General features: G+C 38.5%; 4 protein-coding genes across 16 annotated transcripts; 2 read left to right on the top strand and 2 right to left on the bottom strand.

Annotated features, from left to right (window-relative positions):
- Nucleotides 1–1,431: 1,431 nt before the first annotated feature.
- On the bottom strand, nt 1,432–2,825 carry LOC148970421 (uncharacterized). The gene has a single exon (XM_089125187.1). The coding sequence runs from the start codon at nt 2,724–2,726 to the stop codon at nt 1,761–1,763; it is 966 nt and encodes a 321-aa protein (XP_088981313.1). The 5' UTR covers nt 2,727–2,825; the 3' UTR covers nt 1,432–1,760.
- Nucleotides 2,826–7,106: 4,281 nt separating this feature from the next.
- On the bottom strand, nt 7,107–57,399 carry mast3b (microtubule associated serine/threonine kinase 3b). Of its 10 annotated transcripts, none has more exons than XM_039655557.2 (28): nt 57,096–57,399; nt 51,208–51,294; nt 45,131–45,213; nt 41,245–41,320; nt 41,059–41,079; nt 39,584–39,662; nt 39,149–39,306; nt 35,988–36,063; nt 35,693–35,902; nt 24,053–24,154; nt 23,824–23,956; nt 23,655–23,725; nt 23,474–23,562; nt 22,604–22,812; nt 20,472–20,610; nt 20,261–20,393; nt 20,014–20,179; nt 19,803–19,904; nt 17,458–17,580; nt 17,168–17,280; nt 16,277–16,437; nt 14,363–14,484; nt 13,815–14,015; nt 13,423–13,649; nt 13,012–13,134; nt 11,966–12,102; nt 11,464–11,645; nt 7,107–10,074 (listed from the first exon to the last, which is right to left on the bottom strand). In XM_039655557.2, the coding sequence occupies exons 1-28, from the start codon at nt 57,137–57,139 to the stop codon at nt 9,083–9,085; spliced, it is 4,359 nt and encodes a 1,452-aa protein (XP_039511491.2). In that variant the 5' UTR covers nt 57,140–57,399; the 3' UTR covers nt 7,107–9,082. The 10 variants fall into 10 exon arrangements, with proteins under 10 accessions (XP_039511491.2, XP_039511490.2, XP_039511489.2 ...); XM_039655556.2 differs by having other exon boundaries at nt 7,107–10,077; nt 23,474–23,559; XM_039655555.2 differs by having other exon boundaries at nt 7,107–10,077; nt 57,096–57,398.
- Nucleotides 57,400–65,469: 8,070 nt separating this feature from the next.
- Nucleotides 65,470–85,398, top strand: il12rb1 (interleukin 12 receptor subunit beta 1). Of its 3 annotated transcripts, none has more exons than XM_039655706.2 (16): nt 65,470–65,726; nt 66,868–66,991; nt 67,543–67,718; nt 67,995–68,131; nt 68,213–68,246; nt 71,380–71,487; nt 75,178–75,318; nt 75,418–75,494; nt 75,594–75,816; nt 76,040–76,171; nt 76,270–76,368; nt 81,355–81,498; nt 81,652–81,801; nt 81,937–82,021; nt 84,555–84,630; nt 85,021–85,398. In XM_039655706.2, the coding sequence occupies exons 1-16, from the start codon at nt 65,672–65,674 to the stop codon at nt 85,354–85,356; spliced, it is 2,097 nt and encodes a 698-aa protein (XP_039511640.2). In that variant the 5' UTR covers nt 65,470–65,671; the 3' UTR covers nt 85,357–85,398. The 3 variants fall into 3 exon arrangements, with proteins under 3 accessions (XP_039511640.2, XP_039511639.2, XP_039511641.2); XM_039655705.2 differs by having other exon boundaries at nt 66,865–66,991; XM_039655707.2 differs by lacking the exon at nt 71,380–71,487 and having other exon boundaries at nt 65,471–65,726; nt 66,865–66,991.
- An 8,341-nt stretch (nt 85,399–93,739) lies between these two features.
- Nucleotides 93,740–130,999, top strand: homer3b (homer scaffold protein 3b). Of its 2 annotated transcripts, XM_039655708.2 has the most exons (10): nt 93,740–94,160; nt 104,227–104,383; nt 104,493–104,624; nt 106,320–106,427; nt 109,463–109,471; nt 115,573–115,709; nt 116,338–116,494; nt 119,529–119,639; nt 129,671–129,751; nt 129,886–130,999. In XM_039655708.2, exons 1-10 carry the CDS (start codon nt 94,156–94,158, stop codon nt 130,069–130,071), a joined length of 1,083 nt encoding a protein of 360 aa, XP_039511642.2. In that variant the 5' UTR covers nt 93,740–94,155; the 3' UTR covers nt 130,072–130,999. The 2 variants fall into 2 exon arrangements, with proteins under 2 accessions (XP_039511642.2, XP_039511643.2); XM_039655709.2 differs by lacking the exon at nt 109,463–109,471 and having other exon boundaries at nt 93,741–94,160.
- Nucleotides 131,000–132,233: the final 1,234 nt, after the last annotated feature.

The following is a 132,233-nucleotide window of genomic DNA, read 5'->3' as shown; positions in this document are numbered from 1 at the left end:
GAGATGTTCAACGTCACTTTCATCTTCATCAAACCCTTCTGTCACAAGTCTTGCTGTGTGTGTTGGTGCATGATCATGCGGTTTGAGCATCAGGTGCTCATGATCCTCCAGAAGGGTTTGGTAGTCCTCGGCAGTGTCGTGTCCATCAAATACAATCAGGATTGTCATGATATTGGAGCTCAAACCATCACTGATCCACCCGTGCTTCACTCTGAAGATTGTCCGCCAGGCATATAGATGTGAAACCTCCAACATTGGCCAGTGTTTCAGTTGAGGTGATACCTAATATGTACATTTTAGGTGCTAATATGTACCACTAAGGCAGCCTTTCTCAAAGTGGGTGCCGCGGCACACTGGGGTGCCCCCTAGCTGTGTCAGGGGTGCCGCCAAAAAATTACGTAGGCTAAAAAAAATGTGAAAACCCCCCCCCCAGAAAAAAAACAGCTGACATTTCATATATAAATATATTTGAATTTACATTCTTCTTTTTAAACATATGAACATATTAATAAAATTGTAAATTCATTTTAGATAAATATATAAAATTAATCATAAAAAAATCCGTCTCACAAGACCGAAGCAAGACACACACAACTTGACGCAAGTGACGCAAGCAACACCTCAGACTGACAGAAAAGTAAAAATAAACGTGAATTTAAGCCACTTTAGTTACAGCATTATGGATCGTTTTTTGAAAAGAAAATCCCCACAAGAGCCGGGGATTTTTATTTTATTTTATCTGCATCCTGCACTTCATTTGAGTTCTCCTGTTCTGGATTTGTTATTGGGTTCTTGTATTGGGCGGTCCACCTCTTACGGTTTTATGGCATTTGTGTCTCTGATTAATTATTTTGTGAATTACTTTCCAAACCTGTGTTTTTAAAGGTGCTATAAAGTTTTTATTATTATTGTTATTTACAGTTCATATTATGCTCTGTTCATTACTGTTCTGTCTAACTAAACAAGACATTTGCATTTAAATTTGGGTTATGCAGTGTTTTTAAATTATATTTTACACTGGGGTGCCTTGAGATTTTATGCACTTTTGAAAGGTGCCCTGACTGAAAAAAGTTTGAGAAAGGCTGCACTAAGGTACCAATATGCAGCCTTTGGGCACAAAAGTGTACCTTTTGAAAAGGTACAGCCCCAGTGACATCTTTTGTACCTTTTTTTTTTATACAAGCAGTATACAAGCAGTTTTATGTCTCAGTGACCAGTGAAAGTGCAGTTCTGAGTCTCTGTCCATTCATTTAGATAGGAGCCTGGTCTTGTTAGTACGAAATCTGCCCGGAGGCATTGCCAAGATGGGGACCGAGTGGCATGACTTGCCTAAAAGGACTTTGGTATGAGTCACTGTAGTATACTGTAAATGTTCTTGACCGTTTTCAATACAGTATTCACACAGTCAAGAATTAAGGAAAGAGAGCCTCATGACTTGAAAGATATACTTTAATGTGCTGTTTTACAATTGATGTGCATAATCTATGTTAGCATAACTGAACGGGATACTAGCACTTCAATAATTATATTACCTCAACAGTAAGATACTGCTATCAGCTTATGTATTCATTATCTGGTAAGCTGTTTCATTAAGTAATGCTAATACATCCAGCACTTACCGTAGTTAGCATATCATGGCAATGGTATCAAACTCAACAAAAATAGCATGTGGCGCAGTTTAACAATGCAGTGTGTTTAAACAACAAAGTATTTTTGGAAAAATAGCTCAAAAGTCACTTTAGAAGGAAATCCACATCCAGTTAAGATTTAATCTGCTCTTGTCTGCAGGGTTCAAAAGTGTCTCTCTGTTGAAGCAAGTGGTCTAAGATTTGACCAGCTTCATCAAAAAACCTTTCTATCTTCCCAAAATTCTGTGCAGATAAAATTCGGGCCACTACAGTAGCGGCAATAGCTTGAGATTGGCAGCTGTTGTGGATCACACGGTGTCTAACCTTCTTACCAGGTTCAATGATTAAGAATCCCGCCTGTACCGGAGGACCTTGCGTGGTGGACCGCTCTCTTACGTACCGCCTCAAATAAGCAGTGTAGAGCTGGATTAACCTCGCCAAACCTGTTCGGTACGACAAACGCAGCGATTCTGCTGTACCTTTAGGGACAGAAGCCAAACGAATCCCATGAATCCTCATGTGCAGGTGGATCGCTGCTCCATTGATCCACTGCTTAATATTATACGTGTTCACCTGCTGATCTAAAGTCATGCTCTCGTAGAGCTCGATTAGAGCGTATTTCAGATTTTGGTCATAGAGTTCAGTTATTTCTCCCATTTCCTCAAAGTTATTGGCCGTCTTAGACACCAGTTTGAGGTATGCACTCGCAATGCTGGCGATTTCCGAAGAGTTACCTGATCCGAAAGCCTTTTTAAATGGGTCTGTCGTCACACCATCCATCTTACCAACAATACTGGACACAAGAGCTTCAAGCATGAAAGATAAAGCAAGCGCCACAACTCCGACACCTCCGTAAGATACATTAGTATTCTTTCCGAAAATAGAGGTCAGGTTGGTGTGTAAAGCTTCCAGTTGGTCTGTGGCCAGGCTCTGCTGGATGGTTGCATACTGCAGGTTGAGCGCAATGCTGGAATTGAGGGACAGTAGATTTGCCACCGTCCCATCAAGAGTGACGTCTGGGAGGATCCCGCTGTCCTGGGCAACCCTGTAAATACTGTCTATAGTTGCTGGAGTAGGAGTGCAGGGGTGATTTCCCATGTTTAAAATGTTTTATTCCTTGTCTTCTTAGTTGGTCAAAACATGAATACTTGTGCAGTGGAAATGAGACCAGTTGTTTTGAAATGGGTGAAAAAGGACAGTGCCAAAGTGCACGGTTTACACAAAAGCAAACAATGTGACAAAGTCAGGTTAAACATTAACAATCTGGTAACTTTACCAAAAGATTCAACAATAAAGAACACCAGATATTTGGCATATGTAGCCATGAAGGCCAGTAAAGATTTTCCCATGTTGGAAATGTTAAATGTGTGTATTTCTCGTTCAAGAGAAGGGCTAATTAATGCCCTTGTTAAAACGTATAGCCAAGATTTAACTAAATTTAAAAAAGGGAACAAATGAATAAAGAAGGCCAAATTAATCATTAACAAATTCATAATTCAAGCAACAATCTTTTTCCTGTATGCCATGTGCGTGTAGTAATGACATGGATTTTTACAATTATTTTAATATTATTGAGGACACACATTCAAAAAAACAAATATACAGTTGTAATCAAAATTATTCAACCCCCATTGCAAATCAGGTTTATTGGCACAATTTACAGAATTTCAGCTGTTTGCAAGGAACAAATAAAACAAAAGTAATTGAAATAGCTCAACTCAACAAAAGTGGTTTCCCCAAATTCAACTGACTTCTGTGGTCTCAACATTATTCAACCCCCCGAATACTCACAAAAGCACAAATCCGCAAAACAGGTGTTGTCTCAAGTACGATCCAAAGCTACGTGCTTTACACATTTATTGACACTTAAAAAGGTGTTGTTATAGAACAGGATAGGGAGGAATAGCTTCTCTTGAAAGTCTATAAAGTAGGATAGTTTGTGGAGGTTTGATGGAGATCGAATGATCAGGTTTGCTGGACAAGCAGATGATAATGTTTAATCATTATCCTGACAACCAATTTATGATAGACATAATTGATATATTCATTATAATTCTTATCGATTATTGATAGTACAATGATCTATTTTCGCCAACCTGGATGGAGAACTGATCATAATTCGTTGTGTTCGGCTGTCCAAACAGGCCATTGGTAACTTTTCCCTTTAGGCCTACAGGTAATTTTATATTTTGTAGGTGATTCCCCGATCATGTTTCATGATTAGTTATTAAAATGATATTCCTGGTATCTGAGCTAATAGGAATATCCCAGGTTCCCTACACCAGACAGCTGACAGTAGCCATGGACTTCCATATTTTTTTCCTATATGGAAGTCAATGATAGCATGAACTGATTGATTACCAACATTCTTTAACATAAATTCTTTTGTGTTCAACAGAAAAAATAAAAGCCTAAATTCAGTCTGTTCATCTTAAAAAGAGATTGCGTCTCAATTCATATGGATTATTTTTCCGATCTCTTTTAACTTTTTGAAGCGTCAAAGTGGTAGAATCATCTAATTACGTAAATTGTCAATGGAGGGAAAGAAAGCTCTCAGATTTCATCAAAAAGATCTTAATTAGTGTTCCGAAGATGATGAAAGGCTTATGGGTTTGGGATGATATGAGGGGGAGAGTAAATTATGACAGGATTTTTGAGTGAACTATCTCTTTAACAACAATCCCATGAAGCATTGCAAAATATGCATATATATAAAAATATTGAAGTATTTTGAAAGCGTAGGGAGACCAGCCTGATTACAACATGACATCATGACTTTTCATGGCATCATGTCTTTTGAGTAAACATACACGCCACTTTCAAGTCAAGTGGCGTGTTATCTCTACGCATTTTGATCTATTTGCGTGTACGCGTGTGTCTACGCCGTTAAATGTCCGAGTAATTCAGCGTGTATGTACACGCCGTTAAATGTCCGAGCGAAATGAAGCAAAATGTAGATTTTCCGTAGGGGAAGACTCATAAATGTTATTAACCCCAGTGACGGGTAGGTTTAGGGACGGGGTAGAGGTAGGTCATATATTTATATATACAGTAATGAAACGTTAAGTTAACGGTGTTTATAAACACGCTGAAAAGCGATTATGTGTGTGAATAGCACGGCAAAAATGGAAATACGAATTGCCGTGTCATACATACGCCATTTCATGAGATCAGTGTGCTGATTCTGTCATTCGCAGTCCTTCATGAGCTATTGGTGGAATCTAGGAAGTCTCTAGAGTCCACCAAAGCATTTTGAGAGCCGGTTCGGAGCCGGTGCCTGCACGCGAACCAGTTCTTTGTGTTTCGACAGCCAAAGAACCGCTTCGCGGGCGGGAAAACTGGTTCCAAAGCGGCACCAACTCTTTGCTGGACTAGAACCGTTCTTTTACCACGTCATGTTTACGTCGGGGGCTGGGGCGGGTTTAGATGTGTTCTAAACATCTTTTCTGACCATCTCAAAGCCAGGAGAAACTGCAGAAACACGCAAGCGTTTTTATTTATTTATTTATTTTATTTGAAACATGTCACGATATAGAACAAATAAATGAAAAGAAAAAAGACACACGACAGGGTGTCTAACTTATCAAGATTACATATCAAACGAAAAGATTAAAAGACTTACATATTTCAATTGTTTTTAAAGTTTTCTTGGTACACGAGTAAGAGATAATCCCAAAGCAATGTACTTGCAAGCGTTTCTAGCGACGTACACAGTGACGTAACAAGTGACGTCGTTCCCTGGGCGCTTTAGACAGGTTCTTAACGGGTTCGCAAGTTGAACCAACTCCGAACCAACTTTTAACCAGCACCAGTTACGAACCAGTTCTTTTTGCGTGGAAAAGGGGTATAGGAGACCTCGGACTTATGCAAGGATCCTCTTTGTGGACTTCAGTCTGGCCAATCCCATCATGCCTGATCTTCTCACAGCCAAACTGTCCCAGCTCTCCATGTTATCCTCGATCTGTCAGTGGATCTCCAGCTTCCTGACGGACCGGCAGCAGTGAGTGAGACTGGGGAAATTCACATCCAGGACTCTCACCACCAGCACTGGCGCCCCCCAAGGGTGGGTCCTCTCCCTGTACACCAACGACTGCACTTCTAAAGACCCCTCTGTCAAGCTCCTGAAATTTGCAGATGACACCACTGTCATCAGTCTCATCCGAAACGGTGACGGCTCTGCTTACAGACTGGAGGTTGAACGGCTGTCTGTCTGGTGCAGTTATATCAACCTTGGGCTGAACACGTTCAAACCAGTGGAGATGATAGTGGACTTCAGGAGGAACAGCTCAGCACTCCCTCCACTCACCATCATGAACAGCACTGTGGAAGCAGTGGAGTCATTCAGGTTCCTGGGCACTACCATATCTCAGGAAATGAAGTGGGATAATCACATTGTGAAAAAGGCCCATCAGAGACTGTACTTCCTTCGCCAGCTGAGGAAGTTCAACCTGCCACAGGAGCTGCTGATTCAGTTCTGCTCAGCCGTCATTCAGTCTGTTCTATGCACATCCATCACTGTCTGGTTTGGTTCTGCTACCAAATCAGACATCAGGAGACTGCAACGGACAGTCCGGACTGCGGAGAGGATTATTGGTGCCCCCCTGCCAACCCTCCGGGACCTGTCCTCTTCCAGAGTGAGGAAGAAAGCAGGTAAAATCATCACAGACTCCACTCACCCTGGACACCACCTGTTTGATCTGTTACCGTCAAGACAGCGACTCGGATCACTGGCCACAAAAACATCTTGGCACAGCCACAGGCCATTTCCCTCCTGAACAGTTAAGACACTTCCCTAAGTACAATACTGTTGCTGTTTAGTGCAATATCTTAAAACACTGTAAATACGCTCATAATTTATGAATCTGAAAATGTTTATTCTGACTAAACCCAACTGTGATACTTTTATTCTCATATTTTTTACATTTAAATTTTTTTATTACTGTTTCTTGTTGTATTTGTATATGTGCACTGGTAGCCTCGGCACCAAAACAAATTCCTTGTGTGTGCAAGCACGCTTTGGCAATAAAGCTCTTTCTGATTCATAAAAACATGAAAGGGTGTGAATTTGTACATTTAATGTATTTGAAAGACAACAGCCTTCCAAAGAGAGTAAAGCATGGTTTAATGACTCACTGAGTGATCATTTAAATAATTTTTGCATTTGTCAGGAGCTGATTAGATATGCAATGTTGACAAAACACTCTTTAGAGTAAAATGATGTTTTTAGAAAAGGAAATTTAATATATATATAAAATAAATGAATTGCCATTACTGCCATTGGGAGAATAACATGTAACCATATAATCAATAAAAAGTAACTAGTTTAAAGTACGAATACTTTAAAATGTAATCTAATCTAATCACAAAGACTTAATTTTTGGAATCTGATTAAACAATCAGGCTTACATGTAACCAGTTGCTGCCCAGAATTGTGTGTGTTTGTGTAAATGTATAATGTATGAAGAAAAACAAAAGTCATTTATATTCCATCTTAACCAGTGAATGATTTATTACAAAACATCATCAGACAAACAGTTAACATTAAAAAATATTTATAAAAATTATATATATATTTTTTTTACAAACATACCAATTACCAAGTCCTGACAATTCTGGAAAAAAATGGAAGAAACCATCAGCACAGCAGGTTATATAGATGTTGGATTTTCAGTTTTGAAGCATGTACAGTAGATTGTGACTCCATCTCGTCTGAACATGTTTAAGAGTGGGTTTGACGTCCACAAGACAAACACTTCGTCCACTAAAATCTGTGATTACAGGGGATAAAATGCAACAACTGGGTCTGCATAACATTACTGTAATTCAAAGGCTTGGTTATACTTGACCATTAAACACTGCACTCAGGTTGCCATGCCAAAGTGAACGGTGCATTTACTTAACATGCAACATGCAAACGTTTGGCTGACAGGCAGGTAAATACAGCCTATTCAAATTTACACCAATTTGTGTCACACAGAGTGTTTACCAAGTTACAGGGAGAGGTCACAATTAACAAACCTCAAAAATACAACAGAAATGTTTTCTTGGATCGGTCAAGCATGTGCCGTTTTTCCTGAAGGTCCAATACAAATGAAGTCCTGACTGACTGATAGCATCCAATTGACTGTTAAACCTTCTCATGCAGTTTCTATGCAATAAAAATACTGTCATATTAGACCCAAATAACAACATATTAAAGTTTTTAAAAAAAAGTTTTGGAAGAGAGTCATGCATATGAACAAAAACATCCAATCCGATGTGTGCAGTGTCTATTAACAATGACATCACACAGAACTTTTAAAACATAATGTAACTAAAGCCTCCACCCACTGACTCCAGTTCTGCAAACATTTGTAATTAAGTTACCTTCGCACAGTAGAAATCCATATATATATATATAAAATGTAAACATTTTTCCAAGTACAAAAACTTGTGAGCACTCGTGACAGGTCAAAAAACTCATGACGATGTGGTTCATTACTCAGTGATTATTTAAGTGCACAAGCAAATGAGTTCTGGCTAGAAGTGTGTGAAGTGTGTGACTGCATGCTTAACTTTTCCTTCAAATATTTCAGGTGTGTCTGTGAGCCCATTCAATTTAGCACCTGTGAAAATTTGAGATGTTTTAGGTAGGTAAACTGAACAAAGCTGAGTGAAAAAGAAAAGTACAGGAAGAACATTTAAAAAAAAAAAAATGCAAAAACGAATTTTGGGAACTCGGAATTTTGTGAAAATACACTAAAAGTTTTACCTTAATATTGAACCCAGAAAGGGATCTTGTTTGGTTAAATAATTTTAATTTACCATAATTTAATTAAACAGAGTATCTGGAAAGGAATTGAATTTAAAATATTCTAAATCTAAAATGGTAAAATAAAACAAGGTGTAAAACTGATCTATTTGGTTTGATGCATAAAATTCACATAGACAATTGTTTTTTGTTACCTTTCCCAACATGTAACTTCATTTCAAATTACTTGTGGGGTTCCCACAGTTGAAGCCCAAATAGTCGACACAAACCCACTGAGATGTGGAATAATACACAAAAAGGGCCACATGACAATTTCATTCGAACCTGCAGCTTTAAAAAAACAAAAAAACCCACAATGTCGGTGCAAATATGAAAAGCTCTTGGTGGATGAAATGGATTCGAAGCTTTTGCACATTTTCATAGAAAAAAAAATCAAGTCATTCAAATCCCCTCCTCAACCCGTTCACAGAAGGTGAGAAAAATGTACTAGAAACCGTTACTTTTTTTTTTTTTGGCCAACAGCACATCTCCAGTACACAATAAATAAAAAAAGCATACATATTCCCTGCATAAGACTATCTTACTTCCATTACACACTAATAAAATACTCCACTTAGTAATTGTTTGAATTACAAACGTCTCACGCCGGGTGCGTCGTGAAGCCTGCGGGGATGATGACGTACTGAAACAGTCCGTTACTCATTTATCTCTCTTTCAATTTGCTTTTTTCTGGACTCTGGCGCTTTTCTAGCTTTGCTGCATCTGCAGTGGTCTCGCCGGCTTCATGTGTAGTTGCCGAGGAGCGTTGGGTGTCTTTGGCAGCCTGAGGTTCAGCTTGACTTTGAGTGTGTGACACGTTTTCCTCAACCTCTTCCTCGTCTTCATCCGAACAAAGCCTCCAGTCGTCCGCTTCCTCGCTCTCTGATCCTTGTACGGCGATCTGAGGGACCAGCGGATTCCTCCTCGCCATGCACTCCTCCTCAGACTGCGTTTCGCCCATCATCTGCTTGGCTGACTGGGCGGGAATCTGGGCGGCCCTGTCGTCCGGTTCGTCAAAGCTCACTTCCTGCACGGCTTCCTGCTTCTTGAAGGAATCTCGGCGTTCGGAGAGATTCAGCTTGCGCATGACGACGATCTGCTCCATTCGGTCACCGGGCCAGTCCCTCATTCTCTGTCCGCAAAAGTACCCGCCCAGCCTGCCGTGATCCACCGAATATGTCGCACCACAGGCCACCTCTGCCTCGGTATCTCCCAGTACGTCCACCTCGCTGTGGGGGACTTCCAACGTGTGTCTACGGGGCGCGTGGGGCTTTTTGTCAGCAAATAAGGCCCCTGAGAGCTTCTCCGCAGACTGGACCCTCTTCAGCAGAGGGGAACGTGGAGGTTCCGCACTCCGGGGTCTGACCACATGCCGAATGATCGTGGGGGGCGAGAGGGTTTTGCCGTGGAAGGAGTGGAGGGTTTTGGAGATGCTGGGTAAGGGTGAGGGGGAGCGCTGGGGGGACAGGGCTTGTGTCGAGGAGGTGCAGGCCAGAGGTGACGGTGGGATATTGCTGGTGGACTTCCGTCTCCCCACTTTAGTGTAGCGTTGGTTGCCAAGTTTAGAGCCAAGGCCGTGCAGCGAGCTGGGCCGCATCTGGACGGCTGGCGAACTGGGAGAGCTGGAGCATGGAGAGGCGTTCTGGGGCAGGCTGGCTTCTGAACAGATTGCAATGTTTTGCGACAATTTTAAAAAAATAATTAATAAACGACATACTTAATATATTATAAAAATATATACAATACACAAACGTTTTTTGGGGGGTATTTTCTGAGCTAGAAATAGTAGTGCTGGGTGTTGACACAAATTTCACAATTCGATTTTGATTCACAAGTTGAAAAACGTTTAGGTATGAAAATTCATTTAGGTATGGTACAAACAAAATTAAACGGTAGCCGTCATAACTATAATGAATATGTAATATACTACATATATTTTGCATATAATGCTACATATATTTTATATAATGCTTCTCTCTAAAGCAGGGCTGTGAAACGATTAATCGTGATTAATCGCATTCAAAATAAAAGTTTGTGTTTACATAATATATGTGTGTGTGGTGTATATAATTAATTTGTATATATAAATACACACACACATGAATGTATATATTTAAGAAATATTTGCATGTATATATATATATATACATAATTAATATTATATATAAATACAAATATTTGATATATTAATTACACATTTTTCTTAAATATATACATGCATGTGTGGGTATTTATATCTACAAATTAATTATACACACCACACACACACATATATCATGTAAACACAAACTTTTATTTTGGATGTGATTAATCGCAATTAATCGGTGCCCATCCCTACTCTAAAGTTAATTTTTCTTTTCAGAGTTGCGTGACATTTACACTTTCCGTTGACAGTTTTGACGTCTTTCCGAAACATTCATTGAGCAATTACATGAAACGTTTCAGCAAGTCGTACTGTATCTGTCGAGATATCTTCAGATGATCATTTATTTTTAATGTTGTGCTACAACTATTAGCAAAAAGAAAGAAATAATTTGTTCACATGTGCTTTGTGTTTCTGCTTCGCGTGATCTGAGGCTACAGCGATCGGTCACACCACATTAAAGAGCAACAATACTTATTCATGACATTTGTGATCAAGTATCAGTGTTCAAATTCTGTCCGTTTTATATATCAAAAGAAACAAAGCTTATTGCAATTTATTGGATGGAAGGTTCGCTACAAATTATATTTCATAAAGTTGTGCTCATGCATGAACTGAAAAGATCATACAATAAAAGATCGATCTTGGGAATTAAGAATCGATATTAGTTCATCAAAATGAGAATCGACTAAAATTGAGAAATCAAGATTTTCAACCCAGTCCTTAAATATTTAAAATATTTCTTAATTTTAAAATATAACTGTTTAAAAAGAAATATTTTATTTTAAGAAAATATTTAAATATTCATACATTTTTTATTACATATATTCTCCAACCTAAACTGATGAATTACTGGTTGACAAATAGTTTGATGTTTTCCATCTATATAAGTCGGGTCATACCAGCGGTGTGGTCGGGAACGGGGCTCCGGCAGGGTGTTGTGGGTCCGGAGGAAAGGCTGTGGGTGGGAGAGCCTGGCAGACTCTCGCTGGAGGACACCGAGTGATGCAGGCCGGAGGAGAAACTACGGCTGCTGTGCATGACGGTGCTCTGTTTGGACAGCTTCTTCAACATGCTGCGCCTCCTGGGTGAACAAGAGAGATCATTCAGGGTGACGGCAAACATCGATGAATGATAAACTCTTGCAAGCGGCATCAAACTGAAATGTCCTTTTTAATATTCGTGATAGATGAATACATCAGCCAGTAACCATTTCAAAGGATAAAACATTTTTAGTTGAGTAAATATAGTGTAAAATAGTGTCAATACAATTTCAACAATTAGATGTGCATCTAATTAGTGGGAGTATAGCTTGCAATGAGTATTGGGATCAGCAACTTAAAAATCAACCACTAATGATGTGAAATAATATGAGAGCTTAGATAAAACAAGAGTTTTCCTGACCGGTCCTGATTGTCCCTCCATTTGCTCCTCTTACTGCGGCGGGCCATCTTTCCTTTACAGCTGCTCTTGCGGGCCGGCCCAATCTTTATAGACGTGTCCTCTAGCGCAATAGTCTGCAGGGACACCTGGTTACCGCTCTGTATATTAAAAAGACCAAATGAAAGTAGATGAAACTATGACAGATTACCCAAGATAAATATATTACACAATAGATCTATTAATCTCCCCTAACTAGTCTAATACAATTATAGTAAAAATATATTACTAGTAATAATGCAATTTGAACTATTAAGAACAATTAAAGGCATCTGCATCTATATTTTACAGGTCCAAATTGAATTACAGAGAGTAAAATACAATGTTAGATTTTCTTTCACCCTACCAAAAATTACACTGTCAATACCTGCCATATGAATTATTACTAGTCATAAATGACATTCAATAATGTCTAGTCAAAACTACTATTTTAGATATTTGTAAAGCAATTTTGACTAGTGAATATTCAAACATGTCTTTTTTCCAATTCCATATAAAGTGTGTTATCTATAACTCAATTTGAGCTAGTAACATGAAATTATTACTAGTATAAATGTTTGGCTAGTCAATAAAATTGCTGATATCTTTAATCATTCTTCTCAACAGTTTAAACTGCATTATGATTTGTGTCGAAATGTATTTCAACTAGTAACGCTATGAGGATTTAATATATATCATTAACTGCATTTAATTCAATTAAAAAAAAAACCAAAACATTGGCATATATTATATTATATTATCATATATCATGTTGCCACAATTTAATAAAACTAAAAAGCCACTTGAGGCTTTGAATTAAGTGATTTCACTATGGTTAAACGTGTTTTAGGCATACAAACATGGTTAAAAGAAATAAAAATAAATTCACTATCAAGAGCAGGTTCAAGTAAGGGTTTCAAAATGTTTTTTTTTTTTGTGTGAAATTCCTCAACTGACATTTTGTTTTTGGTTTAGGTCAGAATATTAAACAATGGTTCAGCGAATTTCCCAGCATGCTGCGGTTTAAATACCTTCAAGAGAAGTTCCATCATCTCTGTGTGCAGTAGACCCTGCACAGACTCTCCATTCACATGAGTGATCAGATCACCTGCTCGCAGTCCAGACTCATGGGCAGGGCTGCTCTCCTCCACACCCTGACAGAGGAAAACAACACAAGGAATCACAATAAACAGACTGAACCGTAATTCTTTAAAACTCAATGTCTGAGGCTGTTTACACCTGGTATTAAGATGCGTTTTGGTTGATTGGATCACAAGTGGATGATGCTAAATACAGGTGTAAACGGGGTCTAAAACGTTTTGAGCTTGTCCACTTCCAGTGGTAGTTGAAAACACGTTCGCCTGGGTTGATTTTGTAGTGTAATGCCAGGTGTAAACCGAGTGTGTTTCGATCAGTGGCTTTAGAAGTGATTCTCTGCTCACCGAGACCATGTGGTTTATGGTGTAGATGTCACTGGTCCCCATGTAAACACGAATGGTCTGCAGAGTGAAGCCGTATTTCTTCCCAGAGCTGTGGATGATGATAGGGGGGCGGAGCCTGCTGACACTGAGTGACAGGTCTCGATTGGGGGAGGAGTCTCGGGATGATGGATTAGAGGAAAACGATCGAGGGGAAATGGAGCGCGCCTGCAGGCCGCCACTCCCATCATCTGGGGGAAAAGGAAGAAAAAGGTCACTTTTATTTTCCTCACAAAAACGTAGTATTTAATATTTTTTGAAATAAAATCATGACATTAACATAAAATCTACAAATATGAAGAGAACCACTATATATTTTTTTATTGCTGCTATGGTAACCATGTTCGGGGTCTGACCTGGCGTGATGATGAGCGAGAGGGTCGACACTGATGCAGACTTGGGGACCTTGCGTCCTGGTGAATATCGCTGTCTGTCAGGCGTCTCCAGCTGGTTTCCAAAGCACTGAGGAGTACCTTGTTCCCTTGGCGACGAGTGTTTCGTTCCTGTGCTGTTGCTACGAAGTCGGAGTCGTCGCAAGCTGGATACAACAACTTCAGCTGCAGAATTAAAAGGTTTGCATCAAAATAAAACTACACCCAGTGAACATTATTATAATTTACAAGGACTTGAATTTGATTGCTAGGGGACACATTTACTACAGTATATAATCCTGTACTGAGGTTTTCTTTGATGGTTCCTTTTTGACGTTTTATAGAAAGACAAAAAGAGAAAAGGAAATGAGGGGACAACAGGATTGGAACATGACAGATCGAACCCTTATTTCCCATCTTTATGTGGCTGGAACGTCTCCACTACTAGGTCACCACTGTGTTTTGAATATTGTAAAGGGCAATAAATTGGTAAGCAAAAAATTGCCACGTTTTAGATTTTTTTGTCAACTTACCCTCATCATCGGTGGACAGGGCGAATCGTGGCATGGCCTCTAGGCTGTGTGTGCTGCTCACCACTAGGGGGCTCACAGCACGCTCGGGCTGAGAGGAGCTGGATGAAGTTCGAGGGCGCAGGCTGGGAAAAAACAAAACAAAAATTAAACACTCATTCAAAATGCTGGTAAATAACATCTACTGGGATTGAGCCTCAAAGAAAACATACATAAGGAATAATGTACACACAGCTGGTTGTAACCAGAAAGTAAACCGCAACAATATCAGGGTCCTATTTATTATATGGCTACTTGCCACAAAAAAAAAGAAAAGAAAGTATTACACAAAATATTTGAGTTGCATTCCTACAAGCAGATTTGAGCCTAGGCTGGTCTTCTGTGTACGATTTTCTGGGAAAGTTGGAAAAGTCTCATAAATGCACAGTGGTTCACAGAAGACCAAAGGCAAAGATTTTTGAAAAATACATTCAATTGACCCTTTGCTAAGCCCCGCCCTCCCTAGTTACTGTTGCTACGCCTGTCAAGCTTTCGCGGCTGGCCCATCTATTATAGTGTGGATGCACCCGGTATCAGACATTTCAATGAGATAATTAGTAATTTTCGGCGAACAAGTGAAATATCTGAGAGAGCAAGACAAAAGGGACTACAGTATGCATTTGAGGGATATATTCACGACATTATATGCAACCGATTAGAGAATAATTTCTTAAAAATTGAAGTTAAAGCCTAACGTTATAGTCCCAGCGCAAGCAGCAGCGCCTCATACGCTGACCGTTCAAATAGGAAACACAAATTGAGGAACAGCTGTGTTCATACACAGCAGGGTATGTGAAAATAATCTTAATAATTATAAATCAAACAGCTTATCAATAAATCTTGTGGAATAACACTAATACCGGGAGAGCCGCGATCGGATTGGGTTAAGTTACTTAGTAAGGGGTAACGTTAGTAGGACGTCGATTAACAAAATGCTGAAATATATTTTAAAGTATGCAGTGAGCCTTTGTCTTGTCTCTTTAATCGTCTTATTTTACGTTATCATTATGAACAAAGAACCGTCAATATTTCCAAGCAATAGGTGTTTTTGTTAAGCATGTCGACATTTACCAGTAGTTGTGAATGTGTCTCGCACATAGATGCTTGATCACGCCAATCATTTTCCCATTGGCTTTTAGATTTTCTGGAAGGAAAACAATTCCTCTCCCCCGTCCAAACTTTTAGTATCAGATTTGCACAATTCATACGCACAATGCTTCAGCATGTCTCCCTCGTTCGAAAGCTTGCCAGACCTCCCGCGCATAGTTACGGTTGCTAAGACATGATTGGCCAGTGGCGGTTTCCGGGCGTGGCTTAGCGAAGGGTCAATTAGGTTTTTTCATTGTTGTTGTTTTTTTTAATCAAACCCTACCATATACCATGCCTGAAAAATACCCATTTATTCTTATAATCCATTCGAGTGTACCAAACAATTGTTTTGGGATGAGCACTTCAAAAATATGCCAACTTATGCCAATTACTAATACTGAAATCCTAATTTAAAATAAAAAACTGGCTCAAGATGGCAGCAGCTACGTTTGAATAACATAACATAAGAGTGTGTCTACGAGGGAAATTAAAGAAGCGCTGTCTTCACATACCCAGATGAGAGATCATTTTACAGCATTACTATCATTACGGGGGAATAACTGACCTTGGAACATCCCAAATGATCAGAATCAAGCATTTCACAGAACCATGCAATAAGTAGAATAATATTCGAATCGGAACGTAATACTATAATTGGGTATAGTTTTTATTTTTCTAATTAATGTCTATTTATTATTACGTTTTCTGTATTGTATAATATGTTCCATTGGTTTGTAATGGCAATTTTTATTTTGAGGTGAATGCATTTCTTGCTTCCTCGATTCGCACCTTGCCCTCTGAGCCGAGAGCCTCCTGTCTCCGGTGGAGGCCTGCCGTCGGATCTCTCCAGGAGAGTGAGCGTCTGCCCGGTCCTCTATCTCCTCACTGTGACTGCGGTCGGAGGAGAAGCTCAGGGATGGGGTGGCCAGGTACTCTGTGCTGCTGTACACCTACACAATTGTGGATAAGAAATGTCAGAGAGAAAGAGAGAAAAATGGCCACATAACAGTCAAGTGTTCCCCGTGTTTAGCTGGGCAATACAACACTGGTCTTGTTAATAATGAATTTATTCATCAAATAAATATAATCTTACACAATACTTTATCTCTGTGTCTGATTCAAAGAGGGCAGAATGCTTCCGAGTAAATATTACGCATTGTGCATTCAAATCATTTTATGATATTACAATAGCTATTTACAATAGTACTATGCTATAGTATGGTTTTTAAATGGTTTTAATACATCGTGCAGCCTTAGAAAGCGGCCTAATAATGGGCTCCATGGACCTACTTCAGTTATTTTGCCAGTTACTCGATACAGGTAAATTGCAATCCAGGATTTTTTTAAAATTGAGTAATCAAATTTTATTGAAGAGTCTTCATCTCGTGTGCGTATTTCAAACATTTGTCTGACTACTCTATTCATACACAGCTTTTATTTATTAAACACGATAAAATGTGTGATTTATGGCAGCCTGTTCCTGCCTCAAAAAAAAAAAAAAGAATACATAAAATATGGATAATTAAAGTAAAAAATAAATAAATAAATAAATAAATAAAAAGTTAGTGAAAGAATGTGGCAATTACAATAAACAAACAATATGATTATGATTGTTCAGTAACACACATGTAATAAAAAAGCTTTCAACATCAAAATGCACAGACAGAAAAAGGACCCAACCTTGCTGAAACGATTTGACCAGGAAGAAAACCCTCGTATTTCTAGGGATGACTCCTCATCGTTGGTTTCATCATCCTCATCGGAGGCCAAATGATGGTAGCGTTCAGATCGTGCTACAGAGGAAAGAAAACCAAAGGATTTAGGGGGTATAAGTCAAGTACAATGAGGAAATAATAACTGCACCTCATTGAATAAGGCACAAGAATGCACTGATATTTCCAGAGCGCTTTGCTCCAGGCATTTATTGAGCTCGCAGAATCTCTTTCCTGTGTTGAATAAATGGGACTCACTGTCAAAATAACTAGTGTCGTCTTCGGCCTCCAGCTGAGGGATGAATTCAGCTTTCTGACGCAGGAGTCCGTTCCAGTCCAGACCACTGAAGAACAAATGCTGCTTTACTTCTGGAGCCCCACCTACAAACACACGGGAAGTCATACTTGTCCAAATGTATACATAAAATAGTTGTATAAATGAGGTTTGAAGGATATCAAACTCTAAAGAATTTGTTTTGAACTTAAATAGGTCATATCATTTTTTTTTTTTTGTCATTTCATTCTACTCGAAGTAATGTTCGTTTTTCATATTATCATATTTTTATAGCAATATAATAGTTTTGTGTGACCAGTTTAGTCTCTGAATTAAAACCTTTATCATCTACTAACTTTTATATTGTACTATATTAAAATCCTAAACATGCAATTATTTTAAATTTTTTTTTAATGTGTAATTATCTTAAAAAGTACTTAATCTTTTTTAAATGTAATTACATATGTAATAAATAAGATGAATTAATAAGAAAAAAAATTAGATCAAGAATCAGTTTGGAATGGGAGCGCGAGTGCCTAAAGATTCCCACTACTACTACACAATGATTTATTGCTTGTCTGTTGAATAATACAAAAGATAAGCTTAAAAAATAACTTTAAAGGTCTTCTGACATGCAATTATTTTATAATGTTAGTATGTTTCTAGATCAAAAATAGTCATAATTTGGAAATAAAAGGCATTTTTCCTTGCCTGATTTTAGTCTCTGATTTGAACGCTCTGTTTGAAGGGGCGCGTCTGCTGTGGGATTCAGTGTTCCGCCCACTGCTGTGATTGGCTGACATGCTTGCATATGAAATAGCTATGCATTACATGGGAAACTCTCTTGAATTCTTTTACTACAGCTATTATACGTTTTTACTATTATCGAGATTAACGAATCGTGAGAAGTTTTTAAAGAATTTAGATCTACTCCCATCACATAAAATGTTGTTGTGATGAGCACTGAGCAGCAGAGGACAGTCTGTTGATCGTGAGAATGAAGATCTTATCATTGCAACACAGTTTCTGCACTCTCTCTAGTGCTTTCACCAATGCAAACACGATGTACATACAGTAAGAGCTTCGTTGTGCAGTGCAATGTGCGTCATTGATTTCATAACGAGATGTCCAGATAAACTTCGATTGTTCTTTGATCGCTTTCTGAATATAATTTGTTCACAATTTAAATTGGAATATTTTCATCTTACTAAAATAAACGATGTGAAATTGATATTTTAGTCACTGGTTTGACTTACTGATGCATAAACAGTATTGAACGATTTTAAGAGAAAGATTACCTGTTTGAACTTGAACATTTAGGCTACACATCAGAAATTGTTGCTTTGTAGCTCGATCGTTTTATTTTCAGACGTTCAGAGGCCAGCTCTGAAATGGCCCAAGTTGAGGAAACAGTCGTCGGTGAAATGTTTGTACCATAAAAAAACTTTGTGTCGGAAGTTGTGTCGGCGCATTTCCAGAGAAAATAAATGTTTCCCATTGTTTCTTCAGAGGCTCGGATGAAAGAACTAAAAAATTACTTTTGTGTTCATTTGTACATCCCAACACTGATAAACTTGCCATGCTTCGCTCGTAATGCAAGCCATGATATCTTCCCAGGAAAAACTCAAGTTCGTACTTACTAGCTCATTTTCTAATACAGAGAAGATTCAAGATCAGCCTGAGCTTTCATTTTCTCAAAGGCAGATTTCTAGCCACTGGGGACCATATACAGGCTAGGGGAACTCATATTAATGTTAAAAACCCTCAAAAGTGAAAATTTCATGTCAGAGGACCTTTAATGTTAGGTCTGATTAATTGAGATTAATTTCAGAAAAATGTGTGATTAGTTTTTTTTGACAGCACTAATAATTTATAAAAAATATATATTTATACACATTTAAAATAATATATATATATATATATATATATATATATATATATATATTTAAAATAATGCATATAGATACAAAAAAATACAACCGTTCTCAAGCTACCATGTGGCAAAAAACGTTTGTAAAGGATGTAGATGTAGGCAATTTGTATGATCCCAGACATCCCATACAAATCGTATGACATTCTTTCTTTAGTGTAAGATAAAAGATATTTTGAAGAATGTTGGTAACCAAACAGTTTTGATGACCACTGACTTGGCAAAAAAAAAAAGAAAAAAAAAAAACCTTTCAGAGACATTTCTCAGAATATCTTCCTCCACAGATTAAATATGTCAAATGCCTGGTTTGGAACAACACAAGGATTTTGTGCAAACTATATATAGCTACAATTCGTAACAACAATTGAAGCATGAATGAATGAATGACAGACAAAGCACCTGTTCCAAGTCTCTCCAGCGGGCTTTGGTTCAGTAATCGTGTGATCAAGTCCTGCGCGTCTACAGGAAGAGTATCATCCCCATCTGGCCAGATAATCTCATCTGCGTAAGGAACAGCATGTATTTTAAAGCAGTTGGTAAAGCTTCCTGTTTCTTTTAACAATATCTGTGTCTCACCAGCTGTTTAAAACACACTCTCAAATGCACTCACCGCTAACAACCTGCCCAAAAAGCTCTTCTGGTGTGTCCCCAAAGAACGGAACACATCCCACCAGAAATTCATACAGGATGATGCCCATGGCCCACCAGTCAACGGGTTTCCCATAGCCCTGCCGCAGGATCACTTCTGGAGCAATGTACTCTGGAGTGCCACAAACCTACAACATAGTGATTATATCAGTAACAGTTCTTGAAAATGTACATAAATTGTATCCAAGGAGTATTGTCCTCTTGCCCACCTGCTTGTCGATAAACTCCCTGGTGTCTTTCTCAATGTGGCCCTCATAGAGATTGGTTGTCATGTTCATCAGGCCGATTTTGGAGAGCCCGAAGTCAGTGAGTTTGATATGCCCCATTGAAGTAATCAAGAGGCTGTGATGGGTTAACAGAACAGTTTAATAAGCTACATTACCATACAGTTGCCTTAGAGGTTTTTAGGTCTTTCCTCACTTGTCTGGTTTGAGATCTCGGTGCACAATGCCGTAACTGTGGAGGTACTCCAGTGCCAAAACTGTCTCTGCAAAGTACATCCTGGTCATGTCCACAGGAAGTGGGCCCATGTTCTTTAGCACATTGGCACAATCACCACCTGAAGATCATATTAGCCCAGACATATTTATTTATACATGTGTATGACATGTACATGCATTAATAATAATAATAAATATAGCTGCGAGCAGCGATGGCGGGCCCAAGCCGGTGCCACCGAAACCCAGGTTCCTTTAGTTACCTAAAGGCACCGAGGTGGCGGTGCCGCCGGCTTTGGCCCTTTCATCACTGCTCGCAGTCATCGTGTCGATGTGGATATTGGCAGAATCACAGATTATTCTTTTTAGAAGTATGACCAACACTATAATTTTCACTGGGAAATGTCATCTGAACTAGTAAGAAACATCCACCTTAGTTCTGGTTCTGACATTGCAGTAAATCACGCTGATTAAATCTAACAATCGCTTAAGTTACCATGTCACGCAAACCCGTGCAAATTATACTTTGTTCTCAAATAGTTAATGTTAAAGGCCATTGCACACCGAGTCCGAAATTCGCATCCGAAATTTTCGCACGTTAAAAAAAAAATTCGACCTCACGTTATGTCAGTCACGCTTGCACACCGCCTCCGAAACTTTCGTCCGTCATAAAATTAATCGGATCGGGTTCGATTTTCTGCGTTTTTCGCATCCAGAGCCAGCATTTTGAGAGGTCTTTTGACAATTCAGGGCCAGGGGGAGCTCGTCCTCAAATCATTGCACATATGCGCCGTGCTTTCAGTTTCGGTTTTCAATTCGATCAAGTGTTTATGTTCTCTTCTCTATATTGGATTATAAAATTAATAAACCTCCCCTTTCAATCAGATTGAAATTTAGGATCGAATAAGGTGTGATTGAGCAGCCTATTCGATAACTAATGTATTATTTGGGCACAATATACACAATAACAGCCTAGCTGTTCTGTCTGCCCAGCGCTTCCACCAGGCCGCGCGCGGGTGTGTGTATGTCCGTGTGTGTGTCCATACCTGGTCCATTTCAGACACACTGCCAGTCTCCGTTCAGAATCGATTGGTTCACGGAAATTGGTGGTCTTGTTTTTAATATGTGGCTCCATCGCTAGCAAAGCATCGAACTGTCCCACTGACATTCTGAGGTAATAATTTTGAATCGCTCAGGATAAATTCGCAACTCCTTGATAAGGAACTCTCCTTCCTCTCGGCGCAATTTCAGAATTGGATGGACGCAATATTTTCTCTTTCTTGAGTTTCTTCCCTTTTCAATAAGAGAGAGGGCAAAAATCATCCTCACTGCTTGACGAATCCATTTGGTATTTTTGCGTTTTTTCCCGCAAAGGTTTAAGAAATACGCAACGGACTCGGTGTGCAAGGTTTCTATGCGTGACGAATTTTTAAGCTGACGAACACGAAAATACGCATACGAATATTTCGTGCTCGGTGTGCAATGGCCTTAACAACGACAGCATTACGTGACTACATGTATTGTCTCTCCGATATGTATTCTTGTTTTTGCATGGGTCCTGTCTCTTTTTTTATTTTCTCTTTGCTATTTGATGTTGAGCAACGTTGTGCTGGTCATGCCAGCTAGTAAAAATGGTCCAATGAACCGTTCGGTTTGTAATACGTAACGAACCAAAAGCCCCGAATGGTTCAATATGAATACGTGTATAATTACACCCCTAATACACACACAAACTAGAAGTGGATCAAAAAAGTTTATCAAACCTGTCCAAAGACAAGAACAGATATTGCTTCAAATTCATGTACAGTTAACTTTGATGAAAGGTTTTGATCCACTTCAAATGCTGATTACTGTATATATAAAATCAGATATATTCAAACTATATAAATAGATTAAAGAATACGAAGGCATGAATTTAACAAAGAATAATGATGTGCACAGATAAATCATTTACAATAAACACTGACAAAAAAAAATCCCAAAAACCCCACAAAAACAGGAATTGGTCCATCTTGATTTTTATGGTGATTTTAAACCGGTCTAATTTCTGACTGATTATTTAATGTCAATTTGTACTTAAAAAACTCTATTGTGAACATGTATGTTTGAGTTTACCTTCCACATACTCCATGACCATGCACAGATGTCTGCGGGTCTCAAAGGAGCAGAACATGCTGACCACGAAAGGGTTCTCTGCAAATGTCAGGATGTCTCGCTCAACAAACACCTGCTGGATCTGGTTTCGCAGAATCAGGTTTTGTCGGTTGATCTTTTTCATTGCAAATCGTTGACGGGTTTCTTTATGTCTTACCAGATACACAGCCCTGCAGGATAGATGGAGAACATAAGATACAACACAGACCTTCATATAAATACAAACATCAAAATAGAAATAAATAACAAATATATTAAAAGTATCTACCTATCTATTTATCTATCTATCTAATCTATCTATAATTTTTTTCTTCAAGGCTTGCACCTTGGAACCTATTTCAAGGTTTGCATTTTCAAGCCACTGTTGTTGTGCAGATGAGCAGGTCGGAGAGCATTAAGGGTTTTCTGTTAGAACGGTGTCGTGTAACTGGCCCCTGAGTTACTAACTAATGATCTTTACAATGGAAGAGAATCAATCAAAAATAAAATTTAGCTGGACAATAACTTTATTCTAGAGCTGCTGTAAAGTCAAAACAATCTCTGATACATTAATTTACTATTATCACTCTAAAGCTGCTTTGAAACAATCTATATTGTTAAAAGCACTACATAAATGAAGGTGACTTGACTAATGCGCTTGTTAATGGCAGATTATTTATTAAAAAAATACCGGAACGCAAAATATCCAAATAGCTGACATTTATCTGGATCCAGCTCAAATTAAACACTGATTCTGCTTCAAATCACGGTTTGCCAGCTGGCATTGTCCTAATGCGGTCTCTAAAGCAATCACTTTTTTTTTTACCTATAGTCATGATGTGATTTGCTTACCCATAAGCCCCATTACTGATGAGTTTTAAGGTCTCAAAATCACTCTCCAACGGTTTTCTTCGTAGCGGTGTGGGTAAAGATTTATTCTGCTGTAAGCAACAGGAAGAGATTATTGTTAGTGACGTCTTATGAAACCTAGAAAGGCCGTTTAATGCTCCTTATCTTTTTGTTGTGCTTTTACCTCTGCCGTTTCTTCAGAATCAACTGTGAGTGTGTGTCCTAAGTCGTACTGCTCCTCTAACTGCACAACTTCTGTCAAAACAGATGAAAGACACAACATAATGAGCCTAAAGAAAAACTGTCAGGCTCTCCAAACAAAACCATCATGAGATAAACGACAGCTATCGCACCATCAAGAGGATCTCGGTTGAGCCCAAGTTGGTTGATAATATATCTGGGAATATCGGTTTTGATGCCCTGGCCGACTTTGGCGTGACCTTCTGCAGCCTCTAGTAAATGGTAGAACTCCTCGGGGTCAAACTCCTACACAGTGAAAAAAAGGAGCACAGTTTCAGGAGTGTTAGGTCGTGAGGAACATTCACAGGAGAGCTGTGAATCAGTGTAGGTGCAGAATCTCACCAGACACTCCAGCAGTCGCGCAGGACGTGAGATGATGATGAGGATCTTCTTCACCAGCTGTGTGATCACTGAAACCTCCTCACTCTCGGAGCGCTCCAGAGCCTAAGACAAACACATACACACACAATATATTAAATTGGCATTGCATGATTTGTCGATCTACTAAAATCGTACCATGTTTGTGGTAAAGTTCTATGTGAGAGATATTACAGTCGTGCTCAGAATTAATGGGAAATATGATGAAAACTGGCTGTAAAAAACAAATACTGCATTGTTTATCCTTTTGATCTTCCATTTAAAAAAATTGGCAAAATTCTAACCTTTCATTGAAGCAAAAGAATTGAAAGTGGGGGTAAATCACACTATGAAATAAATGTTTTTCTCCAAAACACTCTGGCCATAATTGTTGGCACCCTGTTATTAAAAACTTTTTGCAACCTCAGATCTGTAAACTTTATGTAATGATCTGTAAAGCCAAGATAACAGATGGCAGAAGCTTCATTTTGTGCTCCGTAACTAATTTTTGTGTTGATTTTTGTTTTGGATCGTTGTCCTGATGGAAGATCCAACCACGGCCCATTATAAGATTTCTAGCAGAAGGCGTCAGGTTTTTATTTTTTATCTTTTTGTTTTTGATAGAATCCATAACACCATGTATCTGAACAAGATGTCTAGGACCTTCAGCAAATAAATAGGCCCACAACATACAAGATCCAGCAGTATATTTAACCGTAGGCATGGGGTACTCTTCATCCCTGTTTGCACCAAACACATCTGCTGGGTTTGCTGCCAAAAAGCCCCTTTTTTAGTTTCATCTGACCACAGAACCCTGTGCCGTTTGAAGATCCAGTCGTGTCTGACACCTGAATATGCTGGAGTTTGTTTTTGGATGAGCGAGGAGCATTTTTCTTGAAACCCTCTCAAACAACATGTGGGGATGTAGGGGTTGTCTGATATATTTTTTTTTTAGGTTTTCTGACCCCAAGACTCAACTAATCTCTGCAATTCTCCATCTGTGATCCTTGAAGAGTCTTTGGACACTCAAACTTTCATCCTCACCGTCCATTAAGGCAAAATAGACACACGTCCTCTTCCTGGCAGAATCATAACATCTTTAGTTGATTATAACTTCTTAATTATTGTCCTGATGGTCAAAATGGGGATTTTCAATTCTTTAGCTATTTTCTTACATCCACTTTCTATTTTGTGAAGCTCAACAATCATTTGATGCACATCAGAACCATGTTCTTTGGTTTTATTCATTGTGATGGATGATTCAGGGAATTTGACCTTTGTGCTTCCTCATATTTAAACTCCTTGAAACAAGAAGTCATAGCTGGACAATTTTTGGACAATTTCATGTCCACCCTGTTCCTAGTCACCCTGATGTGCTTAAAAAATTAAATATTAAAAGGAATGTACTTCAGAGATATTTTTTTCATAAAAAATTCTAGGGGTGCCAACAATTATGGCCAGAAAAACCATTTATTTCATAGTGTGATTTACCCCCACTTTCAATTCTTTTGCTTAAATGAGAGGTTAGAATTTTGCCAATTTTTTGAATGGAAGATCAAAAGGATAAACAATGCAGAATTATTTTTACAGCCAGTTTTCATCATATTTACCAGGGGTCCCATTAATTCTGAGCACGACTGTATGTGATGCACCGAAATTTAAGCCAACCAAAAATATTTGGCAGAAAAAAAACCATTTTGCCCGAAAAAGTTGATTGAAACCTCACGAAATAAAATTGTTACACAAACAATGAAACTTAAGTTTTTTTTTTTGTTTTTTTTACGTTTTTTTTTGTGTGAAAAAAGTTGTGTTTTTGTGTCAACTTTTTACTGATACTGTTTTCTACTCCAATTCCTTGTTGAAATACAAATACAATGTGGCCAAAAAGTATTTAGTCAGCCACTGCTTGTGAAAGTTCTCCTACTTAGAATGATGAGAGAGGTCTGTAATTTTCAAAGGTACACTTCAACTATGAGAGACAAAATGAAAAAAAAAAAAAAAAAAAAAGGGCGGTGTGTTTGGGATCATTGTCATGCTGGAAGATCCAGCCACGGTTCATCTTCAAGGCTCTCACTGATTGAAGGAGGTTTTGGCTTAAAATCTCACGATAGATGGCCCTGTTCATTCTTCCCTCAACACGGATCAGTTTTCCTGTCCCCTTTGCAAAAAAACAGCCCTAAAGCATGATGTTTCCTCCCCCATGTTTCACAGTAGGCATGTTGTTCTTGGGATGCAACTCTGCATTCTTCTTCCTTCAAACACGACGAGTTGAGTTTTTACCAAAAAGTTCTATTTTGGTTTCATCTGACCACTTGATATTCTCCCAATCCTCTTCTGGATTGTCCATTTGCTCTCTGGCAAACTTCAGACGGGCCTGGACATGTACTGGCTTAAGCAGGGGGGACACGCCTGGCACTGCAGGATTCGAGTCCCTCTCGGTGTAGCGTGTTACTTATGGTAGCCTTTGTTACTTTGATCCCATCTCTCTGCAGGTCATTCATCAAGTCCCTCCGTGTAGTTCTGGGATTTTTGCTCACCGTTCTCATGATCATTTTGACCCCACAGGATGAGATCTTGCATGGAGCCCCAGATCGAGGGAGATCATCAGTGGTCTTGTACGTCTTCCATTTTCTTACAATTGCTCCCACAGTTGATTTTTTTCACACCAAGCTGCTTGCCTATTGTAGATTCACTCTTCCCAGCCTGGTGCAGGTCTACAATTTTCTTCCTGGTGTCCTTCGACAGCTCTTTGGTCTTGGCCATGGTTGAGTTTGGAGTGTGACTGTTTGAGGCTTTGGACAGGTGTCTTTTATACAGATAACGGGTTCAAACACATGCCAATTATAAGGAGGACAGAAGAGCTTCTTAAAGAAGAAGTTATAGGTCTGTGAGAGCCAGAAATCTTTCAAATACATAACATTAGACTAACGTTAGCCAGCTTATAGTATCTCAGCAGAAAAATATTCTTTATATTAGTCGTCCAATTAGTCATTAGATTAGTCGACTAATCGATAAAATAGTCACCCAACTAATCGTTTAGTTAATAATCGTTTACCCCAGCCCTACGTACTATAGTGCATATATTAAGCAAAATGATGCTCTCTATCTTACTATCAATCTATGGCCATTGAACAGCTTTCCTGAGGTAAATTTAAAACAATTGTTTGGGTTTTTTTTTCATGGCTCATTGCCAGTCTCACATGATCCTTCAGAAATCATTCAAATATGAGAATTTGGTACTCAAGAAACATTTCTTATTTATATCAACGTCAAAAACAGGTGTGGTGCTTAACATTTTTAAAAACAAAGTTAAATAGAAAGTTCAATAGAACAATTCATTTGAAATAGAAAACTTTTGTAATATTATAAAAGTGGTACTTTTGATCAATTTAATGCATCATTGCTCAATAAAAAGATTCTTTTTAAACTATCGACGCCAAACTTTTGTATGTTTTGCACATCCCTTGAGTACATAACTATTCAGTATCCAGCTACTTAGCTCGCCCTAAACAATCATAAGAGATCACATACATATACTCGTCTTAAAGGTACAGAAGCAAAACAAAAAAAGTGCTGGGTTGGAAACGTAAAAACTAAAGTACGACGGTTTTGGGAATTAATGTTGTTTAACATAAGTGGACTTCAGGGGAATATTAAAATAAAAATATAAAAACAAAACTTAAAATGTGAGTTAACTTAATAAGGCACCATTTAAGCCGCATTTCTGTGCTAGTCATCAAAAGACACAAGAACACTGTGTCCGTCCTGAACACTGGACAGTATTTGGCGAAGTGACTGGAATGTTATTTCTTGTTTGTGCAGGGGAATCTGCTGGCTTGTGGGATGTGGGAGTGGGAGGTAATGAGCTACTTATGCTCTGGTGCTACAGGATCAAATCCTTTCCAGGCACTTGTGTGAATTTTAATCAACTCCGCGTTCTCACTGAATCTGGATTTATACAAAATCCAAAGATTGAACAGGACGTTGAAACATTCAGATATTATATCCTAAAACAAGAGTCTGCGACAGAGCACATTAAACAGTTTAATCTGTCTTGAGCTGCTGTCTCCTCGCGTAACGTTGTTTAGGTGAAAAGCTGAGTAAACAAGGGATCAAGCTCGGTCAGGCGACTCCTACGACAAACTAAAATTACTGCATTTTCATGCATTTGATGAAGCTGAACAAAGTGAGGGAGACATGCAGGGGCGGCTCGCCCATAGAGGGCGCTGGGGCGCCGCCCTCCCTCCGACCTGTCTGTCTGTTTTTTTAATATATATTAAAATTTATCATTTCGAAAAATAATCTGTGTTAATTATATGCTAATAATGGTTTTACTTTGAAAAGTGTTTTGAACTCACCAGAATGATATTTGCATTCACTTTCGTTACTTTTATCATGTTGGTGTAGTAGTATAGCCAATAGGCTGTCTTCTCAGGGCGCCAGTTCGCTCAGCCCCACAGTGCTGGAATTTAAGCCAATGGTTCCCCGGTTGCTATGCAAAAAAGTTTATATTTCGCCAATCAGCGTCGTCAAATTTTATGGTTTAGGGGCGCTGAAAATATCGCCCACAGTATCAGATTAGGGGAGTGCACCGTGCACGCGCATCACGGGACATTTTTTACCTCAGATGAGAGCAGAATGGCAGCGCCAGTGACGTCGAGTGGAAATAATGTAAAGTAAGTCGTGGGAATTGACCTGTCTGTCTCTGTCACTCACTCACTCACACACACATAAACACTGTTTCACACACATTTGATATTAAAATAGTTATAGGAATATTAATACCTGTGTGTTTGCTTTGTTTTTGATGTTTTTAAGTTCTGAGCTGGATTACTGTGTTTCATACTAGTTAAAATCAACTTTATTCTCATACTTGGGTGTTACCCTTAAGAATGTTGTCCCACCCTCTCTTTCAGAGCCTTTTCTCTCTCTCTTTCTCTAGTATCAACACATTGTTATCCATTATCCAATTGTCAATTTGTCAAAAATATGTAGTCTACAGCTGGGGATTGATTAAACTAGATTGTTGTATTACCTATTATTTTTTGTATTAACTATATTATAATTTATCAATATTATGCGTTTTCACTTTTTCTGTCAGCACACAGAGCATAATAAACATGCAACTTGTTCATTATCATTAACTGTCAAACTGTTATTATTATTATTCTATTATTTGACCATTGGTATTGACTGGTTTAAGTTATTTTATTGGTAGGCTATAGGTAAGGGCAAAACAGTATTTTTTTCTTCATTTATATTGTTGAAAACTAGTGAATGGTAATTGATGGTATAATGAACAGAGTTAAGTTAAGATTATGTTAATATAACTAAATCTAAATTATTTTAAGACTTATTGACCCATGTAAGTTTGCTAAGGCCCCCTAGTGGGCCTTAGGCCTAAAATGCACCAGAATGCAGGAAATCACATCTACTAAATTCAAAATTTTCTGGGGGGGGACCCCCAGACCCCCCTCTTATTCAGCCCCCCCTCCAACATTTTTCACCAGCCGCCACTGGAGACATGCTATCAAATCAGCATTAAAGAGCCTCGTAGCATGATAAGATGTGTGACTCATGTTTCGTAGACAGTCAAATGCCACTGCAAGAGGGGTGTGAGGGAAACATGGATGCTTCTAACTCGACACGAACCGTCACATCAAAACAATGAACTGTTTCCTTTTTTAGCACTGCAGCCAGCCAGCGAGTCTCTCTCTCTCGCTCTCTCTCTAGCTCAGACTTGAATGTGACTTGTGCCCCTGCAGCACGGAGCTTTATAATGATTCCCAGCTTTAGGTTGTCTGACTCCTTGTTTACATGAGCAAAGATGTCAAAATTTACAATCTATTTACAAAATTTACAAACTCTGATATTCAATAATTATTTGAGAAAATAATAAACTTAGAAATTTAATCAGAAAACGTAATTTGGGAAAAAATAAAAAAAATTCATCAGGGCCCAGAAATGTAGTTAGTTTTTTAAACTTTTAATAAATTGTTGTTCAAATTGATGATTTCATGAATAATTCAGAATTTTTTTTAATTAATTTGGGGAAAAAAAATAAAACATTTCATAAATAGGACCTACAAATTAAAATGATTAAACTACGTTTCATTATTTCATAAATTCAAAAAAAAAAAAGGAATTTGTAAAAAAAAAAAAGTCTGAAAATACAAATTTAACCTTGGAAATAAATGTTATAGCTTTACTAATTTATTAAGATTATTATCTAATACAAAGTCATACACCATATTGATATTTAATTGATATTTACAAATTACTTCTTATAAACAGTAAAGATAAACAAAGTACTTTATAACATTTAAATAATACAGATTTTATTCAAACTGTATTCTTTATTATCATATGCAAAATATTTTCAGATCATTTGCACCTATCTATTTACATTATAGCCTATTTATACACTTTAGACATTATTTAATTGACTTTCATTTTAAAAAAAATGATTGAGTGGCAGAATAGGGTTCCCATATACTGTAATAACAAACTGCATTAACGCAACATGTTTAAAGTAGTCAGAGCCCAATGTATCAGCCAAAATTTGTCCCTTTTAATATTATTGGTCACGGCTGATAAGTTTCTTCCTGCAGTTTCAAATCTACCAACAGCACCGTTTATAGATAAACTTTTCATTTTGTTCACATCTTTTTTCAGCCATTGGTCAAGTATATGACCTCTGCAACATATCAGTAAACCAACAAAGACTTTCAGATCCCAGAAGAGAGCAGAGAGTGACAGAGAATCAGTGTGGAGCAGACCGATGTAACCACATACCAACACAAAACAGCAGGATTTGACTATTAATCACAACAGTTTGATGATTGAATGGTTAGAACAGTTAAACTGCGGCATGACTGCGGCACCAGGGGCCTGTGTTGGCACCGCTGACTAAGGGAAGTGGGAAACACTTTAATAGCCTTATCTATGAGCACGACATCCACTGCACAGCAGCGATCTGACAGTCTTGCCTGGGGTTGTCTGAACACTACATACAGGGTGGGCGTAAGCGTTGCTATGGAAACTAACACCCTGTAGTTGCAAAGATGAGTATGGAGCTTGAACGGGGAGATCTATATTTCTAATCAAAACCTCTGCTGAAGGGTACGCATACATTTAAACACGAACCCACGGGCAATTACACACGCTCGCAAACTCACATGTATGCAAATTTGAGCACACGCTGCTAACTCTCAGCTAACAAATGCTCTTTCTTGCTAGGTGAAATTTTTTTTTAAAAGTATTTAGCCTATAGTGTAAAAACACCATGGGGAATGAGGCCTATTTCACACTCATTAGTGGAAGTGGTCAGTCTCTTTTGAGAATGCGTGATGTTTCTGGCCCTTTAAAGCCAGCGGCGGCAGCACACTGACATTAGAGCAGTGTTGGTTTCTGTCACTAGTGTTGTTACTGTCAACCTGATATTCCTGCCAAACCACAACCACCATCTCAGAACACCCGTTGACTTTGGCATAATCAGAAAAGGCCAGCGTTACCAAGTTGACAGTGGCTAAACAGGCAGAATATGGCTTCAAAGCAGCAGAATATGGCTTCATATAGTTATGAAAAGGAATCACCACCAAACTCAAACCTGATTTAAACTTCTGCCACAAAGACATTAGCTGCTTTCCGACCGGAGGGACTTTTTCAGTTCCTAGAACCTAACGTTCCTATAACCCTTTTTTTCTCGTGTTCGGACCGGACTAAATTGGGGATTTTTTAGTTCCTCAGACCGTAGTTCCTATAACTCTTTCAGTACCTAGTCTAGAGCGAGGACTTTTTTAGCTCCCTTTCCCTAGGTCTTCGTTGATTGGTTTAACTTAAACGTCATGCCCACTGTCAACACGAAACTTGTAGCGAGCTGTCTGCCATACGCTGTGTTTTTGCAAAACATTACAACGAGGATTAAGACAAACATGACGCTTTCAACCAGCTGATTGCTAATAATAGCTAAACTTACCCGTCGTTTTGTTTGCCTCCTGCGCTCGCCACTTTTATCTTCTACCATCATACTTAATATCATATTACGCTGGAGCCGTCGTCTTCCGTGTTTCTCTGTACAGAACTCAAGCATAATCTTTAAACGCTGCCGTTCGTTCTCCGATATTAAGGTCCCGGCAAAACAGAACAGGAACCAGGAACATTGCAATAACTACTTGGTCAGAAAGCGGCTATAAGAACCATACTACATGTCGAAGTCTGTACAATAACTGCCAGGCCGAATCTCCTACACCAGATTGCCAGGCCGAATCTCCCTGGACAAAATAGCCGCTTTCCGACCAAGTAGTTACAGGAACTTAATTATAGGAATTGTTGACTTCTAAACAGTTCTAAGAACTACTCTCCCCCAAACTCGGTTTTGCTGCTTGCGTTCGCACTGGCCAAGTGGCCATAGGAACTGGTAGGAGGGGTAATGCAAGCACGGCGACGGTCTTTATCACTAGACATAGCACGGCCACATACAACAACAACAAACCAGCATGGAGGAGGCTATTATTGCAATGTTCCTGTTCTGCCTTGCCGGGACCTTAATAACGGAGAACGAACGGCGGCGTTTAAAGATTAAGGCTCCTGCCTGTATACACGAAGTGCACTGTCTTTATAAAATATCTTCTTATTGAACAGTCTGTACACTTACAAAGTTCTCAATGCTTCGTTTAGCATGTAGGGACTCTCTTTTTACATATTTTCCCCCATATACTGGTGTTATACGCTAAACAGTTTTTAGAGATAAAACTCTTTACATTCGATTATCATGAAAACAAATCTCAGAGAACGGTTGACTAGGTACCAATGAGTAATTAGACCAAAGGTTCATTTTGTGCCGGAGTTCTCCTTTAATTTAGTGTGCTTTCACACCTGGTTAGTCACAAAACATTAAAACCGCACAAAACGTTCCATTTCGGAATCTGGTGCGTGTTCTCCCTTGGTTTGGTTCGCTTAGGCATATATGTGAACACGGCAATAGGCTATATGCACGCATAAGTTACGCATTTGACGCAAGGATGCTCTTTAGTTTCCAGTTGTGGAGATTAAAGCGGAGGAAAACGGGATTATGGCTGAGTCTTCAAAATTGATTGTATTTCCGTCTTTGAAACGGAACTTTCAAACGTTTAGATGTAATTTTATATATAGTTATGTTTATTTAATATAATTTTTAAAAGAAGCATAAACACAACGAGGGGTGTCTGTTTTGTCTGTTTTTGTGACTATCGTTTCTTTAGTATAACCATCGAGTATAAAATTCAATGTACATTCTCGGTATTGCATTGGACTCTACGATCGGCGGAAGTTATCGAGCATCCTTACACATTCACCGGAAATACCGCCGTGCATAGAGCCCATTGGATCCGCACCAAAACAATTGCTCCGAAAACGCCTGAACAAGGTGGTCTTGGTGTGACTGCAAACAAACTTGAGGTGTGAAAGCAATCAGACCAACGAACCAAGTGATATCATAATTCATAACGGGAAATGTGCTATATAAAATGCAATATTGTCTGATTCTTGAGTGAGCACATTAGTCATCACAGTTGAAAACCAAAAGAGCACCTCTTCATCTTAAAATGTTGTGTAAATGCTCTTCTCCATGCGAGAATGCCGTCCCGATGAAGCCTTAATACTATTAAACTCTAGACAGTTTGAATTTGCTGTAGCATTAATAGATATGTAGTATATGATTTAACATTGGGAATGATGGCTACATTTGTATAGTGTTTGCATGCGAACAATGGTGTGAAAACACACTGGTCTATTCAATAGTCAATATTACATAATTGAACCTCCATATAAAAAGGTTAGCTCAGATTGTAAAATGTAATTTGGTGCAACTACCAAAAAACATGATAATTACAAATTCTTATTAAAAAAAATAATAAATAAATAAATAAATCAGTAAAAAGTAGGGCTGCAACAACTAATCGATAAAATCGATTATAATCGATTATGAAAATCGTTGTCAACGAATGTCATTATCGATTAGTTGGTCTGATTACGTCACGGGGATTGTTTACATGCTACATCCGCTACTTACATGCGCTTCTTACATGCGCTTCATGAGGCACACACGCAGTCTCTCTCCCTCGCCGGTCTGTGCGCAACACGGACGGTTTGGAGCACATTATCTTCTGTCTCGCATGCGCACTCTTGATTCCGTGAGTTTGAACTAATTTGCGGGCATCAGGAAACCGCTATCAATATGCAGCATACACGAAAATCATTCACCTTTCGGCAAATTCGCCGTTTTGAAACCAAAATAGGTGACCTGCGTTAATCGTGTATACTTTATGAAACCATACTGTAGTATAATGTGAGATAGAAATGTATATTTAAGTCATTAAATTCAAGTTAACGTAAGCTTTTCCCTCCACTGCGGCTGTCAGTCATTCTCTATTCGGTGTTCAAACAGCGCGTCGCGTTACAACAGTTAACATGATGAAACTCTTTCCAAGATGATTCAATGTTATTATTATAATTGAGCCGTAGATAAAGGTCTATGGTTTCGTAATATAATGACTATCTTGCTAGACTTTTGTTGCTGTAACTTAATCACTTTCTACTGAGTGTCTGTTAGATCACAACACTAGAGTAGACTCGGCGCACTATAATTGTTCTTCACGTGCACAGCCTAACTGAAATTTAAAACTGCTAAAAGAAAAGGCTTAATAAACTATTGCAAAGATACTGTATAATACACAGTCAATATTGCTTCCTCACTAAACAGCTGTGCATCTGATTTTTACGATGTTTTTCATGAATGTATAACAACAATACAAAGAGCAATGTGTAACGTTTTACCAGAGTTAGTGCTACACTTATTGTCTCTTATTTTTTCCCCACTAAGGAATGTTTTTTTCACTAAATGTTCAGATTTTATAAAATTATTGTGCACTTGTGATTTTTCTAGGCTAATAAGTTTTTCTGAGTTATCCACTAATCTAGTTTACAATAGCATTTTTGTCATAGGTTATGGTCATATATATATATTTTTTTTGTTGTTTTTCTATATAATGAAGTTGTCTGTATTAAGAAGATTGTTTAACACACAAAACAGTGTGGTTTTTAGGGTTTTAGGGTTTTATTTAGTTATAATAAACAAAAAAATGAAAAATGTTTTATCCGATTAATCGATTAATCGAAAAAATAATCGTCCGATTAATCGATTATCAAAATAATCGTTAGTTGCAGCCCTAGTAAAAAGAAATATTACTTAAAAAAAAATAAATAAATAAATAAATAAATATATATATATATTAAGATATGTTGATAAAATGTTCTGGGACTGACTAACGTCTTTTCAAAAACTATGTTTTGTCCGTCCACGACAACATGCAACAATTTGAAATTCATACTTCGTATGCCGTAAATATGGCTGTCCAAAAACCTGACCAGGTGAATGTAGCCATTGTTTCGCTATAATCTTTACATTGTTTTTAACTTTTCTGTACATGTGTACAGAAGGCCACGCCCCCAAAATCAACAAATAGTCTCATACGGAAACAAATATCTGGATCTACTGTCAGCGTAGCTGTCCACTGCACATCAAGTGATGCAGTTCTTGTATAAATTAGAAATATCAGGCGTTCTTTTTAGAGATTCCCGCCTCACCTCGTGCAGCATTTTGTCCAAATTATCCTGCAGCTCCATGAAGTATAAAGATGTAATCAGGCCCTTCTGGGATTTATCCAGACAGTCCCTGGCCAACTCCACCAACTGGTGCTGGATAAATCCCAGGACTCCGTCTCCCAGCGGTAGGGTGCTGTCTGGGGAAAAGTGCCTGATGACGTCCAGCAAACGCTCCTCCATCTGAGCGGTAGCCTGCACAGCAGAGAGAACGTTCAACACCTCATATTTGTAGAGGAAAAACAGGTAATAATCTGTTCAGGGAGTTTGGCGCACATACCTTTGGAAAACGCTCCTTATAGACATGGTTCATCATTATAATTTCATGATCAAAGGAGCCACCAGTTCGTCCAGGGCTAAAACAAGGAAAAGAACGGATGAAAACCTCGGTCATGTAGATTGAAGTTTAAATACTTAACCTTTTTGATAATCATTCCAACTAAACTGCTTTTACTTCAAAAACCAATTGAGCGAGCTTCTGTTTGAGGCGTGAAGCATTGTGGGTGGACATCTAAACCTCTGAATCCTGCAGAGATGTGAGCTAAAGGTGAGGCGTTGCACAGCAGAAGAGCAAAACCGACAGACTGCTGCCTCACACAGAATGGGCGACATAAACAAAAACCTTCATCAGATTTTAGTTTTAGTTTCTACTTCAGAATAGTCCTCTTGAACCTCAATTGGCCAGATGCAAATTTCAAACCCCAGTGTTCAATTACACTGTAGTGAAATTTCTTCTGACTCAGCCTCGAGGAAGTTTCTTTTGCACAACAAAAACATTCCTTTTGTTTTGATGGGAAAAGCCTGGATATTCCTATTAGTCAGGGGTCCACTCATCTGACAGCAAGCCTTGCAACATACATCACTGAAACAGATAGTTTACCCAAAAAGGAAAACCCTGTCATTGTTTACTCACCCTCATACCATGCCAAACCAATATGACATCCTTTCTGGTCATTCTTTCAATCCAATTATAATAAAAGGGGGACTGGGGCTCAAAAAAAAAGGAGAAAAAGCTTCATACAATTTTCAAAAAAAATGGTCTTTCAAACTATTCGTTTTTAGAAGTCATAAGGTAGCTTTGTGTTAGCTGCAGAGTGCTGCAGACCATAATGAATCATTTATAATTAACCAAATCTTCTAACCAAATCAAACCAAAGTGCGATTTGTAATCGAAAAGATCATTAATACAGGATGAATTAGGCTGGATGTCAAGATTTTAATCTTGACAATAATAAATAAGATAATAAATAAGTCTAAATAAGTTTTTTGGAAAAGAGCAGGGGAAGTCTTGACATTTTGTACTTTGTGCCCAATGGAAAAAAGAAAGTCAGGAAAGTCAAATGGGTTTTGGAACAGAATGAGTGAGCAAATAATGACAGAACATTTGGGTGAAATCTGAAGAAAAAGCATACAAAAAAAGTGCAAACAAAATTAAATTTTCAACTACACAGATTAGTCATTTAAATTGTGCAAGCCAGACTCGAACCCCAATAGCCACCACGAACACCACAGCTCAATATGCCAGAGAATGCATGCTCCACTAGATCACACTGCTCTCGTCAATGTGGATATAACTGTTCTTAAGAAGTTCCCTCTGGCTACTCCGGTTATCTCAGTATATATATTTTAGTCAACGAAACAAAATATAAAACAACCCATTTTAAAACATTTTAAAAATAATAAACATATTAAATGCCTGTTAGATATACACAAGACAAATTATATCTCATGTTTAACCACTATCGACAAGGCTGTTGTCGTAAGGCTGTTCAAGACGGGGTTAATGAGCGTCTGAGCGCCCAGTGATCACAAGTGACGCTTGCTGGTTTGTGCGAGATGCATTCTGGGATACTCGGCTGACTTAAAGGGTTAGTTCACCCAAAAATGAAAATTCTGTCAGTATTTCCTCACCCTCATGTTGTTCCAACCCCGTAAGACCTTTGTTCATCTTCGGAACACAAATTAAGATATTTAAGATATTAAGATCGCTCCTGCATACTAGTCCATAGGCTTCTTGAGGGACTGGCTCTTGCTGTCCCCGAAAAGTCATTAAAGACATCGTTAAAATAGTCCAAGTGACTACAGGGGCTCAATCTTAAGTTTATCAAACGACGAGAACACTTTTGTGCGCAAAAAAACAACAAAAATAACGACTTTATTTCAAATATTCACTTCCTTCTCCATGAGCCTGTAGTCAGTTAACGTAGTGTGATTGCGTAGAGCTACGTCACACGTAGGCTCACTATTGGCCGACGCTGGTCATGTGTGTGTGATGCGTGTGACGTACAATAACAGAAGCTTACGCTATTAAACTAGTAGTCTGACTCGCGCAGAGGGAGAAATAAACCAATAGTTGAAATAAACTCTTATTTTTGTTGTTTTTTTGCGCCCAAAAGTGTTCTCGTCGTTTGATAAACTTAAGATTGAGCCACTGTAGTCACTTGGACTATTTTAACAATGTCTTTAATGACTTTTCGGGGACAGCAAGAGCCAGTCCATCAAGAAGCCTATGGACTAGTATGCAGGAGTGATCTTAATATCTTAAATATCTTAATTTGTGTTCCGAAGATGAACGAAGGTCTTACGGGGTTGGAACAACATGAGGGTGAGGAAATACTGACAGAATTTTCATTTTTGGGTGAACTAACCCTTTAAGTCCACAAAAGTCCTATCTCAATGCGTCCTCGATAAAAGGAGCAGAGCAAGAACACATCCAGGGATTTAAACAGTACTTGGCTAGATGAATCTTTGAATTGGAACAGTACTTGGGCAGTGACTGATGACATTTCACAACTCCACAAAAACAGACAAGAAGCATATTGAGAAATGGCCCTGAAGTTTTCAAATAAGCCTGAAGGACTTGATTAACTGGAACAGGTGTGTTTAATTAGGGTTGAAGCTAAACTCTGCAGGGCTGTGGTCCTCCAAGGAACTGAGTTTCACACCCATGCTACAACCAGTTTTAAATCCCCAAAGATAAGATGTTTAATTATAGGGTTGTTTAAAATATTAGGGATTACAACATTACACTAGCTACTTATAATACATATTACTAGTTCCAGGAATGTCGACGATTACCCTAAAGTGACACCGATTGACCAGGAAAACATTATTAGAGTAAATGCATATGATGCATTAACTCTAGCTAGAACTAGCGTGGCAGCACACAGGCGCAAATGAATGGGAATAACCACTGCATCTTTCTGAGATGGGCTGTTTTAAAACAGTTATTTTAACATGAATTGCACTTCGGAGCATTCTTAAAAATGTCTTATTTTATCTTAAAAATGTTCTTAACTGCTTAAGAAGATTTTCATGAATCCAGGTCAGACCATAAAACTCCACTCAAGGAGATTAATCCCTATTAATAACCATATTTTTAAGATGCAAATATTGGCATCCTATGCTGAAATGAATTGGTGCATGCGTGTTTTTGTTTACCTAAGGCTACGTGACCGGGGTCGTATAAATGGGGAGGGCCGCCCATCTTCATCAGTTATGCTCTCCGAACTTCGGAAGTGTTTGAACAGGAAATGAAGCTCGTCCTGTGTGGGTTGGTATGGAAGCTGGTGAAGTCGTTCTTGAGATGAGGAAGATGACTGCAAAACAACAAATGCATCGTCAAATACATGGCCGCAATTAATATAAAATAGTCCCAAATTTACTGAAAACCACCCTTAATCCCATCAATAAATGTCTAGGTATGCAGAAATTTGCTCTTTCACTATAAAAGGGTTTTAAAAGAAACTTCAGCTGAAAATGACAATTGTCACTATATATGCACTCACATTGTTTCAAACAAAATGCGATTTATGTTCATTAAGCACATAATTGTATTTGTAAAATTTGAATTGTAGATAAATGAAAGCCACATACTGAGACAGTTGAGCTGGGAGGGTTGGTCCCGTAGCCTGAGGACGGAAGTGACGCCAGAGACCACCGTCTCCCATCCACTCTGTGGAGACAAAAAGAGAACTTCAGGAGACAGAATGATACACTATCACTCAAAACTGTATGTGGACGCTTAGTCAGACCACAACAAGTGATTCTCTCTCTTTTTATATATTAAGACACACACACACACCACTTTATTATGTACACCTCGCATCCTTCGTGCCATAGATTCAGCAAGATGCTGGAAACATTCCTCATAGATTTTGGTCCATATTGACATGATCACATCAAACAGTTACTGCAGATTTGTCGGCTCTACATCCATGATGCGGATTTCCCGTTCCGGCACATCCCAAAGGTACTCTATTGGATTGAGATCTGGTGACTGTGGAAGCCATTTGAGTTTAGTGTGAATTCATCACGTTCAAGAAACCAGTTGATGACCACCATGATTTGAACTTTGTGACATGTCACATTATCCTATTGGAAGTAGCCATCAGAAGATGGCTGAAGATACAGTGTGGTCATAAAGGGCTGGACATGGTCAGCAACAATACTCAGATTGGCTGTGCCACTAAAACAATATTCAATTGGTACAAAGGAGCCCAAAGTGTGCCAAGAAAATATTCCACACACCATTACACCACCACCAGGAACCTGAACCATTGATACAAGGCAATGTTGTTTACACCAAATTCTGATCCTGCAAAAATCTAGACTGATCAGGCAACGTTTTCCAATCTTCTATTGTCCAATTTTGGCGAGTCAGTGCTTGTAGCCTCAGTGTCCTGTTCTAAGCTGACAGGTGTGTCTTCTGCTGCTGCAAGTCATCTGCGTCAAAGTATGACATGTTATGCATTCAGAGATGCTCTTCTGCAGACCTAAGCTATAATAAGTGGTTATCTGGTTTACTGTTGACTTTCTATCAGCTCAACTTTCTCTGGCATCAACAAGGCATTTTCGAGGCTCACTGGATATTTACTCTTGTTCGGAACATTCTCTGTAAACCCTAGAGATGGTTGTGAGAGAAAATCCCAATAGATCAGCAGTTTCTGAAATATTCAGACCAGCCTGTCTGGCATCAACCACCATGCCACATTCAAAGTCACTTAAATCACCTTTCTTCCCTATTCTCATGCTCAGATTGAACATGTCTAAATGCATTGAGTTGCTGTCTTGTGATTAGCTGATTAGATACTTGCGTTTACAAGCAGTTCTACAGGTGTACCAAATAAAGTGTACTTATATAGATATAACTTTCCCAAGTGCATCATTTTTTTTTTAAAATGTCCATAAATGGAACAGTGTAGTACATGCCTAGTATAAGGGAATACATTGTGATGCATGGCAGCAATGCAAAACAATAACAGGTAGTGTCCAAAGAGTACAGAGTCACAGAAATAAATAAAAGGGATTAAGATTTGGCCAGATTATAGTTTGAAAAAGAGATTGGCTACCTGTCAGCTCGAGCCAGGTGGCTAAGAAGAAAAAAAGAGGGATGAAGAGAGAGAAAATAGGCAACAGACTTAGTAAGGTCTACAATATAGAAAGATCCATATGAGAATAAATGACTCAACTCTATATAATATGAACCCGACACTGACATTTTTCAAAACAAAAAAATATAAAGTGCGCTTGTCTACCTGCGGGCGAAAGGGAAGTTGAGAGAGCAAACAGCAGTGGACACATTTCGTGGGCTGTCCAGAGGGCTGCTGGCAGCTGGAATGGGAACAAGAGGAAATTTCAACAGAGCACACAGTGTTACGTAAGCGTCAGATGTTTCACAAATCAAACACTTCAGGACATTTATCCTCTTTTGTAACATATTACATGTGTCTGGTTCACTGTAAGGAGTCTAAAGTTGATGCGTGTCATTTTTTCAACATTTTTTAAGGTTGAAAAAATAAAATTTTTAAAGGTTGAAAAAATTACTCTAAAAAAAAAGTTTAGAGACAACGGTGCAATCAAAACTCTTAGTTTGAACAGCCATTTGGCAAAATTGACTTCACCAAAGACAAATGTTTTTGGACGGGACTACATGTTTGTCTGTGTTAGGAAAAAAAAAACAGCCATTGTTCTGTTTGTTCATGCAATCCTCTTAAAACGTGCCAAAATTACACCAAGATGTAATATTAAATAATTGGTTAGCTCTACTTAATGACTTAAAGTTAAATGTGAGCAGATTGTTCAGCAAACTGTTCCATTGGTTCGTAAACCAATCATTAGTTGATTTGTAAACAAATCATTAAAGGGATACTTCACCTCTGGAAAGATGAATATATATTTAAAATGGATTGTTTATGTAGAAAAAATGTGAAATTATTTTGGAATTTGGCGCTTTCTAGACTGAGAAAAGACAGAAAATGTATTTTTGACTCATGTGGATGAAAGACAACAACTCCCAGAATGCACTTGCTTTGCTGCCCTAGGAGGCCACACTTACCAGATACAGAGCACAGTAGATAAACAAGTCTAAGCTACTAGCGAGTCTCCATGATGAGTCTGCCCGGGATTTCGAGATCGCCCAAAATGTCCGGGATTCGGCTTTTGCGTTCTATATTCGCCATTCATTATGTTTACTGTGGCGAGAATAACGAGACTAGGACCGTGTGAGAACGGCGCGTGGCCGGTGGCGTGATTTACTGATGAGCGACACCTGGAAGACGCACCGGTCTCGTTTCTCAGGGAGGAGCGGGAATTTTCTTAGCAATGTTAAAACGCACATCAACCGATCACTTGTTTAGCGTTCATGTAAACACTACATTCAGATTCACCAGTTAGACTGAAACAAAGGTGTGCATGTAAACAATGAATGGCGACTGCAGAAAGCAAAAGCTGAATCCAGGACAATATTGTACGATCTCGACGGCTGGACATGTCAAGGAAAAAGAGGATGGTAACCCCTAGAACTCAGCTTTCTCCTACTAATGGCGCTTTTCCACTACACAGTACCAGATCGACTCAGCTCGCCTTTGTTTGGTTTTCCACTGTGTAAAAGTCGTACCTGTACCTGCTTTCGGGTACTTTTTTCAGTATCACCTCCGGCGAGGTTCTGAGCGAGCTAAGGTAAGCTGAGCTGGTACTAAAATGTGACGTGAAAAAAATGCCGACTGCTGATTGGTCGGAGAGAATCAGCACCATTCACTGCGTCATCATTGCACGCGCCAGATGGAGTATCCAGAATATCCCCGCCATTTTTAAATAGTTTGGCCAGAGATAGTTTCTAAACTTACTACTATTATTATTATTATGGCAACTCAAAAGAATACGCCTTGGTCAAACGAGGAGGAGCAGACTATCCTTTATTTGGTTGTCGAAGAGAGGATCCAGCGAGAACTTACTAGGGCAGCGAGGAATGAAAGGCGTCGCTATGACGACCGGGTACTATTTGTGGCGGTACTGTCGAGCCGAGTCAAGCTGGTACTGGTAATGGAAGTCTCTGGCCAAAAAGTCCTCCGATGACACAAAATGATGATTTTTTGCGTCATCTGAGGATTTTTTCTAGACAAAAAAATACATAAATCTCTTGTCTCAGGGGGTTATGAGGGTGGAAAGCACTGTAATTTGAAGATACTACAGGCTTCCTACTAATTCAAAACTTAAAGGTGCCTTCTGGAACTAAAAATCAAAAAATATTCCATATTCCATAACAGATGGGGGCAGTATACCTCCAGAAAATGTGTTGTGCCGCTGCCGCACGCACTCACGTCTTCAAACAACACAAACGAGTGCTGTTTTGCTCTCTTTCTCCGCATATTATTCAAATAATTTGACACGATAGTAAAAGGTCGGAAGACCACAGTTTCACGTGGAGCATTTGGAGATTTTTAGAGATCAGAGACTAAATGAACAACATCTCAACACTAAATGATGAAGACCGACTCATAGACGCCTGTCTCAAAAACAAGCTGTTGCATTTCGACGATATGGGAAAATAAAAGCCTGCAGGCTATTATTTTAAGTTTACGGTATTCGTTTTGTTCATATTACACTTTTATTGTTAGTTTGAATTAATTTGACAGACAGCATTCGCTGATGTTGATCAACCTAGCGAAATTCAGAGCTGCCAGCTCTCACGAATTCACCGTGAGACACATGCAATTAACACTTAGGAAGCAGGTTAGTTAAGCTCTCAGATTCTGTAAATTTTATTATGCAATTCAAACAATAAATACCGTTTTGGCGCTTGTACATGTTACACCAGAGATCCCTAGCGCACGTGAACCGATCATCTCTACTAGCTAATGGAAAAAGAACCCGAACACTGTTGAAAGATACAGTATGCTACAACTTACCAAAATGTATTCCTCATGCATAATGTCAACCAATCATTTTTTGAACTCTTCCCTGAACTGAAATGTAGTAATGGGCTGTATTTCCACACGACTGACATCAGGTTCAAGTATCGCTAGCGCGACTCACTCGTGTACTGCAGTTTGGCTGGTGGTAATGTTGCCCGGCCGCATACCGCCTCCCATGGCCGGAACTGGTATTACGACACCTACCGGGCCGGGGCTAGTCATTTAGCATGCTAATTTAGGTTTATATCTCGGCAGCACTATAACTTGTCAGTTTTTTAATTACATCATTGCACTTATTTCTTCTCATTCTTTTGATGCGTGTAGCTCATTTTTTTGGATATTTTTACCTCAATTATTACATATGCCACCTTTAAAGGGGATAATTCAGGATTTAGCATTAAGTTGATTTGAGATTCTGTTACTGATCCAGTTCTCGAGTTTAAGTCACTTAACTATATGATCTGGTCATTGTAGGGGAAGACTATTAGTGGAAAATTTGTGTCTTTTTCTTAGACAAAGCTATCATGCGGCTTCAGAAGACTTGAAATACAGTGCAAATTCATAAGAACTACTTTGTGCATTTCTGAATTTGATAGACAAGGTAACTAACAAACTGCTGTTGTGTAGAAAAGAGCTGCATATAGACCTTATGTAGCCTCGCCCCTTTTCAGTGCTGCGCTCGTTGTCTTTTGACTTCCGGTCTGCATTTTCACAGCGATCTTGCATAGGTATGAATGAACTGCTCATAAATAATTTCCCGGTCGACATTTGTTAAGACATCTGCTTTACAATGCTTATGATAAACATTACAATGCTCATGATAACTTTTGTTAACTCTACAATAAGTAAATCCACTTCACCAGCTAATTACTCTTCGACAGCGGTGCCATAGAAATATACAGAGCGACCGCGAAACCGGAAGTTCAAAGACAATATTCTAATGATTACGGCGCCCACGTTTCTCTGGTGCATAAGGTCTATAGGCTCTTAAAAATATTCGTTGGGTTCTGCACAACAATATACAGGATCTGATTTTTCACATTTACATTTTTTGGGTGAACTATTCCTTTAATTAAAAGTAAACCCTTGCTGGGATAGTAAGAGACATGAGGGTGAAGGAGTGTAGAGGGTTATGTTACTCCAGCCACATTAACAACTCAAAATGGTGACAGGCCAGCTCAATGACAGCTTTCCTAGTACGAGTGTAATGTGTCGGGGCGAGTGTTACCTGTGTGGGCGGACAGAGGAGAAAGCGGGCGGGTGGGCGATGGCGTTCCAACACCAAGGCTCTTTCTATTACTGCTGCGACAGCTGCAACACACAAACAAGAAGAGAGGGATTATTAAAAACCTTTCATCATAATCCAACCCAGCTTTGATTGCCAACGGCAAAGTTAATGAAAGAAAGTGACAAAGGATTTAATGATCAGCACACCATCAATAGTGTTACAACAATGCTGCTTTTTGTTTTTAAAATTAAATCTATGAGTAATTCTGAAACATCTGCACATCAGATATTGTGTCCTTTAACACAGCTGTCATTTGCATGACCCAAAAGAGTTAAAGGAGAAGTGTGTAGGTTTTAGCGACATGCTAAAGGTGCACTAAGGGCTCAGCCTAGGGCTGGGCGATATATCGAATATGTACGATGTATCGTTATATTTTTTGAAACGATATGGAATGAGGCAATACCGTTTATATCGATACAGTAGTTTGATATGAGCACATCTGAAAAATAGCGGAGGTTGCAGTGTGAGCTGCTGCAGTGAAAGTAGCTAGGCTACGTAGTACAATTTGTCCTAAACATGACACAAGCTTATATTAATTGCGTCAAAATCACTTTGATATAGTTAACAAGTTTAAGGCAGCTTGCCGCCCTGTCAAATGCTCTGACAGACACTGTTGCTGACTGACAGATATACTTGCGCTGTTAAATGCGTTTGAGATGTGGTGCTTTCCTCAGTGCTCAACTTACATTTCACATATTCTCCATCTGTAAATGTTAGAAAGTAAAGCAAATATGTCCATTTCACAACAAATATGTCCATGTCAGAAGAGGACGAGCTTCTGCAAGTGAATCTCCGCTAAAATTCATGCTTCCTTGTACGAGCGCCGGCGCGCGAATAGTACTACGTAGTACGCAATAATTCTGACTAAAATAAACATATTGCTAAAATATTTGTTGTTGGAGAAAATAAATGTGCCATATGTGGAATTTTAAACCTACAAGTATATATTTTTAATGAAAGTGATTTTAATGGGGTAATCAAATGCAGGCTAATATAATTAGTTTGTGCTTTTGTTTTTGTTTTTATTTTCATTTTTAGTTTAGCTTTTAGTCAATATAAAAACAAAAGCTTTTTGCACATAATATATTGCATAGCCTATATTATATTTGATTCCATATCCTTCAATATCAACATTGTTTGTAGGATATCATTGGGCCGAATGTGAATATATATATATATTAGGGGTGGCACGGTTCACGAAACCAACGGTTCGGTTTGTATCACGGTTTTAGGGTCACGGTTTTCGGTTCTGTACGGTTCTTGTTATTTTTTTCTTTTAATCTTTAACACTCCAGAAATGTACTTCAGCATGTGATATATAGCTTAATTATCCACACTTTAGGATACAGTATAAAAAAATGATATTCAATTTTGCAAGAGAGAAGACATTGACATGCTTTTCGTTTATTTGGCAAAAAAAGGAGAATGTGTCACTATGTCTACAAGAACTTGTGCATTTTTATCACACAAATCTTATTTACACAAAGAAATTAACTTGCATTTATCCACTGCCAACTTTTGTAGCTCTTACAAAAATTCTATCTTTTAAAAGAAAAAAAGAGGAACTCTTAAAACACTGTCTTTAATGAATAAGTCAATATACAACCTCATTGCCTATAATTAGGCTATAGCAATAGCAAAGGCCATAAACATAAAGTTAAACATAAGTTCAACCTCAACACAAAAGACAGTACCAACAATGCTTCTATTCCCAGAGAGTGAGGGTACTTTTTTTTCACTGGAAATTAAAGTGCAGGATTTGGAAACATTTGACTGAAGCTCTTATCTAAACATAAAGTGCCGTTATATTAAAATATCATAACATGAAATCCCACACACTGGATTAATACCATAGACTTATACTGGCGCATCCTCCAACTCCCTCATCTCTCCCACTTGCCATTTCTCCGCGTGCCGTGACCTGCAGCGCTCCATACTCCACTTTTACTGGCTTGTTTACTAACTTGAACTGGCGCTGCACATAGCGATCGGTAATGACATCAAATACCGCGAAAGTGATTGAAAAGCATACAGAGCCGTCGCTCTCGCACTAGTTTGATGTTATTCACCGGTCGCTCTGTGCAGCGCCGGTCCAAACTTGTCACGCGAAAAGAAAACACACGTCACATACGGGCACGAGGCTGCATTGCGCATGCGTCGAACCGTGCAACGCACACACGCTCCGAACCGAGACAAGCGAACCGAACGGTTCTGGTGTTTTTTCATGTACCGTGCCACCCCTAATATATATATATATATATATATATATATTTTTTTTTTTTTAATATAAAGATTTTCTTTATCTAAATAGAAAACGTAGAAAGTACCGAGATATATATCGTATATCGCCATTTGACCAAAAAATATCGAGATATGATTTTTTGGCCATATCGCCCAGCCCTAGCTCAGCCCACTGCTCACTCCTCCCTTTCGAAGAAGCTACGGTGGCTAAAACGGGACAAACATTTCGTCGTCTGAGACAGCAGAGAACAGCCAGAGCAAGCCAAGAGTGTGTAACATTGTCACTGTTTCTATACCACAGTCCATTATAAACCACATCATCGATAAAGTTTACAAAGCCATGGTCAGGTGAGGATCAAGGGTCTTAATATATAATATAATAACAGTAATCAGCTGATTGTCTCACAAACGTAACCAGCACATTTCTCCCCACACAGCAAATAATACAGCGTGAAACAAAGCAACTATATATTTTTTTCTAAATCAACGAGTCCGCATGAGAGCAAAGGTGCGCACGGCAAAAACGACGATTGTAACAGCGCGTGCGCCTCCGCATCCCCTAGACACCATTTACTACACACAATAGGCTTTTTTCTCTGATTTTGAAAACTCTTTGCCATCGACTTATAATTCTTCCAAGATCGATTCCTGTAACATACTGTTTTACGGTCAATGACAAAAGGACTACTCGGCTGTCTCACGAACGTAACCAGCACATTTATCCCCACATACCAAAGCCATAACATAGCAAGGGAGAGGAACGAAGTTACATGAAACAATCCAACTACATATTTTACACCACTGACAAGGAAAAAAATCACTATGGCTAGCTTCTAGCTTTCTAATGCTTCTCTTTCAAGGTAGTGACGAAACTGTAGCGCTGTTTGTTCGCTGTCAGCTACGGTAAACATGACACAATATGTCAAACTTCATAGAAGTGGGTGCCCACAGTCATGTAGATATAAATGTCTCATTCTAAGGTAATAAAAACATTACGGTTTATTAAGGAAGTTCTTTATAAACCACTGAAAACATTGCATTTCTGTTGAAGGTGCTATGAGTAGGTTTTTACTTTAAAAACATCTTTAAGATAGAGTCTTTGTTTGTACATTTATGAGCCAACCATAATGTATTAGAAAGAATAACACCTTGACTGTCCACCACAGTTGTCTCGATCAGCCTGTAGTCTCAATTGTTTGTGAAGGAGTCGGGTCCGAATTGACGTGAAAATTCACAAAATATGACATCACGCGTTCTCTTCTACTTTTGGGCTTTCATTCATACGGCAGCCATTAGTAAGCAGTGGCAATCGCTAGGAGTAGTGTTGGACTCTGCGGACGGAAAGAAGCGACCAGCCTCCAGCACAATCCAGATACCCACTGAAACTCTTAAGTTAAAAAAAAAGCCGCCAACGAGAGTGCGCACAGAGTGACTGGCTGCAGTTTCTCTATCAGCCACTGGTGTCAGTAATGGTAAGAAATTTCAAACGCTCCTTTAATAAATGCTCCAATTTTTTACACATTACACCTTTAAGTTGTACTGTGTCCCTTTCTCTCCCAAAAGCTCTTGCAGAATCATGCATTGCACCTTCATCTCGAGCTAGTCTGCAGCTACAGAGGTTTATCAATGCATAAATATATGCGACCATCGATAGCTCGAAATCAAGGTTTAGATACAGCCAAGCCAACAGTTTTCAAATCCTTACTCTATTATAGTGCGTCATACTTGAAGACACGATACTACGACGCACACTGTTTTGAGACACAACAACAGCATAAACGTTACATTAATCGACCAAGAAACGCCTAAAAGTTGTGCAAGTTCAAAGCTTTCCAATGTGTCATCTCGTTTAATGTTGCATGTTACCTTTTGGATCGCTTGAGCATCACGCCCGTAACAAAATGAGCTTTGCTGCTGCCAGGCAACGCGCTCCAGGAACTTGGATCAGACATAATCGCACGACCAGAGTCTCAACCGTCCAAGCAACACCGAGCAACAGAACCCGAATGAAGAGTCCGACTCGTACGGGAGACTGCGTCTGACTCGCAGCGGTTCATCTCTGTTCTTTGTGTGGCACGCTGCTGTTTGCCTGCCTGGACTCGCCGTGCAACTTCGTAAAAGTTTAGACGTTCACATTCTGTTGAAAGCACCTTCCGATACCGTCTAGAGCTAGCAGCAAGTTAATTAAATACTTTTCAAAATGCGACCTCCATCGGATAACAGGAGCCAGCCCATGTTTGAGAGTAAGATCTAAGAAGATGCTGTGTTGATGTTGTTTCTCTGGTGTTGTCGATTGATTGCCGGGTGATACGCTTGGGATGTACCATCTCGCTGCGAAGATGGGGAGAGAAGTCTAAGCAGAGGCTCTGACTAAAACGTTTTGACCGATAGCATAAACAAGACTTTTGTTATTTGTCGAAAAAATATTTAGTTTCCACATTCCAAATATATATTTTACACGTTTAATGAAAAAGATGAAGCAACAGCGAAACTTAAAGATGGTATGACCTAACGTAAATGTGTCACCAGTGACGTTTAATCAGCACGAGCTGGTCAAAATAATAGAGCATCAAATAAATAATATATAATTCAATACATTACACATTTGAGGTAATATAATCTGATGGTTCGTGAGGGAAACGTTTGTGAGTTAAATGAAAAGTTAGTAAAAACATAAAATACATAAAATACATAGGCCTAATTAAAACAATAGACATTAAAATGTGTTTGAAAGACAAAAGCCTTCCAAAGACAAATGAAGTACTTGGTGATAACTCAAATAATAATGTATGTGTTTGTCGGGAGATAATTCAATATACAATGTTGAGAAAACACTCATTAAAGGTAAACATATTTTTGTAAATCCATTGGTCAGATGCGTTGTGGCATCTCCATTTTCCATGTAAACTAAATTAAGCCAACTGACTAGAGGCTGGGGTCTCCGTGTGCAATTTCACAAAACTAGAAGACTTTCTATATATAAAAGCATTATGCTTTTTTTAAGAAATAAAAATAAAAATTTAAAATATGAAAAACAATAATTAGGGAGAATCAATCAATTATGAAAGATTTAGACCTACTGCATTGTATGAATATAATCATGTATTGTAATTGTAAAAAATAAAAAGTAACTGTAGTCTGATTACAAAGGTTTTAAAGTGTAATATGTAATCTAATTACAAGTACTTTATTTTTAGAATTGGGTTATGTAACACATTTAACAGTTTTAAATAAAAGCTTTTTGTTTATCATTTATCATATTTTTATTTTGTCATAGAAATCTTCTACATTGTTGCACGTTAAGATACCTAACCTTTTGGTCCATTGACATAAAATCTTCACGAGAGGTAGTCAAAATAGATAATCGAATAGACTATATAATGTAAATATACATTATAGTCAAGCCTGTTTCATATAGTAAGAAATATATATATTACATGTGATTTCGAATTATAATTAAATAATTCTCTCATACTACATAATATTGTCTTAATGAATGGGATTTTAAAATACATAGTATTAATATCAGCTAGTAGACAGTCATGCGGGTGCAATGTACAAGGGCAAAACACGTATGGTGCTTTTGGTGTCCATATGTGTATGATGTCATGAATCATACACATATGATATGACATGAGCTTTACATTTAGATATGAGTATAAAAAAAAAATCAAAAGATGTCTTGGTCATGCTGACGAACTGGAGACAGTTCTGCCTCTCTGCAGGACCGGCGCAGGTTTATGTAATGTTTTTGGCTTGTGAAGCGGCTGTCTTACCTCCAGGGATGAAGAGATTGTAAAGGACTGCAGGGGCTGGCTGGACTGCATGGACTCAGGATGATGGGGCTCTGGCTGGGTGACAAACTGAAAAGCAAGACACGTTTACATGCATTAGCGCTCTGACTAAGTGCATGTAGACTGTATTTCTGTTGGTGTTTCTTAATGCTCTGGGCAGCAAATCAAAGTGTTTAAAGGGATAATTCACCCAAAAATGAAAATAAGCCCATGATTTACTCACACTTAAGCCATTCTAGATGTATATGACAATCTTTTTTCAGACGAACACAATCGGAGTTATATTAAAAAATGTCCTGTCTCTTCCAAGCTTGATAATGGCAGTGAATGGCTGTATGTCTTTGGAAGTCCATCAAATCTCATCTATTCTATCCGGGGGTTGATAAAGGCCTTCTGAAGTAAAGCGATGTATTCGTGTAGAAAAAATGTCAATTTTTAAAAGGGTGGTTGATTATGATTCCACTTTTCTAACTTTAGTTAGTGAGCAATGTTGCTGTTTAAGCATAAACAACATCTGCAAAGTTACAACGCTCAAAGCAAAGGAAGATATTTGCTTTTAAAGAAATCGTTTTTTTAAGGACTACAATAAACGGCTGGTATGGACTACACGACATTCCTCACGGGTTAGTGACATTACCAACCCTATAATTTACATAAACTCCGCCCCCGGGAACACGCAATCAATGTTGAGATGAGGAAGAGTTAGTGTAGAAGAGCACATTTGTGAGTCAGCTCAAACTGTAGCATCCGTCTTTTCACTTGCAATAGAATATATTTAAATGGTAACTAAACCCCTGGTCAGAGCCTGACTCCACCCACTGGCAATATTTGAAAAATGCTGGAAAAGTGGGCAGAGCCCAGCGGAGGGGGGCGTGCACCTGAGACGCATCTCTTTGTATGGAACTTGCCTACGTCACCAACAACCGCTGTGTCACGTACCACCGCAAACATCCAATAGGAAAATTCAACTGCAGTAGCCACCGTTCAACCTGAAGAGGGCAGCACTAAGACGTTTTTACACCATATATTGTAGAAATAGAACACTTTATAAACAAATGCCAAAAAAGTTTCTCGAATCAATGACTGGTATTAGTAAAGATCCATTCTTACAGATCATTAACTAAAAAAAGTTGGTTTAGTGTTTAGTTACTCTTTAAATAACGAGCGATTTTATAGATTATCCTGACAGAATATGCTAATTAAAGATAGTTCAGCAACATAAATTTATCAACTAACCATTCAGAGACGCCCTGTTGCATTCTACGTGTTGTCACTTCTTGTTGAGTATCTCCATCTTTGTCTGATGCCGGTTTAAACATAAAAGGCAGAACAGTTTCTGACATTTAAGTGCATCTGCGTAATCGGAGCTGCTAACGCACAAGCTCTTGAAGCTCCGCCCCCTGTGCCGGGAGCAGCAGCTCATTTGCATTTAAAGGGCCAGGCACAAAAACGGTGCGTTTTTGCTCCCCCTCAACTTTAAAATGCTGCAATATCTGCAGGGTATTTTAAGCAAAAACTTCACATCTCTGGGGACATGAGACATTTATTTTACATCTTGTGAAAAGTGCATTATACCACCCCTTTAAAATTTTGTTGACTAAAATAATTAGCTTCCAGGAGACGACTGTATGCAGCGATTTACGCTTGAACTTGACGCACAATGTAATGACGAACACGGTTGACCAGTCTTGTTAGTTTGAACCGCGAGAGGCTCCAATTGCCGTCATTACATTGTGCGTCAAGTTCAAGTGTTACGCTTTTGGCGTAAATTGATGCGTACGGCCATCTGCCGGAAGCTATTTTGGCCGATAAAGTTTTAAATATGGATATTTGTCTTACACGAAGGCATCGCTTTACTTCAGAAGGTCTCTATTAACCCCCGGAGACGAGTGGAGCACTTAAATCATGAATAGATTTAATGGTCTTCCAAAGACATACAGCCATTCACTGCCATTATGAAGCTTGGAAGAGCCAGGACATTTTTTCAAAAAACTCCAATTGTATTCGTCTGAAAGAAGAATGTCATACAACTAGGATGGCTTCAGGGTGAGTAAATTATGGGCTAATTTTAATTTTTGGGTAACTTTCCCTTTAAGGGATTAGTTGGAATCATGGTGCTGCGAAACAAATGCACAAATGAATGAATGAAATATGAACAGGGACTTTGAAAAGGCCATATTAAAGCTGCTGTAAGCAATTCAAAGTTTTGCCCGATAAGGCATATTTGAATTTTTTTTATAAATTGTAAATATATTATAATTAGGGCTGTGCAACAATCTTCAGTGTCTGAAATAATTATGCAGATTTGGTGCTCATAAAAACATGTCTTATTACTGTGAATGTTGAAATCAGCTGTGTTGCTTAATATTTTTGAAGATGTTGTTTTTTGATAAAAGAACATATTTGAAATAGAAATCTTTTGCAACATTAAATGTTTTTATTCTCACTTTTGATTAATTTAATTTAGTTATGTCCTTGCTGAATAAAAGTATTCATTCGTACTAACCCCAAACTTTTGAAAGGTGTTCTGAGAAATCACATTTGTCTCTGTGACAGCTCTAAGGTTTTGTAAACAGTAAAAGAAAAATCTGAGCATGGCCTGCACTTTTTTTTAGCCAATCAGCAACCTTGGAAATTCTTTGGTGTGCTGACATGTCTTTGGGGGTGTGGTTGTGGACGTAGACAGTGTATTTTAGGGGTCGTTTACACGACACTGTTTTCAACTAAAAACAGATTTTTTTATGCGTTTTGGCCGTTCATTTATACGACAACAGTGTTTTGGGGACTTGAAAACACAAACTTTTGAAAACGAAATTCAAATTGCACATTTTTGAAAACACTACTATTATTGTCTCAGTGACGTCTCGGTGACATCATGTGCATGCATATTGTACAACTACTGGCCTGCATGCATAGGCCTACCAGTAATACAGATTTTTTCGTTGTTTTTTGCGAATACATGTAAGCGGGAAAGTTTTGATAATGCTGTTATCTGTACACAAACGAAAACCTTTTCCTTTTATGCGTTTTGGCTATTTATTTAATTTTGACTATTTTATTTATGTCAATGGTGTTTTGGGGGCCTGAATATGTAAACTACTTTTTGAAATGGTGGCGTCATGTGCATGAGCATTACAGAGTAACATTGCCAACTACTGGCCTGGCAGCAGCATTTTTTGTTGTTGTTGCGTATTTTTGTGAACGGGGTCGTTTTGACAACACGGTCGCTTTTACGCAAAAAACAAAGCATAGTTTTCAGTTTTTAGAATTTCGTGTAAACACATTGTTGAATCCATACTTGTACCAGTAGACTGACAAAGGTTAGTAGGATATCAAACATCAATTACAGCATCTTTAAACAACATCATTTCCACAAGCAATGGAAAATGTCAGACAATGAGATGAAATGCATCATGTATGGTGAAGTAATACATGACACATGATTAAAATAATCAGAGATTTAACAGCATGTGAATTGGATTATTAAGTAGGGTTCTAGCTGCATAAAATCATTATATAATCTCAAATTTCCACTGTTTTTGTCAACAATTTTCAGTCTGGTCCTGCGGGTGGCAGGTGTTTTCCAGAGATAAAGTTTAATATGTAAGCTTCAAAGTAATTTACTGTTTGCCACCATGAATTTCAGTTCCACAAAATGCATTAGTGGCATCAAGACAAAACCATTAACTGCAAGGAGCACAATTTCTCAGCTGATGACAACATTGAATGGCATTCAATGTTGTCATCAGCTGAGTATAGCCTAAAACATATTCAGGCTAACCCGACCAGACTAAATGGAGCAAATCAAAATAGACATGAGGCTTGTTGTTGAGGCAGAAGCCAGTTTAGACAGGTATTGATGATGAGGGTAAAATGTGCTGTTTTAGTACTGGCCATTCTAAATTATTCCCTGAAGTGCTCCGGTCAAACTTTGATGAACAAATGAGTATTTTGGTGATCAAAAAGCTAACTGGACTGTTAGATATGTGTGACTGTACAAATAGGGCTGCCACCGTCTGGCAGTTTGTATATGCTCACCACCGCAACAGATAGCAACGAGCGCTGTGGAAGTGTGAAGATGTTGTCATGGTGAAGAGAGAAAACTGGAGAAGACCCAACTGTGAATACTACCCCCCTGCGCTCAACAATCTGATGTTATGCCGCTTTCAACCATTCTCTGTTTCATTTGCCTTCAGAATACGCAGTGTTCGATAAAACACACAATTCAAACAGCTTTGTCTCTTCTTACAGATCTGATGCAGTGCTTTTGGAACCCAAAGCAGAAAATCCCTACAAATCAGCAGTAATCCTCAGTCATATTTGGTTGTGCTTTTGCTGAAGGAAGGCTCCGGATGTGGGCTCCTACACACAGTGGGTTGTGGGGTCGGCTATATTCACTCCAAGCCCAGAGTGGGAGGACAGGGTTGGAAAGCTGCAGTGATCATGTTGAAGGCAGGCAGAAGCAAGTGTCAGAAAAGCAGCAAAACATTGCGAGAACGATACGGATGCGATAAGGAGAGTGTCAGAACACAACACTCAGACTTGTGTTCTCACTCATAGTAGGATCCTGAACATGTGATTATAGAGTTCAATATAGAAAGCACATCTGGAACTCTAAACGTGGAATGATTCCAATAAAAAAAGTCACTGTAGTGAAGATGATTCCATGTAACCTGAGTATGCAATGGCAATGTACAATATTGTTAAATTTACTGTAAAAAACATGGTTTTTAAAAATTACTAAATCAAATACGGTAACAACAAGTGGGCCTATAGACCGCCAATACTTGTGCACAGTGCCATGCACACAAACATAAACAACATACAGTGTAACCTCTCTCTAAAAAAAAAAGAAATATGCAAGAAAAAAATAAAATAAGATTAGATGCGAAGCATTACGCATCATATTTTTTGCTGTTTTTCTAGCCCGATCTTATGCAAGTGCGTTTCTATAGGCCTACCACAAATTTTATTTCTCGTGAAATTTATTCGCCAAAAATAGTTAACGCAGTTTTCATGTGCATTGCAATCCTACAGTGCATAGCAATATGCACGCAAATGGTTTTCATGTAAATTGTAAGGCAACTTATGTTCTTTTAATTTCATTTTACTATAAAAGTATTGTGTGTGTGTATATATATATGTGTGTGTGTATGTATATGTATAGGTAGGTAAGGTATACATTGTCATTTTATACAGTAATTTATAAATATACCTCGATAAACATACATTTTAAAGTATTTTACTGTAATGCTACATGTATTGTGCAATTAAATATTGCCTATTATAACTTTTTTTTTGTAAAGATACAGTTAACCAAATCAAATTTTTCTTTTTCAAATTTAAAGTTTACATTACAACAGTGTACAAACATATAGCTGAAGAAGCCATGGACAAATAAACATTTTGTTGTTAATCATATCACATTTAACAGGCTTCTAGGTCTAAACACAATCCTTTCTGTGTTGTTGAATAGCCTATTGCGCATTGAAACAAAAGAAAATGTTTCTCGCTAAAAAAAAAACAAACAACAAACATTTATCTCCATAATGGAGTATTTTAACCTTTAATGTAAACACATCGCTTAATGTTGAATCGTAGGCTGTCCCATATATCCAGCGCAGTATTTTCTTCCGTAAAGCAAACACTACATTTTTCAGCGCCACATTTTTCAATACTTGTACTTGACCGTTTAATTTACAACAATACCAAACATAAAAAAACACAGAAATCGAAGAGAATATACGTTTGGTTTTTGTAAAATTTCGCAGCTCTACTGTCTCTCACAACAGTTCCGATGGGGTTTCCCCCATCGCAAGTACAAAATTCATCACCAACATTTGAATAGCGAAAAGAATATTTGAGCTTACTCTAAAGTGAGGGAGGGAATTTTCAGCTTGTCTCTCCTCTTCATCTTTAAGAAGCCCTTGAAGCACGATCAGGTGAAAATAAACCTTGTCTCAGATCTCACGCGAGACCACACAAAGTGCCCACTGTTTACACATCGTCGTTTAACATCTGCCAAACGACAGCTTGAGGTATTCTGTTGTACTAGTGCAGATACTCCGTTAAAATAGACAGATTCTCAAGGAACACTTTTGGTTGAAGTGATGTCATGCTTCTAAACGAAAGTGACTCTGGTGGTAGGCAGAGAGCGAATGAGAGATGATTTAGATTGAATGGTGCGGTCACATCTGCTGCGATTGCATGCTCAGAGTCAGAGGAGGTTTTTCAAAAACGTAGCCTACATCAACACACAGGTGGAAAAACAAACAAACAACTCTAAACCCCCCAAAAGACATTAGTGTTACCTTACAGTTTTCATAAGGGCAGCTTTTGACCAAGTTGGCAAGCTTTTGGCAAGAGGTTTTTACATTCTTTAAAACTTACTTGTATCAATTTTGTTTAAGGCTACTTATTCTATTTTTATAGTAGCCTATGATCTTTTCAAATAGTTGTAATAGACTCCTTTGCTACACCACTCAGTATTCCATTGTTACTGGTAACACTGCTGATTTCTCTCTGGCATTCAACTAGTAGAGGCTGTCTCCAAAATTGCATACTCTCTTGAGGTATTTATTTTGAATAATAGTTACTTCACGACTGCTAAAAGAGTATGTTCTATGATATGAGTGTGTGTAGTATGAATGTAATCCGGACGGACTACATTCACCATGCTGTCGTAATCATGTGACCATACCAGCATCAAGTTTCAAGTGCCCATTGTGCACCCAGAATCTCGCCAGAAGTATCGCCGGGGTACTTTTTGCAAGTAAGTAAAACTTAAACTTAATTTAAGTGAAACTTATAATTTAAGGGAAACTTAATTTGTCATATCATTCATTTGTTTTTCGCCTACTATATAGTACTGACGTATGCGATTTCAGATGCAGATTATGTACAGTATATACAAATCTTTTTTGCTGTTACCTACTTCAGTGACTCGGCAATTGTTCCAAAAGACCCATCCAATGTCCTTCCCCTGCTAAAACCGGCGTCTCTGGCATGAGTGGTGGGTGTGCTAACAAGGACGCTGTTGTCTCTAGTATCAGTTGCTATTGCACCTCTTGAGGCAAGGGGAGTGACGTTTACTCGCACAGCTTCTACTAGCTGGCCTCTGTTACACTCACCCCCCTAAACTTCAATTCCATCTGGGCCACGGAACCAATGTAACCCCTCCGGGCGGTCATACCCACCACACTCCGAGCGAGACTCAAACCGGCTCCTGCTCTGGAGGTGGATGCACTTACAAAGACCACAGTCTCTAGCATCAGTCGTTAGTGCACCTCTTGAGGCCAGAGGGGAGTGACGTTTACTCGCACAGCTTCTCCTAGATGGCCTCTGTTACACTCACCCCCCTAAACCTCAATCCCATCCGGGTCACGGCACCAATGTAACCCCTCCGACCGGTTCTACTCGAAACACTCTGAGCGAGACTCAAACCGACGCCTGCACTGGAGGTGGATGCACTAACAAAGACCACAGTCTCTAGCATCAGACGCTAGTGCACCTCTTGAGGCCAGAGGGGAGTGACTTTTACTCACACAGCTTTTCCTAGATGGCCTCTGTTACACTCACCCCCCTAAACCTCAATCCCATCCGGGTCACGGCACCAATGTAAACCATCCAGTCATACACTGGAGGTGGGTGCACTAACAATGACCACAGTCTCTAGCATCAGACGCTAGTGCACCTCTTGAGGCCAGAGGGGAGTGACGTTTACTCGCACAGCTTCTCCTAGATGGCCTCTGTTACACTCACCCCCTAAACTTCAATCCCACCTGGGTCACGGCACCAATGTAACCCCTCCAGGCGGTTCTACTCGTAACACTCCGAGCGAGACTCAAACCAGCGTCTGCACTGGAGGTGGATGCACTAACAAAGACCACAGTCTCTAGCATCAGACGCTAGTGCACCTCTTGAGGCCAGAGGGGAGTGACGTTTACTCGCACAGCTTCTCCTAGATGGCCTCTGGTACACTCACCCCCCTAAACCTCAATCCCATCCTGGTCACGGCACCAATGTAACCCCTCCGACCGGTTCTACTCGTAACACTCTGAGCGAGACTCAAACCGACGCCTGCTCTGGAGGTGGATGCACTAACAAAGACCACAGTCTCTAGCATCAGACGCTAGTGCACCTCTTGAGGCCAGAGGGGAGTGACTTTTACTCACACAGCTTCTCCTAGATGGCCTCTGTTACACTCACCCCCCTAAACCTCAATCCCATCCGGGTCACGGCACCAATGTAAACCATCCAGTCCTACACCGGAGGTGGGTGCACTAACAATGACCACAGTCTCTAGCATCAGACGCTAGTGCACCTCTTGAGGCCAGAGGGGAGTGACGTTTACTCGCACAGCTTCTCCTAGATGGCCTCTGTTACACTCACCCCCCTAAACCTCAATCCCATCCGGGTCACAGCACCAATGTAACCCCTCCGGGCGGTTCTACTCGTAACACTCTGAGCGAGACTCAAACCGACGCCTGCTCTGGAGGTGGATGCACTAACAAAGACCACAGTCTCTAGCATCAGTCGCTAGTGCACCTCTTGAGGCCAGAGGTGAATGACTTTTACTCACACAGCTTCTACTAGCTGGCCTCTGTTACACTCACCCCCTAAACTTCAATCCCACCTGGGTCACGGCACCAATGTAACCCCTCCAGGCGGTTCTACTCGTAACACTCTGAGCGAGACTCAAACCAGCGTCTGCACTGGAGGTGGATGCACTAACAAAGACCACAGTCTCTAGCATCAGACGCTAGTGCACCTCTTGAGGCCAGAGGGGAGCGATGTTTACTCGCACAGCTCCCTCTAGCTGGCCTCTGTTACACTCACCCTCTAAACCTCAATCCCACCCGGGTCACGGCACCAACGTAAACCATCCAGTCCTACACTGGAGGTGGGTGTGCTAGCAAAGATCGAAGTCTTTTGCCTCCGTTATACTTGTACCTAAGGTAGTATCCGTCAATTGTTAATACTTCTTATCTTACCATTTGCTTTTCTTTTTCTTTTTTACTTGACAGATGTAACGAATAGTTCGAAAGCCGGCTTTATGGTTACATTTAAACCAAAAATTGTTACTAGTATCTAACTATTAATATAGATACTACAAGAAACTAATGAATAAATACCTAATGAATTGTTACTAAAATTGGAATATTGTAATTTCAGTATCTATTAGATATTTTGTCTTGATGCCTTGGCATGAAATGAATGATTACGGTTTTTATGGTCAGGGCAGCTCTTGACCAATCAGGAGATTGCACTGGCTGTTGGCTGCACAAACAGGAGTGCAGACGTGCATTTTGCACATATACCAGAAGTACTGCTTCCTGATTACAAATGTTGACATCAATGCAATGAGCTAACTCTACGCATGGACATCCTTGTAAACATCCTCTGACAAATATGTAATAGAGTTAAGTAAAAGTTCCAATATGCACTTAGCTTTGATATTTACATCAACAGAAATTATGGTAAATATTTTCAGGCTTTCCTTTCTGCTCTTTCTCTTTGTGTTGAGGACTTGGAACACCACAAAATAAGAGAGAGCCGAGGTCTCTCAGTTACCATGGAGATGAGGACCTACCTTCTCCTCTCCCTCTCTTTTTTTGCTGATTATAAATCGGTGATAAACAAAAGTGAACTCAGCTAACACAGAGAACGACTAACTGTAACAACTTCTGTTTTTGGATTAAAAAATAAAATATATTAGTGGCATTGCAATACTGTAATAGTGGAATATTAGTAATTGCAACATGACCACAGATTCTTATGCATGCATCATATTTCACAGACATGCTTTTTAATATTAATAGAATCTTGACAAATCTTATGATGAAAGGAAAAAGTTTTAGCCAACACAAGTATTAAATGTGAATCCTTTCAATACGTTTTTTATTTTTTGCTTGCAACAACAGAAAAATCACATTGTGAGAATCTAAAATACTTTTAGCTGGTTAACCGATTACATTCAGCAGGTGTAAGTTTTTAGTTTTATAAAGGTAGATATTGAAATTGTTATGATCAATACGCATTTTGAACACGAGATGGCGACATATATCTGAAAGTCAGGAAAATCTTATTGTTGACCATGAAATTATGACAAATATCATATGATTTTTCATAATTTTATTCATGAATTAACACCAAATATAGGTTATTTTAAATGAAATAAATCAATATTTAAATTTTATTAAGTTTGATTAAGCATTTTCAGCAATGTGCAAAATATACATAATAGGAATATAATACATTAATACTAGCAACCTTTGAGATTGTTTTAGTTTACAAAAAAGGTTATATACTTGTTTTTCCCAACAAAAAGTCTGAAGTACATTTCCAGGATAATGTAAAAAAATCATAAACAAAACACATTGTACATTGTGTGTAATATACTGTAACACCACTACAGGAAATAGAGATGAACCTAGGAGTGGGAGTTTAATGCAAAACTGGATGACAATGCAGTTGAGTATGCAGGTACGTATTGTAACCATATAGTTTCACTATTACAGGGTGTAATTTCCTCCCGGCCACTAGGGGTCACCGGGGAGAATGTTGTCGCTAGGACATGGTTTCTTTAAAGGGATACTTCACTTTTTTTGGAAATAGGCTCATTTTACCACTCCCCCAGAATTAAACAGTTGAGTTTAACCGTTTTCGAACCCATTCAGCCGATTTTCTGATATTAAGAAGAATATCAGTAACCAGACAGTTTCTGGTCTCATTGACTACCATAGTATATTTTTTTCCCTACTATGGAAGTCAATGAGACCAGAAACTGTCTGGTTACTGATATTCTTCTAAATATCAGGAAATCAGCTGAATGGATTCGAAAACGGTAAAACTCAACTGTTTAACTCTGGGGGAGTGGTAAAATGAGCCTATTTCCAAAAAAAGTGGAGTATTCCTTTAAGAGAGGGAGAGAAGTAGGGTGAACAGGTGCTAGGGTAATGGTGATTGATTGAACAGTTTTGGGCATCCACTGCTGCACGGTATACAATGTTAAGTAAATGTATTTTGGTGGTTGACTTGGGATGTTTTGACATATTGCTGAACATTGAAAGAGTATTTATATCTTCTTTTGTTGAGAGTCTGTAGAAATCGCCTGCAGGAATTAGAACGGTGGTTTCATGCAAAATGACTGAAATTACTGAAAGGACCTTTATGCACTCGTTGTATGGGTTCAGCGCAACCTACTCTTGCTGAGAGCGGTGCATGTGCCAGGCCATCTAAATGTGGGTCCAAACAGGCTGTCCAGGGACAACGTTCCCCCAGGGGAATGGTCCCTCCACTCTCAGACAGATCCCCTGTTGTGGGATACCTTAGGCACAGCGGCAGCCAAACTCTTTGCGTTTCATGACAACACTCCATGTCCATTATGCTTCATAAAGAAAAAGGACGCACTGGCCCAGCCGCCCTCTCTATGCTTTCTCTCCGATCACGATGTTGTTGATTACCACAGGTAGTCAAGCGTATCAGGAAGAACGGTTCCTCCTTTCTGGCCGAACCAAGTTTGGTTTCTAGAGCTGATGCAGCTTCAGAGCTTAATTCCGTGGCCTGTCCCGTTGAGGAGAGATCTCCTCTCACAGGCCGGGTGTACGATTTGGCACCCACGACCCGAGCTTTGGGCTCTGAATGTGTGGGCCATCAACGGGTACCCGTCAGTCTACCAGACGGAGGGTTAAACATGATTACGCAAGCTAGAGTGCTCTCTACTAGGCGGCTTTATGCTTCCAAATGGTCAGTGTTCTCGGGTTGGTGCTCAGCTCGCAAACTGGATCCACAAGATTATGATGTGAGGTTCTCTCATTCCTTCAGGAGCTCTTGGATAAGGGTAGATAGATCCCCATCCATTCTCAAGGTATATGTAGCGGCTATTGCTGCGTTAGTCAAACATTCGCATGGCCAGTCACTGGGTAGGAATGACTTTGTAGTCCGCTTCCGCAGGGGAGCTAGAACACTCTCAGAAAAAAAGGTACGAAAGCTGTCACTGGGGCTGTACCTTTTCAAAAGATACACTTTTGTACCTAAAGGGTGCATATTGGTACTTCATATGGTACCAATATGCACCCTTTAGGTACAAAAGTGTACCTTTTTGAAAAAGTACCGCCCCAGTGACAGCTTTCGTACCTTTTTTTCTGACAGTGAAGGATGAACTCTACTCGTCCCACCCTCGGTTCCCATATGGGACCTTTCCTTGGTCCTGGAGGCCATGAAGGGTGCCCCATTCAAACCTCTAAAGTCTGTGGACCTTAAGTATCTCTAGTTGAAGACCCCCTTTCTGGTGGCTATCGCCTCAAGCGGGTGGATGACTTACACGCGCTTTATGTTAGCGTGTCGTGGCTTGAGTTTTGGCCTAATGACTCCAAGGTCATTCTCAAACCAAGACATGCTTATATCCCCAAAGTACTTGCCATTCCTTTCAGTGAACAAGTCATCTCTCTGTCAGCCCTCTTTGGATCTGACAACGAGTCAGACGTGAATCTCCTTTGCCCGGTTAGGGCCCTGAGAATTTACGTGGAACGTTCGGCTGCTTTCAGACGGTCAGGACAGCTGTTTCTTTCGTTTGGTGGACAATCTAAAGGTCTTGCAGCCTCGAAACATATCCTTTCAAGGTGGATAGTGGACGCTATCTCACTGGCTTATACACCTAAGAGCCTTCGTTGCCCTCTGGGCGTCAGAGCTCATTCCACTAGAGGCGTGCTTCTTCGTGGGCCTGTTCCAGTGGGATTTCCTGTTCCGGTGGTAATTATTTACTCAAAATAAGTACCTACGCGAGTATGTGATTTCATACACAGCCTGACGAGCCCGTTCTCATCCCAAAGCGCCATATAGGACGCTTTTGCAAAAGCGTAAATATCCAACGCACATGGCACCCTTTAACGTCAAATGAGACGCAGATATATTTGGGCAGAAGGTGCCCCCTAGTGGTCTAACCCTTACCCTACACCATACCTAAACTTAACCATAACCGAAGCGTCTCATTAGACGTTAAAGGGTGCCATGTGCGTTGGATATTTACGCTTTTGCAAAAGCGTTGTATATGGCGCTTTGGGATGAGAATGCGTTGGCCTGACTGAGGCTGCTTAAATGGTATAGTCCAAATGATGAGCAGGTGATAAGTTGCAGGTGTGTGTGATGTGACAAGTATTGTTGCATTGTTTCTCTGTGAATTTGAGATTTACTTATTAACTCATTTGATTATATATAAAAAAAAAAATTCACACCTAACCTTCACACCTTACATAAAAGTGAAACAAGTAGTAGGCAGGAACGTACAAAAATGTCTTCTTTTTTTTTTACAAGTGAATCACTTTATTTGACATTTAAACTAGAGTCACTGTCACAGAAAATGGATTTCACCATTTCTAGGAAACCTTTCATGTGACCTTTCTTAAAAATGTGCAGTCATCATCACAAACAAGACATAAAAGCATGTTTTTGTGATCTACTTTCAATCTAAATTTGCACAAGTTCGAAAAGAACGTTAGTGAAGTTGGAAAGTTCCCTCAGACGAACACTCAATGTAGCCTACTACTACTGCTTAGCTACACAGATACTATTAATAACTTACGAAAGCGATTCACATCACTGTAATACTGGCCGCATGCAGAGTGCGGTTAAATTGAAGCCTTCCTATTCACCTCACCCACAAACACACCTATAAAGAAGTGAAACTAAATTGCACTAATCACTTGACAGAAACCAGCATAGATGACCAAGAACGCAAAGGTCTCAGAGAACAGACAACAAAACAAAACATAGGAGGTGTAATAGCATCTCTAAAAGTTCCATTGCTATGATGAATGAGTGAACGGGTTTTTTGCCTGACTCAAGTGTAAAGTAATTTACGTAGAATTGAAATACTTAAATCCTTGAAAACTTTTTATGAACTTAGTTTTTGTGTGTTAAGGATAATGGAGCGTGCTACAAATGAAATAAGGATGTAAAAATGGAGTCGGTTTCAGGAGTCAAATCCTGATTACTCTAAAGCACCACTTTACTAAAAGCCACCCACGTCAGGTTAATGATGATTTTGTTGGAAAGCGATCTCAATAGGTTTGTACAATTAGGTTTATGATTTAATTTGTCGAACGAACCCATGGTCTCCATCTCGCATGTTCACGTTTGAAAGTGAAGGTAAAAAAAAAACAGGGGTGTAGCAGGCAACCAAACCTGCTCTTTCTCATGAAGTGAGATGAGCTTCCCCTGCTGCTCTCGTGTTGTGGTTTGTGGTGATGCAGTAGTTTGCACTTCATTCTGCCCCAGAAAGACACATGAGTAGTGCATACATATCACACAAACCCCTCATGTGTCTAGACCAGATGACTTCCAACCGAAGGATTGTTAATGTTTATTCAGGGTACAAAGATCTTCTTGAACTGCCTGTGTATTAGCCATGTCTTATGAGTGAGGACTTTTCCGAACACGAGAAGCGATGGGGATGAGAGTGGCTGTGCTGCTGTTTGTTGTTTCTGTCAGCCTGACTGAAGGTACGTTTGCTGATGTTATCAATGCGAACGGCACATATTCAACACCGCAGACCGAGAAAGAAGATATTAAGATTAGCTTGATAGACTTTACGGAAGTTGCAATGTAGATTTCCGAAGATTGTAATGGTGTGTAGATTTTATCAGAGCTGTGACCCAGTCGCCATTTGGCTAAACCACCATTAAACAACTATAAACCCACAGGATGTAAACAAATTCAAGGTACTGCTCTTTTGGGTGTTTACTATAACATCAATCTGATTTAAAAAGCCAAATACTTAGTCAAATGTTTGTGATGATTACAATTTCAAGAGGACTTTTTGTGTCTTTTGCTCTCACCAAGCATGTATTTCATCAAACATGCAGTAAAAACAGTAGTATTGTGAAATATTAGTACAATTTAAAATAACTTTTTCTATTTGAATATATTTAAAAATGTAATTTATTTCTGTGGCGGAAGAGCTGAATTTTTTTTAGCATAATTACTCCAGTCTTCAGTGTCACATGATTCTTCAGCAATCATAATAATATGCTCATTTGGTGCATTTATTATCAATTGTTATTGGTGATTGTATTAATAATGTTTATCATTATCGATATTAAAAAGGGTTTTTACTGCTTAATATTTATGTGAAAACCGTAATTTTATTTTTTGGGGATTTTGATGAATAGAAAATTTAAATGAACAACATTTATTTAAAATAGAAATCTTTTGTAACATTGTAAAAGTCTTTACTCTCACTTATGATCAATTTAATGCATTGTTGACTTATTTCCTTTAAACTTTTAAATAGAGTGTATCATGGCTTTCACAAAAATATTAGGCAGCAAAAACTCTTTTCAACATTGATAATAATGTAAATGTTTCTTGAGTACCTCTGATGGATCATGTGACACTAAAGACTGGATAAATGATCATGAAAATTCAGGATTTTCACACAATTAAATTACATGTAAAAAAAAAAAAATAGAAAACATTTTTTTTTTCCACAACATTAATGTTTTTACCGCATTTGTCATCAAATAACTGCAGCCTTAATGAACATAATAAACTTCTTTAAGAAACTTACTTGGCATCAGGTGAGTTACAACAGTCAAACTTACAGATTTTGTTTTTTCCATGATGTAAATGTCTTTAAAGCAGCAGGATGTATACCTACATCTAGTCCGCAGTGTTACAAAAATTCAACTTCTCTGCAAGACGACTTTATGTGTAAATGGGATAAGAGAAACCCTAAGGAGAGTCAGACACACACTCTTTATATATGGTGAGTTCAAACAACACATTAAAAAGTAACATGAACCGATCTCATTGTCTTTAAAGTTATGAAAAATTATCAAATCTCAGAGTTAAAGAATGTGGCACATATTGTGAAACAGTAATGGGGAGACCGGGGCTAGTTTTAACTTTATATTTCTTAGGGTAAGATTATTTTCGAAAGTTAAAGGGTTAGTCACCCAAAAATGAAAAAAGGGCCATTAAGTACTCATCCTCACATCGTCCCAAACCCGTAAGACTTTTGTTCACCTTCAAAACACAAATGAAAATATTTTAAATGAAATCTGAGAGATAGTCTATGCTATTACTACTTTTACACTTTTAAAAGTTCATGAAGAGATTATAAAATTAATCCATATGACTCTAGAGGTTTAGTCTAAATTTTCTGAAGAGACTCGAGACTCTTCATACGATGAACAGATTAAATTGAGTTGCCATAATGTGTTTATTATTGAAATACTAAACTAAATAACAGATACAGAGGCTTGATTATGTATGTCAGTCTGCACGAATCTAACTATCAATTCCTGGTGTGTACAGGGACAGTGAAAAGAAAAGTTTTATATTGTGTGCTAACTCTGGCGATCAATCAGAGAAATATATTATCTTGGAGGAACTAGGACTCACAACAAGCAAGACGGACATATGGGTGCAAACACAAGTGGGCAATCTCACCTGCAATTCTAGCAAAATCTCAGTCATCCTTGAATGCTTGGGTAAGAACCAGTCTAAGAGATGCATTCAAACTGCTGTTTTCTGACACTTTATATAGTGCAATTCTAAAGTTGTTGCATGTCTCTAATAAATTGGTATATGATATGGTAATATGGTATATTATATTACATTATCATTTAAATTAGTATTATAATTAATGCATAAGTTATGTTAAATAATAGTTAGATTATTATAAATGTAAATAATTAATTATATTATCAGCATAATATTTTGCATGGCATGTCGCCCCTAACGTGTCACTCTCATGTTGTCAACAGTCAAATACAGTGCACCTCAGATTATCAGAATGAAAAGGTCAGCTGGAATCCTGTCTCTCAAACTGGACAAACCAAACGATGACAAAAGTGCTAAATACGAGATCAGATGGAGGGAGAGAGGCTCCGAATGGCAGAATGTAAGACATTTCAGAAAATCTGATATTTTCATATCCTGAAGTGAATCTGTTATTTTGTTAACATGATATTTTCTGCAATAGGAGACATTTGAAACTGAGGACAGCACTAGCCCAGGTTAGACTCCTTATTCTACTAATATAAATTATACATGTGCAGAAATAAGGTCATCTGAATGATAGATTGACTTGTCCTTGTATTTGAAAAACACACGCACATATATTTTTAAAAAATGCAACGTTCAATAAATAACAAAGGTTTAAAGGGTTAAAAGGGTCAGGAGAAATACATTTTTAATCATCAGTCACCAGTCCAGTCAATTCACCATTACCAGTCACCTCCACACTACATTTCCCATAATCCCCCCTGGCTCACACCTTCACATACTTCACAATCATCCATACCTGCCATCATTTACCCTCATCAGCCAGCTCCACTCTAGCCTGACTTCGTCATACTCATTTTCCAATAAGAAAATGAGTCTGATGCCGCCAGAGAATGTCTAATTGAAGAGAATTGGCACTGGCTGGTTACTTCCGGGTTCTGGACTGGCTGCAGTAACTCGTCTCTGTCCATGCGGGGGCGCTCGCGGTCGAGTGCAGAATGAATGGGAGTCAATGGGGTTTCACCCCCAGAAATCCACTTTTCTCAGAATGTAATTTTTTGTCAAGTAATTTGAAAGTTGCATTCAAAAGGGAGGGATAAGATAATACACTCAGCTGAAAATTGCATTTTTAAGTTCACTTATCTGTTCTAAAAATCCTTTCAAAAATGTGATGACGTCACACAATAGCAGAATGCTAACGTGTTCCGGCCAACAACGGCCTAACCTGTAAGAAATCAAAAGGACATAAGTACTCGTTCATTCGACTTTTGGCCTATAATCTATATTGAACTTGTGTAATCAACAATAAAATCTATGTTAACACTAGAAGTGCCAGAATTCCAAAACTACTAGAACGGCCACAAACGGTCATTTTGACCGTTAGATTCAAAACAGTGTTGACGAATAATTTTTGTAATTATTTTCGTAAACCACATTTTTTCAAAGACGAAAACGAGACGATAACTAAATAAAAACTAGGTTTGAATGACAAAAACTATGACGAAAATGTTAGATAGTGACGATTTGCGAAGCGGTAAATAAGCTAATAAAAATAATAGGACTAGCAGAACTAGTGAACAGCCCATGAAGCAAAACAAACAGCGCAGGACAGGGCAGCAGATCTCACCAGGATCATCCGACATGAACAGAACATCTGGATCCGCCGTGTCTGATGATAGCAGCCGTCTCTTTTTCCTTGATGTGGACTCTGACTCTGAATCACTCTCTGATGAGGAGGAAATGATAACTTGCACCCAGGAAACGTCGCTGTCACTTTCCACCTCCGATTGTTCCCCTGCATCCGAATCATCACTCGTCAAGTTCTGAAGCATCTCCAGGGCCATGGTTCGAGTCATGTTCCTCTTCATTCGCTCATTCATTTTAGACATTTTAGCCTTGCAATATATATATAGGCTATATAGCCTATAGATAACGTAAGTATAACTGTAGTCCGGTTTTATTTGCTTATTTCTGATCAACAACTAATGTAGAAATTATTATATAGCAAACAGTGACCGGACGGACCTTTGTGTTGACAGTTGAGAGAGAACACGATCAACCGCGGGATATTTAACAAAAAAAAAATACCGCAAAATTTAGTGCGGTCAATATGACCGTCTATGGCCGAAATAGGTAAATATGTTCATTTTTTTTGTTTTGCCTTACGTTTACGTAACTTAATTTATATGAAAAGCATTTTAAATGAAAACACAGACAATTTTAGGAAAAGTCAGGTACCAGCAGGATTTTATTATTTTTTTCAACAAAGTTATTGTAGATATAAAATTTAAAACGGTCAAAATGAACGTTGTGGCCGTTTTAGTGTTAATTTAACGACAAGCAGGTGAAAGAGACACATTTAGCCGTTTAGCCCCATAGACTCCCATTCATTCTGCACTCGCCCGCGATCACCTCCAGTGGAATTCTAATGGAACTGCAACCAGGATGATACACAACGGGGCTAATAGGAAGTGCCAAGGCTCTACGTTAGACGGGCTCTGGTACCACTCCGTTGGGCTTTGATTATTAGGCGTGTCTTAACAGAACCAGAAAAAAAAAACTCTGCACTCAATTGGATAGTCAGTAAACCTACAACCAATCAGAGCAACGCAGTAAGTCGACCCCTTTGAACTACAGAACTTACTTATTTTAGAAGTTAAATAACGATTGTTGCTTCTTCTACATACTCCTCCATGAGTGCGACCAAACGAGAAACCACAACGACCACAGGCATTTCATTACGTCCCATCTTCTTAGCGACCGTCAGAGCCAGCTGATAAATTACACTTTTCCCGAATCATGTTGGCAGGACGCCAAAAATATCTTTCTGATCGACAAATGCCTTGATTGCAGTTCTTAGTTTGTCTATGAAAATAAATGCGCTGTCGATTTATTTTACAACAGACGCGACAGCGGAATCTATACATCTCAATTCTCCAGCTGCAGTCATCTTTGACAAGCGCTCTTTGATAACGTGATGATTACGTCCCTGCAGATCACCTGTCCATCATCGTATAAAGCCCGCCCTGGCAATTTGATTGGCCAATTCATTTCTTGCCTGATCATAATTACTCCTCAATGGATCGAGTCCAGACCGAACTTCCCGACCAAAAAAATGTTGTGGGCGGAGTTCGGGCTGGCGTCCAGGCTAGCTCCACTCCATTTAACCAGTCAAACCCCAGTTCGCTCTGTCTGGTCTTGTCATTCAAACCTGAACTACTTACCTGACCACACACTTCTTCAGTCTTCAGTTGTCTGTCTCCAGCTTCAGCCATCCGGTTCACCATCTCCAACACTCTGCAACACAAGACTGTTATCCACTCTCATTCCTTCAGCTACCCATTTCTCACCTGCTTATTTCAATTGGCTTTATGCACAGCTGCACTACTTCCTGAACTTAGGCCAGCTCCTTGTTTCATGTCTGCCATTATTGGCCAAATTGATTAATTCAGGTGTGATTGACCTCAGTAGTCACGGCGACAATAATCAGAAACACCTGAATTAATCAAGCTGTCCAATAATGGCAGACAGGAAACAAGGAGCTGGCTTAAGTTCAGGAAGTAGTGCAGCTGTGCATAAAGCCAATTGTCTGCCAAACCTGCAAATAAAGTTGTTATTTGGATATGCATCCTTTTGTCATGACAGAAGACCAGACCTCAAAGGCAAACAAAATGGCTGAAGATCATCTACTCTCTTTCCGTCGAGATGGTCGTCCTCTAGAGTGGTATGAGGAGTTTAGACTCCTCCCATCTGGTGAGTTGGAGCAACACTGCCCTCAATGCCTGCTTTCAGATGGGACTGGATGATTCGGTTCCTGTCTCCTGGTCATTGTGATTCACTATTAGTCGATTCCATTCATTTCATCGTTTGGCTAAATGGTTCTGATTTCTTGGTGGAAGAAGTTAAAGAGAACTATTACAACCCTCATCCAGTAACATCCCGAAAACGTTTGGGCACTCCAACTCACCCTAAGCCTGTAACAAAACCCTCCATATATCCCTTAACATCAGGATCATCTCTGCCACTCCAATGTCCACTCCAGCCCCAGAACCCGCTCCAGCCATGAGTCTGTTCCAGTGAGAAAATTCCAGAGCCCATTCCAGCCCTAGAGTACTTTGACTTAATTTGATTTAAAGGAGAACTCCGGCGAACAATGAACCTTTGGTCTAATAAAACATCGGTACATAGTCGACCGTTCTCTGAGTTTTCTTTTCATGATAATCGAATGTAAAGAGTTTTATCTCTAAAAACTGTTTAGCGTATAATGCTAGTAATGGGGGCATTGACTAAGTAAAAAGAAATCGCTAGTTTATACCACTAACCAGGCTCAAAATAGCCCCACACTAACGCAGTAACATAATGAGGCTCCATACATACAAAACGAAGCATTGAGAACTTTGTAAGTACAGACCGTTTAATAAGAAGATATTTTTTGAAGACAGTCCACTTCGCGTATACAGACAGGAGCCATCTTAAAAAATAGTCTCGATAAGTCGAACCACGAACGTCGTGCTGAGTGATCTGAACTCTATGAAGTTCAACGAACTTCTGAACTGTATGAATGGCGTTCGGGGATCGACTTATCGAGACTATTTTTTAAGATGGCTCCTGCCTGTATACGCGAAGTGAACTGTCTTCATAAAGTATCTTCTTATTAAACGGTCTGTACACTTACAAAGTTCTCAATGCTTCGTTTTGTATGTATGGAGCCTCATTATGTTACTGTGTGAGTGTGGGGCTATTTTGAGCCTTGTTAGTGGTATAAACTAGCGATTTCTTTTTACTTACTCAATGCCCCCATTACTAGCATTATATGCTAAACAGTTTTTAGAGATAAAACTCTTTACATTCGATTATCATGAAAACAAAACTCAGAGAACGGTTGACTAGGTACCGACGTTTTATTAGACCAAAGGTTCATTGTTCGCCGGAGTTCTCCTTTAAAAAGCACCTGCTGTAGCATCTTTGTTTTACCCGTTGCACTAAACATTATTTGATTTAACATTTTAGAATTTAGAATTTAGAATTTATTTATTTTGGTTTTATTGTTTCACTAAAAACAAAACAAATGCTGATTGAATAGCCAAACATCTTTGTTTGGATTGTTGAATGTGGGTTGATTGTGACGTGAACTATGCAGTTTTTGCCTTTAATTTCACATGGTTACAGTTGTTTTTACTTAAGGTTATTTTTATGTAGTTCCAAGTTCAACCCAATTTAAAAACAAAAGCTAGATGCTGATGATAAATGTCAGTACCATCTATGTTTGTATTAAAGGGTTAGTTCACCCCAATGAAAATTAAGTCATTAATTACTCACCCCCATGCTGTACCAACCCCGTAGGACCTTCGTTCATCTTCGGAACACAAATGAAGATATTTTTGATTAAATTTGAGAGCTGTAAAACTACCACATTGGCTCCTAAGGGACTGGCTCTTGACGGCCCATTAAGTCAATGAAGAAAATGTTTAAATATTCCATGTGACTACAGTGGCTCAACTATAAGTTTATCAAGCGACGAGAATACTGCGATCTCCTTTAACTACTTCAGTTCAGTTCTCGCGCATGCGTCGTGGAAATCGAATGGAAGTCTCGTTTCAGGCCAACAAGGAAGAAAAGGAATAGTCGAATAAAGTCGTTATTTTTGTTTGTTTTTTCGCACAAAAAGTATTCTCGTCGCTTGATAAACTTATAGTTGAGCCACTGTAGTGACATGGAATATTTAAACATTTTCTTCATTGACTTTCTGGGCCGTCAAGAGCCAGTCCCTTAGGCAGTCTATGTGGTAGTTATACAGCTCTCAAATTTAATCAAAAATATCTTCATTTGTGTTCCGAAGACGAACGAAGGTCTTACGGGGTTGGTACAGCATGGGGGTGAGTAATTAATGACTTAATTTTCATTTTTGGGTGAACTTACCCTTTAAATATGCTTACTGCACAGTTACTGCCATTCATTTCAGATGGTTCAGTTATTGTTTTTAGCAGCCAGAAGCCAGTTTGGCCTGTTAAATACCAAATACACATCTGGTTGATGTATACTTACATTCTTTCTTGTTTGTTGCTAAAAACAAACAAACAAACAAATATCGGAATCGGCCAGTAGGCTTGTAAAAAAAAAAAACGTATCGGAATTGGCCATGAAAAATCATGATTGGTGCATAACTAATTTAAGCAGTCAAACCCCAGTTCACTCTGTCTGGTCTCGCTGTTCAAACCTGAACCACTTACCTGTACGATTCACCCTTTAGTCTTCAGTTGTCTCCCTTCAGCTTGAGCCATCAAGTCCACCATCTCCAAAACTTTTCATCTGCAAAAGATAAGACTGTTATCCACTGCCATTCCTTCTACAACTTTTCTCACCTGCTTCAATTGTCTACCAAACCTGCAAATGTCTGCCAAAAACTTGATAATTGGATATTACCTGTGTTGCATGCTTCTGTGTTATGACAGTTGTTACTGTTGAATGCTTGATTCTGATTGGCTGATGAACATTCTAAGGTGTGCAATTATTTTCCACTAAAGTAGTTCCATACTGGCCTTGACTGCATTACAACTCCATATGAGTTATTACTAAGTTATTTCAGCTGCAAAAGAACCAAAGCATATAGCAAATATATGTTGTCAATATGTTGTAAATCATAGTAAAAAATTCCATGTTTTCACTATGAAATTATGCTTAATTATCTAAGGATAGCATATGCACTTTCTCCCTCTCTCCCATAAAAACACTCACACATACAGTACAGACACACGCGCACACACACAGAAACAAACACGTGCACAGAAAGTGACTATCAAATAGACTCTTTTCAACTGAAAAGCTACATAACATTTCTCAGTTACGAAGTAATATTGCTGTTCTTGAAGCAGTTAAACTGACATCTTCTCTATTAGTAAAGTTTATTTTCTAGTAATTCAACTGAAGGTCAGGTCAAGTGCATTGGATTAGGGAATACATTAGATCATGCACTGCTGTATATCCTGCACATTTTATAAGGTATTCTGAGGACATAGAGGCATTTATTCATGCAGTAAATGTGCATACTATGTGCACACTAAATAATGTTAATAATGTTGGCAGCACTGTATGATATTCCAAACACAGCTCATAATTTTTTTTTAACAGTATAAAAAGTTAAACAGTAAAATGTGAGAATGTTTGGCATCTACTGCTCTGCAAATCCTTTCAGAGGTCAGTTTTTATGCAGCCTCTGATCCTTTGAGTCTTCAACAATGTTTACATGGATTCTTAAAGGTACAGCAACAAACAACAGCTCTAATGGTCATAGAAATGTTGGGAAAATAGTCCTGAAAAGCTAATTTACTTTTAGTTACACTATACATTGTTTTTGGTGTGGAAAAGATGTAATTATTATGTAAGACCCCTTTAAATGATTTGTGTCCAAAACATAAAAACTGACTGAGATTCATATATCTTTAGATTCCTACAAGCTACGTCTACAGAAACAGACGATCTACCAGATCCAACTGAGACGGCAGGCCAAACTGCAGCCACATATATGTAATGACTCACTACAAACTCTCTGGAGTGACTGGAGCCCAGTGGAGGACGTTCCCTTAGGTTTGATTTCAGCTCTATCTGCCCATACAGTGGAAGAAATAACTTTTCAATAAGTGAAAGCATCTGAAAATATTTGGTTGATGTAACATCTTTCTGCAGAAATCAGCCTCTCGCTTGTACACAAACTTGAAACAAAATGGACGAACGGGACCAGGCATATTAATCTCACCTGGGATGTAAGTATACGAAGAACAGAGGGGATCAGAAATGTTTGTTTGTTGGTGTAAGATGAATGAAATTTGATTTGAGTGATGCTCCAATGTGATTTTCTTTAGGAACCATCTGCTGAACAGTCTGTTGGGGGTGTAAAGTACATGCTGAATGTCGTAGTTTGGCCTTGTAAAAACAAAGAGAAGGGAAAGAAAAAGTCAACTTCGGATCGAACCTATAAAACCTTAATCACATATTCAGAGGCCAGGATTTCCATTATTGCAACGAACAAGGTCGGAAGTTCACCTCCACTGGAGATCGTCATTCCCGCTGTGAAACATCTGAGCAGTAAGTGTGCTGCAACAAGTGTGTTAGCTTGGGTTTCCATGTACTATATGTGAATGAATGTCTGAGTGTGTGAGCTTACAGCAGGAAGCAAGCGAAAAGTGTGGTTTTTTTGGTGAAGGGGTCCTAAAGTGTTAAGTCATAAATGACTCATGCAACAAACATTTGAAAAACCTTTAGAAAAAAAAAGTTCAATGTAAACTCGCAAGAATATTTTAATTTTCAGATTGTGACAAGACCTCTAAGATCACCCTGAGTGATCAAACCTGCTTAGAATGGTACAAGCTGGAGAACGGTGAGACCCGACCAAGTACAGTAAACCACTCAGGCAATAGAACATTCAAGGACATTGAAAAAGGTAGAGATCAGTCATTCATCCAGTTTAGAGCACTATGTTCATGATTCATATTAACATGTGCTGTGTATGCTAATTCGTGTCTCTGGTTTTAATTACAGGGGTGGAGAAATTTGTACGTCATTATTACTTTCTACACACCATGGGAAAGAAACATCTTCAAACTGTTGATATGTGTCCTTTTTACTCAGAACAGGGAGGTAAGTCCAGACTAAGAATGGTGATAAGGTTCTATCCGTTATCAGTAAGATGATAACCTTTTTATGTTATGAGCAATAAATAGTCGATATTACATTTTCATACTATTTAGTCTAAATAAATTCTTGAAATAAAACACTAAAAACAAAAATAAATCATGCAAATCATTATAATGTATAGTAATTGGAAATTTGCTAAAATTATATTTAACAGTGTGTTGTTAAAATATCAGTGTTTTTAAAGATTAGCTTTAGTGATGTCACAAATGTTTAGGCCCCACCCACAACTGCTGATGGACTCTGCTCTATTATCATAGCCCCGCCCTGCATGAGTGAGCAGTACACTGACATGTTTATCTCCTTGCCAGAGCATTTAAAGGGTCCTAACACAATTTTCTGACGCTTTCTGTCCCTCCATTGACAGCAACGTCATTGCAACGTCATTAATTTTTTAAAAAGTCTTATTTTTCATAAATCACCTTTACACCGCCGCTTTCTCCTCTGTCATTTGAACGACCGGTTTACATCCTGATTCTATGAAACCACTCCCTCAGAAACAGGCTATGGGCTCAGATTGGTTAGTTTGGGCCAGTGTGTTGTGATTGGCTAAACTGTAGTGCATGTTGTCCGGATACTTCACGCCCATTACCTTTACGGGCAAAAGTTGCATATGTGTTCGTGTCAAATATACATAATGGTGTTGACACTGCAGTCTCAGTATGAGCCAGAATGAGACCCAGAAAGCGGCGATGAAGAGAGTCAAGCAGAACTTCCCCAAACACGGCTCTTACAAAACGTTTCTGAATGGTAATTCGCCTATATATTTTTTTAACTTTATACACGTTTGTTTTACACAATATCATCGAACTGACTGGCTGCTATATACACAAACAGCATTGGCGCTGTTTTACGTTCTTGATCAAATCGAAAAATAACGTCATAAAGTATATATAGATGAAAAATACATTTACAAAATTAGTACATATACAAATTCAGGTCCAAAATATTTGTACGTGTTTGTCGTAGACACGAAATAGCATAAATAGTAGCCTAGTAGCTATAAAACTGGCATTTGATAAAACTAAAACATTAAGTCTGAAATTATACATGCAAATACATTTAAAATTCTTAAGCCTACTTACAGGTTGTCTCCCAACAACTGCTGCCTCTGGTTTTAAAGTTGGAACTGCTTCATGTTTTAGTAATAGTTTCTTGTTGAATCCGGTGTTGAATTCGTGGAGATTCTGGAAGCCGTCTTCCGTAAAATGCGCAGCACAGAGAGCTAAATTACGATTGTAATTTTCAGGAATATAATCAAACATAAATTGTATCCATTGTTGACGAACTACAACGTCCGTGGGAAGCCCAAACACAGAAGACCTGACAGCTGGGTGAAAATAACACACTTTCGATGAGTCGCAGAAATATGGCCATGCCCTTTTTTGCATATTCTGGAGGGAGGTGTTGATGCAAATGTGTGGGTTAGTTGCGTATAAAACCAGTTGTAGTCCCAATCAAGTCGTTTTTGTAGGCATTAAACTTCCTGATTTTTGGCTTGGAAGAGAAGAGATTGTTAAATAAAGTAAAGTCAGGATTTTAGTTGAATAAAAACATAAAAAGTATTCTCATCTCTTCATAACATAAAGGTTGAACTGTAGTCAAGTGGACTATTTTAACTATGTCTTTACCGCCTTTCCCGGCCTTGAAAGTTGCAATGACGTTGCTGTCAATGGTGGGACAGAAAGGTCTCAGATTTCATCAAAAATATCTTTGTGTTCCGAAGATGAACATCTTACAGGTTTGGAATGAAACGTGTTTATTCGATTAAAAGTTAATTCGATCAAGAGCAGTGAGTGTTTTTTTTTTGTTTTTGTTTTTCTTTTGTTGTTTGATTCATATTAACACCATACAGTATATAGCTGTATATTACTTTCACTTCAATACTTAGATCTATACACATTCAATTTCTTTACTTGCTGTTTACGTTCACAGAAATAACCGGCTGTGTTTATGTGAACTGCGCGTTTTCCCCCTAACCGTGTATTTGACAGTTTAAGTGCAATAAGAATTGAAAGAGAATTTAGATTAATACTCATGGGACGCTCCATCTGACATCCAGCTTTCTGTTTGCATGCTTCGGATGTGAATACCACATATCAGAAATTTAGACTGATTTGGCTTTAAAGGGGTCATGAACTGGCTTTTTAAATTTTATTATATTGTTGTCTGAGGTCAACTTATGATGTTCGCTTGGTTTTTGAAAATTATTTTGCAGCAAAGTGTGGTCTAGCAACTCTCCATAGACGTTTTAGCTGGAAAACCCCAACTCTGGTAGGGCCAATCACATCATGTGTGGAGTAGGCGGGCGGGCTTAACATAATGACGACAGAGTTGCGATGGACATATTCGGTTTGAAGTCGTTCATCCTCGGATGCGGCCGGCGCCGCGCGCGCTATTACAAAAAAGCTGTGGCGAAAGGATCAACTTGTCATTTTTTGCCGTGCTGTTGCGTCGAGTATAAAGGCTTTACTCCGTGTCAGCGCGTGCTCTGATCGGTGCACGGACCTCTCCCGAATCATCTCCAGCACTCCAAAGCACCATTAATCCACCTCCGTTTCCCTCGTAAGTTGATATTAGTATTTAAACATTCTCTATGATATTATTTTTTTATGACACGCTGTCTCTTTCTCTCATACGCACACACACACATACTGTCTCTTTCTCTCTCACACATATGTAGGCTAGTTATAAACTCTTTAGACTTTTAATGATTAGTGTTTTATTTTTAAAGTTTGTGGGTCGTGTAAAAAACAAAAAAAAATCCCTTATTTTGGGGATGGATTCCGGGAAATTTCCCTTATTTTCAATGTTCAATGTTGACAGCTGTACTGGATACGATAAAAGTTTAATATATCAACTTGCTCCGCTGACTACGTCACCTTCTTCGTTGCTCCGATTGGCTTTAGCGCTATCCAATTGCGTGCAGAGAGAATTTGAAAGACAACCGTTTATCCCGCCCCTCGGATTGAGCCCTGTCAATGAAGAGTTTCCAGACCTAACATCTTGATGTAGGTCTGGCATGCCAGGCTAGGTTTTACCCTCATCAGCTGGAATGTCATTAAAAATAAAGTTGATCCATGCAGTCCTATTGGAATCCAGAGGCAGCTTATGCAGCGACTGTCTTCTTCCACAACCAGGCACTGCTCAATATTCTGTATTGCTCGGTAGCTCAATCCGGTTTGTCATCACGAGGTAGGAATCTATGTTATTTAGCTATGCGTGTAATGCGCGAATCGGTGGGCGGGGCTAAACCGTCCGTGTTGAAGTAGGCGTTGATCTTCTTCTGCGGGGGTGGTGTTTTATCCTCTTTGACGTCACAGTTCCCCACTTTGAAAAACGAGTCGTTTGCTGAGTCTGGTGTCAATAAAAGCTTTTATTGGACTAACAAGAATGTTTTCAGGTCTGAAACTTACAGGATATTTTTATATGATGACCTCTTAGATGTCAAAAGCTCAAGGAAATTTTGATTTCTCAGGTCATCACCCCTTTAAAACACATGCAGATAATAAACTTTCATGATGATGAAGAACTGCAATGTCACGTGAGCATGAGCGTGACCGCAATAGAGATGATAATCAAAACCAAACAGATGTTGGTTTTGGCCATAGACAGTATAAGAAGTGGACAGAGCGATCTCATTGGAACTCATTTGAGACGATTGAAGCCCGTTTTTGGCGATTTTTTTTAGCACTTCCGTCCCTGACGCGCAGACTCAAACAGAGCTTGCCGACGTAGATGTGACGTGAGCAACCCGTCTGTCTTCTAGTGGCTGTGGCATGAGAAATCTGAATCATTCCCTTCCGAAACTTGCAGAGGTGGAGAGTATGAAAAGGAGCTGTCCATGAGCTAGGAGCAGGAGACAATTTTGCTAGGTACTCTGATTAATTATTTTGTCATTTTGCCTCCACGTTTCCCCGATTGCCCGCGAGCTTCTTCTCCTGTACATAGGGTAATCTCTCTACTGTGCGACAGTGAGTCGCATGGGTATGACGCAATCGTTAGCCAACTTTACAAAAAACTGCGGTGCCATAACATACGTTACAAGTTAATGGAGCATTTTATACATTGTCGTGTTTCTTTAGAAATAAATAAAGGACAAATGGGGTCTTCAAACGCCTCAGATGTAAAGTTATTCGCCGTCAAAGTGACGCCAAAATGAATGGGAGTCAATGGGAATGCTAACGCAAGTGAAGTTCTGCTACAAGATGGCAGCTCCCGTGAGGCTTCAACTTCCGGCCGATGGATTACCCCCTTGGTTTTGGCAGAGTAACAGAGGCACAAGCTGTAATGTCTCCGCCCTCTTGTGAAAAGCAGCAGCTCATTTGCATTTAAAGATACATACTGTACAAATGGGCATTTACAACATGAATCTATGGGGTATTTTGAGTTAAAACTTCACAGACACATTATGGGGACATCTTGTAAAAAGGGACATAATAGGTACCCCTTTATGCGTTAGATGGCGGCTAAATGTAAAATTATGGTAAATTGCACTATTAAATATTCTATATTGGACGATATGTCTGCCAATAACTTCGGTGCCATTAAAGCAGTTCTCAATTAGGCTACTTGCAATTTTCTAGTAACTCTGAAAACCTTGAATAGCTTGTTTAGGCGTGTTTGATTAGGATTAGAACTAAACTCTGCCGGACCAGATTTGAGGAACCCTGCCCTAAAGGGACATGGAAATGGAAAAATTCTGAGATAAGGAAAATTATATTTCAATGCTTTTGAGAAATCATTTTCCCTCCCATCTCATTTTTTTCATCACCATGTCCCATCAGAGGCTTCGTAAATAACCGATATGGTACTGGCATGTCATGCAACCCTTGTTTAGTCTATTTACGTTACTGAAACACAAAGACCAAGATATAATAAATAAGAGAATGATCTCTAATTTTAACAATGGAATGTTTGCATTTGTTTCAGCACCTATTAAAGGTCCAGGGAACGTGAATATTTCTAATGTGACGCATGAATCAGCAGTGGTCCGTTGGCTTTCCATTCCTGTGGCGGAGCAGCGAGGATTTCTACTGCATTATCTCATTTGGATTTCAGGACAGGGAAACACGAGTAAGACGAAAGCTTGTAGTTCTACTGATCATCTATTTGCTATGAAACCCCATATGAAATGTCACAACTGCAGATAACAGTTTTTCACTGGTATAGCCAACACAATAATCTATTAAAAACAACTTGACTATAACACCTTTCCTCTTGCTTCAGCACTCCATGAAGCCCAAGCAAATGAAACCAGCTTCAAGATCAAGAACCTCCAACCAGGGGCCTCTTACACCGTTTCTATAGCCGGAGAAACAATGGCTGGTAAAGGGCCGAACTCAACTGTGAACTTTGAAACTCACTCAGAAGAAATGGGTACTGAAACAGTCTTTTCAGAATGAGAAATGATTATGCAGAGCTGAAACCTTTATCTGCTTGTGTTTGAAGTAAACACAATGAGGTGTGAGAATATACCTGTCAATAGCAAATGTGTTCTGCCCTTTCATTCAGGCTTATCATGGCAGGACCAGACCATCCTGGGCGTCTGTGTGGTTGCCCTCTCGTGTACTATAATCTGCTCTGTTGCTGTCAGGCGGTGAGATTATCACGGATGAACTGACTGACCACCAAGATATGCTATTGTGTTATACTGTACAAAACCTGTAGCTTTATTGGTAGAGTATAGAGCTAAAAAAGGCCATGGTTTCAGGAGCACTGTTAAAAAGATCTGACTTTATTTATTTACTTATTTTAATTAAATTTAACTTAAATCACATATTGTTATAGCACAATTCTTGAAATTATCACTTCTCAAAATATAATGCTAAAAATGTATTCTTGTAATTTTGACTTTATTCTTAAAATATTGAAACTTTAATTTCGTTTTGCTACTACTTAATTCTCGTAATTTAAAGGAATGTTATGACTCTTTTGTCATAATTTTGACTTTATTCTGAAAATATTGCAACTTTAATTTTATTACATTTCATTAAATTAAATTTAACTTAAATCACATATTGCGTTATAGCACAATTCTTGAAATTTTCACTTCTCAAAATATAATGCTAAAAATTTATTCTTGTAATTTTGAATTTATTCTCAACATATTAAAACTTTAATTACGTTTTGCTGCTACTTAATTCTCGTAATTTAAAGGAATGTTATGACTCTTTTGTCATAATTTTGACTTTATTCTGAAAATATTGCAACTTTAATTTTATTACATTTCATTAAATTAAATTTAACATAAATCACATATTGTTATGGCACAATTCTTGAAATTTTCACTTCTCAAAATATAATGCTAAAAATGTATTCTTGTAGTTTTGACTTTATTCTCAAAATATTGAAACTTTAATTTCGTTTTGCTACTACTTCATTCTCGTAATTTAAAGGAATGTTATGACGCCTTTGTCATAATTTTGACTTTTTTCTGAAAATATTGCAACTTTAATTTTATTACATTTAATTAAATTAAATGTAACTTAAATAACATATTGTTATAGCACAATTCTTGAAATTTTCACTTCTCAAAATATAATGCTAAAAATTTATTCTTGTAATTTTGACTTTATTCTCAAAATATTGAAACTTTAATTTCGTTTTGCTACTACTTCATTCTCGTAATTTAAAGGAATGTTATGACTCGTTTGTCATAATTTTGACTTTATTCTGAAAATATTGCAACTTTAATCTTTAATTCTTTAATACAATGACTTTGTTCAGGTCATTTTTACGTTATTCTCAAAATATTATGACTAATTCTCATTCATTAATTCTCATAATCATTTCGACTTTATTTACAAAATATTAGGCTACAACCTAATGTTGGTCATCAATTTGACTTTATTCTTAAAATATTAAGACTTTTATCTTGCATTTCTGCACTGTAAAAATGAATATGCTTTATCTAATCAATAGAATTGGCAACAGATTACAAGCAATTTATTAATTAAATTTAACAAATTAGAATTGAGTAATAATTAATCAAATTATTCCTTAAAACCATTTAAAATGAGTAAAGTTTACACGAAAAAAAATTAATACAAATATCAAAGATTAAGAACTCTTTATTTTATATTGCCAACATTGAAGACACCTGATGTTAACAAGCAGAATCACTGAAGGAGAAAACTGTCATTTTAAAACAAACATAAAACAAACACTAATCACCATGATGACTTCAATTTATGTTTATTTGGTTGGTTGTTGTAAGTTTTACTCATTTTAAATGGTTAACTTTTAATTTCATGAATTATTACTCAATTCTAATTTGTTAAATTGAATTAATAATATTGCTTGTAAACTGTTGCCACAATTTTTTGGATTAGATAAAGCATATTCATTTTTACAGTGTGTGACTTTATTCTCATTTTCTCTTTATTCTCAAAATATGACAACTTTATTCTCAGAATTCAGTGACTGTTTTTGGTCATTTTGACTTTATTTACAAAATATTAACTTTAATCTATTGTTGGTCATCCATTTAACTTTATTCTTAAAATATTACGACTTTTATCTTGCATGTCTGTGACTTTACTCTTAATTTTCACTTGATTCTCAAAATATTACAACTTTAATCTTATACTGCTGACTTTACTCAATGACTTTGTTCTGGTAATTTTGACTTTATCCACAAAACATACAACTTTAATCTCATCTCGGTCGTCATTTTGACTTAATCTTTCACTATATTTTATAACAACTTATATTATTACAAGTTGTTATATATTACAACTTATAATATTACAACTTTAATCTTGCATTGTTACAACTTTTTTGTTTTACACACACACACACATATATATGAAGAGTTCAGATGCAAAAGCCTCTAAATGCCATTTGAAATTTTCTTCTAAAATGACCATTTTTATCAAGCTTGTATATTTAAGTTCAGTAGTTTCACTTAAATGACAATTAATAGGTAATCTTCATTGCCATTTAAGTGAAATTACTGAACTTAAATATACAAGCTTGATAAAAATTATCATTTTAGAAGAAAATTTCAAATGGCATTTAGAGGCTTTTGCATCTGAACTCTTCATATATATATATATATATATATAGACCATCTGGGATGTATATGTATTTAACTATAACATTTCTTTAACTGTCTATTTGCTTTGCAGATTTAGGAGTAAGTTGATACCCAAAGTACCCAGTCCTGTGATTGATACATCAGAAATAAGATGTCCACAAGATCAGGTTAGCAACACAGACTGCTGAAGAATCGAAACCCATTTCCAATGAAACAACCTCAATATTTAAAAAGGCCATGATTGATTATGCCACACATTATAATGACCCACTTTTTCAAAATCTTCCATCACAGTTAGCAAAAAACAACAGCAAAAAACCGTGGTGAGGTCAAAATATCAACCACAACGTCACATCAGCGCATTTGCAGTGACGTACCTCAAAAGCAGCTATCAGACCGAGAAAAGCAAAATCCACTCACAGAACTGATTTACATAAACTATAGAGTTGACCTACTAATGAAAAGTGAAGCAAAATAAATGGAGGATATATTTGCAATTAAATTGATCTCATTGTGCATGATTCATTATTCCAAATGTGAAAATGTTTGTGTTGCAGGACCTGAGACAGACGGAGGAAGTGCATGAATTTGTTCTCTTGCTGTGTCAAGATCTCAGCAAACCCAGTGAAGACGTGACCCCTGAACAGAGCACTTTACTCCAAGGCTTCGGCCTTGTCGTCTTTGAGGAGGAAGACGAGGTAGATGAGGAGGGTGAAGTTACTGGCTTGAGCTCTATGAAATCCTGTTGCTATCCGAATCCTAGTTACAGAGGACAGACGCTACATCTGCCAGAGCCTTTCCACACGACAGATAGCGCATTAAATGACAATGATACAGAGTCTACATACAAAAATGGCCTGTTCTTTGAAACAAGTGACAAAACGTCACTATAGACTTGTGTGTGACGTGTACTGACAAATAAAAAAAACAAAACATTTTCATTCTAACTGCTGCATGTGTCTTCAATACAACTAGGTGCATTCATGCAATGGTGTTTTTGCTTTTCTTTTCTCATCCTTTCCTTTAAAGTGCACCTGAGACACAGTACTGGAAATAACCCAGTTCTGAGAACAGTGTATGATTCTCAGCAGTTAAAGCTTTGTTGTGGTCACTGACGTAACATTCTGGATTCTCATTATGCCTATTTATGAAGATGCTTGGTGTTTTTAGTAATAGAGTTACGGTTAGTCTAAACACATCAAAGAAGAGTATGATTTAAAAAAAAAGTGGTTAGTTCATTCAAAACATTAAAAGGATCCCATAATTTACTCACCCTCAGGCCAATATAGTGTACAGGGTGCGATTTGCAATTTGCGATTTGGGGGGATGCGTGGGATTTCCCCCTTTCTGGTCAATGTATCCCTGCCTCTGCTTATTATTATTATTTTTTATTCCCCTAAAAGTGATCAGTGCAACTACACTAGTGGCGAGACATATCACAAAACTTATCCGTGGTTTGATTAAAGTCAATTTTATTTGAAAATGTGCTAGCCTACTTTGGCTGGCTCTACTATAACTGGCGCAGCCTTTCTGAAATCACCATTCAACTCAATGTCCCGTCCACGGCGTTATCTGATTGGTTACATCTCACGAGAAATAACCACTTGCGAGACGGTTGCAGGTCCGCTGGGCAGCGGAACTGTGTGTCGAAAGGACGGCAGCATATTCAGCATGTTGCTAAAGCGGGAATAAACATCACAGTTTGATAGTCTGTTTCTATGATGACAAGCAGAGTTAGTGTCCCAGTCACACCACTGTGAATGGCCAAAGTTACACATACTGTACGGTGTTACACTCAATTGAGGCTAAAACAAAGGTTTGATTACTCGCTCATTCTTGAGTGTCTGGCGTGAGTGATTTCAATGTTAAGTCAATGTAAAGACGCATTTACGTCCGTCTAGATGTCCTGTGGCACGATTGAGGCATTTAGCATGGTAGACGTGCGAATGAGGCGAATTGACTACCACGGATAATTCTACTGTGATGGTTTAACTTTGCAATCAATCCGTGTTCAGCAGAGGCTGATATATTTCCTTCAATTATTATGAGATCTGGTGACTGTGGGCGCCATTTTAGTACAGTGAACTCATTGTCATGTTCAAGAAAGCAATTTGAAATGATTCGAGCTTTGTGACATGGTGCATTATCCTGCTGGAAGTAGCCATCAGAGGATGGGTACATGATCCCATAAAGGGATAGACATGGTCAGAAACAATGCTCAGGTAGGCCGTGGCATTTAAAAGATGCCCAATTGGCACTAAGGGGCCTAAAGTGTGCCAAGAAAACATCCCCCACACCATTACACCACCACCACCAGCCTGCACAGTGGTAACAAGGCATGATGGATCCATGTTCTCATTCTGTTTACGCCAAATTCTGACTCTACCATCTGAATGCCTCAACAGAAATCGAGACTCATCAGACCAGGCAATATTTTTCCAGTCTTCAACTGTCCAATTTTGGTGAGCTCTTGCAAATTGTCGCCTCTTTTTCCTATTTGTAGCGGAGACCCGGTGGGGTCTTCTGCTGTTTTTGCCCATCCGCCTCAAGGTTGCGCGTGTTGTGGCTTCACAAATGCTTTGCTGCATACCGCGGTTGTAACGAGTGGTTATTTCAGTCAAAGTTGCTCTTCTATCAGCTTGAATCAGTCGGCCCATTCACCTCTGACCTCTTGCATCAACAAGGCATGTTCGCCCACAGGACTGCCGCATACTGGATGTTTTTTCCCTTTTCGCACCATTCTTTGTAAACCCTAAAAATGTTTGTTTGTGAAAATCCCAGTAACTGAGCAGATTGTGAAGTACTCAGACCGGGCCGCCTGGCACCAACAGCCATACCACCCTCAAAATTGCTTAAATCACCTTTGTTTCCCATTCTGACATTCATTTTGGAGTTCATGAGATTATCTTGACCAGGACCACACCCCTAAATGCATTGAAGAAACTGCCATGTGATTGGTTGATTAGATCACTGCATTAAAGGTATAGTTCACTTTGAAATTAATTTTTGACATGTTTTAGCTTACCTCAAGGGCATCCAAGATGTAGGTGTCTTTATTTCCACAGTATTTTCAATTTATATATTTTTAGGTCACAGCGTTTGTGTCTGTCAGTCATATAATGGAGGTCTATGGGGTCTACCTCAAAAAGCATGCACAGAGAAGTCCAAATTAAACATGATTTAATGACTCGTGAATTTAAGTACACATTGATGGCCTAAGACACGAAATGAGCGGTTTGTGTGAGAAAATGAACAGTATTTATATCGTTTTTACCATAGACAGTATAAGAAGCTCCAGACTTTATGCCAGAAGTGATCTCTCGCACGTCTACGTCACGCATTGTTTACACAGAGATTTCGGAAGTTTTACCTTTCACTAAACATATTTAGATATACGGGACGATTTCGATATATCTAAATATGTTTAGTGAAAAGTAAAACTTACGAAATCGCCATGTAAAAAATGCGTGACGTAGATGCGCGAGAGATCACTTCCGGCGTAACGTCTGGAGACGGTTCAGTTCGGTTCAGTTGGACATCTGATTCAGATCAGTTTGACGGCTGTTAACAAGAGGTAAAAACTATATAAATACTGTTCGTTTTCTCACACAAACCGCTCGTTTCGTGTCTTAGGACATCAGTGTGTACTTAAATTCACGAGTCATTAAATCATGTTTAATTTTGACTTCTCTGTGCATGCTCTTTGAGGTGGACCCCCTAAAACTGCATTATATGATTGACAGACAACACCAGTTTGACCAAAAAAATATCAAAATTGAAAATACTGTGGAAACAAAGACACTTACATCTTGGATGGCCTTGAGGTAAGCTAAAACATATCAAAAATTGTTTTTGCCGTCAGACACAATTAGAGTTATATTTAAAAAAATATCCTGGTTCTTCCAACCTTTAAAATGGCAGTAAATAGATCCTGAATTTTTGAAACTCCAAAAAGTGCATCCATCGATCATAAAAGTAATCCATACGGCTCCAGTGGATTAGTATAGGCCATCTGAAGTGAAGCAAAGTGATTTGTAAAAAAAAAAAAAAAAAAAAAAAAAAAAAAACCACTGTTCTTTTGAATTCATCAAAGAATCCTAAAAATAACCCCCATAAATGTATCATGGTTTCCACAAAAATATTAAGCAGCACAGCTGGTTTGATTGAATGAAGCATTTAGCACTTTACTATTTACTGTACATCCAAAGCCACAGTACAACGTTAGCTCTCCAAAGCTCACCACACAAGAGTTACAGGTGAAGAGGAGAAAGAGTGAATTGAGTCAGTTGATCAATTGAGTCAATTGATCATCCAGAATTACAGCCACGTTAATAATGTTTGTAAGAAGCCAAACCATTTGTAAATCTGTCAAGATTTCAAAAAGATAAGAGTATTTGTGTTAGTGCTGATCACTCAGCTACCACAGAGCCCACCAGAAAGCTTGCCTGCGACAAGATGGCCACCGGTGATGACATAGAGACTTCGCCGTAAGACATCTAGCCTTTATTATGGATATCTGTGGTTAGAACAGCATTCTCCTTGCAGATACACAAGTGAAGCGCTGCTGCCCTCTGTCTTCACAAAAGTACCTTACTTTGCCAGTCTGAGCTGTGGCTTCCTGCTGCCTCTGTCTGTGCTCGATGAGTGAACGTTACTGCTCAGGACATACAGGAATTCATCAGAAATGAAGAACTCCAACTCCTCAGAATCTATAAGGAGTAGAAAAGAACAAAGTAAAAGTGATTACAGGTAAGTGTGAGATAAAACATAAAAAAGCACATTAATAAAGCATTTACAGTTTTTCTCAGTCGTTTTGGTACATTTCTCAGATCAGAATTGAAATCCTCAAAACCACCTGTTCAATCGTCACATCATTGTGGCACTTCTCATTTCTTTGAACAAGGTGCATATGCTCCATGCAATTGATGTACAATTCTCTGCTGTTTCCTACATTATCAATTGCCATCTCATGTTGATCAAAATGTATTATAATGGGTCTCTGTTGAATAGTTACGCCCCCCCACAACATTTAGGCATTAGTTCATATAGCATAAGTCTTTACATGATAAATGGTTGAACAAGTTGTAATATGTCAAGCATATTTATATACATTTCCATTAGACTTTTTTTTCCAAATCTGTCCTGTTCACATTTTTTTTCTTTGTGCTATGCAGTGTTGTCTTTTCCTTTCTGTATCGCAAGCGTGAATCTTGTAACTCTTGCAATCAAACTCCCACATACACTAAGGTGTAACCTACAATTTACAATAATTGTCATCAAAACTTCATCCATATTTTACATCAGAACATCTCTCCAGAGAACACTGATATTGACATGACTAAGCAATTTAACTGTGTTATCCGATTCCGTACACAATGACAAGAGGTCATTCTGATGGCACTGACGTGTTCATTGACACAGATATTTACTTTTGAGAGATGAACTAAGGATTTTGAGCAAAAGTCTGGCTTTTACAGGTAATCCATGGTGTTTTGCTATTTGTATGAATTGTTTTGAGAAATGCACTTGCCTTAAAAATGACGTGAAAGAATCGAGAAATGTACCAAAGCGACTAAGAAAAACTAACATAAAATAATGCACAGATGGATCAAAACAGAATAAGAGCAAGCTTCCATAGATAGTATTGACAGACAGACATACAGATAGATAGATAGATAGATAGATAGATAGATGGATAGATGGATGGATGGATGGATGGATGGATGGATGGATGGATGGATGGATGGATGGATGGATGGATGGATGGATGGATGGATGGATGGATGGATGGATGGATGGATATAGTATTACAGTTTTTCTCAGTCGCTTTGGTGCATTTCTCACATCACTATTTACATTTGCACAACAGTTAGTTCAACCTCCACAACTTTTAGTCATTTGTGCACATCAAAGTAGCAGTTTCTCATTCCTTCCAGCAAATTGCAAATGCTTTTGGACATGCATCAATTGCTTTCATACAACTCTCTGCTGTTTTATAACATTATCATTTACTTATGTCATATCAGTCCAAATTAACTATACTTGTGAATGTTGAATAGTCATTCCATATAAAACTAATAGTCCTCATTTCATTGCTTGAGTCATCACATACAAAAATGTTGAACTAGTTGTCAAAATCTGTCAAGCAATTTTTTTTTTATCTTAAAAAAAACCCTATTTTATCCTAAATTGAACAATTTCTCGCAGGTGAACCTCAGCTTTCACAGATGAGAAGAGATGTGCATGAATGATTTACAGTATATGTATGTTGTATGTTCAGTTTCAATATGTACTGTGATGTTGTTTACAGTTGTGCACAGCTCTACCCAAACAGAGTTTACAGTATGTTTGTTGTAAATAAGGGTGTATTTTTTCTTTTGCACAATGCTCTGAACAAATTAGAATTGCAAAGACTATGCAGTAAAAATGTGAAACATACATATTCAGTGTCTTGTACTCAGTTACTGTACCTCACTAAATATAGTAATGTGAAACTTTACTGTAGTTTTCAAATGGCTGTGCAAATAGTTTATAGGACTGTCTTGAGCATTTTTAGGTATAGTGTCACCAAGATCTGACTTTTTTTGTATTGGCAAACACTTACAGAGTAAACTGTCATAATGAAAGCATGACAAAGCCATTTGACTATCTTGTTCATAAACACTGGTTTTAGGACTTTTCATCTTGACGACACTGACACTTTCAATGACATGAATACTTGCTTTTGATGAATGAGTTATCCATTTTGAGAAAGTGACACACTTTTGCAGGTTATCAACTTAGTTTTGCAGTTTGTGCTAATTGTTTTGATTACTGCATTAACTGTTGTGCAAATGTAAATAGTGATGTGAGAAATGCACCAAAGCGACGGAGAAAAACTGTAACAGACAGACAGATAATATTGACAGACAAATAGATAGATAGATAGATAGATAGATAGATAGTATTGACAGACAGACTGATTGATTGATTGATAGATAGATAGATAGATAGATAGATAGATAGATAGATAGATAGATAGATAGATAGATAGATAGATAGATAGATAGATAGATAGATATAGTATTAACAGACAGACAGATAGATAATATTGACAGACAAATAGACAAATAGACAGATAGATAGATAGATAGATAGATAGATAGATAGATGATAGATAGATAGATAGATAGATAGATAGATAGATAGATAGATAGATAGATAGATAGATAGATAGATAGATAGATAGATAGATAGATAGATAGATAGATAGATAGATAGATAGATAGATAGATAGATATAGTATTAACAGACAGACAGATAGATAATATTGACAGACAAATAGACAGACAGATAGATAGATAGATAGATAGATAGATAGATAGATAGATAGATAGATAGATAGATAGATAGATAGATAGATAGATAGATAGATAGATAGATAGATAGATAGATAGATAGATATAGTATTAACAGACAGACAGATAGATAATATTGACAGACAAATAGACAGACAGATACAGGCCCTGGACTCACCCTACAGGACAGGAGCATCAAGCTCTTGCTGTACGCAGACGACCTGGTGCTGCTGTCACCCACTACACAGGGACTACAGCAGCACCTGGACCTGCTGCACAACTACTGCCAGAACTGGGCCCTGGCAGTCAACCTCAAAAAGACCAACATTATGGTCTTTCAGAAGAAGCCCAGATGTCAGGGACACAGATACCAGTTCAGTCTAGCACCGGCCTAGAGCACACGATGCAGTACACTTACCTCGGCCTGGTCATCACTGCATCGGGGAGTTTCAGTCTGGCAGTGAATGCTCTTAAAGATAAAGCTCGCAGAGCTCTATACGCTATTAAGAAGAAATTCCAAAACTCTGAATTACCAATTCCAATCTGATGTAAAATCTTTGATAGTGTGATTCAGCCCATTGCGCTGTATGGAAGTGAGGTGTGGGGTCCACTCAGTGATCAGAGCTACACTAGATGGGACAGACATCCAACAGAAGCCCTACACACAGAATTCTGCAAAATGATACTAAAACTACAAAGGAAAACACCCAATAATGCGTGTAGGGCAGAATTAGGCCGATTCCCATTGATTATTAATATGCAAAAAAAGATCCCTCAAATTCTGGATGCATCTAAAATCAAGTCCCACAGAATCGCTACATTTTAAAGCATTACAGACCCAAGAACTGAACCCCGAAAAGAGTCTTCTCAGTCAGTTGGTCCTGAGACTCACTAACTCGAATAACCCTACTAACACTCACCAGTCTCAGACCAGCACTGCTCCTCACACACAAATCAGAATAAACCAAATTACTAAACAGTCTAAAAACACATATCTGGAACATTGGGATCAGGAAACCAAAACACAAAGTAAACTACAATTCTATCGAAATCTGAAATCAAATTATGAAATGGAGGAATATCTCCAGAGTGTGAGAGACACAAAGCAGAGACAGATCCTGAGCAAGTACAGGCTGAGTGAACACAGTCTAGCCATCGAGACCGGCAGACACAGAAAGAGCTGGCTACCCCGAGAGCAAAGGGTGTGTGTTCAGTGTAGGACAGGAGAGATCGAGACAGAGACGCACTTCCTCCTCCACTGTCACAAATACAGCTCGATCAGAGACCTCTACTTCAAAAATCGTAATAACCTTATACACAACTTTACAACCATGACTGAAGTAGAGCAGATAAAGATAATACTAGGAGAGGGACAGACCGCAGCACTGGCTGCCAGATACGTGTGTGCGTGCCACAGCCTGAGAGACAGTAGGTGAATGTGTGTGAATGTGTGACCTCGGTGTGTTTCCCTAATGTCCACCACAGTGACCCTTAGTAATGTGTGTATGTGTGTATATATATGTTAAAACACTGTGGTATCAAACGTTCATAGAATTTATAATCTGTTACACTGTTATTTTTTGCAATTAATTTAATTTGTACATTTCAATTTAAGTTGTTATAATACTTTGTTTTTATTGATGTCTTCACTATGCTATGTGTTACAAGCTTTGGCAATATTGTAATATGTACAGTCATGCCAATAAAGCAATTTGAATTGAATTGAATTGAATTGAATTGATAGATAGATAGATAGATAGATAGATAGATAGATAGATAGATAGATAGATAGATAGATAGATAGATAGATAGATAGATAGATAGATAGATAGATAGATAGATAGATAGATAGATAGATAGATAGATAGATAGATAGATATAGATAGAACCTGCTCCTGCGTCCAGTGGCCAGCAGGGGGCAACAGATTTCATTAGCATGAAGGAGTGGGGTAGGTCAGTCAGTGTTATGAGTGAACGCTGTAGTACTCAGGAGGAGCAGATTACTTCAGAAATTTGACCATGAGGACACAACGAAACGCAGCATCAGAAGTGCACGCTTATTTCAAGATTTCCAACAGCGTGGAAATAGCCAGACGGTTGGAGATAAACTAATAGGATTATGAGGAGCACAACAAACCGAGAGCCAACAGAGACACTAGACAAAGGAGAGCACCATTTCCACAAAAACACTCCATAACGGAGAAAACAAAGCACAACAACTGTTTTGACACTTACATTGCTTTCTGGTTGTCGCTATATAAACAGGACATACCGAACTGAATCCGGTCCTCCGTGGATCAGCAGGGAAAGTAAGCTGGAGTGGTCGAAATTCACTGATTTACTTCTTCTCTGCAAATGGGGTGAGTTCCTTCTCCTAACAGGTTTTACTACAAATTTCAGAAGAGCGACGACGATTTGTCTTGAACATCGTAGGTCATATCTTTTTAAAAAGTAGAGTTAACACTTACCAATGTGTGACAGTTGTAAATCACTTTAGTTTGGATCATATTTTGGACGGCGTAAGTTTGGAAAAGGGGCGAGCGCGAGCTCACAGTTTCAAAGTTACTGCGCTGTCTAACTAGACATTATTTTAGACATCATAAGACGCGTTCTGAGTTTGCTGAAAAATGCCTAAAGCGCTAGCAATTTCACAAAATGCTGTTTACTAGTTAGGCAGCACACTGGATTTTGAGACGCAGCATCTCAGCTGTTTTATGAGAAGATTTCCTCTATTTTTTTCTCATTTTAATAGTATTTATTGTTTCATTACTGTTTAATTATGCACGAACAGACAATCTATTGACTGACTAAATTTATGCATGTGACATTATAAATGTCGTCATCTGTAGATTTTACATTTTTCTTATGAGCTTTAACTTATCGTTTAAATTAAACTGTGGGACGCCAGAAGCATCTTACCTTTTCAATATTTTTTTTATGACTGAAAAGAATAACCAGATTATTTGGGACAATTCATTAAGACACACACTGTGTGTGAATTTCTCAACAAATGGTTCAGTGTAGGGGTAAGTTAAATCTCTCACATGGTTTGTATAAAAAAAACGTTTGGAAATTGTTAATGGTCATCTAATTTATGTAAATTCCTTTGTCGACATGAAATGGGAATTCTTATCACAGCTAAATTATTCTGAATAATCTTATTGTGAACAATTAGTTCATGCATGTTTCAATTTTTTTCTTTTTTTTTTTGAAAAAAATTGAGATAATGTTTTTATTTTATTTTTTTAAATCATAATGTCTTAAATGGATCTTTCAGTGTGAGACCCGACAGTTTTCTTGTGATGCATGCCAGAAATCTCCGTTCATTCATTACATCCACACAAACAACATATTGATTTGTAGAATTAAATATATTTTACAAAAAATATATATTTTTCAAAAAATAAAGAAAAATATTTGTTTGGTAAGCCTTCCTACAATAACTTGGGGTAAGAGTGGGGTAAGATGAGCCAGTGCGCCTTACATGTTTTGACATTGCAGAAACACTACCATGAACCTTTGCTAAACTTAGTTTCAGTGAAATGTATTCATTTATTCTAATTCAGTTCCCTATCGATACAGTTCATTTGTATTGCGTCACTAGATTCGATGGGGGAAAAACTCCCTTTTCTCTGAATATTGAAGCCTTATTAAATCACGCATTGAAACTGCCCAAGTCTATTGCACTGCAGCGGATCTAGAGTTAAATACTAACAGATCCTTACTCCTCAGCCATTTGGAATGCCTGTGATTCAGGATCAACTTAGCCAAGAGCTCACTGTCTTCCAGCCAGCAAATCGCATTTCTGGGAGCAGTTCTCGATTCGGTCCAGATGCAGGCCAGGCTCACGCCAGAGCCCGTTCTGACGATTTGGCAGCTCACAGCGTTGTTCAGAGTTGGCAGCCTAATATTGCACTGCTCCCTCAGGTCATCAAATGGATCAGGGAGGACAGTCCATTTGGTGGCCCCTCTCTGGCAGAACCAGCCATAGTTGATGCAGTTGATTCACTGCTAGCAGCAGCTCCCTGGCCATCCTGTGACGTGCTGCTGCTACTGTAATTTCTACAGGAACTGATGGACACAGGACTCACCCGCTCAAAGTCTATGTGGTGGCCATAACAGCATACCACACTCTTGTGGCTGGCCAATCTCTAGGTAGGAACAATCTAGTTGTTAATTTTCTGAAGGCGGCCAGAAGGCTGAACCCGCCTCGTTCCCTTACCATTCCAACATGGGACCTCCAACATCGAAAGTCCTTAGGGCCCTCAGAAGACCCCTCTTCGAGCCACTGCTGTTGGCTGAGCTATGGCCCCTTTTGCTAGCACTAGCATCGTCAAGCGAGTGGGTGAATTGCAAGCGCTCTCTGTGAGCGCATCTTGCTTTGAGTTTAGGACTAATGACTGTAAAGTCGTTCTTATGTGCCTGAGTACTCTCTACTCCATTCAGAGCACAGGTCATTACTCTGCTCTTATCGTTTCGGAAGATGAGCAAGAATTACATTCTGCCATGTTCAGGCCTTAAAGATGAACTGAACTGAAAAAAAATGATTTTGAAAACGTGTTATGACAATTAAAAGTAAATGACACTAAACATTATAATAAAAAACATTAATATAGCAACATGACATCATGACTTTTGCGTAAACATACATGCCACTTTCGAGTCAAGTGGCGTGTCATCTCTATGCATTTTGAGCCATCTTCGTGTATGCGTGTATGTCTACGCCATTAACGTCCGAGTGATTCCGCGTGTCTGTACACGCCATCAAATGTTCGTGCGAAACAAAGCAGTATTTAGATCTACATCTGGGGAGCGATCTTTTTTTTTTTTCCTAGGATGGTAAGGGAACAGTCATAAATGCCATTAACCCCAGTGACGGTTAGGTTTAGGGACGGGGTTGAGGTAAGTCATATATTTATATATACAGTAATAACGTTAAGTCAACAGCGCTCATAAACACGCTGAAAAGCGATTATGCGTCTTGACGCCAAAAATGGAAATACGAATTGGTGTGTCACACACACGCTACTTCATGAGATCAGTCTGAATATAGCTTTTTTTAAGCAACACAAAAATTACGCTTGTTTGCGCTGGCAATTTCGATGATGTCACTGGCATAGTAGAACCCGTGAAGCTGCATAGACAACAGCTTCAGGTCCTATATACACAGACGAAAATGAGCAATTTTAACAGCATAGGTTACGCATTTGAGCCTTTGAGGGCGCTGGAGCGCCTCATAAGTAGCAGGGTATTTTACAAATTGCCAATGCCGACTTGGCTTGGCTAACTTGTTATGTCCTTTTCTCAGACTGTTTAGGTTAACAGCGTACTGGCAGTTCACTCTATGGGCGAGGGGGCATTTGGGGAGGAGGAATAGGATTCTAATCCCACCCTGTACCGTGAACTATAACTTACATCAGGGATCTTTTCCCCTCAGCCGAATATCAACGATTCGAGTAACGTCATGCGTTGAACTTGTAACTTGACTAAATAAAACATTTGATGCAGACATTATATATACATATGAACACACATATGGTGTCACACATATGAATCCCCCTTGACCTGTTGGTTTCTGTTTCTTCAACCATGTCAGCTAGCCTCAGACTATTTACAAGCTACGGCTGCTCTGCTGGTGTGGGTAGGCAATGGAGTAGCTTACCATGCCAGTGACGTAGGCGAATGTTGAAATCCAACATGGCGGCGCCTGTGGAACAAAAACAACATTTTCAACGTACCATTTTATCCCTTTAAACAAATTCTGCCATTTTAATAATTGTACCAATGAGAATAAATAAAAAACATCTGTTATCACTTTTTCTTAAATTTCAGTTCATTTCATCTTCAAGAGAATATATAAAGCGCTCTGTCCAATTTAGACAGTCAGAACTGCTCTTTGTTTGCTTAAGTTTAGAGGATGCACCAAAAGGCATCCAGTCACGAAGCAAAGATGATCCCGCTGGATAGTGGATGCCATTGCGTTGGCTTACACTTCAATGGGCCTTCAGTGACCCATCAGTGTAAAAGCAAACTCCACCTTGCATCGTATGGCCTCTTCCTGGTCGTATATCCAGTGGAGTATCCATTGGTGACATCTGTGCTGCGGTTGGCTGATCCTCACCGTCCACCTTTTCCAGGTTTTACAACTTGGATTTTCCTGCATTACATGCACGAGTCCTGTCTATTTAGGATTTGACCTCCAAGCAAGCTCAACCCACTAATTAGTTCATTCGGTGAAGAGGACCTGCACAGATGTACAGACAAACCTTTCCCTTTAGGTTTCGACCTGATGGTCTGGGGCAGAGGTGGGGGACTCGAGTCACATGACTTGACTCGAGTCTGACTCGAGTCACAATTTTCAGGACTTGTGACTTGCTTGATTAAAGTACAAAAATGACTTGACTTGACTTTGACTTGAGAACAAGTTACTTGAGACTTGACTTGACTTGAAGTGGAAGACTCGACAATGACTTGAACATATAATAAACAAACAGCAATACAGTTAATTAAAATATATATTATGACGTCAGCATCAATATATCGGCATCTGTGCCTTACGCTGCTCAATTCAAACCGCGCCAAACGGAAGTTCCGGGAGTCTCACGCATATTGATAGCGTCTCCCTGATGCCCGCAAATGAGTTAAAATCTCCCGGAATCTAGAGCGAGATACTGCGCGTATAACATACATTGCGTGCGGCGTGTGCACGGCAGAGATATGGGAAGCCAAACAAACCAAAAGTGGGACGAGACAGCGGGGCTTTACAGAGCTCGTGCCGCGCAGACATGTCATCTGCACGGTTCAATGATCCGAGCCGCGCAGCCGATTCGTCAGCGCAGCGCGGACGTGTTTCCTAGCGACACTTAATAGTCAGCGCTGTACTGACCAATTTAAAGCAACGCAAACCATATGCTACATACTACATGCAAATAAATGTACAATAAAGAAACCCCTCCTTCCTTACAAAGAATTGTTCTCTACTGAAGTTTAGGAGTTAATTATGGAGAATTCCATAATTAAAACAATCATTTGTTAATATTTATGTAAATTTAATATATAATATACATAATATTATTTAATATGTAATATTTATTAAATATAAAATATGTTAATATAACATATTACCATTTTTATTTTATATTTATTTTAAACATATTTTAAATATGTTAATATAACATATATTAACCCCCCCCTAACATTACATTCATTGAGATATACCTCCCTGAAATGAATTCTTGTAGGTTGGGATGTCTGTATATGCAGCATAGATATATACACGGCTGTGCAGCTGCAAATGCGTTTTACATATAGGTTTTAGTAAATCGAGGAAAAGGAGTTTCCGAAGACATTTGTTGGCTATGATAAGAAAAACTACTGAATTAAAAAAAAAATTGCATTTTATATTCTCATACATTTCATACATTTTATATTTTACATTTATATAAGATATTACATTTTAGATTTCATACATTTTAGACCGTTTCAATTAAATTGAATTAGACAGATTGGATTATACATCTTAGAATCGATACATCTTAGACTCTGAACGTTTTGTGTAAACAACACAATTTTTTTTTATTTTCAGATATTAATGTAGCACAGATATGCATATGATTAATATAGAAAATGTAAGATACATAATATATGTATAAAAGTTCATCTTTTCTGTGCAAAAATAAATATGTATCGAAAAAATTTACCTCTATTTATTTTAGTAGTGTGACTTGACTTTACTTGAAACTTATCTTGACTTGACTTGCTTAGGGTGAACCCTTGACTTGACTTGACTTGCTTGATTTATCTGAACTGCGACTTGAGACTTGACTCGAGACTTGATGGTTAAGACTTGAGACTTGCTTGGACTTGACCATGTGTGACTTGTCCCCACCTCTGGTCTGGGGCCTGGAACCTTTAATCTCGGGTGAGTACTGAGCCCTACTGCCTTTAAGGCTCTTATCCACAAATGTCTTAGGCTGGGGCCAAAAAGACGGTTGTTGTTCTGCAATTATAGCACGTTGTGATTGGATTGTGTTCCCGTCGTGTCTACCAATGCAATACGAGTGAACCGTATTGATTGGGAATGTACTCGGTTACAAACATAACCGAAGTTGTGTTTTCCCCTTCTATAAATTCCTTTAAGAATAGGCTGGATGCATTTTGCATGTCAAAAGATGTTATAATTATAAAGTTTGTCTGTACTAAGTAATTAATTTTATGTAATTTATTTTGGAGAAACCTCAAGTTATGAAATTAATGTGTTTTTAAAAAAAAATCAAAATGTGAATTTGAATATATGCATTTAGTTTGTATCTTTTAGAGTCTGGAATAGAGGATTGTGTAATCCTGTACCAGAAATCCTTTCAATAAACTTCAATAAACATAACGTCAGTTCCCTGAGATAACGGGAACGAGTATTGTGTAGCTGGTATTGCCGTTATGCTACACGACTTTCTTCATTGCATTCTTCGCTTCAGTTCAATCGAGTTAATCTGAATTCCATGGCAAGATATAAGCCCGTTATACTGATGCTCTGCCCATTCTTGCAGGCTGCAGTACCCGGTTCGGCGGGCTCCGCACCGGCTGGTTCGCACAGTTCTGGTGCAACGCCATAGGTTCGTGCAGATCCGCTGCACTGCTATAGGCTTGTGCAGTTTCACTGCGTGATTCAATAAACCTTCAATACTTCAATATTTTCCCCATCAGGTCTAGCGTTGCAAGACTTGTTCCCCCATCTTAGGGAACCAAGGTTATGTTAGTAACGAAGTACGTTTTATTTAATTTTACTCCACAAACTCTGTTTCGCCTGATGTTGGGAACATTATAACTTTTGTGATCAACATATTGTTTCAGAAATGCATGCAATTAAAGAGATTGAAATTTCAGTTTAATTTGGTTGGTTTTATTAAAGTTAGCTTTAAGAAATGAATATAGTCTAACTATTTGGAAAAAGGAAATTTGATTATTAAATTAGTTTAAAAAAAGGTAAATTATCTTTACAATTTTTGATTTAAAATTACTTTGCCTACTCTCATTGTACTTCTGTCTAATTTTCTCTCATCTTGAGTTCCACATAATAAAAAAAGGCTTATCTTACCCCACTCTCCTGTCTCCCCTATATTTTAGCTTTATGTGTGTGGTCAATTTGAAAATTGAGAAAATAAAATTGGATTCTTTGCTTGTCTTTGCGATGCAATCTTGTTTGACCTCATCTTGCATTTAGATAAAAATGCTTATGAAGCCCATAACGCAACGTATTCGTTTCACGCAAGTATACTGAAGGTGCATGACCGGCTGTCTTTATTGACTTGGATTTAAATACTCTGTTTTTGTGCAGGCGAGAAAAATAAACTGAGATTGGCTGTTCTCAGATGGGCTCAAAATGGCACTCTGTATTTGGCACTATTGGAGATTTCCTCATAATTGGGTCAGACGATCACATAAATAAGATGTGAAATTTTAGAACAGGGTGCGCTATTACCCAGCAGGTGATGCCTCCTTAATAGAAAGACTTGTCTCTTTCCATCCTGTTTATTGCGTGTTCTGCTGTTCCTAGTTTCAGTATTTGCAGGATATGATCAGATCTTTGATCTTAGAGGCATAAAAAAGATTATATGGAGTCTCGGGAACAATCCAGGAGGCTTAGTCTCTGTATGAAGACCTTGGCTGTGAAATTACTGTCGAAGTTGGATTGGAGATCTTTTGTATATATCATACTGTGCAACAGAAGTGCTTGGTAAACAGTTTCTGCATGGAGCACCTGCACCCCCTATTCCGGAGGTTTTCTGTCCTAGATAACCTTCCCAGAATGCCAGAGTGATTAAGCATTACCGAAATGTCTCTTTGGCCTCTGGAGGTTTAATTCAGGAAAGATTGATGGACCCAGAATTTGCTATGGACCCACAGCACTAATGACACAGGTGTGACCTTCAGCATTGTGTGGAAAGGGCTGATGTGCCAGAGCGAAGCCTGATATGAATCTGATCTCCTCAGTGTACTGATGGGTAAAATTCGATGAAAGATTACTCACTGATTTGCCATTAGAATCAGACCATGACTTTCTGGCAGTGGACTTCTGGCTGGCAGAGAGAGGGCACATCAAGAGGGCAAGACGACACATCAGAGAGCGATGTGAATCTAGTTATTTTAAAGGGTTAGTTCACCCAAAAATGAAAATTCTGTCAGTATTTACTCACCCTCATGTTGTTCCAACCCCGTAAGACCTTCGTTCATCTTCGGAACACAATTTAAGATATTTAAGATATTAAGATCACTCCTGCATACAAGTCCATAGGCTTCTTGAGGGAATGACTTGCTGGCCTCAAAGTCATTAAAGGACATCGTTAAAATAGTCCAAGTGACTACAGTGGCTCAATCTTAAGTTTATCAAACGACGAGAACACTATTTGACTTTATTTCAACTATTCGTTATTTCTCCCTCTGCGCGAGTCAGGTTACTAGTTTAATAGCGTAAGCTTCTGTTATTGTACGTCACACGCATCACACACACATGACCAGCGTCGGCCAATAGTGAGCCTACGTGTGACGTAGCTCTACGCAATCACACTATGTTAACTGACTACAGGCCCATAGAGAAGGAAATGAATAGTTAAAATAAAGTCGTTATTTTTGTTTGTTTTTGCGCACAAAAAGTATTCTCGTCATTTGATAAAGTTAAAATTGAGCCACTGTAGTCACTTGGACTAATTTAACGATGTCTTTGATGACTTTTCAATGCCAGCAAGTGTCATTCCGTCAAGAAGCCTATGGACTAGTATGCAGGAGCGATCTTAATATCTTAAATATCTTAATTTGTGTTCCGAAGATGAACAAAGGTCTTACGGGGTTGGAACAACATGAGGGTGAGTAAATACTGACAGAATTTTCATTTTTGGGTGAACTAACCCTTTAAAGGGATAGTTTACTTTATTCCCCAGAAACAAAAAAAGTGAAGATATTCGTCCATATAGTGAAAGTTGGTTGTTTAGGTAACATTTTATACATGTCTTTCTGTAACTTTTGATCAGTTTATTGCAGCGCAGTCTCATCCCAAGACGTCATATAACTGACGTCTTGGGATGTCTTTTGACCATACGTCAACATCCGCCATTTTAGGGTACCATTTAACGTCGGTTAGATGACGTTATCGGATCCTAACCCTACCCCAGGCGTAAACCTACCCCGTCACCTAACTGACGTTAAAGTTAAAGCGTCAGTTGTATGACGTCCCAGGATCGTCATGTAACTGACGTTAAAGGGTACCCTAAAATGGCGGATGTTGACGTATGGTCAAAAGACGTCCCAAGACGTCAGTTATATGACGTCTTGGAATGAGACGGTGTTATTTATTGTGCCCTTCCTAAATAGAAGTTTCGTTTCTGATTTCGTAAAAATAAATAAATAAATGAATAATAATAACCCCAAGCTTTTTACCAGTTGTGTATCTTCTTACTGTAAACATTTTTTTGAGGTATTGGTTTCCAAAATCCATAAGAACACAATTCATAAGACGTGAATCAAAAGTACTGAACTCAAACGCCACTTTTTATGGATGTTCGGTTTAATGTGCAATGCATAAGATTTATATAAGGAAATACGGTTCTTTTATACGTTCTATTCATCAAATAATCCACAAAATCTCAAGCAGCACAACTGTTTTGAACATTGGTAATAAGAAGAAAAATGTTTCTAGAGCAATAAATCAGCTTATTAGAATGATTTTGAAAAGGATCATGTGACACTGAGCCTCAGCTTTACCATTACAGGAATGAAATAGAAAACGGTTATTTTAATTGCAATAGTATTTAACAATTACTCACAATAACTGTTTTTATTATTTGTTCTCAAATAAATGCAGTCTTGGTGAGCATAAGAGCCTTCTTTCAAAAACATCCAAAAATATTAATAACCCAAACTTTTTAAAGGTAGTTAATTTCATATATTGTGTTTGGTTTGGAGTGAATTGTAAAAATTGCTGGATTACTCTGGATTACATATCGTGGTAAGTAGTCCTTCAGCAGACACTTCTATTGATGTGTTCAAGGGCATAATGCTGATCTCCAGCAACCATCTGGTTAGCAGACTCAAGTTTGATCCACTATTCTATACTTCTTGTTCCTCTATCTATATCAGTGTTGAACAGTCTTAGCCATTCTCACAGGACAGAAATAAATCTTTGATTTAATCCATCCATAATCATCTCGCGTTGATTTGATGAAAAGATGATGTGGCGATGTTCATAATCAGGTCTGGTCACAGATCACTCTCTGGCGATGTTCATAATAATCAGATCTGGCTTTGATGTCCCGCTCTTGACCTTGCATTAGGTGCTTCTCAGTCCAAGTGCTGCTGTTTTTGTGATCGCACCTCTCATATAATATCGACCTACATCAATAAAGATGGCATCCTAATGTTTTTTCCTCCTCATAGTGAGCAGCCACTCTTCAGCATGAAGGCACACGTCTTCCAAATTGACCCGGACACTAAACGAAATTGGATTCCGGCCAGCAAACACGCCGTCACAGTCTCCTTCTTCTATGATGCTGGAAGGAGTGTGTATCGCATCATCAGCGTAGGAGGCACTAAGGTGAGAGACCTCGGCTACCAGGGATCCAATTATCAATAAGAAAATTACAGTTTTGTTATTTGCACCTTGATTTTATTCATCAAAATTTTTGATATTTGCTCTACTACAGGCGATTATCAACAGCACCATCACACCTAATATGACTTTCACGAAAACGTCACAGAAGTTTGGCCAGTGGGCGGACAGCAGGGCGAACACAGTGTATGGCCTTGGGTTTGCCACAGAGCAGCAGCTTCAGCAGGTAAATGCATTTTGTAGAAGTTAATGTCAACTAATGCAGTTAACAAATTGTAAAGAGTTACCAAAAATCTATTTTTAGCTCACCTGAATGGGCCCTATTAAGCAAAATGCAGAGCCATGCACGATGCAAGTGTTTTTTGCTAGTTTCAGCCCAACGCAGTTCTCGTTTTCACATCCTCCGCGTGTGTGTTGTTTAAATAGCAAATTTATTTGCGCCCATTTTTTTGCCCATGGCCGTGCTGGTCTGAAACGAGGTGTGTTCAGGCGCATTGTTGGTGCATCATTATTTTGAGGCAACTGAAATAGACTCGACCAGATTTTTGTTGGTCAATGGTGCAATATCTTTTTTTTTATTTAAAGAGTGCGTTAGTAATGTGCGCTTATAGGCGGATCCTCTGCTTATTGCACACACAGGGATGCGCAGTAGTACACAAACATGCCAAATATTAAAAATAAAAGGATTACAGTGTAAAAGATTATTATTGTATACATAAAGAATCCTTGTCCTGGTAGATGGTCTGCTTGTGCGCTTCAACCTCTCGCATGAGCAGACCGATTACTCTCTGGAGGCGCGTCTTTTTGCTTGCAAACTGGCGAATCCGTCATGGCGTGAGCGCAAATGTTTTTTAAAGGAAATGGGAAATTACACTGATTGTTTTTGTTGTTTTTTTCACGCTGCGCCCAAAACACACCCATTACGCATTAAGAGAATAAGGACAAGCCTTTTAGACCATGCGCTGGGCGCACTGAGCATTTTACCTGTTGTTAAAATAGGGCCCAATGATGTCTTTAGTCTGGAATATTTGACCCAAGTGCTGTGATTGACCAATCAGAGTTAAAGGATTAGTTCACTTTTGAAAAAACTTTTGCTGATAATTTACTCACCCCCATGTCATCCAAGATGTCCATGTCTTTCTTTCCTCAGTCGAAAAGAAATTAAGGTTTTTGATGAAAACATTCCAGGATTTTTCTCCTTATAATGGACTTCAATGGGAACCAGGTCCAACCGACAGTTATAACTGTTTCAGATGCAGCTTCAAATGTCTTTAAACGACACCAGACGATGAATAAGGGTCTTATCATGCGAAATGATCGGTTATTTCAAAACTTATTCCAAAAATGTAACTTTTCTAAGGACAATTGCTAGCCTTTCTCCATTCTGTGAGGCGCGCTTGCAACGTCACGTAATACGTAATTACGTTCAAAAGGTCACGGGCGACGTAGCCAGAAGTACAGAGTCAGTGTGTTTACAAGTTGAACGCATAGGTTGAACGTGAAAACTAACTCAAACGCCGTTTACAAAAAAGGAATTAAAAGGTAAAACAACGATGTCGGACGATTTTGATTCTGTACTTCCGGCTACGTCGCCCGTGACCATTGATAGTTATTTCTTATCAACTATGTAACATAAGTGACAGTTTAAAAGAGATTCAGAGAACGTTTTGGGGTGTACATACATTTATGACTGTGTACTATTGTCTTTTTACTGCTGCTTTACAGCCAAATTGACTCGTTATTTTTCTGTTAACTACTGTAAAGCAGCTTTGAAACAATCTATATTATATAAAACGCTATATAATTAAAGGCGACTTGACCTAACTTCACAATATAGAATGGCCTCTTTTAACTTATTGCTAAATATTCTCAAAAAATGTCACTGAAACTTATAATCATGTCACTGTAATTGTCTGTGCAGTTCTCAGAGCAGTTTAAAGAGTTTAAGGAGGCTGCTCGTCTCGTCCGGGATAAATCACAGGAGAAGTTTGAGCTGTTGAGTCCTGGCCTAAACATCTCTGCTCCACAGGTAAACTCAATAACTTGAACCTTTTAGAAGTGTGACTGAAAAAGACACAGTAGCATAACGTAATGATTAAAATTTAGACGTGTAATAACTCATGTCATACTTTCTCAGCTGCTCGATTCAGATAACGTGCCAGAGCATTTCATTCCATCCCATTAACCGCTCTAACAATAGCACAGAGGATCGACTGGCCTTTAGTGATATGATCCCTAATGCGGCCATCACAATTTTAATATCAGTCACATAAGAGAAGTGTTTCACTATGTTTATTGTTTCATTTGAATTCTTAGTAAGTGTGACTCACAAAGATTGTCCTCGCATGGCAGGAGGTAACACTGGTTGTAGCCAGTGTGAAGTTATGTAACTCTGCGCGGTCACCCGGGGAGTTCAAATGCCCTGTTCATTTTGCTTTACAGTTGGCTGACCTTTTTCATTCACCATTTGTGGACACACTCAGCTCTTAATTATCATGACCATTACACTAATTTATAGCAGCGAGAGAGTATATCAAAGTCTACCTACACATACAATTAGAATGGAGTTTATATAATATTTATTAAACCACTCAATCCAGTTTGACTGGTTTGCCATGGCAAATTTAGTCAAGACATGTTCTCGTAATATTTCACCCCAAACCAATAGTAAAATAGTATTATATTACATTAAATTAAATGTACTGTATACATTATTTAGTTATGCTGTAAAAGGGGTATTGAACTATACTGAATAATGATTTTTTTTATTCATTTATAATGTTATCTGAGGTCCACTAATAATGTTATCTAAATTTTAAGATAAAACAATCATCCTAATTTAAAAGTAAGCTATTTTCTATCCTGTTTTTGACCCTCTCTTTCGAACACTCGATTTAGGCGGGCCGCATTCAAGACTTAGTAAAAATAGTTGGGTAACAACATAGTTTTGCATATTAAAATAAGTACTTTGAGTTATCACAGTTATAATTGACAAACAATGACTCATTCATATAAATGGCACTTTTTGATAAAGTGAAAAAATTATAAATTGTAATGTTGTGTTTTAATTAAAATGAAACCTGTTGTAATGTCTTACTGTTGAAAAACAGAAGATGTCACTCACTGAATCTTACAGAGAATTGCTTAGATCCAAACGATAGCAAAAGCAACATTCCTTATGTGCTTTCTTCCATATCTGATATTCCAACGCTTTAACCCGACAAATGCCGAAGCAAAGGAAAGAGCAGAATATCACTAATATAACTTGCATATACTGTAACTATTCAGTTTGACTGTGGTGCTACAGTGTAGATTCTCAGTACATATCAAACGATCTGTATCATACAAAGCCATGGTAGAAACACTGTTGGACATTAAAGGGGAAATGAAGCAGTGAATCAAGTTTACATGATTTACAAGATGGATTTCCAATATAATCAACAATTATATAAGAAACATAACAAATGTAAACATTTAGAAGAAAAAATGAAAAAACTTTATCTTTCGCCGCCAGGGCGCCGCCATTGTGCAGGTGACGTCACAGGGTTGGTTGGCTCAAGTTTAACAGGCTCTGGGCATTGAAAATCGCGACATCAAACTGTGTTTACACCAGTGTTTTTGACCGCGAACGACTAATGTTAGGTACAGATATTAGACAAAAAGACGATGGCTAATGTTATATGTTGACAAACTGCACATAGAAACATTGTTCGCGATGTCTGCCGTCATATTCCCGTCTCGTCAATAACATATATATATGATGACGTGCATCACCTCAGATGAGCAGCTGAGCTGAGCCCCTTAATCAAGCCAGCGCCGCAATCTATCGCAAATCAAAGTGAAAGTAAGTCGCAGACGCTTAACACTACCATCTTCATTAAAAGTAAAGAAATGAAATGATCTTACCAGGCCTGTTGCTGATCTCTCTTATTGCTGTCTTTGCTGATTTTTTTCTAAAATTTTTTCTAAAATTAAAATTTTGGTGTTCAACTTTGCGTTGTAAAAATACAACAACTGTTAATTTTTCGCTTTGCAATTACGGGTTAAATAAGGAAAAACGAATAGACACAAAATTACACTGACCGTTTGAATACAATACGAGATGGAGTTCTTTATTAAATTCATAAAATAAACAATAATTACAGGAATACTGGATTCTAAACCGAAATGCCACAATCAAGACTTCAGAGCGGAAGTGAGGGAGAAACAGACAGGAACTCCTTTAATATTTTTACATTTTTTTTCATTTAAACCGTTTTCTATCAAACGATACCTACCTTTTGACTCTCCTTGCTATTGTTTTGGAGTTATGAGTTTTACCTTTGTGTATGTAAAAATGCCTGAAAAAAAGTCTAGATAAACATTATGGTAATGAGTATTATTTGGAAAATATGCTTCATTTTCATTAAAATTACCTCAAAATCCAAAATATCTTAATAGTACTGCAGCATGCTTTGTGTTGTGTGCCCATATACAGCATTCTGTAGTGGTTTAATGGCCCTGACAGGCTTTTATCCCATAAGCTCTTTTGCGTTGAAACATGCCTCTGTAGAGTGTATGAAACAGACCGCTGACAGAGAGATATTCATTATTTAATCAAACCTGAGTGTTTAGAGTTCAAAACAGCAACAGTGTGAGCTGAATAATGTTGCCCTTATTAATTAATAAAGTGATTTTTCGGGGGGCTGCATTAGACCAGGGGTGATGGGGTGAAAGATGGAAGAGTATAAATAAGTCAAACACAGAGATGTGCTCTTTGATTTCTGAATCTCTATGTGTGTGTCTGCTTCTAACAGCTTTCTGGCCAAGTCCAGTATTCTGTTTATATAATGGCTCATACGTTATTGAATTCATACTGTTCGTGCTCATACTGTTTTGAATCTTTTGCAAGAAAGTGTGTGTCCTTACCCATGCTAAACTTGGCACAATTATGTTTTTGTTCAAATTGTTAAGCATCACCTGTGTACATTCAGCTCACTTACTAAATGATATGTTAATCAATGAAATGCTTCTATCATCTTTCTCTCCATGTCTCTTCTGTTATGGTGGGATTGTCTCTATCAGCTGTCTCAGGTAAGCTGTCAAACTACCATCTGCATCTGTTACCACATACAATGACACACCTGTGTCCCCAGTGCAGCTGACACACCACCGCACATTCATTCCGCTCTTATGATAGAGGTCCTCAAACCCCTCAGGAACCTCTGGTTATGAAACCCTGCCATGCAAGATGGCATATGGTGCGTTCTAGTCATGTTGGAAAGATCGATTTTATGAGCTGAATGCACATAAATGGCAAAATGTTGACAATATGAGTTGGGAAGCTTAGGATTTTCTTAAAGCACAGGGGCCTGATGTATAAACGTTGCGGACGCACAAAATGGGCATAGAAATATGCGTACGCATTTTTCCACGCGCACATCGGGATTTATAAAAATAAACTTGGCGTAAATAAGTGTGTACCGTAAGGATGCTCTTGACCGTGCGTACGCACTCTTTTAGAAGAGTATGGGTTTTGGCGACACCGATGGTGAGCTGGAGTCAAATGTCTTTTTGCTCACTATTAGACAGAGAATCTAAAGAAAATTATACATCTACAGAAATATAATTCAAATATAATTTCACAAACCAATCATCACTTGAAGCAAACATCCATCCCTTCTTAAATGACCGCGCCACCACGCGCGTTGGGTCGTTTGGTGAAACTGACACACATATAGACGAATCCGACGAGCGTTCTGTGTAGGCTGCCATCTTGTGGCGACGCCATTACTGAGCTGTTACACAGGCATATAGACATATGCACCGGTATGTAAACAAACCGCGGTGATAACGCGAACTCACCCTCGATGACAGCTACAGCCAGGCAGAATGACTTGTTGGTTTGATCTGTGACTGCAGTGGCCTCCAGTCACAGATGAAGGTACAAACGATCTTACAGATTAACGTTATTTATGAAAATAGCTTGGCAAGCTAGCTAGGCTAACGTTTGCTAACGAGGAAACTATAAAAAGATCTGTCCATTTGGCAACAATAAATAAATAAATGAATGAAATCAAATAAACAAATTCATGTTTTTCATTTGTGTCCATTATTTATCTCATTTTCACATTGCAACAGGCAAGGGTAAGGTAACGTTACAGCTAGAAAGTATACATAATATCGACCAATTAGTGTTTTTAAACCATGGAAAGAGGTCAATATAACAGCGGGAGAACAATTATGTCACATAACGTTACATTTAGCTCAGGAAAGCCATTTAATGACCATAGCATGTTAATTTAATAGAAAAAATAGCAAAAGAGGAGATTTTGCTGATCACTATATCACATATTTATTATATTTTTTTTACTTATGTCATTAAATAATTGTTATTATACGCGAATGTCCACGTCTTGTACTCGCCCAGGAAATCTGTAAACCGTACGGCACCAGACAGGGGCAGTCGACCCGGGGTATTCACAGTGTTTTCTCTTCAAAATTGAAATTTTACTGCCACCATTGAAACAATTTATAACGGAAACTGTTTACCCACTCGACATTATACAAGGGGTAACGTTGTAACGTTAGTGTCAGTCGTAAATCGCGGGCTGTTTATTCCAGTGGACGCAAGTTGCAACTAAAACAATAGGAGGCAATGGCGCAACGCTACCCAGCAACAGCTCAGTAATGGCGCTCCGCTTACTTCCGGTAGTTTCGCCGGATTCGTCTATAGCCTATAATCTAACGGCAGATTAAGTAAAAAATCTTCATTATGAGTCCAAATCATTAATACAGTCCATATTCACAATAACAGTTTAAATAAATAAGAGAATGGTTTAAACTATGTTTTACTTCTGATATAAACAAAAAGATTGAGAAACTTTCTCTGAAATGTATTTAACACTATTTGATTTATTCATTCAAAAACAAGGCAAGGATATAGGCTATTAAAAAATATATATATATATGTTTGTAATAATGTGACGGCACATCCGCATTTCATATTTTCCTAAACTTGGTATCACGTGGATGAATAATCATATGCAAATGATATGCAGATGAGGATATGCATAGTAAAACTAGGCGTTGTTATCTCCATATATGGTTATTTTGGGGAGGAGACGCACGTGCGCACAATCTCCCGCTGACTAGGATTTATAAAGTGAATTTTGCGCAGGTTCTGGCGTACGAACGGTTTTATAAATCTGAAAACTTTTGTGCGTACGTAAATTCTGCCTTATGTGCGTACGCACACTTTAAAGATGAAATCTACGCAAGGTTTTATACATGAGGCCCCAGATGTTTGGGCGTGTTGAGGGCGTGTCAGTGAGAAACATTAGAATAGCATTGTAATATAACAATATAATATAAAATTTTGTTCTTTTATTTTCTAGAATTGTAGAGATTAATTATAGAGATAGAATAGAATTAAAAACCACATTTGTGTGGCGTTAATCATGAGAAGGTTCAAACAAACTTCCCGAATACAAACTTCCCAGGAGGCACCAATATTCCTGTTTTTGAACTCAATCTGTACAGAAGTAATTTTTCCAAATCTTATAATATCAAAATTGGAGTTGTGTGGCTTTTAGTGCATGTGTGTCAGCTTTGGTGGCATCTGCAAATGCACTTATAAAGGTTGATGAAAATATGTCTCTTTTTTTTTTTACAGAGAAAATGTACTGTAAATCTAAATTAAATCATCTTAATGACATCATCTTGAACTCAGGGGCGTGCCCAAATTTGTGACCAATCAAATGGTGTTATTGTTTTTGTTAATTAAGTAAAGCTGAAATAAAATGTTAGATGGGAAAAACTTGAATTTAGAAAACTTAAAGATGTTTCTTCAGCAACTAATTTATAATAAGTTAAAGGTGCTCTAAGCGATGTCACACGTTTTAGGCCCAAACATTTTTTGTCACATACAGCAAACATCTCCTCACTATCCGGTAGCTGCTTGTCCCATAAACACACTGTAAAAAACGCGGTCTATGGAGACAAACCAGGCTCCACAAATGGCAACAAAAACAAACTGCGGCAACCCGCTCCACGAAACATAACAAACTCTTCCAGCCAATAACTGACAAGATGGCCATGGGGGTGGGGTCTGGGGGGTCAGTGCACGGATGAGGAGGAGGGAGGGTCTATCTAGCCTCCGTTTTGTTTGAAAATACTTCAAACGTTAACAGGAAGTCACGTCACCCGACATCGCTTAGAGCACCTTTAAAGTACTAATACTAAAACTAAAACAAAATAAATGTAAAACTAAATAGAAAAAAAATTAAATAAATAAATTAAAAGTCCTACACGTCCTGCTCGAATGGATCTTTAGATGGTGGTGGTTTAAAAATATGGCTCATGATAAGAGGAATACGCTGAAAATATGTGATCCTCATTAAAAATGTAGAAATGTGCAAGATACATTATTGAAGGAGTCGAGCACCCGAGCCTTTGACTATGTAGGGGAGTTGTCATGTCTGATTCCTCTCGCTCTTCCTTTAAATATATTAAACACACAGAGAGCTCTATCTCAAGCTCCCTACGCCTGCCATGAACCGCTATAGAGAAGGCAAACAAGTCAACGGCCTGAGTGGTCGGATTAGAAATAGAACATCTTCCTTTGGGGAATGCATCTGCGATTGTTGAATTATACAAGCTTTTCTGAGAGCGAGCATGCATTGCTCCACACAAACACTGCACATGTTTGAAAAACCAAGGCTGTTATACAGTGTAGGCAAAATAGCCGTACTGTTCTGGTTTTCTCAAATTAACATGAACAGAAGGTTGAAATAAACCAATGTCCTTACAAATTTGAATCAAAGATCAATGGGATATGTTGCCTCAGGCCCTGTTTAGTCACATGTGCAGACTGTGTTTTTTTTGCTTCGAACAAATACACTCAGAATGTGTTGTGCTAGTTATTTTTTGAGTTATGTAACTTGCCATAGGATTGAACATATGAGCTCACTGGGTCTGTCGTTCATTATAATGTTGACATTCCCTATAAAGCACCAAATCAATGGAGGCATTTAAAGGTGAACTCTGGCGCAAAATGAACCTTTGGTCTAATAAAACATTGGTACCTAGTCGACCGTTCTCTGAGATTTGTTTTCATGATAATCGAATGTAAAGATTTTTATCTCTAAATACTGTTTAGCGTATAATGCTAGTAATGGGGGCAAATAAGTAAAAAGAATTTGCTAGTTTATACCACTAACAAGGCTCAAAATAGCCCCACACTAACACAGTAACATAATGAGGGTTCCTACATGCAAAACGAAGCATTGAGAACTTTGTAAGTGTACAGACCGTTTAATAAGAAGATATTTTATAAAGACAGTCCACTTCTTGTATACAGGCGAACCACAAACGCTGTTCATACAGTTCAGAATTTTGCTGAACTTCATACAGTTCAGCTCACTTAGCACGTCGTTCGTGGTTCGACTAGTCGAGACTGTTTTCCAAAGATGTCGCCGTCTATATACACGAAGTGAATTGTCTTCATAAAATAGGGCTGTTGGAACGAATTCCGAAATTTGAATATAATTTGAATATTTAAAAAAACAATACTATTCGAATGCTGAAGTTACTATTCAAATATTGCTTTTATATATATTTAAAAAAAGATATATCTATATATGCAATACGTGGCTTACACGCATTTGAAAATGAAATGCTTTTGTTTTGTCTAATGAACAGTAAAGTTTTTGAGTCGTAACACAATTGTGCACGTTATCCAAGCTGTTAGGCAATATTAGGGTTTCCCATACAGACATCCGGGAAGATCTGGGAGGCTCCCGCGTATTGATGGTGTCTCCCTGATGCCTGCAAATTAGTTAAAATCTCCCGGAATCTAGAGCGAGAAAGAACATACTGCGGCGCGTGCATGGCAGAGAGGGAGAGAACGAGACCTTGCGAGTGCCGCGCGAAAGCCAGTCCCGCACGCTCTCCCTTTGCAGACTGATCTCACGAAATGGCTCAAAATGCGTATAGATAACATGCCACTTGACTTGAAAATGGCGTGTAGGTTGACGCAAAAGTCTTGATCTTGTTGCCCTTTGGAACACTGCTGCACAAATCACTCCAACGCAGCGCTGTCAATGTCGGAGAACCAGCTTTAAAAAAGTTATTAGCCAGCATGCAAGGAGCCTATCTAAGCTATCTAAGGTGAGCTAAGTTATTATTAGACTACAGCTGTATTTTCGAGGTTAGCAGGCTGTATAGCTGGTAGTTAATATCGATGGACACGAGTTGTTCCGCTTTTTTATTGTTAATAAGAAAGCGATCTAAATGTTTATTGTATTAATGTTAGATGTCCCTCTAGTGGGCAGAACGTGTAACAACAACCACAGGATATAGTGGCAATGGCGATCCATAAGAATGTGTAATGTCGTAAATATTAATAATAGAATGAATTTGAGCATTTAATATTCAAATATTATTCGAATATTACATAAAATATGGAATGGAATTTGAATAGTATTGTAGAGGAATATTGACAGCCCTATCATAAAATATCTTCTTATTAAACGGTCTGTACTCTTACAAAGTTCTCAATGCTTCGTTTTGCATGTAGGGACACTCATTATGTTACTGTATAAGTGTGGGGCTATTTTGAGCCTTGTTAGTGGTATAAACTAGTGATTTCTTTTTACTTATTATATGCCCCCATATACTAGCATTATACGCTAAACACTTTTTAGATATTAAACTCTTTACATTCGATTATCATGAAAACAAATCTCAGAGAACGGTCGACCAGGTACCAATATGTAATTAGACCAAAGGTTCATTTTGCGCTGGAGTTCTCCTTTAAGAGGAGAGATTTCATAAATACTGCATATAGCTTGTGAATATGCTCATTTATATTGCAAAAAGCTGAGTTTTCAGCATCGTTACTCCAGTCTTCAGTGTCACATGATCCTTCAGAAATCATTCTAATATGCTGATTTTGTTTTTATTTTGTATTGCTTAATATTTTTGTGGAAATTCATTGATGTTTTAGTTCAAACAAACAATTTATTGGAACGATTATTTTTTGTAACAGTGTAAAAGTCTTTACTATCACTTTTTAAAAAGGTTTAATGTGTCCCTGGTAAATACAAATATGAATTAAAAACATTCTTTCATTTTGATTTAATATTTAGAGATTTTATATATTGCTTTTATTGCCTGTCATGTGTCTATTACAGGCGCTGTCTGTGGACCGCCAGTCTCCTCCGCTGCTTGGTGTCAATGGCTCTAGTGAGGACAAGTTGTTTCGCAGCAAGAGTGCTGACATGGAGCAGTGCATGGAAAAAGAACAGATGAGGAAGATGCTTTCCGAGGGGTAAAATATACAAATATACAAAATCTCTCATGACACTTTCTTTTACTCTCACTTGTCTCCTGTTTGTAATGTCTAATTGCAACATTAATTGAGGGTCAAACTTTAAAATGTATCTATTTTGACATTTTAATTTGCCTCTTATTTTGTAATGGGGAAGAGTATCTTCACATGTTTGTTTCTCTTTATATACTGTATAACCACAACCGTCTCACTCAGATGCACTAAAATCTAATCAATCCGCCTGATGTACTCTTCCTCCTCAGTGGTTTTCTGGGGTAATTGTCACTGAGTTTACCATCAAACGTTTTACAGATTCAAGCATGAATCACTTCATCATACAATTACAACACTGAATATGCTGATGTTGAAAACATCCCAAAGCCACAGATTCAGGAAGTCAACCTGCAAAATAAGATGATTCTCCTTTAAATCTAAAATCGGACAGGGGTTATTAGTAATATTTTAAAATACAAAGGTGACCCAAAAGAAATGACATTTCAAAACTCAGCCATGTGTGCAATGTTTACTATCTATTGCCATTGGAGTAAAATTCTTTGAAATTTGTCTTTGCCTCAGGTTTCAGAAGGAAAGACTTAGTAACTGAACCCAGATGTTGGTTTGTTCTCAGGTCGATATGTGAGAGGACCTCAGAAGCAGAGTTGTTTTCTCTTCGGGACAGCAACGCTAAGCTTGTAGCTGCTCTTCATGAAGCTAACAGCAACATTGAACATTGGAAAACACAATTAGCCGAGTATCAGGAAGAAACCGATCGCCTCCGAGAGCAGGTGAGGAAAAGGAATAGTTCACCCAAAAATGAAAGTTTACTGATTTACTCGCCCAAAGGCCGAGTGCAAGTGGAATGCAAGTGCCCAATGTAGACCATTTTGACAGTCCAAAATTCATGTTTAATAAGTTTATTAAAATTATATTAAAGGGATACTCCACTTTTTTTGGGATATAGGCTCATTTTACAACTCCCCCAGAGTTAAACAGTCGAGTTTTACCATTTTCGAATCAATTAAACCGATTTTCTGATATTTAGAAGAATATCAGTAAACAGACAGTTTCTGGTCTCATTGACTTCCATAGTAGGGAAAAAAATATACTATGGAAGTCAATGAGACCAGAAACTGTCTGTTTACTGATATTCTTCTAAACATCAGGAAATCAGCTGAATGGATTCGAAAACGGTAAAACCCAACTGTTTAAATCTGGGGGAGTTGTAAAATGAGCCTATTTCCAAAAATAGTGAAGTATCCCTTGAAGTTTAAAGCGAAATCAGTCATTTTCAGAAAAAAAGCCATCACAACTTCACTTGTCAAAAAATATCTTAAGCACACTCAAGGGCTGTTCTCACAAAACACGTGTTTCCATTCGAGTGCACTACTTTTCCATTATTTTTTATGTAAACCGCGCTAGATGGACGTGTATGTCCGCATGTACGTCTTTTGCAGCGTCTTGCGAATGTCACCAAAAATGTATTTCAGGATAACAATATATATATAGTTATTCTATTTTTGTTTTATAAAAAAAACAAAGAAGCAAACTACAAACAATAGGAGGACATATAAAAAACAACAAAGCAAACTTAAAAAAAAATAGGACAAATATGTTATGATACAAATTAAATAAAGTATGTTTTTCAGGTACAGTTGGATTATTTTAACATGTACATTTACTTAACATCTTTTGTTGTTTGATTAACATTGACACAGACAGCTATTTTAGGCTGCTGTCCCTTTAAGACCAAATGCTTAGATCCAAACTGACACGCTTTTACCAAGCTGTTTACATTCACTTAAGCTATAACTGACTGTATTTACGTGAGATACTCCACATGATGAGCATTTTGACAACTGTGTCTGAATTTGACCATTCAGGCGCAAAGAGAACTGAATTCAGGATTGTGCGCTGTGCGTCATTCAGTACGATACTACATTGAGTTCTTTTTTTCTGCGCATAAAATTTTTAATAAACTCTTTCTGAAGATCTTGGTTAAGTTTGTCATCTTTCGCATTAGACTTGATCTCCTCCGTGCCGTCTAATATCCCACCTTCAATAACTGCAAGTTAAGCGATAATGAATTGTGATTGGATGGTACTTTTGTTCTGCAAAATATACTATAATGAGATTGGCTACCTTTTGGTTAGGGTGTATTTGCGTGACAGAAGACTACTACTCGCTTTTATGATTATCTAGCAAAGACATTTTAGGAAAGAAGAAATACGTGACAAAACATGATTTTTTTTTTTTTAAATGGACACTAAAAATGGAGCTAAAATGCAAACTGTCCCTGGGAAAATAGGATGTATGCTACATTTCATAATTTTTCTAACCCTAGTGTCATCCAAACCTGAATGACTTATTTAATCTGCAGAACTCAAGAAGAAATTGGGTTTTTTTAAGTCAGTGGGGTTCAATGCTTTTTGGACCCCATTGACTTCCATAATGCTGGACATTTTTCTTATTTTCTGTTCCACAGAAGAAAGAATGTCATACAGGTTTGGAACTGTATTGATTGTGTCAATTAAATGTTCATAAGAGTTAGAGGAGGTTTTACCACACTGCTGCTTTTTGAGGACCACATACTGTAAGAAAAACGTCCACATTTAAAGACACTCTCATGTGCAAACAATTTGTTTTAACAGTAGCTCGAGCAAACTGAATATTTTCCCTCAGGCAGTCTTTGGCAGCGTTTTTACACAATCATACATAAATGATTCCACAACACTTTGTAGGTCTACTGAAGCAAACATCAACCAGGTGACGTATATAGTACAGGTCTTCAGAGAGCGTGCGGAGGGATATTTTTAGGAAAAGACAATACGCATTCATTGCCCGGAACAGAGAGAAGACAAATGACCGTGGGGAAAATGAGAGCGCTAAGTTTCTCCCTAACACAAACAGAAAAAAAACAGAGTTGTGACAGTGCTAAAAGCTCCAGTGCAGTCATGGCCTGCTTTACTTTCCCTCAGGGGTGAGCATGAGTTCACTGTTTCCTGTGAATTATTACGACCTCTGAAGAAAAGACGCTCAGTCACAGAAACCATGGCTGTGTGGAAAGTAAGAGCGAGATAGTGACTCCTAGTGTATTTTTCAGTGGGATCAAAAAATCTGAGAACACATTAAAAGGATAGTTCACCCAAAAATGAAAATTGTCATCTTTTACTCACCCCAAAGTTGTTTCAAATCTAGATGAATTTCATTCTTCTTCTGAAGATATTTAGAAGAATATGGATAACTGAACAGTTGATATGGGCCCCATTGACTTCCATGTGTGGCGAAAAACAACTATGGAAGTAAATGGCGCCTATCAACATGTGCATATACATTTAGTGTATAGTCCAGTGTGTTATTATAGGAAATAAATAGAAACATTTGCCCACACATCCCTTATTAAAAAAATAGACTCAAAAACATTGATATTCGACATAATACAATGTCATCGATCACTATTTTCCTGAGACACAAAATTAGACCAATTCTAAATCTCACAAATGTTGATATTAAGATGAAAAGATATAATTTAATATAGCGTAGCCATTCATCAAAAGTTCTGAGATGAAATTTTGTGTCTTTTATGGTCAAATTGAGGTGTGTGCGCATGTGCGGCGGGAGTGTCATTTTGCATGTTGTTAATTAATATTACTCAGTAACATGGACACCTTAAAATAGATTATAAGCAAGTTTTTCAAAACCAACATCAATAATAAGAGAACATTTCTAAGAACTTTGCACATGTATTTTAAAGTAGATTTTTACAGTACAAGATTGATGATAGAACTTGAATAGCATTGGTCTGTTGGTTTCATATTTCAGGTTTCAGAGCTGGAGGCTCAGAGCAGGGTTTCTGCTTCCGGTGAGACGGGGAATGAGGAGCTCACACAGTCTGTGGCAGAGATGGAGGCCCTTATCAAAGCTAAAGATGAGGTAAAGATTGCTTTATATAATAACAGTGCCAACTGACACGTCAAGAGACTCCAGTCGTGTCCCAAATGATACACTGACTATACACTATGCACTCACTATGATGCTATGCACTCAACCATTTAGTGTATGCATCTGATATCATTGTTTTGTCATTCAACAAGCCTAATAGCCCACTCCCCCCTCTCCGCTTCTTAAAGCTGTAGTATACGATGTTGAAAATCGGTCGAGAAAGCCTGAAATGAGAGGGAAGTTTTAAAAAACTCATCCCGCCTCTCCACACACACACCCACTCCTCCCCTCTGCTACCTGATTCCTCCCGGGAAACGAATTGAACAACGTCACTCAGTCAAGTTGTGATCATCATACTTTCACAACATTGCTTAGTCGCTTCAATCTAATGACATTAGCCGCGTTTCCACTGCCGGGCCAGGGCCGGGCCGTGCTAGTGCGTGCCAGGGCCAGTCGCGTTTCCACTGTCACTTCCGGGGCTTGATCGGGGCTTCCTCAGGGCCAACGGCCAGGATTTCTGGCCCGTCGAATACCTTGGGCCAGAGGGGGCCAGCTCGGGCTAGAGGCGTGCTCAAGGTAAAAGGCGGAGTTTATCGGTGTTATGGAACGTTATGATCTGAAGCAAGATGCACATAGGGGTGTCCATGTTTAACCTATTAACCGTTTAAAATTGCATAACAGTTTAATTTGAACTGTAGGCCTAAGCCAAATGCTGCGCAAAAATATATAGGCTACATATCGACGAATTTTCAGATATTTGTTTGATTTTTTTGCCCCTTAAACATTTAAAATATTTGACAAATTAATATGAAAAAAATATATATTTTACTGGTTTTCTGAGGCCAAATTAGAACCTGGAAATGATATTTTCCCCGCAGTGCTGAACGAGAAGAGCCGTAACCACAGCCTACAGAAAGGGGATTAGGCTATATTATATTAGGCGATTTTCGGCTAAAAACATATCTCTATCTCCGGATGCACATTTAGAGAGAAATTAATTAGCTACATAATTACATAGTCAGAAGATATTGGCTTTCGATTCGAATTTGTTCGTTTTAAATTGGACATTTAAAGCTTTAATCTGACTAAAGCTTTAAATGTCCAATTTAAAACGAACAAATTCGAATGCGGTGGCTGTTTCAGGTCTCGCGCTTCAGTTCACGGAGATCATGAAGCGCGCCTTGATTAATTGTTAAAGCACAACGTTTTCTTGTTATTGTGAGTTTACGCAAATAAATGTATTTGTGAATAATGTATTATTATTTTCTGTATGACCAGAAATGAAAGAGTATTTTAAGTTGTTTCCACTGAAAGAAATGCAATGAAACTGCAATTCACATGGGCGTCTCGCAGCCATCAGTGCGTGCTCCACACACACTGATATGCGTCAAAAATATTGTGTTTATTTGTGCTCTGTTCCTTTTTTGGATAAAGGCGTCTTCTACATATGCAGCCTAATAAAATGTTACAATAATGATGATGATGGTTATTATTATTAGGGGCCAAGCACCGAAGGTGCGGAGGCACCTATTGTATCTGTGCCGGTTCTTATTATTATTATTATTATTAGGGGCCAAGCACCGAAGGTGCGGAGGCACCTATTGTATCTGTGCCGGTTCTTATTATTATTATTATTATTCTTCTTCCGACTGGGCGTCTATGGCAGCCCATAGACCGGTTTGCGGGAAAGTTGTTTTGGTTTGACATTCTGATAGAGGACAGTCCCAACTTTAAATACACCAATTTTGGTGTCTCTAACTCATTCCCTCTAGCGCCACCAACTGTCCAAAGTTTCACTTTTATTATGCTAATAACTTTTGAACCGTAAGGCCTATCAACAAAATTCTTTTTTCCTCTTGTTCCTGAGCTCATGCCGATTCGATTGCACCCTATGACGTCATTTTCCGTCATAAAAAAACGGCCGCCATTTTGAATTTTCCAAAAAACCTACTTTTGCGAACTCGTCCTAGACGGTTTGTCCGATTTTCACCAAAATCGCACCGGATCATCTCCAGGCAGTGCTGACAAAAAGTTATGGAATTCAAGATGATTCGAATAACCGTTTTTGATAAACGCGTAAACAAAATTTACGTAGCGCTTGCGAAAACAGACGTGAGGTTGTATCTCCGCAACGCTTACTCGTTTTCACACCAAACTTGGTACGTGTTATCACAAGCATGACCTGAGGCTACGTGCTGCGTTTCGGCGCAGCGCCACCTAGTGGTCCAGAGATATGAAAAATGGCTATTTTTGCTCGTAACTTCTGAACGGTTTCTCCAAAAATCAAAAACTTGGTCTCGTTAGATTCAGGGCGTCATGCCGAGTCGACCGATATCCAATTTCCCCAGATCGGCCATTTTGGCTGTCGGCCATTTTGAATTATGTGCTAAAATGCTGTATTTTTTGAACGCATGAACGAATTGTTACGAAACTCGTTATGGGTCATCAGTACGATGCCCTGAAGGAGCCTGAGAAGTTTCGAAACAGCGCCACCTAGTGGTGAATTGTTTTATTCAAACGCTTATAACTTTGGGTGTGGTACACTTATTTTCACGGGAGTCATATTTTTGAGGTCCTGAATCGTTGCCGAGTCCAACGATACCAAATATGTCGGGTTTCGTCTCACGGATGGCGTAGCGTAGCGATTTAGCGCGAAAAAAACACTTGGCGATATCTTCAAAACCGCTGTTCCGATCGAGACGAAACCACCGCCAGAAACACGGAATCATAGCTTGTTAACTATACACTAATGCCCAAATGCGTAAATATTGATAGTAAGGGGTAGTAAAATTCAAACAAAGTCATGTGTCAGTCATTTTTTACGTGTTTTTTCATATAAATGTTTATAACTCGGAAGTAAATTGAGATATTTGCACCAAAATTGACACACATATGTATGGGGTCACTCTGAGGACACATAAAAAAAATTGTGGGACTGAGCCTCTTGGTGGCGCTATAATAGAACAAAACGTGAAATTCCCATTGACTTCAATACAGTTTTGTGAAATACAATGTTATACTAAACAAATGCTTTGGTCTAACATTTTGAAACTCAGTGTGTGCCATAAGCAGCATGCCCTGAAGGTACTCAAAAGATTTTGAGACAGCGCCACCTGTTGGTCAAAAGTTATAATTAATTTCTGAGAACGCTAATAACTTTTGAATAAATTTGCCTATTGCAATGAAACTGATCTTAATAGATTCCTTGGGTTATGCCAAAAACATAGATATCAGGTTTTGCATAATCAGCCAAACTTCCTGTCCGCCATCTTTATTTCTTTGAAAAGCCTTCTTTTTCGAACTCCTCCTAGACCGTTTGTCCGATTTTCACGAAAATTTAATCGCATCATCTCCAGACCGTGCCGACTAAAAGTTATGAATTGCACGATGATAGACAAAACCGTTTTCGTATACCACAGCATCAAAGTTTAGGCATGCTGCCAAAATTACTATTTAGGCTTTATCTCTGCAATGCCTTCACATTTTTACACCAAACTTTGCATGTGTCATTGTCACCTCCCTCTGACCACATCACATCTATTTCGTAACTGCGCCACCTATTGTTCGAAAGTGATAACCCATTAAATCATCTTATAAGTTAATGTTTATGTGATTTTTTTAGCCATTTGCCCAAAGTTCTCTCAAAATGCCCTTAATTGCTCCTTGCTGCAGTTGGTCTGCCACTCCTTGCCATTTTGGCATATGTTGCCGCTTCTTGCGCTTGGCCCCGGTAATGGCTGCTTGCAGCTATATTTATTATTATTATTCTTCTTCCGACTGGGCGTCTATGGCAGCCCATAGACCGGTTTGCGGGAAAGTTGTTTTGGTTTGACATTCTGATAGAGGACAGTCCCAACTTTAAATACACCAATTTTGGTGTCTCTAACTCATTCCCTCTAGCGCCACCAACTGTCCAAAGTTTCACTTTTATTATGCTAATAACTTTTGAACCGTAAGGCCTATCAACAAAATTCTTTTTTCCTCTTGTTCCTGAGCTCATGCCGATTCGATCGCACCCTATGACGTCATTTTCCGTCATAAAAAAACGGCCGCCATTTTGAATTTTCCAAAAAACCTACTTTTGCGAACTCGTCCTAGACGGTTTGTCCGATTTTCACCAAAATCGCACCGGATAATCTCCAGGCAGTGCTGACAAAAAGTTATGGAATTCAAGATGATTCGAATAACCGTTTTCGATAAACGCGTAAACAAAATTTACGTAGCGCTTGCGAAAACAGACGTGAGGTTGTATCTCCGCAACGCTTACTCGTTTTCACACCAAACTTGGTACGTGTTATCACCAGCATGACCTGAGGCTACGTGCTGCGTTTCGGCGCAGCGCCACCTAGTGGTCCGGAGATATGAAAAATGGCTATTTTTGCTCGTAACTTCTGAACGGTTTCTCCAAAAATCAAAAACTTGGTCTCGTTAGATTCAGGGCGTCATGCCGAGTCGACCGATATCCAATTTTCCCAGATCGGCCATTTTGGCTGTCGGCCATTTTGAATTATGTGCTAAAATGCTGTATTTTTTGAATGCATGAACGAATTGTTACGAAACTCGTTATGGGTCATCAGTACGATGCCCTGAAGGAGCCTGAGAAGTTTCGAAACAGCGCCACCTAGTGGTGAATTGTTTTATTCAAACGCTTATAACTTTGGGTGTGGTACACTTATTTTCACGGGAGTCATATTTTTGAGGTCCTGAATCGTTGCCGAGTCCAACGATACCAAATATGTCGGGTTTCGTCTCACGGATGGCGTAGCGTAGCGATTTAGCGCGAAAAAAACACTTGGCGATATCTTCAAAACCGCTGTTCCGATCGAGACGAAACCATCGTCAGAAACACGGAATCATAGCTTGTTAACTATACACTAATGCCAAAATGCGAAAATATTGATAGTAAGGGGTAGTAAAATTCAAACAAAGTCATGTGTCAGTCATTTTTTACGTGTTTTTTCATATAAATGTTTATAACTCGGAAGTGAATTGAGATATTTGCACCAAAATTGACACACATATGTATGGGGTTACTCTGAGGACACATAAAAAAAATTGTGGGACTGAGCCTCTTGGTGGCGCTATAATAGAACAAAACGTGAAATTCCCATTGACTTCAATAGAGTTTTGTGAAATATAATGCTATACTAAACAAATGCATTGGTGTAATATTACAAAACTCAGTGTGTGCCATAAGCAGCATGCCCTGAAGGTACTCAAAAGATTTTGAGACAGCGCCACCTGTTGGTCAAAAGTTATAATTAATTTCTGAGAACGCTAATAACTTTTGAATAAATTTGCATATTGCAATGAAACTGATCTTAATATATTCCTTGGGTTATGCTGAAAACATAGATATCAGGTTTTGCATAATCAGGAAAACTTCCTGTCCGCCATCTTTATTTCTTTGAAAAACCTTCTTTTTCGAACTCCTCCTAGACCGTTTGTCCGATTTTCACGAAAATTGAATCGTATCATCTCCAGACCATGCCGGCTAAAAGTTATGAATTGCACGATGATAGACAAAACCGTTTTCGTATATCACAGCATCAAAGTTTAGGCATGCTGCCAAAATTACTATTTAGGCTTTATCTCTGCAATGCCTTCACATTTTGACACCAAACTTTGCATGTGTCATTGTCACCTCACTCTGACCACATCACATCTATTTCGTAACTGCGCCACCTATTGTTCGAAAGTGATAACCCATTAAATCATCTTATAAGTTAATGTTTATGTGATTTTCTTAGCCATTTGCCCAAAGTTCTCTCAAAATGCCCTTAATTGCTCCTTGCTGCAGTTGGTCTGCGACTCCTTGCCATTTTGGCATATGTTGCCGCTTCTTGCGCTTGGCCCCGGTAATGGCTGCTTGCAGCTATATTTACTATTATTATTATTATTTGCAGACACGGAGATTTTGTGAAATGGACGTTTTGCTTATTTTCAATTGGCAATTTCAGTTTGAAGGGTGATGGAAATGCGGCTTTAACTGCTCCGTACTTGCTGCGTTTTATTTCTATAAATTAATTTCGTTTCAAATGGGGTCCAATCAGTTATTAAAGGTGTTAAAAAATTAACTCTGTATTTTGAGGTTGCGGCGCGCACACTATGCACCGGTTAACGGTTAATGAATAACTTGAAAACGTGCCCGCAGCCCTAGGCTACTTGTTATATCGCGCAAAAAATCGCTGCTTGAAATGGAGAATCGCCTGTACTGGTCTCGTGACACTATTACAGCCACTGCGGCAGGTGAGGTAATATACATGCTATCTTCCTAATTTAAAAAATAAATTAATTAATAATACCCGCTGAAATGGGTTGGGTTTTATGACGTTTGATCCAGAAAGGCGTGTTAGGGGTGGGGTCTGGGGCAGCGCTGTGGGGCTACTGGCCCGGCTGTGGAAACGCAAGCCCGGTGCTTGAGGCCCGAGGCCACTAGCTCGGCTCGGCTCGCTGTTAGCTCTGGCCCAGCCCTAGCCCGGCAGTGGAAACGCGGCTATTGCTAATGACACATCATATGTAAAATTGCCTTTAGACACTTGAACTTAGTTGCTTCATCAACAATTCAATGACATGTTTGAGATCACGCCAACGCAAGATTAGCAACACATGAAATGTTCTACACTACCCACCACCATAAGTATGATATTAGTAGTATTGCGAAGGTTTTGAGTAATTGTTATTGCAGCACACAGCGCATCTTGTTTAAATTCCGATCGGCTCGAACAGAAACCCGCAAGGCGTACTGAAATATAATCAAGCACTTCAAGAAATATATTTACTTTGACCCGTGATTAGGCGATGCTAAACAGCTCCAATGCCGACCGGCAGCATAGACCTTTTTCACAAAAACCGGAAATACGTAATCGTTGTGGAAACGGAGTTCCCGTCAACTGTCGACACATTAGAAAAACCTACTCTGGGAGGAGAAAATTGATCAGAGAGTCTTCAAAACTTCGAAAAAATGTAAACTTGTCATGGTCCAGTTGTTGATGACTTTGTAAAATGTAAAATGCTGTGGTGATGCTTGTCTGCAGCTGATGTATCTAAGACCAAAGATATGACTATTGATTTCAGAACTGAAGCTCATTCTTCCCAATATACGTTCATTAAAGGTAAGAAGGTGGAGTGTGTGGAAAGTTATTCATATTTAGGGAGTATTATTTACAATAAACTGCATTTTGATGTGAATACCAGAAAGAAGTCTGTCAGTTTTATTCAACAGTTATCCTGAATGGTTTGCACTGCTGTTGCTATAGAGCGATCAAAGATGAAGAAAAATTATACAAATATTAATTTATCCCTTGTGCACTCAGATTGTTAAATACTCAGAATGGTATATATTAATATTTTAAATTTATATGTAGCCCACTGTTGTGTGTTCTTATTTATCTTGTTTTATATTGTGGTGTATATTTTTATGTGCTTATTCCGCTGGATACAAATATCTTAATAAAGTTGAACATGAACTAACGTTACTTCAAAAATACACAAAACATAAAAAATAAACAAACAATGACGGCTTATTAGTGAATGGTGACATGAGAAGTACAGAACATCACAGGATCAATAACATCCCACCAGATTGCCTGAATCCAGTTCCTTCGAACTTCATCGACAGGGAACTGACGAGGGAATGAATGAAAACGACAGGTATGGCTGCTTTTGGGAATAACCAAAAAGATCGGTACGCAACAACTCTCACTAGTTGCCTTCGGCGCTATCTGTTATGAATGGAGCGGAAGAAGATTACCACGACAATTGCGTATTTCCGTTCACAAATACGGAAGTTGTGAGAAAGGTCTATTAGCAAGTTGTCAGACTGATAAAAAGCTGTTTATGTAACACGTCACGCGACTCACGCCATATAAGAGTATAAATAAATGTTTAACGTTACCTGCTCAACAAAAAGTCAGCAGTGTCAGCATCGGTATTCAGTCCCAGATCTCGCTGAAGCTTGCTCCATCGGTCAATGGTGGACCCTATATTTATTCTCCTCAAATTTCGGCATTCTTCACATTTTCTTGTAGGGGCAAGCAGGGGACGCTTGCTGTTGTCTTTTTCGTTTTTATCCATTGCTGATGTGCTACTTAGCTAGCTGCCATATGCGGTCAGCTGCTAACGCGCTCGATTCTCATGACACAGAAGGGGGGCGCGGTCGGGCGTGGTCGGGTGCGGTGGGGTGGAGATGCGAGCACCATGGGGGGAGTTTCAAGTGTAGCTGGTGATTGGATGAGAGCAGTTGACCAATGTAGCTTTGTGGCCGCAAAGCTTTCATTGGTCAACTTTTATGCGGCTGTACAGCCAATAGAGTGAATGGATTTTTTTCGTTCTTTTTTCTATTTATATTGTTAGGATTGTACTATATAACCATAACCAGCATCTAAACGAGGATATTAATAATGAACAATCTTTGAAATCGTATACCCTAGCTTTAAACAAGCATGTAGACACATCACAGGCATGGCCATATTCCAGGATGACAATGTCAAGATTCATCAGGCTCAAATGGTTGTGAGAGAGCACTGTAATGTGGTAGAAACCTAATCACTACAATAATGATCCAAACATAGAATTTTCAGTATTTGCCTATTCAAATCCAAACAGGGACTTTTTGGGGGGCTTGCAGTGTATGTGTATACACTCACCTAAAGGATTATTACAAACACCATACTAATACTTTGTTTGACCCCCTTTCACCTTCAGAACTGCCTTAATTCTACGTGTCACTGATTCAACAAGGTGCTGAAAGCATTCTTTTGTTGGCCCATATTGATAGGATAGCATCTTGCAGTTGATGGAGATTTGTGGGATACACATCCAGAGCACGAAGCTCCCGTTCCACCACATCCCAAAGATGCACTATTGGGTTGAGATCTGGTGACTGTGGGTGCCATTTTAGTACAGTGAACTCAGTCATGTTCAAGAAACCAATTTGAACTGATTCGAGCTTTGTGACATGGTGCATTATCCTGCTGGAAGTAGCCATCAGAGAAACGGTCAGAAATGGTCAGAAACAATGCTCAGGTAGGCCGTGGCATTTAAACGATGCCCAATTGGCACTAAGGGGCCTAAAGTGTGCCAAGAAAACATCCCCCACACCATTACACCACCACCACCAGCCTGCACAGTGATAACAAGGCATGATGGATCCATGTTCTCATTCTGTTTACGCCAAATTCTGACTCTACCATCTGAATGTCTCAACAGAAATCGAGACTCATCAGACCAGGCAACATTTATTCATTTAGCTGATGCTTTTTCCAGTCTTCTTGACCAGCAACATTTTTGCAGTCTTCAACTGTCCAATTTTGGTGAACTCTTGGAAATTTTAACCTTTTTCCTATTTGTAGTGGAGATGAGTGGTACCCAGTGGGGTCTTCTGCTGCCCATCCGCCTCAAGGTTGCGCGTGTTGTGGCTTCACAAATGCTTTGCTGAATACCTCGGTTGTAACGAGTGGTTATTTCAGTCAAAGATGCTCTTCTATCAGCTTGAATCAGTCGGCCCATTTTCCTCTGACCTCTTGCATCAACAAGGCATTTTCGCCAACAGGACTGCTGCATACTGGATGTTTTTCCCGTTTCACACCATTCTTTGTAAACCCTAGAAATGGTTGTGTGTGAAGATCCCAGTAACTGAGCAGATTGTGAAATACTCAGACCGGCCCGTCTGGCACCAACAACCATGCCACGCTCAAAATTGCTTAAAACATCTTTCTTTCCCATTCTGACATTCAGTTTGGAGTTCAGGAGATTGTCCTGACCAGGACCACACCCCTAAATGCATTGAAGCAATTGCCTTGTGATTGGTTGATTAGATAATTGCATTAATGAGAAATTGAACAGGTGTTCCTAATAATCATTTAGGTCAATCTATGTATACAAACAGCCCATGTAAAACATCCCATTTAAATCCAATGAATTTCCATTGAAAATAAAGTAGAACTTCTTTCTAATTTCATTTTCATTCAGGATAAACAAGTTAGTAAAGAATATTCCTTATTTAAAAATGGTTATTACAGGAAATAAAGACACTGCAGGGCAAGAAACCAGATTTAAGTGAGCTGGAGAAAGAAAAGGAAGAGGCCAGTCAAAGGATGCAGGTACATTTTCTTTATTAACTTTACTACTATGTGGGTACATACAGAAGTATTTTCACTAGTTTCGGACTTCACTGTATAAATATGATTATGTTTTAGTGAACTGAGAATGAATGTTTATTTGTCTTGGCATTAAGGACCTGGAAATGAAGAACTCAGAGTTGGAGAAACAAGTGCAAACAGCAGAAAGGGCTTTAGCGTCGTCCCAGGATTCCCGCAACAGGGCAGAGAGTGCTGTGCAGAAGGTCATTGAAACTTTGGACGTCAAGATCTACGATTTGAGTGACCTGCGACAGAACCTAGCCAAGCTCCTGGAGGATTGACCACTGCAGTTGAACAAACATTGCATGGCAAAACCACCAAAATGAGGTCGAAGAGAACTTGTTCTCTACTGGAATCTTCCCAAGCTGCACAACTCGACGGTTCGTCATGGTACTAGACTGGAAGTAAAACCTAGAGGTGATAAGTAGCATGACAATAATATATTTGCATTCACATTCCACATTTGCTCACTCATAGAACGGAGAATGTTTGATTAAATTAGTCACAAGGAAAACCATAAAGAACCGTCCAAAAGACTAGCTTCTTTTAGACCTGTTTTTTGGTACTAGATATCAATATAGTTGAAATTGTTGTTGAGATCTGTGATTTGGTTGTGACTAGGTTTCTAAATGAGTAATTCGAGTAAAAATTAGAACAGAACGTTCTGTAGATATAAGCTACTGTTCATGTATTTACCAGTATTATTGTTAGATACATAACTAGAACTGAAGAATGAAAATATCTCAATATTTACGGACACCAGCATGTCTCTGTTAGGACATTTAAGTGATTTAATGGCTCGTTGAACTTGCAGTTTCTCTTACATGCCTCATAGAGTTTGCTTAATGCAATTGACAACATGAGGAGCAGGGAAATCAAAGCACATAGCACTAACAAAACATGATATTTCTCTTAGTAACAAATGATAACGAGCGAATGATTAACCTTGACTTCCCTATTTCATTAACTAGTTTATTCAGCATTTTAACTAGTCTGCTGCAGTCTGTTTAAATATGTAGTTCTCAATCTAATGCATTTCTGTGAGGATAAACCGGTTGGCAGAGTACTCCGATTCAATTTTCACTGTCTGATTCCATTAGTTCAGATTGACACTTCTAACAGCTACAACCCTTAAAGAGATCACCCAAAAATGAAAATTCTATCATCGTTTACTCACCTCTCTATGTGTTTATTTGTTCTGCTGAACACAAAGGAAGATATTTGGAAGAATGTTTTAATCAAACAGATCTCAATCCCCATTGACTTTCATAGGAAAAAATACACACTATGGTAGTCAATGGGGATTGAGATCTGTTTGATTAAAACATTGTTCAAAATATCTTCCTTTGTGTTCAGCAGAACAAATAAACACACAGAGGTTTGGAACAACTTGAGGATGAGTAAATACTGACAGAATTTTCATTTTTGGGTGATCTATCCCTTTAAGAGTTTTTATAGAATACTAGTTTTCAATACGTCAGCATGCATCTTTATACATACCTTTATATATTTAGTTTTACCTCTTTATAAAAACATGTCTTTAGCCTAAACATTCACTTTAACTGTTGATGTTTCATCGCTTGGACAGCTGCCCTGTAACCTCAAAGACATTTGCACATATACTATTTTTCTATTGTGTGCCTGTTATTGTTGGTTTTATATGAGTTCCCAATAAAAGTATTTGCTTCATGTGTACACGTCCTTTCATTTTACGTTTGTTTTCCAACCCCAAACCCTCCCAAGATAGCCTTTATGACAGTTTATGGAGTTAATAAAAAAAAAGTGCTGCACTGATTGCTTCACCATTAGTTTCAGGATAAAATTGAATTATGATAGTTATGGTGCATTTTGAAGCAGTGTTGCTTGCTATGTTTTTTAGTAGCTTTTTTTTTTTTTTTAAAGAAATGTGCTTCGTTGTAGAATGATGCATGATACTCGGCTAAATATGATTACCCGCATCGATGAAGCAAGGTCTTATTACCTTAATCTCTAAACCAAATAAAGATAAACATTTTTTAGATAATTGCCGCCCTATAACGTTGCTTAATTCTGATTACAAAATATTAGCTGCAGTAAATGCTCCATGTATATAGTATATTAGCTGCAGCTATGCTATACTAAAACCTTGCTTAGAAGAAGTTCTCATTCACACAATCTGGCTTCATTAAAGGTCGACACATTTCAAATAATATTGGTCTTGTTTTAGATCTTTTAGATTACTCCGAGATAGTTAATGATGATGCACTGATCTTGTTCTTAGATTTCTACAAGGCATTTGATACATTAAAGCATACCTTTATGTATGATGCTTTAGGACGATTTGGCTTCGGTCCAAAATTTATGAAAACTTTTCAGACCCTGTATAAATGTACATTATAATGACATACATAATGTGTCATTGGGAGAGGCATCTAGCAGGGCTGCCCTATTTCTCCTTTTTTGT

This window comes from Pimephales promelas, chromosome 21, assembly GCF_988280905.1.
Source record: "Pimephales promelas chromosome 21, fPimPro1.hap1.1, whole genome shotgun sequence".
NCBI classification, from domain to species: domain Eukaryota; kingdom Metazoa; phylum Chordata; class Actinopteri; order Cypriniformes; family Leuciscidae; genus Pimephales; species Pimephales promelas.
This window is presented reverse-complemented; position numbering and strand designations above follow the sequence as displayed.

Excerpts from the sequence above, each read along its gene's own strand:
- LOC148970421 (XM_089125187.1), bottom strand. The coding sequence starts at position 2,726 with ATGGGAAATCACCCCTGCACTCCTACTCCAGCAACTATAGACAGTATT.
- mast3b (XM_039655555.2), bottom strand. The coding sequence starts at position 57,139 with ATGAAGAGGAGAGACAAGCTGAAAATTCCCTCCCTCACTTTAGA. Across the intron at positions 24,155-35,692 it reads TGGACAAAATGCTGCACGAG|GCTCTGGAGCGCTCCGAGAG; the intron begins GTGAGGCGGGAA and ends TGTTTGTCTTAG. Across the intron at positions 23,957-24,052 it reads CGCGACTGCTGGAGTGTCTG|GAGTTTGACCCCGAGGAGTT; the intron begins GTGAGATTCTGC and ends TTCACTGTGTAG.
- il12rb1 (XM_039655705.2), top strand. The coding sequence starts at position 65,672 with ATGGGGATGAGAGTGGCTGTGCTGCTGTTTGTTGTTTCTGTCAGCCTG. Across the intron at positions 71,488-75,177 it reads GTTTAGACTCCTCCCATCTG|ATTCCTACAAGCTACGTCTA; the intron begins GTGAGTTGGAGC and ends ATATATCTTTAG. Across the intron at positions 75,817-76,039 it reads CGCTGTGAAACATCTGAGCA|ATTGTGACAAGACCTCTAAG; the intron begins GTAAGTGTGCTG and ends TTTAATTTTCAG.
- homer3b (XM_039655708.2), top strand. Across the intron at positions 104,625-106,319 it reads CAGAGCAGCAGCTTCAGCAG|TTCTCAGAGCAGTTTAAAGA; the intron begins GTAAATGCATTT and ends TTGTCTGTGCAG. Across the intron at positions 119,640-129,670 it reads TTATCAAAGCTAAAGATGAG|GAAATAAAGACACTGCAGGG; the intron begins GTAAAGATTGCT and ends TGGTTATTACAG.